Raw genomic sequence first — 123,079 nt, 5'->3', positions numbered from 1 at the left:
CCCCCCTCCTCTCCCTCCCCCCCGTCTCTCCTCTCCCTCCCCCTGTGTCTCCCTGATTTCCTCTCTCTCCCTCCCTCCCTCCCTCCCTCCCTCCCCCTCTCTCTCTCTCTCCCCCCTCCCCCTCTCTCTCTCCCTTTCCTCAGAGCCCGGACGCGGTGACCGGAAGCCCCCGTGTGCGGATCAGCGCCTCAGGGCCGGCCCGTGCGCGGCCTAGCGCTCGAGGCCCGGCCCGACTCACATTAGCTCAGGTCCCACTCCGGGCCACCGCCGACGTTCATGCGCTCGCTGTCTCCCGCCCCGCCAGCCTTTACCAAGATGGCAGCGATGGCTAAGCTCGGCTCTGTCCCGCATCGGAAGCCTTTACCAAGATGTCGGCGATCGCGGGCCGCTTGTTTGGAATCGGGCCCAGCGGGACGGGTGGTGCCTAGCTCGGGCGTGGCTGGCGAGGAGAGGCCGAGGCTTCGAGGCCTGAGGCCTGCAGGCAGCTCATCCACCGCTGAGGGGGGGAAAGCCCGAGTCCCCTTTGCAAATGGATTTTTTTTTCTTTTAAAACCAACTTTTTTTTTGCTGGAAATCGATATTTCATATCATTTAATCCCCATTACCACACACACAAAGTGAGAAAAATAAATCAATAGTTAGGAATCAAGATGGCCACCACTCACCTCAGCTCAGAAGGATTAGGCCCGCCCACACACGCATGAAACGCCCCCCGTGACGCACCGATTGGTCAACCATCAGGTCACTCAACTGTAGGATTGGTCAACCATCACGTCACTCAACGCTATCCCCTGTAGGATGGCCCACGCGCACACACAATGAACCCCCCCGTGATGCACCGATTGGTCAACCATCACGTCACTCAACGCTATCCCCTGTACGATTGGTCAACCATCACGTCACTTAACGCTAATGAGCGGAGTTGTCCGTTTTTTGTAAGTTTTTTGTATACTGTCGGAACTATTTTTGTCTGACCAAAAAGTAAATACACCTATGACACTTCCATAATCATAAGCTTTCTTTTGATATAACATATGTGTAGGTATGCTCTATAACTTTTGAGTGTATAGAGGACATACAGACAGACAGATAGGCAGACAGACAGACAGAGCAACCGCTTTATATATATATAAACACTAGCTGGAGTGCCCGGCGGTGCCGAGGGTTTTTTGAGGGCATGTTGTTACGAAAAAAGTAGAATTTTTTTAAATATATATATATATATATATATATAAAAGAGTTTGTCTGTCTGTCTGTCTGTGTGGGAAGGAGAGCGAGAGAGAGAGGGAAAGAGAGAGAGAGAGACTGAGGGGGAAGAGAGAAAGAGAGACTGGGGGGGAGAGAGAGAGAGAGACGGGGGGGAGAGAGAGAGAGACTGCGGGGAGAAGAGAGAGACGGGGAAGAGAGAGAGAGCGAGACTGGGGGGAGAAGAGAGAGATGGGGGGAAGAGAGAGAGAGAGAGACTGCTGGATTTAGTTCGGGATTAGCCTGGAGAGAGAGGGGGGAAGGAACGCCTCAGGCCTGGCCCGATGGACCCCTGCTAAGGAAAGAAGGAAGGAAGAAGGCGAGCTCTCCCTCCCTCTCCCACCCCCTCACTCTTTCCCTCCCTCACCCTCTGTCTCTCCCTCCACCTGTCTCTCCCTGCTTTACTCTCTCTCCCTCACTCCCCTCTCCTCTCCCTCCCTCCCCCTCTCCCTCTCCTCTCCCTCCCTCCTCTCCCTTCCTCCCTCCCCCTCTCCTCACCCTCCCTCCCCCTCTCCTCTCCTCTCCCTCCCTCCCACTCTCTCCCCCTCTATCCCTCCCTGCTCTCTCTCCCTCCCCGCCCCTGCTTTACTCTCTCTCCCTCCCTCCCCTCTCCCCCTCCCCTCTCTCCCTCCCCCACCCCCCTCCTCTCCCTCCCCCCTCCTTTCCCTCCACCCCCCCTCCTTTCCCTCCCCCTCTCCTCTCCCTCCCCCCTCTCCTCTCCCTCCTCCCCCCTCTCCTCTCCCTCCTCCCCCCCTCCCCACTCTCCTCTCCCTCCTCCCCCCTCTCCTCTCCCTCCTCCCCCTCTCCTCTCCCTCCTCCCCCCTCTCCTCCCCCTCTCCTCTCCCTCCTCCCCCCCTCCCTCCCCCCTCCTCTCCTCTCCTCTCCCTCCCCCCTCCTCTCCCGCCCCCCTCCTCTCCTCTCCCCCTCCTCTACCACCCCTCTCCTCTCCCCCCCACTCCTCTCCCCCCTCTCCTCTCCTCCCCTCTCCCTCCCCCCCTCTCCCTCCCCCCGTCTCTCCTCTCCCTCCCCCGTGTCTCCCTGATTTCCTCTCTCTCCCTCCCTCCCCCTCTCTCGCTCCCTTTCCTCAGAGCCCGGACGCAGTCACCCGAAGCCCCCGTGTGCGGATCAGCGCCTCAGGGCTGGCCCGTGCGCGGCCCAGCGTGTGAGGCCCGGCCCGCCTCACCTTAGCTCAGGTCCCGCTCCGGGCCACCGCCGACGTTCACGCGCTCGCTGTCTCCCGCCCTGCCAGCCTTTACCAAGATAGCAGTGCTGGCTACGTTCGGCTCCGCCCCGGAAGCCTTTACCAAGATGGTGGCGATCGCGGGCCGCTGGTTTGAAATCGGGCCCAGCGGGCGGTGCCTAGCTCAGGCGTGGCTGGCGAGGAGAGGCCGAGGCTTCGAGGCCTGAGGCCTGCAGGCAGCTCATCCACCGCCGAGGGGCCGAAAGCCCGAGTCCCCTTTGCAAATGGATTTTTTTTTCTTTTAAAACCAACTTTTTTTTTGCTGGAACTCTATATTTCATATCATTTAATCCCCATTACCACACACACAAAGTGGGAAAAATAAATCAATAGTTAGGAATCAAGATGGCCACCACTCACCTCAGCTCAGAAGGATTAGGCCCGCCCACACACGCAATGAAACGCCCCCCGTGACACACCGATTGGTCAACCATCAGGTCACTCAACTGTAGGATTGGTCAACCATCACGTCACTCAAAGCTATCCCCAGTAGGATGGCCCGCCCACACACACATTGAACCCCCCCCCCCGTGATGCACCGATTGGTCAACCATCACGTCACTCAATGCTATGCCCTGTACGATTGGTCAACCATCACGTCACTCAACCCTATCCCATGTATGATTGGTCAACCATCACGTCACTCAACGCTAATGAGCGGAGTTGTCCGTTTTTTGAATGTTTTTTGTATACTGTCCGAACAATTTTTGTCTGACCAAAAAGTAAATACGCCTATGACACTTCCATAATCATAAGCTTTCTTTTGATATAACATATGTGTCGGTACGCTCTATAACTTTTGAGTGTATAGAGGACATACAGACAGACAAGACAGACAGACAGATCAACCGCTTTATATATATACTAGCTGGGGAGCCCCGCGTTGCGAGGGCAATTTTGGGGCGCTTGGTCTCCCTGCCCCTGTGTGTCCCCCTCTCCCTGTCCTATCCCTCCCTCCCCTCCCCTCCTCTCCCTCCCCTCCCTCCCCTCCTCTCCCTCGCCCACCCCTCCCCCGCTCCCCCACTCCCCTCTGTCCCTCTCTCCGGCCCCTCCCCCTGCCTAGCGCCTGAGGTCCGGAGCTGAGGTCCGCCGCGTAGCGCGCGGCTGATGGACGGCCGCTGTGGGCGGGCGGGCGGCGCATGCGCGGTCAGTGCGGGCGGCGCATGCGCGGTCAGTGCGGGCGGCTCGCCCCCCCCGCGATTTCCCGAGGCTCGCCCCCCCCGCGATTTCCCGAGGCTCTCCCCCCCCCGCGATTTCCCGAGGCTCTCCCCCCCGCCCCCCCGCGCGATTTCCCGAGGCTCTCCCCCCCCGCGATTTCCCGAGGCTCTCCCCCCCTCTATTAAATTGTTATTTAATTCCCTAACACATCATTAAAATATTTACCTTAGTTCCCTAACAGACAGAAAGTGTGGGGGGAAAAATTGTGAAAAATCAAGATGGCGGCCACTCACCTCGGTTCAGAAGGATAAGGCCCGCCCACACACGCACCGATTGGTCGACTGGTCAGGTCACCGAAGCGTAGGATTGGTCAATCGTCGAGTCACTCGACACTCAACTGTAGGAAGGAACCCGCCGTCCGATTGGTGGACCTCAACGTCACACGGTCGCTAATGAGATGCTAATGAGCGGAACGCTGAACGTTTTTGGGATACCGCGGGCGGGATTTTTGTCCGGCCGAAACGTAAATATGCCTATGACCGGTCCGGAATCGCAAGCTTTCTTTTGAGGCGATGCGCATGTCGGTACGCTCTGTAACTTTCAAACGTATAGAGAACGGACAGACAGACATCGGGACAGACAGAAGAGCCGCTTTATATATATAGACTAGCTGGGGAGCCCCACGTTGCGAGGGCAATTTTGGGGCGCTTGGTCTCCCTGCCCCTGTGTGTCCCCCCTCTCCCTGTCATGTCCTCTCCCTGTCCTATCCCTCCCTCCCCTCCCCTCCTCTCCCTCCCCTCCTCTCCCTCCCCTCCTCTCCCTCCCCTCCCCCCCTCCCGTCTCCCTCCCTCCCTTCCCGTCTCCCTCCCTCCCTTCCCGTCTCCCTCCCTCCCTTCCCCTGTATCCCTCCCTCCCTTCCCGTCTCCCTCCCTCCCTCCCCCCTGTCTCCCTCCCTCCCCGTCTCCCTCCCTCCCTCCCCCGTCTCCCTCCCCCTGTCTCCCTCCCTCCCTCCGCCTCCCTCCCCCTCCCTCCCCGTCTCCCTCCCTCCCTCCCCGTCTCCCTCCTCCCTCCCCGTCTCCCTCCCCCCTCCCCGTCTCCCTCCCCTCGCCCACCCCACCCCTCCCCTCCCCCACTCCCCTCTGTCCCTCTCTCCGGCCCCTCCCCCTGCCTAGCGCCTGAGGTCCGGAGCTAAGGTCCCCCGCGTATCGCGCGGCTGATGGACGGCCGCTGTGGGCGGGCGGGCGGCGCATGCGCGGTCAGTGCGGGTGGCGCATGCGCGGTCAGCACGAGCCCCCCGCGATTTCCCGAGGCTTGCCCCCCCCCGCGATTTCCCGAGGCTCTCCCCCCGCGATTTCCCGAGGCTCTCCCCCCCCGCGATTTCCCGAGGCTCTCCCCCCCCCGCGATTTCCCGAGGCTCTCCCCCCCCTCCGCGATTTCCCGAGGCTCTCCCCCCCCCTGCGATTTCCCGAGGCTCTCCCCCCCCTGCGATTTCCCGAGGCTCTTCCCCCCCCGCGATTTCCCGAGGTTCTCCCCCCCCGTGATTTCCCGAGGCTCTCCCCCCCCCCGCGATTTCCCGAGGCTCTCCCCCCCCCCGCGATTTCCCGAGGCTCTCCCCCCCCCTATTAAATTGTTATTTAATTCCCTAACACATCATTAAAATATTTACCTTAGTTCCCTAACACACAAAGTGTGGGGGAAAAAATTGTTCAAAATCAAGATGGCGGCCACTCACCTCGGTTCAGAAGGAGAAGGCCCGCCCACACACGCACCGATTGGTCGACCGGTCAGGTCACCGAAGCGTTGGATTGGTCAATCGTCGAGTCACTCGACACTCAACTGTAGGAAGGAACCCGCCGTCCGATTGGTGGACCTCGACGTCACACGGTTGCTAATGAGATGCTAATGAGCGGAATGCTGAACGTTTTTGGGATACCGCGGGCGGGATTTTTGTCCGGCCGATACGTAAATATGCCTATGACCGGTCCGGAATCGCAAGCTTTATTTTGAGGCGACGCGCGCGTCGGTACGCTCTGTAACTTTCAAACGTATAGAACACAGACAGACAGACATCGGGACAGACATCGGGACAGACAGACAGAAGAGCCGCTTTATATATATATAGATATAATATAAAGTTAAATTTCAAACCAAAAGAGATTGTTGTAGAATACATTGACCAGCTCTCATTTGTAGCACTATGTATAATTCTAACCCCAATCATAGGAAGGATATTTATTCATGGCTTTCAAGGGCACAGAGGCAAGCAACCAAGATGATTCCAGCTATCAAGAATCTAATTTTTTTTTTTTTTTTTTAAGAAGGGATTAAGAAAGTTGGGCTGGAACTCTGTGTGAAGACTTTGAAGTGATCTAATTTTAAGTTTTCACGAACGTGAAGGGTTTGATAAGGTTGATCCAGCCAAACTGTTCACTATGGTAAAAAGCTCAGATGCCAGAAGGCAGAAAATAACCATTAGGAACATTGGAGCAAGGGGAAGTTTAGTAGGGAAGATGACTGAAATGAATAACATAAATTGTTTCAAGCGGCAACAGATGTAGTTAGAGGTAGAATGGATTGAAGAAAATAGTAAGAAGGTGAGCTAGTGGAGTATACTTCAATGAAAAAGTTTGAGGATTGTTGAGTCTAATGATATTTGACTGAAATTGCTGACGTTGAGTTAGACAATATTTTTCCATGGGAGTGACCAATAGTTCCACTTTAGTAAAAATTCTCAGCTCTAAAAATCTTTGATCCATTCAGCGCACTCCCCCATAACTTTGGCAAGAGTCTGCTGGATGAGCCACAAATTAGGCAGGGACCTGAATATGCTATTTCCTGGCCCTGCATTAGAATTTCCTGTTGGGGTCAGAGCCTCTTGCCTATCCCAAGCCAAGGCCATTGCCATAAGAGAGGGTAGGGGCTGCCTATGTCGGGAGTTTCTGCTTTCCTGGCCCACAAAGGGACTTGGTGTAGGGTGGAAGAGGTTTGTCTGATGTGCCTACCTGCCAAATAATAGAAAGGGGGGACCACCTGGAGATACAGGCTGGGATTGTGGCCTGGCCTGTGGAAGAAGTATAATTTCAAACAAAATTTTTCCCTGAGATTTGGTATCTTTCCCTTTCCTCCGAGTCAGCCATTGTTCTGCATCTAGCGTGCCCACCATTTACATGTAAATGAAAAAACCTTCATCTGATTCCATGAACTTTGGTGGGGCCAGTGTTGGCGCTCCTCAGTGGACACATTTTGGTACTTACCAGGCCCCCTTCCGCAGATTACTGGGGCTCTTGTCTTCTAATAACTATGTTGCTGATGTGTTATCTGGCCTGGTTGATTTAGTAATACGTGCATTTATATCACATCAAATCATTTTGTTTAAACAACTCAAATGCTTATGTATTGAACTATTTATGTTGAGGTTCGGTGACTTTTGTTATGTAGGCAAACTTGTGGTGCTGTTCAGCACATCTCACTGCTGGCCATGAAATATTCTCCAAGTGTTAAATTATAACTTATTTAGAATCATAGAATACTTGCAGCACAGAAGGAGGCCATTCAGCCCGTTGAGCCCGTGCCGGCTCTCTGCAAGCACTTCAGTTAGTCGCACTCACCCGCAGCCCTGCAATTTATTTTTCTAATTTTCTTTTTGAACAAGGGTGTAACATTTACAATTCTCCAGTCTTCTGGCATCACCCCCATATCTAAGGGGGATTAGAAGATTATGGCCAGTACCGTTGCAATTTCCACCTTTACTTCCCTCAGCATCCTAGGATGTATCCCATCCGGTCCTGGTAACTTATCTACTTTAAGTACAGCTAGCCTTTCCAGTACATTCTCTTTATTGATTTTTATCCCATCCAATATCTCCACTACCTCCTCTTTCACTCTGACTTTGGCAGCATCTTCTTCCTTGGTAAAGACTGATGCAAAGTACTCATTTAGTGCCTCAACCATGCCCTCTGCCTCCATGCGTAGGTCTCCATTTTGGTCCCTAATTGGCCTCACCCCCTCCTCTTACTACCTGTTTACTATTTATATGCCTATAGAAGACTTTTGGATTCCCTTTTATGTTAGCTGCCAGTTCTCATACTCTCTCTTTGCCCTTCTTATTTTCTTTTTCATTTTTCCTCTGAACGTTTTATATTCAGCCTGGTTCTCACTTGTATTCTCAATCTGATATCTGTCATACACTCCTTTTTCTGCTTCATCTTACTCTCTATCTCTTTTGTCATCCAGGGAGCTCTGGCTTTGGTTGTCCGACCTTTCCCCCTCGTGGGAATGTACCTCAACTGTACCCGAACCATGTCCTCTTTATAGGCAGCCCATTGTTTGATTACAGTTTTGCCTGCCAATCTTTGATTCCAGTTTACTGGGCCAGATCCATTCTCATCCAACTGAAATTGGCCCTCCTCTAATTAAGTACTTTTTACTCTAGATTGCTCCCTGTCCTTTTCCATAGCTAATCTAAACCTTATGATACTATGATCCAGCAATGCCTCCTTCCTCACTGGGCCAGAAACGTACTGATCAAGAAAGTTCTCCTGAACACACTTAAGAAACTCTTCCCCCTCTCTGCCCTTTACACTATTACTATCCCAGTCTATATTAGGATAATTGAGGTCCCCCATTATCACTACTCTATAGTTCTTGCACCTCTCTGTAATTTCCCTGCAAAGTTGCTCCTCCATATCTATCCCACTAGTTGGTGGCCTATAGAATACACCTAGTAGTGTAATGGCACCTCTATTGTTTCTTAACTCTGACCAGATAGATTCTGTCCTTGACTCCTCCAGGACATCCTCTCTCTCCAGCACTGTAATATTCTCCTTAATCAATACTGCCACCCCACCTCCTTTCTTTCCTGAATATCTTATAACCACGATTATTTAGTACCCAATCCTGCCCTTCTTTGAGCCAGGTCTCCGTTATCGCCACAACATCATATTTCCATGTGGCTATTTGCGCCTGCAACTCACCAACCTTATTTACCATGCTTCGTGCGTTTACACACATGCACTGTAAACCTATCTTAGACTTTCTTGTGTTCTCTCTTAGTCTGACCCCACCTAATACCGTACTATTTCTTACTCTAATGCGAACTGTCTCTCCCAATCCTTTGTACACCTAGAGGGCGATTTTGCCAGCCCCAGGGAGATGAGTATGGAGGTGGGACTGCCGGGAAAATGGCAGAATTTGGGGGCGGGTGCCCATTCCCAGGAGGCGGGTAGCCGTCCTGCGTCGGGTCCTGTCTCCTTGGAGGCGGGAAGGGATTAAAGCCTATTAACTGCCTGTTAACAGGTAGTTAACAGGCAAAAAATAGGATTATTCCCTTTTTGCCCTCACAAGTGCGGGCTTCCCGAAGACTCCAAAACACGCCAGCTCAACAAGGCGCGTACTGGTCTGCGGGGGTCGGGGGGCTACAAGTGAAGGTAAGTGATGGGTGCAAGAGTGTAGAGGTGAGTATCTGAGGTAAGTGCAAAGTGTTTTTAAAAGTATACTTACCTTTGTTTCTTCCTGCAGGCTTCAGTCGGTTTGTATGCGGAGAGTCTCGAACCTCCGTGTTGCAGATGAGAGATGGGAGTTACATTCTCAGATGCAACAACCATCCCATTTCTATAAAAGAAAGAAGGTTGATGAGGTCTTGTATGCAAGACCTCATCAAACTGCAGAGAATGTCACTGTTTGACAGCTTCACAGAGCTGTCAAACGATGACAATTCATCTGTCAAAACCTTTTGACAGATGAAACGTCATACGATGATGTACTCTGCAACCGGCTTTCCCTTAATTGGCCTGCTAAGCCCGCTGGGCAGACTTAACAAGGTCAATCAAGGGAAAAGAGTGTGGGTTGGCCACAAATCGATGAAGGCAGGACATTGACCCGACAAGCATCAGTCCCGCCTCCAACGTGTCCCCATTTACAAAATCGCCCCCCTTGTTTCTCCTTTCTAATGCTACATTCTGGTGCCCATCCCCCTGCCAAATTAGTTTAAACCCTTCCCAACAGCACTAGCAAACACGCTGCCCACCCCCCCCCACCCCGTAAGGATATTTAAGTAAACAAAATCTCTATTGTCATCATTCTGAGATACAAATATTTTTCCTTGCATTAAAAGTTTGGTGGACTTAAATTATTCATCAGCATATTAAACTCATCCTAAGATTTATTGGTGCTCAAAAGAACTATATGTTAATTATAAGTTTAAAGTACAGAGTATACACTTACACACACGTGGGCACTGCAGAGTGTGGGCCCAGCTGGCAAGTGCCACCATTGTAACAGTATCCATCACAAGACAGGCAGCTGGCTGCAATCCTTCCATTTGTGCAACTGTATCAACAAAGTGAGACTAATGTCATTCCAGATCATGCTACAAGAACCATAATTACAGGCACCTGTATGTATTCATTGGAATGCTCTGTTGCACGAGAAATTGCTGACATTGAGTTAGAAAATATTTTTCCATGAGAGTGAACGATAGTTTCACTTTAGTGAAAAATAAATCAATGAAATGCAACTGAATGATCAATTTACTGCTATACATGTACCCACTTACAAGTTTAGTGCTGTTAATTGTTCTGAGACTTTTTACTTCAAATAGTACTTCTCTAAAGATTATTTAATACTACTGCTACACTTTTCCAATGTGATTTCAGTATCCTGATGCTAGAGTTTGGATTGTTGAAGCAAGAGGACTAATGTCATGATGTCTGGTGCATGGACATACATATGTTTATATGGACATACATGTGTGTATCAGCTTCATATTGGGAGTATTTCCAAGGCCCCAAAAGGATGGAGGATTTATTTTGAAACCGAACTATGCTCAAGCAGATCACGTTTGATATTTGAGGTCCAGTTGACCAAATACGTTTTTGAAAATGTCCCTGCTCTTTAGGTATAGCCTACACCTACAGCCTATAGCCGTGCAAAGAGCCATAATGTGTGAAGATTTCCTGTGTGTGCTAAGTGTAGAAAAAGCATAAAGCATAAACATACTTGGAAATTCTCTATACTTAGCGCAGAAGATATCTTCCCAAATGTCATTATCACTTGAATTTAATGTGCTTCTCTGATGATAGTAAAACAAAGCTAAATGTCACAGACAACAACAACCAGACTGCATTAGCACTCCCTATAATAACTTTTCTTATTTTTCAAACGACCAGTCTTCCTTTTCTAAGCTTGCCATTCTTATCAAAAAGTCAAGCTCTCTCAATCTTAGCCTTCCACGGACTGAGTCATTTTGAGGGAGTTATGCGGAAATAGTTGATTTCTTTATTTTATACTAGAAATTGCCATAAGATCCTATTTATATCTCAAACTTGTGTCAGCTTCTCTGGGGTGACACCATGCCATATGTTATTATGTGTAAACACATAAAGCATTCATTTATATTTCCTTGTCTAGTATTTTAAGGGAGGCGCTAACCTAACAAAACCTTTACAATAGTAGACAGATGAGGTTCATATTAGTTATTCATATATGCTAATATTGTACAGCGTAATTTCACTACTCTTGTGTTTTACCCAACATGAATTGTAATCAGATTGAGTGGGTCTCAGTGGTGGCAATATAACTGCTTTAATTTCAAATTCTGTAGTTCCATATCACCACTTTCATGTTACCTAATTCAATTCAACATAAAATTAATTGTTCAACAGGGGCATAAATTACTGGACATGAGTTCACACCTACAGAGCATTGTAGCATTTAATCGCAGGAGATTTCACTGTTACACAGCTACAACTGAACTCATTGACACAAGACCTGAATTCCAGAGGTACGGTGGAAGTGACTGCTCTAACATCAAGGTAGCATTCGACCGACTGTGGCACCAAGGAGCACTAGTACAACTGAAATCAATGGGGAATCAAGGGGAAACTCTCCACTGGCTGGAGTCATAACTGGTACAGAATAAGATGGTTGTGGTAGTTGGAGGCTAATCATCTCAGCCTAGGATATCACTGCAAGAGTTCCTCAGGGCAGCATGCTAAGCCCAACTATCTTCAGTTGCTTCATCAATGATTTTCCCTCCATTGTAACATCAAAACTGGGGCTGTTCACTAATGATTGCACAGTGGTCAGCTCCATTGGCAATTACTCAGATAATGAAGCAATCCGTGCCTGCATGCATCAAGACTTGGACAACATCCAGGCTTGGGATGATAAGTGCCAAGCAACATTCACATCACGCAAGTGCCAGGCAATGACCATCTCAAACAAGAGAGAGGCTAACCACCTCCCCTTGACATTCAATGGCGTTACCATCGTCAAATCAACCACCATCAACATCTTGGGTGTCATCATTGACAAGGAACAGAACTGGAACAGCCACATAAATGCCATGGCTACTAGAACAAGTCAGAGGCTGGGTATTCTGTGGTGAGTGACTCACCTTCTGACTCCCCAAAGCCCACCATGTACAATGCACAATCCAGACATTTGATGGAATGCTCTCCACTTGCCTGGATGGGTGAAGCTACAATAACACTCAAGAATCTCAACACCATCCAGGACAAAGCAGTCTGCTTGACTGGCACTTAATCCACTAGGTTAAACATCCACTCCCTCCACCATCGGTGTACGGTGGCTGCAGTGTGTACTATGTCCAGGTTGCAGTGCAGCAATTCACCAAGGCTTCTTCAGTAGCACCTCCCAAACCCCGGTCTCCATCACTTCGAAGGACAAGGGCAGCAGTTGCATGGGAACACCAGTACTTCCAATTTCCCCTTGAAGTCAAACACCATCCTGACTTGGACATATATCTCCATTCCTTCATTGCCCACCACCACCTTATCAAGAACAGTTAGGGACGGGCAATAAATCCGGACCTTGTCAGCAACGTCCACATCCCGAAGACTACATTTTTTTTTTTAAAAGCTAGCACTTGTTGGTAAATTGTATTTACAAGGAAACTTTTTAAAGAATCTACTGGTGTGTAAATGGTGTGAATTCCTTTAAAGAAGCTAGGTGGCGCAGTAGGCTAAAATAGCAATATATGATACTAAGTGGGAAAATAGTCAAAACAGGCACAATATTATCAGAAACCTTTTGGGGATAATTTTTTTAAAATTTGATAAAATTAAAGCAGCATTCCAGCCAAAACATGTAAATTGCCCTAAAGATGAAGGAATGGCAGGCTAATAATCAGAACTAAAAGCTGTTTCAATAGATCAAGCAATTTGCAGAAAATGAGTAGAGGTCACCTGCAGGCCCCCAATACCACTGGCTGGGGTATTGGCTTGCTCATTTTCTTAATAACAATGCTTCTCAATATATAACAGAAGCTTACTTACTTGCAGGCCACCTGTCCTGTCTCTTTGTCCACAATACACTGTCCACCATGGCACACAGTACATTTATCCACTTCACATCTTGGTCCTTCAAACTGTGGTAAGCAGATGCACTGAGCACTGCCATCGCTGTTTATTCTGCAGGTTCCTAAATTCATGCAGTAGTTATAGCACACATCTGGAAAAGAATGAAACATAAATAGTAAATTGAGTTACAGTAATAAATTAATCAACACAAATGATGATAATGTCAACTGTAAGCATTTTCATTGAAAGTAATCCTGTTTTGAGTGCATTTTTTATTAACAATTCAGAGATTGCTATTTTTAGAATACAGATGAGGGGTTTTTCAAATAATAAGGAATAGTGCGTCAGGGCGGAACATAAAAACATTTTAAGTGCTTCTCGTTTAGCAATTACCCTGATTCCACTTAAGTCATTGGCCCAGAAATTCGGGTCTCCACGGGTGAGTACGCACGGGGTACTCACCCGTAAGCCCAATGGAAGTGCCGGTTTCCTGCATGCACGGGAAACCAGCACTTCCGTTCCCCTGAAAGAAGGGGTTCAGAGGTCAAACATGTGCGCAGGAGAGGCTGCGTGTGCGCATCGAACTTAGGTTTGTTTTGCAGGTTTTCCCGGGAGGGTAAGTCTCCAGAAGTTAGACATGTAAAAAGCAGGCGTAAGGCCTGCTTTTTACAAGGTAAGTGGTGAATTAATTAAAATTAAAACATTTTTTCCACAGGTTTATTATTTTTAAATACTTTAAAGCAAGGTAAGTTTATTTTTAGCCCTGTTAGAAAATAAAATTATTTTTTTCAAAAATTTAAATTATTGTTTAAAATAGTTATTTCATGTAATTTATAGTTTATTTAAAAAATGTGATTTAAAAAAAAAATTATTTGAACATTTAGTGATGTTTTGGGGCCCATAGTATTTATAAGTTTTGACTTATGAATGGGCATTCCCTGCTCTGATTGGCTCTCCAAGGCCCATGTGATCCCAGGGGACGCATCGAACTAACTGCGCCCCTGGGATACACAAGCACTGCGCGCCGGCAGCTGGAACAGGCCCGGGATCGGAATCCCATGCGGGCCCACAGCTCAATGGCCGGCGCGGTAGGTAAGTGCAGGACAGGGGCTTACACCCGTGGGAAGCCCCCGACCCGAATTTCTGGGCCATTGTCTCCACTCAATGGGTTGTGGAGCATTCATGATGCTGAGAGGGTCGCGAATTACTCGTACAGTGAGTTGGTCACACCGCAGGGTAGGGTTGCACAGGCAGAAGGGAAATGGGTGACCACCAGGCGGAACAATAGAAGCAGGCAGGTAGTGCAGGGGACCCCTGTGGCCATCCCCCTTTCAACCAGGTTTGGATACTGTTGGGGGGGATGACTTACCAGGGGAAGGCGGCATCAGCCAACTTCCTGGCACTGGGATGCTCCTGCTGCCCAGGAAGGGAGGAAAAAGAGTGGGAGAGCAATAGTGGTAGGGGATTCTATAGTAAGGGGAACAGATAGGCGTTTCTGTGGCCGTAGACGTGAATCCAGGATGGTTTGTTGCCTCCCTGGTGCCAGGGTCAAGGATGTCACTGAGCGGCTGCAGGGCATATTAGAGGGGGAGGGCGAACAGCCAGAGGTCGTGGTCCACATTGGTACCAACGACATAGGTAAAAAGAGGGATGAGGTCCTGCAGCAAGAATTTAGGGAGCTAGGTAGAAGATTAAAAAGCAGGAACTCAAAGGTTGTAATCTCTGGATTACTCCCGGTGCCACGTGCTAGTGAGTATAGGAATAGGAAGATAGAACAGATGAATGCGTGGCTAAAGGGATGGTGCAGGAGGGAGGGCTTTAGTTTCCTGGATCACTGGGTCTGCTTCTGGGAAAGGTGGGACTTGTACAAGTCGGATGGTTTACACCTGAACCAGAGGGGGACCAATATCCTTGCGGGGAGGTTTGCTAGCACTGTTGGGGGGGGTTTAAACTAACTTGGCAGGGGGATGGGATACAGAGTGGAGCTATAGTAGGGGGTGACTTACAGCCAAATACGGAGGAAAAAACAAGTCAGCTGGGAAGGCAGAGCAAATATGTGAAGGCAAAAGGGAATATGGCAAGGCTGGAAGGCATTTATTTTAATGCAAGGAGTCTTGCAAATAAGGTGGATGAACTGAAGTTGTTGTTGAACACATGGGAGTACGATATTGTTGCTATCACGGAGACATGGTTGAGGGAGGGTCAGGACTGGCAGCTCAATATTCCGGGGTATAGAATCTTCAGGCAGGACAGAGGGGGGTGTAAAAGGGGAGGGGGTGTTGCAATATTAATTAAGGAGTCAATTACTGCTGTAAGGAGGGATGATATATTAGCGGGTTCCTCTAATGAGGCCATATGGGTAGAACTTAAAAACAAAAAGGGGGCAAGCACTTTGCTGGGAGTGTACTATAGGCCCCCAAACAGTCAGGGGGAGATAGAGGAACAGATATGTAGGCAAATCTCAGAAAAGTGCGAAAATAATAAGGTAATAATAGTGGGGGATTTCAACTTCCCCAATATAAATTGGGATAGTCAGAGTGTGAAAGGCTTAGAGGGTGCAGAATTCTTAAAGTGCATCCAGGAGAGCTTTTTGAGCCAACATGTAGAAAGTCCTACAAGAGAGGGGGCGGTACTGGACCTAATTCTAGGGAATGTAGCCGGGCAAGTGGTGGAAGCGTCAGTAGGAGAGCATTTTGGCGACAGTGACCATAATTCGGTGAGATTTAAGGTGGTCATGGAAAAAGACAAAGACGGCCTGGAAATAAGGGTTCTAAATTGGGGGAAGGCCGATTTTAATATGATAAGGCAGGATCTGGCCAAAGTGGACTGGGAGCAGCTACTTATAGGAAAATCCACATCAAAGCAGTGGGAGACTTTCAGAAGGGAAATAGAGAGAGTACAACACCAATATGTTCCCATAAAGGTCAAGGGTGGGACCAACAAGCAAAGGGAACCTTGGATGACAAGGGATATACAAAAATGCATTAGGAAAAAAAGGGGGGCTTTTGGCAGTTACAAAAGACTAAAGACGGAGGAAGCCCTAGAGGAGTATAACAAGTGCAGGGGCATACTTAAAAAAGAAATTAGGAGAGCGAGGAGGGGCCATGAAATAACACTGGCGAGCAAAATAAAGGAAAATCCTAAGATGTTTTATAAGTATATTAAGGGCAAGAGGATAACCAGGGAAAGGGTAGGGCCCATTAGGGACCAAAGTGGCAATCTGTGTGTAGAGCCAGATGATGTAGGCGGGGTTTTAAATGAATTTTTTGCATCTGTGTTCACTATGGAGAAAGACGATGTAGACATAGAAATCGGGCAAGGGGATTGTGATATACTTGAACATATTAGCATCGAGAGGGAGGAGGTACTAGCGGTTTTAGCAGGCCAAAAAGTGGATAAATCCCCAGGCCCGGACGAGATGTATCCCAGGCTGCTGTGTGAGGCAAAGGAGGAGATTGCAGGGACTCTGACACAAATTTTCAGAACCTCTCTGGCCACAGGGGATGTACCAGAGGACTGGAGAACAGCTAACGTAGTACCATTATCCAAGAAGGGTAGCAGGGATAAACCAGGGAATTACAGGCCAGTGAGCCTAACATCTGTGGTAGGGAAATTATTGGAAAAAATTCTGAGGGACAAAATTGGTCTCCACTTGGAGAGGCAAGGATTAATCGGGGATAGTCAGCATGGCTTTGTCAAGGGTAAATCATGTCTGACCAATCTGATTGAATTTTTCGAGGGGGTGACTAGGTGTGTGGATGAGGGAAATGCTGTGGGTGTGGTATACATGGACTTCAGTAAGGCTTTTGACAAAGTCCCGCATAGGAGACTGGTCAAGAAGGTAAGAGCCCATGGGATCCAGGGTGCCTTGGCACGTTGGATCCTAAACTGGCTGAGTGGCAGGAGGCAGAGGGTGACGGTCGAAGGTTGCTTTTGTGACTGGAAGCCTGTGTCCAGTGGGGTACCTCAGGGATCGGTGCTGGGTCCCTTGCTGTTTGTGATCTACATAAATGATTTGGATGAGAATGTAAAAGGTATGATCAGTAAGTTCGCAGATGACACGAAAATTGGTGGGGTGGTAAATTGCGAGGAGGAAAGCCTCAGGCTACAGGACGATATAAACGGGTTGGTCAGATGGGCGGAAAAGTGGCAAATGGAATTTAACCCTGAAAAGTGCGAGGTGATGCATTTTGGACGGACAAATAAGGCAAGGGAATACACAATGAGTGGTAGGACCCTAGGAAGTACAGAGGGTCAGAGGGACCTTGGTGTACATGTACATAGATCCCTGAAGGCAGCGGAACAGGTAGACAAGGTGGTTAAAAAGACATATGGGATACTTGCCTTCATTAGCCGAGGCATAGAATATAAGAGCAGGGAGGTTATGATGGAGCTGTACAAAACGCTGGTAAGGCCACAGCTGGAGTACTGTGTGCAGTTCTGGTCGCCTCACTATAGGAAGGATGTGATTGCTTTGGAGAGGGTGCAGAGAAGTTTCACCAGGATGTTACCTGGGATGGAGCGCCTCAGCTATGAAGAAAGACTAAACAGGCTGGGGTTGTTTTCCTTGGAGCAAAGAAGGCTGAGGGGGGACCTGATTGAGGTGTACAAAATGATGAGGGGCATAGATAGGGTAGATAAAGAGGAACTTTTCCCCTTAGTAGGGGGGTCAATAACAAGGGGGCATAGATTCAAGGTAAGGGGCAGGAGGTTTAGAGGGGATTTGAGGAGGAACTTTTTCACCCAGAGGGTGGTTGGAGTCTGGAACTCACTGCCTGAAAGGGTGGTAGAGGCAGGAACCCTCACAACATTCAAGAAGCATTTGGATGAGCACTTGAAATGCCATTGCATACAAGGCTATGGACCAAATGCTGGAAAATGGGATTAGATTGGACAGGGCTTGATGGACGGCACAGACACGATGGGCCTCTTTCTGTGCTGTATAACTCTATGACTCACTATTGCTTAGTACAATCATTTTTTAAATTCGTTTTTATGGGATGTGGGCATCGCTGGCAAGGCCAGCATTTATTGCCCACCCCTAGTTGCCCTTGAGAAGGTGCTGGTGAGCCTCCTTCTTGAAACGCTGCAGTCTGCGTGGTGAAGGTACTCCCACAGTGCTGTAAGGTAGGGAGTTCCAGGATTTTGACCCAGCGATGATGAAGGATTGGCGATATACTTCTAAGTCAGGATGGTGTGTGACTTGGAGGGGAACTTGGAGGTAGTGGTGTTCCCATGTGCCTGCTGCCCTTGCACTTCTAGGTGGAAGAGGTCGCGAGTTTGGGAGGTGTTGCCGAAGAAGCCTTGGCAAGTTGCTGCAGTGCATCTTGCAGATGGCACACACTGCAGCCATGGTACGCCGGTGGTGAAGGGAGTGAATGTTTAAGGTGGTGGATGGGGTGCCAATCAAGCGGGCTGCTTTGTCCTGGATGGTGTCGAGCTACTTGAGTGTAGTTGGAGTTGCACTCATCCAGGCAAGTGGAGAGTATTCCATCACACTCCTTACTTGTGCCTTGTAGATGGTGGAAAGGCTTTGGGGATCAGGAGGTGAGGCACTCACCGCAGAATACCTAGCCTCTGACCTGCTCTTGTTGCCACAGTATTTATGTGGCTGGTCCAGTTAAGTTTCTGGTCAATGGTGACCCCCCAGGATGTTGATGGTGGGGGATTTGGCCATGGTAATACCGTTAAATGTCATGGGGAGGTGGTTAAACTCTCGCTTGTTGGAGATAGTCATTGCTTGGCACTTCTGTGGTGCGAATGTTACCTGCCACTTATCAGCCCAATCCTGAATGTCATCCAGGTCTTGTTGCATGTGGGCATGGACTGCTTCATTATCTGAGGAGTTGTGAATGGCGCTGAACACAGTGCAGTCATCAGCGAACATCCCCATTTCTGACCTTATGTTGGACGGAAGGTCATTGATGAAGCAGCTGAAGATAGTTGGGCCTAGGACACTGCCCTGCAGCGATGTCCTGGGGCTGTGATAATTGACCTTCAACCACCAGAACCATCTTCCTTTGTGCTAGGTATGACTCCAGCCAGTGGAGTATTTTCCCCCCGATTCCCATTGACTTCAATTTTACTAGGGCTCCTTGATGCCACACTCAGTCAAATGCTGCCATGATGTCAAGGGCAGTCACTCTCACCTCACCTCTGGAATTCAGCTCCTTTGTCCATGTTTGGACCAAGGCTGTAATGAAGTCGGGTTGCCGAGTTGTCTTGGCGGAACCCAAACTGGGCACCCGTGAGCAGGTTATTGGTGAGAAAGTGCTGCTTGATAGCACTTTCGATGACACCTTCCATAACTTTACTGATGATTGAGAGTAGACTGATGGGGCGGTAATTGGCTGGGTTGGATTTGTCCTGCTTTTTGTGGACAAGACATACGTAGGCAGTTTTCCACATTGTCAGATAGATGCCAGTGTTGTAGCTGTACTGGAACAGCTTGGCTAGAGGCGTGGTTAGTTCTGGAGCACAAGTCTTCAGCACGATAGCCAGGATGTTGTCGGGGCCCATAGCCTTTGCTATATCCAGTGCGCTCAGCCGTTTCTTCATATCACGTGGAGTGAATTCAATTGGCTGGAGACTGGCTTCTGTGATGGTGTGGACCTTAGCAGTAGGCCGATAAGGATCATCCACTCGGCACTTCTGGCTGAAGATGGTTGCAAAGGCTTCAGCCTTGTCTTTTGCACTCACGTGCTGGGCTCCACCATTATTGAGAATGGGGATATTCATGGAGCCTCCTCCTCCCGTTAGTTGTTTAATGATCCACCACCATTCTCCGTAACAAATATGTAGGTAAAACTTCCATGGGACATTTATGAATCAGAATGAAAAATATCTACTTGGCGGGTAGGGCGGTGATGGTAAGGTGGAGCTGGGTGATGTTTGAAAGTTGGAAGAAGGTTGCCTTGGTCATGGATTGGATGTGAGCAAGGAAGCTGAACTTGGGACCATGCAGTATACAAACTTTCCACAGCTCGAGACAATGCTGAGGTGAATGGCTTCAGTTTTGAATATACTAAACTAGAGGAAATTTTGGCAATTCCACACCTTAGTGTTAGGCAGTTGGAGAGAGTGATAACAGCTGTGGGATGATGAAGAGGCAAAGAAGTACAGCTGAGTGGTGTTGATGTACATGTGGAAGCTGAACCCATGTTTCTGGCTGATGCTGCTAAGGAATACCATGTAAATAGTGAAGAAGGGGAGGCCAAAGATAGAACCCTGAGATTCACTATGAAGTAACCATGTGGGCACAGCAGGAAAAGACATTGCTTATGGTGCCTTGGAGGTGGACTGTGAAGGAGAGACATTTAAAGAGGATGAAGTGGTTGATTGGGTCAAAGGCAGCAGAGAGACCATCAAGATGAGGAAGCACGATTAGCTGTGGTCTCAATCACACAGGAACTCATTGGTGACTTTGATCAATGCAGTCCGAATGCTGCGAGTAAGGTGGAGACCTGATGGGAAGGCTTTGACCAAGGAATGGTGGAAAACATAGAAGTGTAGTTGTGAGTAAACAACATGTTCAGGACTGCAGAAAGAAAGAGAAAGTTAGAGTTGAGGCAGCAATTGGAGAGGATGGAAGGACTGAGAAAGAGTTTTTTCTGCAGGGGTGGATGATGATGGTATTTATGTATGGGTCAAGCTGGAGGATAGGGGGAGCTTGATGATGTCAGTGATCCTGGGACTCAAGAAACAGATCATAGAGTTCATGGAATAGCGCAAGTATAGTGACAGCAGGGGAGAGATACACAAACAAATAAGGAATGGTGGGTGGCTGGGCATAAGTGGGTAGGTCTTAAGCAGGTAATCAGCAGCCAGCATATGTTAGATTTTGGACATGAAGATGTCCATAACTTCTTCATATTTGCCATCTGAATGAGGATGAAGTGGAAAGTGGTTGGAAGAGATGGTTAATCATAAAGTTTAGTTTTTTACTCACAGTCCAAATGAAATAATCTGTATGCACTTACATTATCCAGACTTTCCATGTAAGACAGAGATTTACATTTACTCAGTTCTGACAAATGGTTATACCTGAAACATTAACTGTTTCCCTTTCTCCACAGATGCTGCCTGACCTGTTCAGTGTTTCCAGCATTTTCTGTTTTTGTTTCAAATTTCCAGCATCTCCAATATTTTTCTGACCTTTGTAATTTTGTGCTCCTTCACTGCTCCAAGCCGTGCACAATGTGAATTTTAGGAGCATTATCTAATTTTCCTTCTGAGTACCCTTTAGTGCTCTGGTCTGAACATTGACTTCAACAACTTTCCCTTGCTGGATTTTTCCATTTACACTCAGTTGCTTTCCTTTCCATTTTGATTGCTATGATTAGTCCACAACTCCATTATCTTTGTAGCATGCGACTACCAGGACGGTAGAAGGCAAACCAGATGGACCGTGGTCTTTTTTTTGTCAGGTAATTCTTATGTTCCCAAGTCATGTGTGACTCAACTTTTTCCATTCTAACATCTTTTCAAATGTGTGACGGAAATGACCTTTGTATAGTACTTTATGCCTCTTTCCAATATTTAAAACCATATTTGTAGCTATTAATGCTGCTAACTCCTCTTTATGAAAGTAGTTTGCCTATTTGAAGCCTTGACCTCAACCTGTTGTTTTCCTTTCCCCTCTTTATTTTGACCAGCTCTGTAAAGAGTTTCCTCCCCCCCACCCCCCCTGCCTGACAATGACAATTCAGATGATAGGTTTTATCGAAACATTAACCTATCTGCTGACTGGCATTTCCAACATTTTCTATTTTGATTTCAGATTTATAGCATTATTGAATTTTCTTTTTAATTTCTACATATTGCTTTTATGTTTTGTGCAAACTGCTTTATTCCCTAGCTGATTCTATCTGAAAAAGCTTGCTAGTTTTCTAGTATCAATTCCCTTCTGTACACACCATCTTAATCTGGAAGTCAATTAGCCTACTGATTTTTTCAATGTCGCCAAGTAGCACTTGGTGTAAGCTCGATACCACCATCTTTGACTCAAACGTACTCACTACATTTCAGATTTTTTCTTTCATTGCTCAGACTTTCAGCCCATGTTGTTATTTGTCACCCCATGGCATATCTACTGATTCAAACCCTCCCTCTTCATTAGCTTCTCAGCCTTGCTTCTACCCTTCGCTCATGTTCCCCTGCCATAGATAATGTAAGCGTTTACCACTAAGGATTACAGTCATGAAACTCACTGTATTGACACCTGTCTCCTGTGAAATCTGGTGGGCAGTAACAATAAGGTTGATTTCCTGTGCTCACATCACAAATCCCTTCATTGAGACAGAAGCTGTCGCAAACCCTCTGCTTACACGTTGGACCAGTAAATCCGATTGGACAGCGACAAGCTGGTTTTCCTAAACAGACCGAAAAGAAACACGTGAAAAACAGGAACAGTTTGAGAGCCATACCATTATTACATGCATGCATTGGAGTGGATCGACAAAACTGAATTGGATCAATCCTAACAAGTCAAACTACAGCTTAACCAATTAAGCAGCCTGTTGAGTTAATGCTGATGCCTTTGCTACACCACAAATTTGGTGCTGATGCTTTGTGACTGGTATTTAAACCAGTCATAAAGCATATAGGATATAGGTTGCTTGGCCATTTAGTTCTATGCACAAGTTTGTGTCAGTGAATGAGTTAAATTAAGTCTGGCAGCGCCAAACTCATTACACTACCACCTGTCACGAAGAGCAACAGCATCTCCAAATTGACATCCCATTACTTGACTTTTTCCCCCCTTCATGAAACATTTTCCAAATATGGAAATTATGAATTGCGATAATTTGAGGGAAAATTATGTTCTTGCACTGCACATATACATTTCCATTAACTGTCAGTGTGGTTCATTAGGTACATTAGAAAGAAAAATTCAGATTATTGGTAACACGTTGAGGTTTCTACTTAAAAATGCATAATGAAATGGTAGTGATAGCAGTGCTTAAAATACGATTAGGCACTGACGTGCAGAATGACTCCCTGGTTAGCACAGCATGTCAATTTGTCTTCAGCAGTTTTTTTTTAATTCGCATTAGGATTCCTTACCAGTTTCTTGAAACAGGCGAAGAATTTCAGCTGTAAAGGTAAATTTGTACTATTCACGAATGGGCCATCTGTCATAAATTTATTGATAATTCAAAAGGGACATTAAAGCAGATGTATCATAACTGCATGCCTGTGAAGGGCAATAACTTTTGAGGGGTAAAGTGGCAACAACGGCCAGGATGCTAAGCATTTATCAAACATAATGAAATTTATTCATTAAAATTTAGCAGTTATGGGGTTGTTTCTGCAAGCATGGCTTTGCATTGCAGGAAATTTCTGGAATATCACGAATGTTTTACAGGAGGCTGCACATATCTGCAGTGAGACAGGAATGGCACATTCACATCTCTGTAGATTATCTGCAACAAAAGTATTTTCAAAATATGGAGAACTGAATTTCTACAAAAATACAATTTGTTTGTGAATCATCTTCAAAATGTGAGTTGCATGTTAATAATTTAATACTTATTTTGTGCTGTTACTTTCATTTTGGCCTTTCCTGTTTTTCATACATATTGAACAGTTCCACCACAGAGTAACAGAACTGACAATGAGGCTACCTTCAGTCTTGGCTTACATTATACAACTGTTGTATTCATTCCAAATCTCAAACCTGCAAGTCAGTACTTATAACAACAACAACTTGTATTTATATAGAAAGAACCTTTAACGCAGTAAAATGTCCCAAACTGCTTCACAGGAGCCTTACCAAACAAAATTTGACACTGAGTCACATATGGAGATATTAGTGCAGATGACCAAAAGCTTGGTCAAAGAGGTAAGTTTTAAGGAGTGTCTTAAAGGAGGAAAGAGAGGTAGAGAGGCAGAGAGATTTAGGGAGGGAATTCCAGAGCTTAGGGCCTTGGCATCTGAAGGCACAGCTGCCAATGGTGGAGCGAGTAAAATCGGGGTTGTTCAAGAGGCCAGAATTGGAGGAGAGCAGATATCTTGGAGCGCTGTAGGGCTGGAGGAGATTACAGAGATAGGGAGGGGCGAGGCTTTGGAGAAATTTGAAAATAAGGATGAGAATTTTTTAATTGAGGCGTTGCTTAACCGGGAGCCAATGTAGATCAGCGAACACAGGGGTGATGGTGAACGGGACTTGGTGCGAGTTATGACACAGGCAGCCAAGTTTTGGATGACCTCAAGTTTACGGACGGCAGAACGTGGGAGGCCGGCCAGGAGTGCATTGGAATAGTCAAATCTATAGGTAACAAAGGCATGAATGAGGGATTCAGCAGCAGATGAGCTGAGTCAGGGGCGAGCGATGTTCTGGAGGTGGAAATAGGCGGTCTTAGTGGTGGCGCGGATGTGTGGTCGGAGGCTCATCTCGGGGTCAAATATGATACCAAGGTTGCAAACAGTCTGGTTCAGCCTCAGACAGTTGCCAGGGAGAGGGATTGAGTCCATGGCTAGGAAACAGAGTTTGTGGCTGGGACCGAAGACAATGGCTTCAGTCTTCCCAATATTTAGATATACATATGAAAAATGTATTGGTGTGTCGTATTAAGGAAAAATATTGAGTTTCGTGCCCATAATCCTGATATGAGCACTTAATGTAAATCAGACAAGATTTATTTCTTTGCTAACATGCAGTTTTTACCATTAATGTAATGTGATGGCTGTTTTAATGCATGTAGTCGCATTTATGCAATGATACAGAAAAAGTACATGTCATGCAGTCAGACTAAGCATTTGACTCCCCATTACTGGGTAACTGTTTACAGTACCTAATGTTGATGCCGAACAGATTCCTCCATTTTGACAATAGTCTTTGCACTGGTCAGTTTCACATTCCTGTCCTGCATACCGAGGCTTGCATTTGCATTTTGGCTGGTCTCGTTCATTCACAAAACAAGTTCCACCATTCACACACACTAGGTCACAGGTACTCCCTGCAAAAGCAATAGGAGCAGGTATCAGTATTACATCTGTTCAGTCATCAAGATTTTTGCTACTCAAACAACAATTTCATTTTTAAGCAGTTTAAGTTAAAAGGGGAAAAATTCATTAGTGACCATTTTGGGTTGCTAACATCGCCTGGGTGCTAAATTTAGTGCCCGGCGAAAAATAGCGCCGGCGATCGCTAAATTCAGTTTTAGCGCCCAAATAGGGAGGTGGAGCGCTAACTCAAGTACTCCACTTCCTTCTTAGAGCGCTAACCCCGAATACTGGGGTGGTACCTTCTGCAGCGCTACGCACTGGGCCACGTAGCGCTGCTGCATGGAAGGGCTCCTCCCCCCATCCCCTCACCCTGCGTTCAAAGAGGCAATGAGCCACGACAAGTCGGCCTATTTTGTTCCCGCCCACCACCTCCCCTTTAGTTAGCGCCCCACGAGCCTCCTGCCGCTTCGTTCCCACCCCCTGAATTGGTCGCTGTCATTGCTTGCCGCAGATTCGGGGGAGCGGGCCAATTTTGCAGGCGGGGCGAAAACGGAACGCCGTGCACATCATCACCTGCGGAGCAGGGCGCTGCCAGTTACCGCCACCGCTAAACTCCCGCTGAATTTAGCGGGAGTCGTTAGCGGTGCTGCGCCCGGGCGAAAAGTCGTTTGCGCACCTAACGAGAGGTGCAAATGCACCAAACTTCTAGCCCTAAATATTTTATTTCAAAGATTTCTACTGTGAAAGGAATGAAAAAATTGCATTTATATAGCGTTTTTCATGACCACAGGATGTCCCAAAGCGCTTTACAGCCAATTAAGTACTTTTTGAAGTGTGGTCACTGTTGTAATGTAAAAAATGCAGCAGCCAATTTGCGTACAGTAAGGTCTCACAAATAGCAATGAGATAATGACCAGATAATCGGTTTTAGTGATATTGGTTGAGGGCTAGATATTGGCCAAGACATCAGGGAGAACACCCCTCTTCAAAATAGTGACATGGGCTCTTTTACGTCCATCTGAGAGGGCAGATGGAGCCTTAGTCTGAAAGACAGTACTGAACCGGAGTGCCAGGTGAGATTATGTGATCAAGTCTCTGGAGCGGGATCTGAACCCACAAACTTTTGACTCAGAGGCCAGAGTGCTACCACTGGGCCATGGCTGTGAACAATAAAGGATTCAAGAATGTCCCAAAAAATGTTATTAAAAATTCTAATGAAGGAATCCTAAAGAGAATTCCACCTTAAATAGCATTGCCAGTAAGTGGGCTGTTGTAGTTTTCATTTTGGCATGGCAATTATTTTGTTGAGAAAGTACATAATCTAACTGAATCAGAATTTCCTGTTACTAGCTCTTCGTGTGATAGATCGAAACATTTTGTTGTAAGCTTTTCTCCCAAAGATTTTACAATGAACATTTATAGTATGATAAATATCTCCACAAATGTGCTCAACTGGATAATTCATAACGGAGTCTCACAGATAAAATTATTTATTAGACCACATAGCTGCTGACAGTCATTTCCTTTATTTTAATCACATTTATAATATGTACCCAAGAGAAACTATGTTGTAATGTCACTTTGACATGGTCGTTCCATACCTGTAGAAATACAATTTTTATTTCCAATGGTGTGATAGAATAATACATATACTAGAGTTTGTTACAAGGCAGTGCCACATTATGTGATTGAAATGACATAATAAATCATAAAAGTGAAGCTGAAGTGGTTTATCAGTGTCATCTCACTCAAACGTGTCACATTTGTCCTTGGAACACAATCCAAGTGATATTTAGATTATTGCTAACTGCTCAGTACCAGAGATAGTGATGGTCAGCAAGCACTGACGCTGGAACAATATGATTTGACCAAAACTTCAATAAAAGGCAAATTACTGCAGATGCTGGAAATATGAAATAAAAAAACCAGAAAATGCTGGAACACTGAGCAGATCAGGCGGCATCTGTGGAGCAAGGAAGGTAAGGTTAACGTTTCAGATCGATGACCTATTGTCAGAACCCCATTTGACAATGGGTCATTGACCTGAGACTTTAACCCTATCTTCCTCTCTCCACATATGCTGCCTGACTTGCTCCGAGTTTGTTGCATTTCCCGTTTTTTTATTTTAATTGTACCAAGCTGTCTGATCCACAGTATTTCATTGCATGCTACAGGGGAAAGGCACACTACATAGATATCATTCCCAGAAATTGCCTACAGCACAATTTTGTTGTTATATTATCAATGCTTGCAGGGCTATAAGGAAATAGCTGGGGAGTGGGACGAATTGGATGGCTCTTTCAAAGAGCCAACACAGGCACACTGGGCCAAATGGCCTCCTTCTGTGCTGTATGATTCTATGAATGTACAATAACAAAGTAATATCTATGTTTTTTTACATTTTCCTTTCAATTGTAAACTAGCTTATATATCAGTGTAGTGTAAATTTTTTAAACATTTGTCAGACACACAGAGACCGGAGGTACAACTAACTGTGCATATTGGTACAGCTGTTGAGGGTGTCCACGAGAGAGAGCACATGGGTGCACCAAAGGCAATATCCTACCTTCCTGATTTGCATCACTATTTTTCTGCTGCTGGAAGCTATTGTCCCATCAGCCTGTCTCTCCCTCTGCTGTGCTATGTTGTAGGTTGGTGAGGAGGGACTGCCTTTTGCAAGTTATTTTCCCCTAGGTCTCTTGGTGCTTTTTGTCTAATTCTACGAGGTGTGTGAGAGAGAGCACAGGATGACTTTTCCTCTGGCTTTCTTTCTGGTAGCTGCTTTCCCCAAGACAGTAGTTTTAAGATCAGAACTTTACAATTCCCTCGGTGGTTCAGTGAGTTTATCCATTGAGTAGCTAAACCATGCAGACCAAGTGAGTCCCATGCTGGATTCTCAGTATGTGCCGAGTTTCCTCACTTCAACTTGGGTGCTACAATAATTGCAAACACTTTCAGAATTAAAAAGCAGTGATCCAGGAAATATGGGCTGTAGCTGAATTTAATTGGACCAAAGAGACTTGCAAGGACCATTGAGGCACCAATTGAAAATCATTTAAACCACATAGGTTGAGGGATGGGGAGCGGGGGGTGAGGTGGGGAGGGCAGGGAGGTAACCAAACCCGAGATGGGATATGTTGTGTATGTAATATGTGTGCTACTTTGAACCTATGGACAGGACTGCACTACTTGTTGGGCGTAGTGATACGCAGTACCACTCCTGGCCATAGGGGTATAAATAGTACTGTGGGTACTGATCTCCCCTCAGTTCCCGCCTGTGGGCATGAAGTAAAGACCTATGTATAGTCCCTACCTCCAACCAGTAAAGACCTGTTTGAGTTATACGTTTAAGTCTTTGTGTTAATTGTTCAATACAATACACATACTTAACACTGGCGACGAGTCAGGTTCTTACCCTGCGGCAGTTGAAGAGAGGTTTCAAACATCACCACCCCACTAGAAGCGACAGGCTTTAGGACTCTGAAGCCTCCATCAGCGACTGAGCACTGGAGTGCAGCAAACATCCTGACAGCTTCCAGCGACTGACAGAAGTCTTTCTGCAGTTTCCTTGTTCAACCTAGGTGGTGGGGTAAGCCGTGCAGTGTTGGCTGCAAATACAGGGCTGGGGAAGTTGGAGAAGATAAGGGCGATCGCAATCCCTGATAAGAGCCGCGGTGAAACGCGCGAGCGGGTAAGCCAGAGCCCGGGAGGGAGCGAGCAAGAGCCGCGCGAGCGGGTGAGCCAGAGGCCGGGAGCCGCTTCAAGTGCGAGGCGCAGCGCGGGCCAGCGATCGGAACCAAAGATAAGGGCCGCACTTGGGGGCTGAAGGGAGACGGCGTCGGGGGACGGGTGAAGACCGCCAAGCGCGGGAAAACCGCCATTTTGTGGGCGGAGGACGACGGCAAGAGCGGGAAGCCGCCATCTTTGATAACAAGTAAACAAAATAAAATCTGAGAAATTGCAAATCTACAATGCCTAAACACGGGAATATTAGCACCTTTGATAGTGACCTCGAAGATTGGGCCATATATGTTGAAAGAGTAAAAAAATTATTGTAAGGCCAATAAAATTCATGACCAAGATAAAGCTCTAACATTATTAAATTTAATGGGTGCGAAGACATACGGGCAATTGAAACACCTGTTATCACCAGATGAACCGGCGGATAAGACGTTCGATGAGATTGTTACTGTCCTGAAAGATCATCTAAACCCCACGCCGCTGATGCTAGCGGAACGATTTAAATTTTACGACAGAAGGCAGCTACAGCATGAAAGCAATGCTGATTATTTGCTGGAATTGCATAAATTAGCGAAATATTGCCAGTTTGGAACGGGACTGACAGAGGCACTTCGAGACAAATTTGTGTGTGGTTTATTTAAACAGGATACACAAAAGCGACTGCTCGAGGAGAATGAGCTGACGCTTGAGAAGGCGGTCACTATGGCAGCAGCACACGAAGCCGCAGCGAGAGGCACGGCAGTAATGCAGCTACGGTCACCGGAGCTCAGTGCACACAAATTGGGTGTGAGTTCTGGCAAATGTTATCGTTGTGGAAAGACAACGCATGATCAGAACCAGTGTTGGTTTAAAAACCAAGAATGTAGAACTTGTGGTAGGCTTGGACATATAGCTAGAGTATGCAGGTCAGGGAAGAAGACCAGCAACAAGAAGTCACCGCAAGGAAAATACGCAAAGGTACACAAGGTGACCGAACAGGAGTCCGATTCAGACGCTAGCAGTAATGAACTGGCTAGCTTAAGCTGTAATGAACTGGCTAGCTTAAGAGTACTCAACGCTGGTAAGGGTGCAGACCTCCAGACAATTTGGGTCACTCTTCAGATAGAAGGAGTCCAAGTAAAACTGGAATTGGACACTGGATCGGCATTGACGGTCATAAATAAGAAAGATTACGGAAAGTTATTCCAACATATTCCCCTACAGGATACGGGGATTATATTGAAAACATACACGGGGCAAAGAGTGTACCCCATCGGGAAAATAGAGGTTGCAGTGGTCCACAAGGGCGAAGACAGTCAAATAATGGACTTATATGTGATATCTGAAGGAGGTTCTCCACTACTAGGACGGGAGTGGATTAGGAAAATGAATATGGACTGGCATTTCCTACAAACAATAACGAGTGAGAACTCGGTGAAGATAGTCGGCCCAGACTCTGGAACGGATGATGGTAAGCCCAACTCAGGTGCAAAAGACAAAGTTTCAGCACAGAATTCCACTGAGCAACAACAACATAGTTTAACTGTGGATTCTGAGTCTGGCAAGTCTACTGATGTGCCCATTTCTGAGGGACACCGGGCTCGAACTCAACTCCATTTCAAACTACAACAGCAATTAGAACAAATGCTTCGCCGTTGTGAGCAAGAGTTGAATGCAACGAAAGAGTTCTTTGATATAGAGTTGGAGAATCTGGAAAGACAACAGAAGCAGCTGATGGAGAAAATGGAGCAGGAGCACACAAAACGTCTGATGTCAGAGGAGTTAACGGTCAGCCAACTCCTGCATATGCTGAAGGACAGGACTCTGAAATGGGAAAAACTTGAACACGAACTTCAATATTCAAACGAAAGGGGTTCGGAGCTCTCAAAGGTTATAGGAAGAGCTGAGGTGGCAACACAGACTGAGATGACTGCAACAGAGCAGCCCTTGGATGCCAAAAGTACGCTGACTCACGTCAACGTAGAACAACAGACCGCTGAAACAGCTGCTCCGGTAGAGGGATTGAATAGTCCGATCAATCAATCTCCAAAAGAAGTTGAAGTAGTAAAATCTCAAATGAGGTCATTAGTAAACGACTTGCTGAAAGCCGAGAAAAAGCTGGATGAAGAGGTACGCATGAAGAAGTCTCTTCAGGAAAGATGTCTGGACTTGGAACAAAAGCTGGCTAACGCCCAGCTGGGTATGGAGGAAATAGAAGACCCTCTCGCTGGCCTAGATCAGGACGACACCGAATATTACTATGTCCTGTCCTGCCCAACTTGTAACTTCGACTCCCACCATACAGAAATCATGGAGGAGCACCGAAAGTCTACGGAACATCGGGAGAAGGTGGCTCTACTACGGAAAAAGGAGGGAGAGAAGGAGGAACTGCACATGCAGCTGGCAGCTGACAGTGGAGCCCAGAGAGTCTCCAAGAAGCAGAAAAGGAAAAGTCGAAACAGAAGATGACCCATCTGAACCATTATTACCTCTACCAGATCACACACGTGGTCCCTCCGAACGGAGCCAATTCAGTTCGGAAGTTCAAACTGTTAAATCCATGGAAGGACTATTGAATGAGTCACTCCAGCAACGTGAACCGACTCCACCACAGAGATTGAATCTGTGAACTGTTTTCCGCAGAGACTGAATCTGTGATCTGTTTTGACATGAAGTTATCTATGTATCTATGTTATTCTGTTATGTAAACCTGAAGTTATATATGTATATATGTTATTACGTTATGTTAAATGGGGAGATGACTGTAAAGCTAGGAAGGGAGGAATGTTGTGTATGTAATATGTGTGCTACTTTGAACCTATGGACAGGACTGCACTACTTGTTGGGCGTAGTGATACGCAGTACCACTCCTGGCCATAGGGGTATAAATAGTACTGTGGGTACTGATCTCCCCTCAGTTCCCGCCTGTGGGCATGAAGTAAAGACCTATGTATAGTCCCTACCTCCAACCAGTAAAGACCTGTTTGAGTTATACGTTTAAGTCTTTGTGTTAATTGTTCAATACAATACACATACTTAACAGGATAGATCATAGAGTAGAGAAGATAGTCAACTGCTGGGTATGGACACAGTTACCCTGACAGACATGCATATACCAGACCCCAGGAAAAAAAGAGACATTAGATAACATGAAAGGAGACAAATCTACATCAAAATGCCTAATATATGAAGGCTACAACAACAACAACTTGTATTTATATCGCATCTTTAACGTAGTAAAACGTCCCAAGGCGCTTCATAGGAGTATTGTAAGACAAATAATTTGACACCGAGCCACATAAGTAGTAATTAGGGCAGATGATCAAAAGCTTGGTCAAAGAAGTAAGTTTTAAGGAGCCTCTTAAAGGAGGAAAGAGAGGTAGCGAGGCGGTGAGGTTTAGGCAGGGAATTCCAGAGCTTAGGGTCGAGGCAACAGAAGGCACAGCCACCAATGGTTGAGCGATTATAATCAGGGATGCTCAAGAAGGCAGAATTAGAGGAGCGCACATATCTCATTGGGTTGTGGGGCTGGAGGAGATTACAGCAATAGGGAGGGGCAAGGCCATGGAGGGATTTGAAAACAAAGATGAGAATTTTGAAATTAAGGCTTTGCTTAACCGGGAGCCAATGAAGGTCAGTGAGCACGGGGTAATGGGTGAACGGGACTTGGTGCAAGTTAGGACATGGGCAGCCGAGTTTTGGATGACCTCAAGTTTATGTAGGGCCGAACGTGGGAGGCCAGCCAGGAGTGCGTTGGAATAGTCAAGTTTAGAGGTAACAAAGGCATGGATGAGGGTTTCAGCAGCAGATGAGCTGAGGCAGGGGCAGAGATGGGCGATGTTACGGAGGTGGAAATAGACGATCTTAGTTATGCCACGGATATGTGGTCAGAAGCTCATTTCAGGGTCAAATATGACACCAAGTTTGCAAACAGTATGGTTCAGCCTCAGACAGATGTTAGGGAGAGGGATGGAGTCAGTGGCTAGGGAACGGAGTTTGTGGCGGGGACAGAAAACAATGGCTTTGGTCTTCCCAATATTTAATTGGAGAAATTTCTGCTCATCCAGAACTGGATGTTGGACAAGCAGTCTGACAATTTAGACACTCTGGAGGGAGTGAGAGAAGTGGTGGTGCGGTAGAGCTGGGTGTCATCTGCATACATGTATAAAACTGGCACTGTGTTTTCGGATTGTGTCACCAAGAGGCAGCGTGCAGATGAGAAACAGGAGGGGGCCAAGGATAGGTCCTTGGGGGACACCAGAGGTAATGATGTGGGAACGGGAAGAGAAGTCATTGCAGGTGATTCTCTGGCTACAATTAGATAGATAAGAATGGAACCAGGCGAGTGCAGTCCCACCCAGCTGGACTATGGCAGAGAGGCGTTGGAGGAGGATGTCAAAAGCTGCAGACAAGTCAAGAAGGACGAGGAGGGATAGTTTACCATTGTCACAGTCACAAACGATGTCATTTGTGACTTTGATGAGAGCCTTTTCAGTACTGTGGCAGGGCGGAAACCTGAGTGGAGGGATTCAAACATGGAGTTGCGGGAAAGATGGGCAAGGATTTAGGAGGCTAGAAGCATTAGAAATAAGATGCCAGTAAACAAAGTTGAACCTGTGAGGGAGGGGGTAAGCTGCATAAAGAATTACTCTGGACAGAAATCTCGAATGTGTAACAAATCCAGAGGGCCAAGTCAACACAAGAAGGAGGACAGTTTGCTCCATGAAGACATTAGAAGGGAATAAAAGAACAGGAAAGTTATTTTAATGGGAGCCTTCAACTAACCAAATTTAAATTGGGGAAAACCCAAACAAATTAGAGTCAGAGTTGGTAAATGCAATGCATGATTGCCTCATGAACTAATGCACAAGCAAAGCGACAGAAGGCACATGTTGACCAAATATTCAAAAATGAAAATGTACAAGAAATAGAAGTCATGCAACCCTAGAGGACAGTGATCACAAAACAATCAACTTAAATATGATTTGGGTTTTAGCTACATCAAACACCAAGGCCCCAATTTTAACTCCCCTCACCTGGCAGAAACCAGGCCCGGGGGGCTGTTAAATTTGAGAGAGGGTCTCAACCACTCCTATCCTGCCCCAATTTGCTCAACTGCAATTTTAAATTGCAGGCAGCAAGGATATCCACCACAAGCCAGTGAGGCCCTCTTTAAATATGTAGATTGGGCTTTGATGCAATCACTGATGCCAACATTCTTTTAGGATTACAATAGCAAGAGGTGAGAACATTAAAAGATGGAAACAGGCTTGAAATAAAGAATGAGCAATTCATGCCTGCAAGCAGCAAGATATCGACAACATCCAGGCTTGGGCTGCTAAGTCCTAAATAACATTACATCACAAAAGTGCCAGGCAATGACCATCTCCAACAAGAGAGCCTAACTACCACCCCTTGATCTTCAATGGCATTACTATCGTCGAGCCTCCATCATCAATATTCTAGGGAGTCACCATTGACCAGAAACTCAGCTGGACCAACCACATAAATGCCATGGCTACTAGAGCAGGTCAGAGGCTGGGTATTCTGTGGCGAGTGGTGTTGTGTATGTACCTTTAAGAGAATAACTGGTCTCAGACTGCAATACCGGCAGTGGCCACCCCTGTATAAAAGGCGCTAGAGAGCCTCTGTTTTGTTAGATTCGTTTATGCCTTTCACCAGTAAAGTTCTGTTTCTTTCTCTCCTGCTAGTCCGTGTCTCAATCATTCACGGACTTAACATTGGCGACGAGGTAGAAAGAACTTACCGGCAACTCAGCAGCAGCTCCGACGACGTTGAAGGTCGGAAAAAAAAAAGAGTCCATTGAAACTCGAGGAACGGGCGTCGACCGTCAATCATCGGGTTCAAGTCTTTGCAGGAGCGACTTTCCAGAGGCAGGCTGGGTTCCTCGGTCCGTGGTTTCCCAGCTAATCGGGCTGGTGGCAGGTAGTGCTCTGATCCTTCCTGGGCTGCAACGGGGCCGGGCAGCGAGTCGGGAAGCAAGGAGAGAGAGAGAGGGTGGATCATACAGGGCGCGGCCGGTGTTTCGAAGCTGGGCAGCGTTCGGACCTCAGAAGAGAGAGGGAAGTGTTCCAGAGGGTCCGCTCCACGATGGGAAGATAATAAAAGAAAACAAATTAATATTTAACGCTCAGGAAACCGTGGAAAGCAGCGCTAACAACAGCGGGGAAGAAGGAAAAGCGCGGGAGGCGCCATTTTGTTAAATCGGAGAAGGCGGCAAAGCGCGGGAGGCGCCATTTTAGATTTGCAAGATGCCGAAGACTGGCTGTATCACTGCTTTTGATAATACATTAGAGGACTGGACCACGTATGTGGAAAGAGTAGAGGTATATTTCGAGGCAAACGATATAGCAGAGGGGAAAAAGGCATCGGTATTGTTAAACTTAATGGGCGCTAGAACGTACGGCCTATTGCGGGACCTGATTACTCCAGCCAAACCGAAGGCGAAGAGTTTTAACGAAATTGTTGCTGTTCTACAGGAGCACTTAAACCCTGCACCGCTGTTGATAGCAGAAAGATTTAAATTCCACAGGAGAACTCAGCACAAAGATGAGAGCAATGCTGAGTATCTTACGGAACTACGCAAGCTATCAAAGCACTGCCAGTTCGGAGCAGGACTGGCAGATACCCAACGGGACAAATTTGTCTGTGGACTCCTGAGTGAAGGAACACAGAAGAAGTTACTCGCAGAAAAAGAGCTGACGCTAGATAAGGCTTTCAGCGTGGCAGTATCGTATGAAGCAGCAGCCAGGGGAGCTGCAGAAATTCAACAAAAACCACAGGAATACAGCACCCATGAAATGACACGGGGATTTGCAAAATGTTATCGCTGCGGCAGAACTAACCATGACCAGAAGGACTGCTGGTCCAAAGACAAAATATGCAGACAATGCGGGAAGATTGGACACATTGCACGAATTTGTAGGTCTGGGAAGAAGACCAGCGACAACAAAAAGGCTACTAAGGAACCGTACAAGAAAGTACAAAAGATGACGGACAGTAGTTCCGAAGACCAGATGAGCGATAGTGAATCCGAGAACGGGAGATTAAGCTGTCTCAAACTTCACAATGTAATCGCAAAAGAGGATCACCGAACCATTTGGGTCACCCTCACGAAAGCAGGGTCCCAAGTTAAAATGGAATTGGATACAGGATCAGCGCTAACTGTCATGAATCGACGAGACTATGAGCGGCTATTTTCACACATACCCTTGAGAGAGACATCCATCATCTTGACGACGTATACGGGGCAAAAAGTATACCCCAGAGGAAAAATAAGGGTGCCTGTCGAATACAATGGCAAGAAAATACGGAAATTGTATCTCTACATACTGCCAAATGGTGGACCACCATTATTGGGATGGGAATGGATCAGGAAGATAAACTTAGATTGGCATTCCATTCATGCAATGACGGTGGACGGTAAAAAAGATGAAGACGTCACTCCTGGACGATTGTCAACAATCTTAGCTAACGCCAAAGAGGTATTTCAACAAGAACTGAGCACGCTTAAAGGCGTAACCGCCTCGTTAAAAATAGAAGAGAATGCAGTTCCCAAGTTTTTCAAAGCGAGGCCGGTACCATATGCAATTCGTCCAGCCGTTGAGGCAGAGCTGGAGAATCTGGAGAAAGTGGGCGTGTTGTCTAAGGTCGACTGGAGCGAGTGGGCGACACCCATCGTTCCTGTCATGAAAAAAACATTAAGCAATAAGTCCGGAGAGCCAAGGAAGATTCGCATCTGTGGGGATTTCAAGGTGACGGTGAACCCTGTCCTTCACACAGTACAATATCCTCTTCCAAGGATAGAAGACATCTTCGCCTCACTGTCTGGAGGGAAGCGTTTTACAAAAATTGACCTAGCACAAGCATATTTGCAGATGGAGGTTGAATAGTCCTCTAGGAAGTATCTCATGATAAACACTCACAAAGGTCTTCACCAATATCATCAATTGGTATTCGGAGTAGCATCGGCTCCGGCGATATGGCAAAGAGCGATGGTACAAGTCCTGCAAGGGATTCCGGGGACTCAGTGTTACTTGGACGACATCCTTGTAATAGGTGAAGATAAGAACATAAGAACATAAGAACATAAGAAATAGGAGCAGGAGTAGGCCAATTGGCCCCTCGAGCCTGCTCCGCCATTCAATAAGATCATGGCTGATCTGATCCTAACCGCCAATCCACTATGACAGGACTATCTCCTGAATCTAACAGAATTAGACACATGAAAACAGGAGCAGGATCAGGCTACACGGCCCCTGGGCCCGCTCCGCTACCCACAGGGCCATGACCTATCCGAACCTAGACTCATGTCCAAATTCCTGCCCGCTCCCCGTAACCCTTAATTCCCTTTTCTACTAGGAAACTGTCTATTTCTGTTTTAAATTTATGTAATGATGTAGCTTCGACAGCTTTTTGGGGCAGCATATTCCATGGACCTACCACCCTCTGAGTGAAGTAGTTCCTCCTCATCTCAGTTTTGAAAGAGCAGCCCCTTATTCTAAGACTATGCCCCCTAGTTCTAGTTTCACCCATCATCTGGAACATCCTCCCTGCATCCACCCGATCCAACCCCTTCATAATCTTATATGTTTCAATAAGATCGCCTCTCATTCTTCTGAACTCCAATGAGTAGAGTCCCAATCTACTCAACCTCTCCTCATATGTCCATCCCCTCATCCCCGGGATTAATCGAGTGAACCTTCTTTGTACTGACTCGAGAGCAAGTATGTCCTTTCTTAAGTATGGACACCAAAACTGTATGCAGTATTCCAGGTGCGGTCTCACCAATACCTTGTACAACTGAAGCAATACCTCCCTATTTTTATATTCTATCCCCCTAGCAATGAAAGCCAACATTCCATTGGCCTTCTTAATCACTTGCTGCACCTGCATACTAACCTTTTGAGTTTCGTGCACCAGGACCCCCAGATCCCTTTGTACTTCAGTACTTTAAAGTTTCTTGCCATTAAGATAATAACTTGCTCTACGATTTTTCCTGCCAAAGTGCATAACCTCACACTTTCCAGTATTGTATTCCATCTGCCAAATCTCTGCCCACTTACTTAGCCTGTCTATGTCCCCTTGCAGGTTTTTTATGTCCTCCTCACTCACTACTTTCCCTCCCATCTTAGTATCATCTGCAAACTTTGATGTGTTACACTCGGTCCCCTCCTCCAAATCGTTAATATAGATTGTAAAGAGTTGGGGACCCAGCACTGACCCCTGCGGAACACCACTGGTTACTGATTGCCAGTCTGAATATGAACCATTTATCCCAACTCTCTGCCTTCTGTTAGACAGCCAATCCTCTATCCATGCCAGAATATTACCCCCAATCCCGTGATTTTTTATCTTAAGCAATAATCTTTTGTGTGGCACCTTGTCAAATGCCTTTTGGAAGTCTAAATACACTACGTCCACTGGTTCACCTTTATCCACCCTATATGTTACTTCCTCAAAGAACTCCAGCAAATTTGTCAAACATGACTTCCTTCATAAAACCATGCTGACTTTGTCTTATTAAATTATGATTATCCAAATGTCCTGTTACTGTCTCCTTAATAATGGACTCCAAAATTTTACCTACCACAGATGTTAGGCTAACCGGTCTATAGTTTCCAGCCTTCTGTCTACTGCCCTTTTTAAATAAGGGTGTTACATTAGCAGTTTTCCAGTCTGCCGGGACCTTTGCTGAGTCCAGGGAGTTTTGGAAGATTGTTACCAATGCATCCACAATCCCTACCGCCACTTCCCTCAAAACCCTGGGATGTAAGCCATCAGGTCCAGGTGATTTATCCGCCTTGAGTCCCATTATTTTACCAAGTACTACTTCCTTAGTGATTTTAATCGTATTTAGCTCCTCCCCCCCTATAGCCCCCTGCTTGTCAAGTGTTGGGATATTCTTGGTGTCCTCTACTGTAAAGACTGATACAAAATATTCATTCAGTGTTTTTGCCATCTCCATATTTCCCACCATTAATTTCCCGGTCTCATCCTCTAAGGGACCAACATTTACTTTAGCCACCCTTTTTCTTTTTATATAACTATAAAAACTCTTACTATCTGTTTTTATATTTTTTGCTAATTTACTTTCATAATCTATCTTCCCTTTCTTAATCAATCTTTTTGTTATTTTTTGCTGTCTTTTAAAGTTTTCCCAATCCTCTATCCTCCCACTAGATTTGGCTACCTTATATGCCCTTGTTTTTAGTCGAATACTATCCTTAATTTCTTTACTTAGCCACGGATGGCTGTCTTTTCTTTTACACCCTTTTTTTCTCAGTGGAATATACTTTTTTTGGAATTTGTAAAATAACTCCTTAAATGGACACCACTGATCATGTATCGTCTTACCCTTTAACCTATTTTCCCAATCCACTCTACTCAATTCCGCTCTCATACCTTCATAGTCTCCTTTATTCAAGCTTAGCACGCTTGTTTGAGATACAGCCTCCTCACCCTCTAACTGAATATGGAATTCAACCATGTTATGGTCACTCATTCCAAGGGGATCCTTTACTAGGACATTTTTAATTAATCCTGTCTCGTTACACAGGACCAGATCTAAGGTTGCTTGCCCCCTGGTTGGTTCAGTTACATACTGCTCAAGAAACCCATCCCTAATACACTCAATGAACTCCTCCTCAAGGCAGCCCTGCCCAATTTGATTCGTCCAATTTATATGATAGTTAAAATCCCCCATAATTATAGATGTTCCCTTATTACAAGCCTCAACTATTTCCTGATTGATACTCCGTCCAACCGAGTTGCGACTGTTCGGAGGCCTATATACTACACCCACTAGTGTTTTTTTCCCCTTATTATTCCTTATCTCCACCCAAACTGTTTCATTATCCTGATCCTTTGACCCAATATCATTTCTCTGTATTACAGTGATTCCTTCCTTTATTAACACAGCCACCCCACCTCCCCTTCCTTCCTGCCTGTCCTTCCTGATTGTTAAATAACCTGGTATGTTTAATTCCCAGGCATTGTCACCCTGCAGCCATGTTTCTGTAATGGCCACAAGATCATACCCATATGTAGCTATTTGTGCCTTTAACTCGTCTATTTTGTTACGAATGCTACGTGCATTCAGATAGAGAACTTTCAAATATGTTTTGTGACACTTAGTTCCTGCTATTGCCCTTTTTATTACTTTACCTTTTACTCCACACCTTCTACCCCTTCCTGACACGCTCTGGTTTTTAATTTCCCCACTGCTACCTAAGTCTTTGACCTTCTCTGTTGTCATTTTTATTATTTGCTCTCTCGGAACCTCCCCCCCACTAGTTAGTTTAAAGCCCTCTCTACAGCCCTAGTTATATGATCCGCCAGGACTCTAGTCCCAGCACTGGCCAAGTGAAGCCCGTCCCAACGGAACAGCTCCCTCCTGTCCCAGTACTGGTGCCAGTGTCCCAGGAAGCAAAACCCATTTCTCCCACACCAGTCTTTGAGCCACGCATTTAACTCTCTTATTTTATTTGTCCTAGCCAAATTCGCTCGTGGCTCAGGTAATAATCCAGAGATTATTACCCTTGTGGTTCTGCTTTTTAATTTGGCCCCTAGCTGCTCAAACTCCCTCAGCAGAACCTCCTTCCTTGTCCTATCTATGTCGTTGGTACCAACATGGACCACGACAACTGGATCCTCCCCCTCCCACTCCAAGTTTCTGTCCAGCCCAGAGGAGATGTCCTTAACCCTGGCACCGGGTAGGCAACACAGCCTACGGGACTCTCGCTCTTGGCTGCAGAGAACTCTATCTATCCCCCTAATAATACTATCCCCTACCACTACAACATTTCTATTTACTCCCCCCTCTTGAATGGCCCCCCTCTCCACGGTGCTGTGGCCAGGTTGCTCATCCTCCCTGCAGCCCCTGCTTCCGTCTCCACAGGGAGTAAGAAGCTCGAACCTGTTGGACAAGAGCAAGGGCTGCGGCTCCTCCAACACTACCTTCTGGATCCCCGTACCTGCCTCACTCATGGTCACACCGTCCTGTCCCTGACCATGGGCTACATCTGAATTAATTAACTTCATAGGTGTGACCACCTCCTGAAACACAGAGTCCAGGTACTTCTCCCCCTCCCTGATGTGTCGCAGTATCTGAAGCTCAGACTCCAGCTCATCAACACGGAGCTGGAGATCCTGTAGCAGCAGACACTTGTCACAGATGTAATCACCGTTAGCCTCAATGGGGTCTACCGGCTCCCACATCTCGCAACAGTAACACATCATCTGCTCCATTCTATGTAATTAATTATAAAAATTTTTATTTAATTAATTGAATTTAGATTAAATCAATCCCTCTAAATTACACCAGTTTAATGGTTAACCAACTGTCTCCCTTACAGCACAGACCCTAGAAAAAAACTGCCGAATTTAAGCTTGTAATAAAAAGAAAAAATACTCACCAACCAATCCAACCAATCACTTACCTGCTTCCTGGTGACGTCACTCTTGGATTATTTTTTACCTCTCTCCTCTGCTGTTGATTTGGTATGCCTCTGGTCGCTGCCGCTGGTTTTTATGCCGGGTTATAGCTCCTCCTCCTGACCTCGCTGCTCACTCCTAGGTCCGATGCTGGTCTCGGGCCTCTGGTCGCTGCCGCTGGTTTTTATGCCGGGTTATAGCTCCTCCTCCTGACCTCGCTGCTCACTCCTCGGTCCGATGCTGGTCTCGGGCCTCTGGTCGCTGCCGCTGGTTTTTATGCCGGGCTATAGCTCCTCCTCCTGATCTCGCTGCTCACTCCTAGGTCCGATGCTGGTCTCGGGCCTCTGGTCGCTGCCGCTGGTTTTTATGCCGGGTTATAGCTCCTCCTCCTGACCTCGCTGCTCACTCCTAGGTCCGATGCTGGTCTCGGGCCTCTGGTCGCTGCCGCTGGTTTTTATGCCGGGTTATAGCTCCTCCTCCTGACCTCGCTGCTCACTCCTAGGTCCGATGCTGGTCTCGGGCCTCTGGTCGCTGCCGCTGGTTTTTATGCCGGGTTATAGCTCCTCCTCCTGACCTCGCTGCTCACTCCTAGGTCCGATGCTGGTCTCGGGCCTCTGGTCGCTGCTGCTGGTTTTTATGCCGGGTTATAGCTCCTCCTCCTGACCTCGCTGCTCACTCCTAGGTCCGATGCTGGTCTCGGGCCTCTGGTCGCTGCCGCTGGTTTTTATGCCGGGTTATAGCTCCTCCTCCTGACCTCGCTGCTCACTCCTAGGTCCGATGCTGGTCCGATGACAGTGAACACCTTAACAACCTAGAACAGGTGCTCACTAGACTACGGGAACATGGGCTGCGAGCCAGCTGCCCCCAGTGCGAATTTTTTAAGAAACGGATATCGTATTGTGGCCACGTGATTGATGAAGAGGGGTTACATAAGTCCCCTGACAAAATTGAAGCAGTTGTTAAGGCCCCAGCGCCTGAAAATGTGTTGCAACTGAGGTCATTCCTCGGGTTGGTGAATTACTATCATAAGTTTTTGCCGAATTTGTCGACAATTCTGCATCCACTGAACGCCCTGCTACGAACGGGGGTAGCATGGAAATGGAGCGATGATTGCAAACGTGCTTTTCAGAAGAGTAAGGACTTAATCACTTCGAAGGAAGTATTGGCTCACTACAACCCAGCACTGCCAATCAGGCTGGCGTGTGATGCGTCTCCCTACGGCATTGGGGCGGTACTGTCACATAAATTCCTTAATGGTTTGGAGAGGCCGATAGCTTTTGCGTCACGCTCGTTAACTTCTGCCGAGCGTAACTACGCCCAGATTGAGAGAGAGGCCCTCAGCCTAGTGTGGGGGGTGAAGAAGTTCAATCACTATCTGCATGGTCAAAAATTTACTCTACTAACCGATCATCAATCTCGTCTCCATTTTCAACCCTCAGAAGGGCGTACCGATAATGACAGCACAGCGGCTGCAGAGATGGTCCCTTTTCCTAGGGGCACACCAATATGACATCGAGTACAGGGGAACTAAACAGCATGGACATGCTGATGGATTGTCACGTCTACCGTTGCCGACGGTGGAAGAAGACGACCTTGCAGTGGATCCAATGGAGTTATTCCACTCGACCATAGTCGAATGTCTCCCTGTGACGAATGCAAACATAGAAAAGGAAACACGGAATGACCCGACACTATCACGGGTCTATGATTTAACGGTGAAGGGATGGCCAGCACATGGCGAACCACTGCTGCCAGCATTTTCATCAAGAAGAGAACAGCTGTCAGTGTGCAGAGGAACCTTGATGTGTGGATCCAGAGTAGTAATTCCACCTAAGTTGACGGATAGAGTGCTCAATGAGCTTCATGAGGGTCATCTGGGTGGGGTAAAAATGAAGAGCTTAGCCAGAGCGTTTGTGTGGTGGCCGGGAATCGATAGAGAAATCGAAGAGATGACCAAGAGCTGTGCAGGATGCCAGAAGGTCCAAAACGCCCCACCACAAGCTCCTCTGCATCCATGGGAGTGGCCCTCATCCCCATGGCAAAGGGTGCACATTGATTTTGCTGGTCCCTTCATGGACTCAATGTTTTTAATTGCGGTGGATGCACATTCAAAGTAGCCAGAGGTAATAAAAATGTCCTCAACCACCATGGAAAAAACTATCGCAGTTTTACGAACCATATTCGCCAGGAATGGGCTGCCTGAACAGATTTGCTCTGACAATGGACCACAGTTTGTGTCTGAAGAGTTCCGGAGGTTCTTAAAGAACAATGGTGTTAAGCATTACACATCTGCCCCATATCATCCAGCCACTAATGGATTGGCCGAGAGGTTTGTCCAAACATTCAAGAAGGCTATCAAGGCAATGTGTAATGAAGATATACCCCTACAACACAAGGTGGACAACTTCTTGTTTGCCTACCGGAATGCGACACATGCGGTTACCAACCAAACTCCAGCCATGATGTTCTTCAATCGAAGACTACGATGCCGCTTGGATTTGGTTAAGCCAAACGTCCGAAGAGATGTGGAGAACAGGCAGTTTCAGAATATGAATGAAAGGCCGACCAGGAGTTTTAAGATAGGTCAACCAGTTTTGGCCCGGGACTACCGCACTGAGAAATGGCAGCCAGGAACGATTTGTACACGACAAGGACCTCTCATGTATACCGTGGACATTGGGGAGAGCATTGTAAGATGCCATGCTGACCAGATTCTAGAATCACTGGAAAACGTCAACTCCACACCACGATCTGATACACCTGGTAATGAAATCGACGTTCCAATTGCAGCTACCGCAGAACCGATAATATTGGAAGCAGATGAACCAAACAACGACATTGATTTCGACTCAACATTGCCAGAAGAACCTGATACTCCAAAGAGGCGTTATCCAGACAGAATCAGGAAGCCTCCTCAAAGACTGAACTTATAATTGCTTAAACTTAACCAATGTATCTAGCAACAGTAATTGTGATTGTAATTCATTATCATTAGTGTTAAATGAATGTTCTGTACTGTTTATCTAAAAGGGGAGGAATATGTACCTTTAAGAGAATAACTGGTCTCAGACTGCAATACCGGCAGTGACCACCCCTGTATAAAAGGCGCTAGAGAACCTCTGTTTTGTTAGATTCGTTTATGCCTTTCACCAGTAAAGTTCTGTTTGTTTCTCTCCTGCCAGTCCGTGTCTCAATCATTCACGGACTTAACAAGTGGCTCACCTCCTGACTCCCCAAAGCCCACTGTGTATAAGGCACAAGCCAGAAGTGTGATGGAATACTCTCCACTTGCCTGGATGGGTGCAGCTGCAGCAATATTCAAGAAGCTTGACACCACCCAGGATAAAGCAGTTCACTTGATTAGCATTTTGTCCACTAGCTTAAACATCCACCCCTCCACCACCAGCGTACTGTGGCTGCCATATGTACTATTTACAGAATGCACTGCCGCAAGTTGCCACGGCTTCTTCAGCAGCACCTCCCAAACCCGTGACCTCCACCACCTAGAAGGATAAGGGCAGCATGTTCATGGGAACATCATCAACTTTAAGTTCACCTCCAAGTCACATACCAGCCTGACTTGAACATATATCACCATTCCCTCATTGTTGCTGAGTCATAATTCTGGAACTCCCTATCTAACAGCATTGTGGGAACATCTTGATCACATGGACTGCAGTGGTTCAAGAAGAAGGTCCACCACTACCTTCTCAAGGACAACAAACGCTGGCCTTGCCAGCGACACCCATATCCCAAGAATTTTTTTAAAATTGAGCACCAGATAGTAAAAATTCTGAATGATTAATTTCTCCAAATATGCACAAGGGGAGGTAGTGCAGAGAAGAGCCAAAAGGCTGGCCTCTAGTATTAGGAGTCTGAGTGATGTGGAATGACGGGACAGACTTGGGCTCTTCAGTCTGCAAAAGGAGATTTCAGAGGTAATCTTAGAGATATACAAGATAGTAAATGGTATAGAAAAAATAATTTGGAACACAATTTTAACTCAAACTGAGTGTAGAACATGGGGATACAGGCGAAAACTAATTAAAGATAACTTTAGCACTGATATCCAGAGGTTATTCTTAACAAAGAGAACAGTCAACACTTGGGATGGACCTTTAGATAGAGTGGTGAAGATGAAAAGCTGGTAATCATTTAAGAAACAATTAGATCTAGCAATGAGAGGGAGTGCAAGGTTGTGTAAGTGTATAACTTATTTTTTCCTCCAATAAAAGCGATGGGCTTGCAGCTTAAGTTACAAAGCTTGTATAGCTACTTGTTTTCACATGTTACAATTAAGGCCAGTCTTGAATTGTCAGATTTTTTGAATGTTGTGTCAGCTTTCTTGAACCTGTTGATCAGTTTCAGCTAGTTTTGTAGGTTGGCACTTCTGATGAAAATTAGCCAGGCATACAGAAAGTGCAGGGGTGCAATTAAAAAGAATATTAGGAAAGCAAAGAGAGAGCAGGAAAAGTTCTTGGCAAGTAAAATCAAGGAAAACCCAAAGATGTTTTACAAATATATTAAAAGTAAGAGGATAGGGCCTATTAGAGATCATGGGGGTAATGTGTGTGTGGAGGTGGGAGACGTCGGTAGGGTTCTTAATGAATACTTTGTCTGTTTTCACAAAGGAGAGGGGCGAAGCAAACATTGCTATCAGGGGGGAGAAGTGTGAAATATTAGATGAAATAAACAGTGAGAGAAGAAGGATTAAGGGGTTTAGCAGCTTTAAAAGTGGATAAATCCCCAGGCCTGGATGAAATGTATCCCAGGCTGTTAAGCGAAGCAAAAGAGAAAATAGCAGAGGCCCTGACCATCATTTTTCAATCCTCTCTGGTTTCAGGTGTGGTGCCGGAGGACAGGAGGACTGCTAATGTGGTACCCTTGTTTAAAAAGGATAGACCAAATAATTACAGGCCAGTCAGCCTAACCTCGGTGGTGGGAAAATTATTGGAAAGAATTCTGAAGGACAGGATAAATCTTCATTTAGAAAGACACGGATTAATCAAGGATAGTCAGCACGGATTTGATACGGGAAGGTCGTGTCTGACAAACTTGATTGAATTTTTTGAGGAGGTAACAAGGAGGGCAGATGAGGGTAGTGCATTTGATGTAGCGTATATGGACTTTAGCAAGGCTTTTGATAAGGTTCCACATGGCAGATTGGTCACAAAGTTAAAAGTCCATGGGATCCAGGGCAAAGTGTAAAGTTGGATTCAAAACTGACTCGGAGGCAGGAAGCAGAGGGTAATGGTTGATGGGTGTTTTTGTGACTGGAATGCTGTTTCCAGTGGAGTTCCGCAGGGCTCAGTACTAGGTCCCTTGCTTTTTGTGGTATACATCAATGATCTAGACTTCAATATAGGGGGTATGATCAAGAAGTTTGCAGATGATACTAAAATCGGCTGTGTGGTTGATACTGAAGAAGGAAGCTGTAGACTGCAGGACGATATCAATAAATTGGTCAGGTGGGCAGAACAGTGGCAAATGGAATTCAATCTGGAGAAGTGTGAGATAATGCATTTGGGGAGGGCTAACAAGGAAAGGTAATACACATTAAATGGTAGGACACTGAGCAGTGTAGAGGAACAAAGGGACCTTGGAGTGCATGCCCACAGATCCCTGAAGGTACCAGGCCAAGTAGATAAGGTGGTTAAGAAGGCATACGGAATGCTTGCCTTTATTAGCCGTGGCATAGAATACAAGAGCATGAGGGTTATGCTTCAACAGTATAAAACACTAGTTAGGCCTCAGCTGGAGTACTGAGTGCAGTTGTGGTCACCACATTACAGGAAAGATGTGATTGCACTTGAGAGGGTACAGAGGAGATTTACAAGGATGTTGCTGGGAGTAGAGAACCTTTGCTCTGAGGAAAGGAAAGACTGGATAGGCTGGGTTTGTTTTCCTTGGAACAGAGGAGACTGAGGGGAGACCTTATTGAGGTGTATAAAATTATGAGGGGCCTAGATAAAGTGAATAGAAAGGACATATTTCCCTTAGCAGAGGGGTCAAAAACCAGGGGGCACGGATTTAAAGTAATTGGTGGAAGGTTTAGTGGGGATTTGAGGGGAAATTTCTTCACCCAGAGGGTTGTGGGGGTCTGGAACTCACTGCCTGAAAAGGTGGTAGAGGCAGAAAATCTAACCACATTTAAAAGGTACTTGGATGTGCACTTGGGATGCTGGAACCTGCAGGGCTACGGACCAAGAGCTGGGAAGTGGGATTAGGCTGGATAGCTCTTTGTTGGCCGTTACAGACATGATGGGCCAAAATGGCCTCCTTCCGTGCTGTAACTTTCTATGATTCTATGATCACTGTCCGGTGACCCTTTCTGGAAGTGTGTATTTGTGGACACTGGTTCAGGACTGGTTTGGACTCAGTTGTAATACCACCTCCACAGTTAAATAACCTGCCAACAATGACTTTCTAGGCTCACACATGAATAAATGGCCATTTGGGCATGGTACCAGAGACAGGCTAGCACCTGTGGAAACATTCTTCAGCAAGACATCAGTGCCTTCAAGTGGGGAGGGGATGGGAGAAAATTAATGAGAAAAAAAAAATCTGAAAATCACTACGTGGGAATTATGGGCATGCAGATAATATGGTCAATTTTCAACCTGTTTAACATTGCACATTTGGTGGTCATGAGCTAGTGGCCCAGAAATTCGGGTCGGGGGCTTCCCGCGGGTGCAAGCCCCCGACCTGCACTTACCTTGCGCGCCGGCCGTTGAGCTGTGGGCTCGCGTGGGATTCCGATCCGGGGCCTGGTCCAGCTGCCGGCGCGCAGTGCTTGCGTATCCCAGGGGCGCAGTTAGTTTGATGCGTCCCCTGGGATCACGTGGGCCATGGGGAGCCAATCGGAGCAGGGAATGCTCCATTCATAAGTCTGACAGGAAGTGCTGTCAAACTTAGAAATACTACAGGCCTTTTCTTCTTACAAAACATCACTAAATCTTCAAATACATTTTTTAAAAAATCACATTTTTTAAATAAACTATAAATTAAATGAAATAACTATTTTAAACAATAATTTAAATTTTTGAAAAAAATAATTTTATTTTCTAACGGGGCTAAAAATAAACTTACCTTGCTTTAAAGTATTTAATAATAAAAATGTGGAAAAAATGTTTTAATTTTAATTAATTTACCACTTACCTTGTAAAAAGCAAGCCTTACGCCTGCTTTTTACATTTCTAAATTCTGCAGGCTTACCTTCCTGGGAAAACCTGTAAAAAAAAAAACGAAGTTCGATGCGCACGCGCAGTCTCTCCCGCGCATGCATTCGACCTCTGAACCCCTGCTTTCAGGAGAACGGAAGTGCCGGTTTCCCGCACATGCGCAGTGCATGCAGGAAACCGGCACTTCCATTGGGCCTACGGGTGAGTACCCCATGCGTACTCACCCGTGGAGACCTGAATTTCTGGGCCAATAGCACCAATGTCCATTTTGTAAGTCAGAGCTCCAGGCATGAGTATCCAATCCACACATGAATTGCTGCCAACTAACCTCTAACTGCCATTGAGACCTTTAAGGGTCAAAAAGAGCAGACATTAAAATGTGACTTACAGTACACTATGTTAAATTTAGGCCAATTGAGTTTTAAAACTTAGCTAGGCTGGCAACTGGTGCACTGCTGTGCTTTAGCTCATTTTATACTGAACTGTTGAGGTCAGGTCTGTGGCAAGGAGGACCCCACAATGCCAAAAAAGCAGAATTAAAGTGGCATAAGGCAATTAAATGACAAAAATAAAAAAGCTAGGTGTAAATTTTTGGTCTTATCTCCTGATGATTCTGGATGTCTGTGGTACTCAGTGCTGTAAATCATTAAAATCAGTACAGTGAACTTCATCTAAAGCGACTAGTTTCAGATTCACTGTGCAGATGTGAGGTCTGCTGGCAGGTAGTCTCTACACACGATGACTTTGATGCAGATTTTACAATATAGGCTCCTGTCATCAAGGGGAAATTTCAATCACAAAATACAGGCTCACTCTAAGTAAATAACTGCGTTAAGAAAATAAGTTTAATAAAAATATATATATGTACATATTTTTCAGTAAACCTACTTGTATATTCGATGGAAATGTTTTGGTTAGTTAGTAGGGAATTGAGCATGGTCATTTCTGCTTTTTATCCTATGTGTCCTTATTTGGCTTCAATAAATAAATTATTGATATTGTTTCGGAAAAGCACCCAATCACTACTTATGCCTTTTTTGATTAATGCACACCCACAAGGGAACTTTATTACGAGTCTGTCTTGTGGCTTGAAATAATCTGAAATCACCATTATAACACACATATTCCACCTTGAGGCATCATTAGGAACAAAACACTGACATAATTCAGACCACAATATTCCCACTTTATTTATAATTTATTATTCCATTCATTATTAAAATGTTAGTCAACTGCTAATAAATGTGTGCCTTAACATTCTATCGGCATAGAGTGTTCATATTTCTCACCTTGTTTATTTTTAAACAAACAACCACAAAAGGTCATACTTCTATCAGCACTGAGTATTTCCAGAATATCAAACTTTATTTCTCCTTAGATACATTGGTCACATTAAATTATGTGGAGAAATAAGGAATTATTTATTTATTGCCATTAAAAGGAACCAGCCACATATAAATAGATGATATATGGCTCTAATATTTTGGTCCTGTTTTTATAATACTTATATATCCTCCACTTGTATTTATTCAGGAATAATACAGGAAGATCGGAAGGAACATAGGAACAGGGGTAGGTCATTCTGCCCCTCAAGCCTGTTCCGCCTTTTAATTAGATCATGGATGATCTGTATCTTAAGTCCATCTACCTGCCTTGGTTCTGTAACTCTTAATACCCTTGCCTAACCAAATTTATCAATCTCAGTTTTGAAATTTTCAATTGACCAAGCCTCAACAGCTTTTTGGGGGAGAGAGATCTAGCATGAATGAATATTTACTATGCGCATTTCTTGTGCTGTTGAGGAATCAAAACAATAAATTTATAAATAATTAATATAAAACCTCTAAACAAAATAACTACTTTGATTACTAAACCCTGCAGGCATCTGATGAAAGTCATTTGTTGCAATTTTTTTTTAAAGAATTGTTTTCTCTCTTGAAGGTTTAATAGTGGTTCCTGTAAGCAGACCAAGTCCCCTATGATCTGGAAGCTGTCCCTTTTCAATTAACTACCCTTAGCAGAGGTGTATAACTCAGGGACAACCATCACACTGCTTGCAGTAAACTGTTTAATGGATCAAACTTAGTCTCTCGCGATATCACCAAACAAACACAGACTAGAGCTTCTACAGCAGGAAGCAATTAATATATTTACATGAGAACAGAATTATAAGGCACAAAAAAATCATAAAATATAATATATTGGCGCATACATAAAGCAACAAAGTCTATAGCCCGATTTTAACCTAACCCGCTCAACGGGAACTGGACAGGTTCGGGCTGGATGCCGATTTTACACCCCACCCAATTTTACGTTCCATTGACATTAAAATCGGGGTTTGGAATTGGTCAATTATGTTATGTTACATTACATACCCAAGGTGAGAAAAAGCTATAACGTCCATACATGCTTGCCCCATTTGTCTTGTTGGCTCTAATCCCCATTCACCAGCCCTCTCTTGCCCCCATTCCTGGGAGATCCAAGAAGACAGATTATGCTACCTAGCAATGATTGCTGAAGAAATGTAAAAGTTGCTAATGGTTCATTAAACAAAGTCCTGATTTCTGGTTTAGTGAATTCATTTGGTTTTATCTTCATATATTTTCACTACAGCATCATAAGTTAAAATATATGTTAACGTCTCAAGTGCAGCACAAGATGGAGTTCTTTGTCACATACCAGAAGTCAGAACAAAATGCTGAACTTCAGATTTTAACCTCTCATGAAGTGCAGTATTCAGATGAACTTAATAATGTTGCATTCCCATACACAAGTGACATGCTACATATGAATATTTAAATACATAATTTTGTAAATGTGCAGCTAGACAGAATTCACACCCATATTCTTAACAAAGGAGCATTTCTGTCTGCAGAGGTCCAAACACCATTAAAAAGTTCCCGTAAATTAATCAATCAAGGAAGCAAACCGCTTTGTTCTTTGGATCAAAAGATCCTGAATGTGCTTTAATTAAAAATACAACAAACTATTCAAACATTTGACACATTTCCTACTATCTAATTTTCTATTCAGTGACTTTGAAAATAATTTCTGAATCTGAGTTGGGTAAATGCAGATACAATTATTGAATCATAGAAGAGCATAGAAGTTTACAAGACAGACTATTTGGCCCACCATGCTAGCTCTTTACTAAAACCCTCTAAAATGAACGCTAAGATCTCATTCTATCATCTGGTTTTAGCATTGACATTCACTCTGGTAGACCTGCTCTATTAATACTAATGGTTAGCTCCATTAAGTACAAAGAACTTTTAAACAAAGAACCCGCATTTATATAGCAATTTTCATGACCTCAGGATCTTCCAAAGTGCTTCACAGCTAAGTAATTGCCTTTTGAAGAGTAGTCACTGTTTTATTGTAGGGAAACGTGGCAGCCAAACTGAACACAGCAAGGTCTCGTTAACAGCAATGAGAACAATGACCAGGAATGCAAATGAAAATCAGGTGGTTTCTAGAATGGGCATCCAACCCACAATGCTGGTTTTACACTCTGGTGGCAAACTGTTTCCACACATGCAGGATTTATTTTCTAAAAAGCAATTTTGTTCTTCCCCAGTGATTAGGAAAGAGGACGGAAGGCAGTGCAGTGAACAAGTGGCAGATTATAACTGGAATCTACCAATGGGAGGATGAGTGCATTTTCTGATCTCAGAGATTCACGTATCGCTGATTATGGAAAAAAAAATCGTGAGGTCTGCTCATACCTTCAAATTCTGGAATCACGGTCTAAGTTAAATAAATCCCTTAGTCATGATTTTCACCATTTTAAAACGTGAATCATGCCGATAGAAAGGTTAGATGAAGAGGTGGAGGTGGAACAGGCTCGAGGAACTGATTGGCCTAATCCTGTTGCTATGTTCGTATGTCTGAAGTTCATGGCTATATTCAGCCAGCAATACACCTTGATGTTCAGAATTAAAAGTATTGGGCCGTATTTTGCGACCCCCACGGGTGCGTACGAAGTGTGTACACACCTGTAGGAGTTGCGCAAGTTCCGGCTTTAGGCATGCGAAGCGCATGCACTGAAACTCAGCACTTGCGATCTGTCAAGTATTCTCTTTTGACAGATCCTCCGCATCCGCGGGAGATGGGCCTCTGCGGGTGGAGAGTTGTGCTGTTTGCGCAACTTCCGCCCGCTGAATGCCTGTAAAATGTTTATGCCTGGTAAAAGCAGGCATAAGGCCTGCTTTTACCAGCATAAGAGTTTTAAAAAATAGAAAAATAAAATTTTTATCACTCATTTATAAATTAAAATACTCTTCAAAAAGGTAAGTTTATTTTTAGCCCTGTAAAAACATATCATTCTTTTTCAAAAAATTAAATTTTTGTTTAAAATATTTAATTAAATGGCATTTTAATTAATTTTAAATATGTAATGTTTATTTAAAAATGTATTTCATGTGTTGGTGTATTTTTTAAGTGGTCCCCATTCATGCTTTTGACACTTTCGTCCGTACAGAACTGTCAAAAGTATAACTCTCTGACACCTCCTCCTACCTCCCCCTGGACCATGACCCCACTACTGAACATCAAGTCACCGTTTCCAAGACCGTCACTGACCTCATCTCCTCTGGAGATCTTCCCTCCACGGCCGCCAACCTCATAGTTCCCCAACCCCGCACAGCCCACTTCTACCTCCTTCCCAAAATCCACAAACAGGACTGCCCTGGTAGACCTATCGTTTCAGCCTGTTCTTGCCCCACGGAACTTATCTCTTCCTATCTCAGCTTTATTTTTTCTCCCCTGGTCCAGTCTCTTCACACCTACATCCACGACTCTTCCGACGCCCTCCGCCACTTCAACAGTTTCCAGTTTCCTGGCCTCAACCGTCTCCTTTTTACTATGGGCGTCCAATCCCTCTACACCTCCAGCCCCTACCAGGATGGCCTGAGGGCATTCCACTTCTTCCTTGAGCAGAGGCCCAACCAGTCCCCATCCACCACCACCCTCTTCCACCTGGCTGAACTTGTTCTCACATTGAACAACTTTTCCTTTGACTCCACTCACTTCCTCCAAATTAAGGGTGTTGCTGTGGGAACCCACATGGGTACTAGCTATGCCTGCCTTTTTGTGGGATATGTGGAACATTCTTTGTTCCAGTCCTACTCAGGTCCCCTCCCTCACCCGAGCTTCCGGTCACCTGTCACTTTAATTCTCTGCTCCACTCCCACTCAGACCTCACCGCCCTCGGCCTCTTACACTGTTCCAATGAAGCTCAACGTAAGCTCGAGGAAAAGCACCTCATCTTTCGATTAGGCACTTTACAGCCTTCTGGACACAACATAGAGTTCAACAATTTCAGACCATAACCTCTGCCTCTATCTTTTTTTTCCAATTATTTTTCCCTCTCTTACATGGCAGCAGTCTTTCATTCTGCCAGGGCCATTTACACTTCATCTAGAGCCATCCTTTGTTTCTTAAATTGTCCCATTGCCATCTCCTTTTGCCTTGCACCATCTCTTAATCTCTCTTAATGTCTCCTAATCTCTCCTGCCTTCCATCCTATCGCAGACCTTCCCTTTTGTTCTTTCCTCCCCTCCCCCCTTGCCCTGCCCCTGCACTTGCTTAAAAACCTGTTCCATCTCCAGCTTTTTCCAGTTCTGACGAAGGGTCATCGACCTGAAACGTTAACTCTGTTTCTCTCTCCACAGATGCTGCCTGACCTGCTGAGAATTTCCAGCGTTTTCTGTTTTTATGTCAAAAGTATAAATGGGGATTCCCTTCTTTTATTGGTTGGGCTGGCCCACATGATCCCAGGAGCGCCTACGAACCGCTTGCGCCCCGGGATACGTGGGGCTCTGCCCGCGCGAACCCGGAGAGGCCCAGGATTCCTCCCGGGACACCAAGTACTTTCGTAGACATTTTGCAGTCCGCGGGAAGCCTCCGATCGCAAATTTTGGCCCATTGTTTAAAATATTCATAAACTGCAACATCCTTAATAATTTATATGCCACAGATGAATTTACTCATCTCGTAGAGTCTCTTGACATTTTGACAGGGAAAAACACATTAGTCACGTCAATCTTTAGATCCTTTGCCAATCAATTAGCTGAAAAGGCAGCTGGCTTTGAGCTATGCAAATGGTTTGCATTCTTAAATTTGTCTCAGGAAACAATGTAAGATACTCAAACTCAAAAAAGAATAAAAGTTAGAATTGGTCATATACGTAAAATTAGTCAGAAAAAGTGTAAGGTCAAAGACAAAGTAGTAAAAATAGGACAGAAAAAAGAACATCCGAGAAAAAAAAGTTTTATTTAAAACTGTTTTCTTCATTTTTTCATAAAGACTGAGCTGAAACGTACAATATCCGGCTGTCGTGCTGAAGACTTGTGCTCCAGAACTAGCCGCACCTGTTCCAGTATAGCTACAACATTGGCATCTATCCGACAGTGTGGAAAACTGCCCAGGTACGTCCTGTCCACAAAAGCAGGACAAATCCAACTCGGCCAATTACCGCCCATCAGTCTACTCTGAATCATCAGCAAAGTGAAGGAAGGCGTCGTTGACAGTGCTATCAAGCGGCACTAACTCACCAATAACCTGCTCACTGATGCGCAGTTTGGGTTCCGTCAGGACCACTCGGCTCGCATGCAACAATGCCTGGATGACATTCAGGTTTGGGCTGATAAGTGGCAGGTAAGATTTGCGCCACACAAGTGTCAGGCAATGACTATATCTCCAACAAGCAAGAGTCTAACCACTGTACCCTGACATTCAACGGCATTAACATCACCAAATCCCCCACTATCAACATCCTGGGGGTCACCATTGACCAGAAACTTAACTGGACCAGCCACATAAATACTCATAGAATCATAGAAAGTTACAGCACGGAAGGAGGCCATTTCGGCCAATCGTGTCCGCGCCGGCCAACAAAGAGCTATCCAGCCTAATCCCACTTCCCAGCTCTTGGTCCGTAGCCCTGCAGGTTGGAGCATCCCAAGTGCTGACCCAAGTACTTTTTAAATGTGGTTAGGGTTCCTGCCTCTACCACCCTTTCAGGCAGTGAGTTCCAGACCCCCACAACCCTCTGGGTGAAGAAATTTCCCCTCAAATCCCCTCTAAACCTTCCCCCAATTACTTTAAATCTGTGCCTCCTGGTTTTTGACCCATCTGCAAAGGGAAATATGTCCTTTCTATCCACTTTATCTATGCCCCTCATAATTTTATACACCTCAATAAGGTCTCCCCACAGCCTCCTCTGTTCCAAGGAAAGCAAACCCAGCCTATCCAGTCTTTCATAAGAACATAAGAAATAGGAGCAGGAGTAGGCCAATCGGCCCCTCGAGCCTGCTCCACCATTCAATAAGATCATGGCTGATCTGATCCTAACCTCAAATCTACTATCACTCTCCATCCCACCCGAACCCATGTGATCTCCCGGGAGAGGCGAAAAACCAGATAAAAAACCCAATGGCCAATTTGGGAGAAAAAATCTGGAAAATTCCTCTCCGACCCATCTAGGCGATCGAAACTCGTCCAGGAGATCACTCTGTCCCTGTATTTCCTACAGTACTTACCTTCTGTAAAAGGTGATCTCCACCCCAGCCAGGAACAGGCCCAATTTGCTCTTGAAGGACACCTAGCTGGCAGCTTGTTCGATGTCTCCACTAATCCCTGTGAATAGAACTATCTCCTGAAATCTAACAGAATTAGAACACAAGAAGTAGGAGCAGGACCAGGCTACAAGGCCCCTGGGCCCGCTCTTTCCTCATAGCTAAGATTCTCTACTCCCGGCAACATCCTTGTAAATCTCCTCTGTACCCTCTCTAGTGCAATCACATCTTTCCTGTAATGTGGTGACCAGAACTGCACACAATACTCTAGCTGAGGCTTTCTTAACCACCTTATCTACTTGGCTTGCTACCTTCAGGGATCTGTGGACATGCACTCCAAGGTCCCTTTGTTCCTCTACACTACACAGTGTCCTACCATTTAATGTGTATTCCCTTTCCTTGTTAGCCCTCCCCAAATGCATTACTTCACACTTCTCCGTATTGAATTCCATTTGCTACTGTTCTGCCCACCTGACCAGTTTATTGATATCTTCCTGCAGTCTACAGCTACTGTAGCAATAAGAGCAGGTCAGGGGCTAGGTATTCTGTGGCGAGTGTCTCGCCTCCTGACTCCCCAAAGCCTTTCCACCATCTACAAGGCACAAGTAAGGAGAGTATTCCATCACACTACTTGAGTGTTGTTGGAGTGCAGCTCCAACAACACTCAAGCAGTTCAACACTATCCAGGACAAAGCAGCTGGCTTGATTGGCACCCCATCTACCACCTTAAATAATTACTCACTCCATCCCCGGCATACCATGGCTGCAGTGTATACCATCTACAAGATGCACTGCAGCAACTCGCCAAGACTTCTTCGGCAGCACCTCCTAAACCCGCGACCTCTTCCACCTAGAAGGACAAGGGCAGCAGGCGCATGGGAACACCACCACCTCCAAGTTCCCCTCCAAGTCACACACCATCCTGACTTGGAAAAATATCAAAAGATCAAAATCATAATACATTACAGGAATAAATACTGACCAAAATTTCAATAATTTTAAGGCTACCTCGGAAAGTTATTTTTTTCTGTAAGAAATCTAAACTTAAATAATTAAATTGGATTTAAAACAACAGAAAATAAAAATACAAAGGCACAAAGAAGGAGGAAAACTGCACAAAATATATGAAACTGATTATAGTTCAGAATGATAAACAAAGGGCTAGAAATTGCAGTCGGAGGCATACCTCCAGAGTATGCCTCCGACCCGCGAAACAATTCCAAAAGTACCTGCTGGCGCCCAGGCTGCGAATAGTTGCGGTCTCAGGCCTCAAGGCGGAGGGCAGTGTAATGGCTCACAGATCCCAGGGACGCAGGTGGTGTGGAAGCGTATCTGGGATCACGTGGGCCTGGTCCTCCGATCAAAAAGCAGAATTCCGTTTCAATCACTTATGATGGGAATCCTCTAATGATATGCAATGGAAACCCCAAATCTAATAATTATACAATGTACAGAATTGGAATTTTATTCATAATTACCTTCATTCCACCAACCTCACTAAAAATTTAATTTTTTGATAATTTTATACATCATTAAAAGTGTAATCCAGGCCAATATTTGCATAAACTCATTTCTGCCAGTGTATGTGCATAATTTAGGGTACAAAAATGTTTAATTAAAGCCTTAGATATCCCCTTACGCTGATGCAAACAGGCCCTGCTTGCATCAACCGTAAGACTTCTGTGCACAATCGGGCGGGGGTTGGGAGGGGAGGAAATTATACTGAAATTTCAAGAAACAAAAACCTGCAATACTCATCATATTTCATGCCACTGTTTAAAGCCTTTAATTTCATAAAATTATTCATGAATATTCGGAGAGTAATTTGAGAGTTATTTTTGGCTAGAGTGATCGATGTCAGGAAATACAGAAGTACTCACCATAAGGTAGTGCAGTAGGAGAATCTACATCAACACATGTTCCATTAATCATGTTCTTTCCATCTGGACACAAACATGTTACACCAGTAGGATTCAGCAAACAAAGCCACTCACAGTTCCTTTTGCTGCAAGGATTCGGTACTGTGGAATGCAAAGAAAGTGCATGTTACTAACAGCCTACATGATTCAAAGCATTCTGGTGCATTCTACTCCTACTCTGTTTCGTTAAGTTAGTACTGCTACTTACAGTCTTGCTGTTTGTACTGATGGAACACCACTGTCACTGAGGCATCGCTGAGACCAGATACCAGGTATTCAAGGTGAGCACGTCCAAATTTGTGCACTTTAAAAACACGACTGTTGGTATGTGTCACTCCATAAATATAATCTTCAAAAACGTCAATGCTGAATGGACTTAGGAGACCTTGAACAATAAAATAGATTGAATACTTAGATCTTTACTAAAGTGGAAAAAGTAGGACACAATTAAATTAACTATCAGTATCTATAATTTTCTTTTCAGATCACAAATATTAACAAAGAAAGGGAAATTTGTGCTACCTTGTTTAACACTGGCAACAACAACAGAATCACTGCCATCAAAGCGGACGCTGCCTACAATTGAAAGCTTGGCATCTGCCCAATACAAGCGCTGGTTGAAATGATCAAGAGCCAGTCCTAAGGAGAGGAAAAGAAATATACACATTTTAAAATGATTATTATACTAGTGTTAACATTTTCTGTTTATAAATACATGTTTCATGAATTTCTTAATGATTAGACCGTCCAAGGTTTGCTTTCAATTTTATTGGCATCTATTTTCTTTTCTGCCTGAGATTCACAGAAAAAATCCCATTGTTGATACATCTATGCCTTCAGAATAAAAAAGAATGATTATACAGACATTTTCTGTTTTCTGTTCCTCCACCTACTGTTTGGAATCACAGTGCTAGCCTCTTACCAGCTCCCTCCAAGGAGTGGCTTGGACTGCTGCTAGGGGTATTACTGCCAACCCAGCCATGCACCATGAGGAAAGGAAATTAAAAAAAATACAAGCCTATCTGTGAAAAAGTTTAAAATAATGTGTTGCCTAAATAACACCTTTTGACTGTATGCAGTACATGAATCGCACCATAAGAACATAAGTTCACTTATAAACACTAAAGGTCTGGATTTTGTGAATGGAAGTGAGTTGGAGGCGGGACAGTTGCTTGTTATGTCAATGTCCCGCCTCCATCCTCGCCTGACCAACCAGAGGGATTTTTCCCCTGATTGAGCTTGTTAAGCCTGCCCTTGGGGCTTGGAAAATCCAGCCCCAAGAGTGTTTTTCTTGTCCCAGTAGTAACACAGCAGCACCAGAGTCAGCCTAGCATTCACTGACATCATGCCAGGTGGTAATCCTGAGATTTCCTGAGATCAGCATCATTATTTGTGCACAGCAAGAACCTGACCTGGATTGTTGGTTGCCTGTGGAAGCAGCGGGTGGAGGAGCGGGGGGCTGCATTGGTTAGTGTGCAGCTGCAACTCTTAAAGACACAGTTAAAGGATAAAGCTGGTATTTAAATGTTATTGAGCAGAAAACTGGAAATGACCAGGCAATGAGGTAGATCACCCCTTTTAAGATCATGTTTTGAAGGTGCTCACCAGGAAGACACCAGGGATAGGAGACTATATGAATGAGGAGAGATTTGAGGTACGGGGATTACTTCCACTGGCGCAGAAAAGGCTAAGAGGAGATTTAATAGACAATAAATGCCGACCTTACCAGCGATGCCTACATTCCCAGATTGAATAAAATGAACCCAGGTATATGGTAGCCTTAATCTCCTATAAACCATCTATGCGGTTTGCTTTCTTTTTCAGATAGCTTAGACACAGAGGATTGCCTTAAGGTTAAGGTGTCATGACTGCTGCCTGGTGAAAGGATATTGACCATGATGATTCTGTTTGCTGATCATTGCCGCCTGCACATAGATAGAGCAAAACCCTATGTGGTTCCTGAAAGCCATAAATTGTGTGCTCGGATGAACATATAGGTACCATTGATAATGACCTTGATTTTGGGGAATCCTACAATGTGAAGGATTCTTTCATTCTGCTGCTAAGCTTCAAGAGATAAAATAATGCATTTTTCCCTGGTGAACAATGCATCTGTGCATTGCACGATGTTAGAGAGGTCCCCTGTCATATCTTGGAATAAGCCCGAGGCATTAAAGCACAGAGCTGTGGTGAACTCGACTGCCACTGGCTGTGCTGTCCTTGTGGTAGAGGTTGTCTGCAGATCAGATAGCACATTATTTCTGGTTCCCTGCTGAAGTGGAGTCTGTAAAGTTAACTTTCATCGGACATTCCCAGGTAGTTAAGCCTGCAACCACAGACATGGCTGCATGGGTAAAAGCTGAAGGAGGCTGTCCTCCTCTGGTGCAATCGAATGTGCTTCACATCCCTCCTTTCCTTCTTCAAGAAACACAAGACAGGAATATTCATTGTAATTCCAACACCCACAGTTTTGGTTGCAGCAATGAGAAATGAGTAAAAGTCTCCACTGATAAACAATCTGCCAAAAATAGAAACACTGAACAATTCTGTTGTCACAAACTCACCAGAGCTAAATTGGGGAATCATATCTTTGTTGATTCCTGTATCATGAACATTGATTTTTGTATTGAAAGATGCAACTTTTGTTCGAGAACACATTAGGCTGGCCAGAAGATCATCCATGAAAAAAAAAATAGAATCTCTGCTTGATTTCCCAGCCCTACAGTACACTTTGGCACCATCAGCTATGGTGATCGGAAAATCAGGCCTACTGTGTTTTACTGTTCTCAAAGATAAACAGACTATCCACTATTGTGATTGGGTTGTCTTTCAAAGTTTTCAACCGCTTTATGCACTATTTGGAAAACTGTAATTTGAAGGAACGAGGGAGATTTTTGTCTTGCTATCACCCCTCGCTTACACCTAAAAATTTGACCCACCAACTTACCACTGGTTGACTACCTGTTCTAATCTTTGGGCGAACCTCAATTTAGGCAGCCAGAGCTCCTGCCGGGAATAGACAATGGCCTCGCTAATAATTGTAAATCAGGGTCAAATGATGCAATTAAGACCCCAATGCTATTTTTGTTTCTATCTGTGTTGCTACTGCCAGTTCCTCAACACTCCCACAAAGCATGAGTGATACAAGTCAAGTGGTGGCTATTTCATAAGAACTTAAGAAATAGAAGCAGGAGGAGGCCATTCGGCCTGCTCCACCATTTTATAAGATCATGGCTGATCTGATCTTGGCCGCGACTCCACTTTTCTGCTTGTTCCCCATAACCCTCAACTCCCCTGTTGTTCAAAAATCAGTCTCTCTCAGCCTTGGATATATTCAATGACTCAGCCTCCACAGCTCTCTGAGGTAGAAAATTCCAAAGATTCACGACGCTCAGAGAGGAAATTCCTCCTCAGCTCCATCTTAAATGGGCGACCCTTTTTCTGAAACTATGCCCCTAGTTCTAGATTCCCCCACAAGAGGAAACATCCTCTTATCATCTACCCTATCAAGTCCCCTCAGAATCTTACATGTTTCAATAAGATCACCTCTCATTCTTCTAAACGCCAATGAGCATAGGCCCAACCTGCTCAACCTTTCCTCATAAGACAACCTCTTCATCCCAGGAATCAATCTACTGAACCTTTTCTGAACTGCCTCCAATGCAAATATATCCCTCCTTAAATAAGGAGACCAAAACTGTATGCAGTACTCCAGGTGTGGCCTCACCAATGCCCTGTACAGTTGCAGCAAGACTTCCCTACTTTTATACTCTATCCCCCTTGCAATAAAGGTCAATATTCCATTTGCCTTCCTAATTACTTGCTGTACCTGCATGCTAACTTTTTGTGTTTCATGTACGAGGACACCCAGATCCCTCTGTACCGCAGCATTCTGTAGTCTCTCTCCATTTAAATAATATTTTGTTTTTCTATTCTTCCTACCAAAGTGGATAACCTCACATTTTCCCACATTATACTCCATCTGCCAAATTTTTGCCCATTCACTTAACCTATCTATATCCCTTTGCAGGCTCTTTGGCCTGGATCTTTCCTGAAGAGGCGCGTTGAGGGGGACTGCTGCCTTTCGGGTTCTCGTCCCGCCCCCAGCGACGTCCGACACACAGACGCTATTTTGCATCAATTGGCCTTGTTAAGCCCGCCATGAGGGCTTGCCAGCCAATTAAGAAAAAGCTAGTGTCAGATGATGTCAGTTGGTGACGCGTCATCTGCCGGTTTTCTTAAAGGGGCCACCACCACTTTTTGACAGATGATTTTTTCAGTGTTTGACGGCATTGAGGTGCTGTAAACACTGACAATCACTGTACAAAGGTGAGCCCTTGCACCCAGACTCTTCAGTAACTCTCTCGTTAGGCTAAAACAGATGGCAGCTGCAGGTGAGGTTACAGAAGCGATCTGACACTGGTGAGAGAAGTTCTCCCAATGAAGTGCGACTAGACAAACACTTCAAAGCTTGTCACATACAGAAAATTCTAAACACATTAAAAATGACTTTCCTAACATTTTATTACTTCTGCAACTCACCAGTGCCCCATTGGATCCTTCACACCACTTCTGCAGCTGTCATCTATACACAAACATTACCGTAGACCCTTCTACCCCTTCTCTTTAAGTTGCTGCTGCAGGCCCATCAAGATTTTCCACACTCCCAGTAAGTGAACTGCATATAGGATTGCAATTAGCATTGTCAGTTCATTGATTCAATGCCAACAAGGCCCTATAATGAACATTTATCATGCCTCTTGCTGACTGCATCAGGTTGGCAGAGCCCCACCTTACCTCTTGATGTACGCCCAAATCGAAAATCACCCCATTTTGTTTGAAGCATTATCGTTTCACCATTGCAAGATCAGGAATTGGTCACACTCTGAGGTTACAGATATTTACATTACCTGTAGGCCACTGCAGGTCCTTATGTATGAGAATTCTTCGCAGAGTCCCATCCATGGCAGATTGCTCTATCTTGGGCTGCTTACCATAGTCTGTCCAATACATCATTCTGTAACCATTACAAATAAATGCGTCAAAACAATATAGTTAAAAAAAAAAGAATAAAATGCCTATTTTGGTCAATAGTGCCCCTTCAACAGATGCACTTCAAAATTAAACATTGATAGCAAGCTGTGTATTGTTGTCTGTTACTTACTATAATTATGAGAGTATTGACAGCTATTCGAGCAAGAAGTGAGCTGGTTACTCTAGCCACCACATGTTCTAATTAATTATAACTCTGTTATTCCAAGTCATCAATTAAATGTCCCACGTCAATACAACTATTTATAGAATATGTGCTACTTGTGATTTTAATTCTGACTAAATATTGGAACATGAGGGGATGTGTCTGAAACTCACAGGATTGTAATGATAACTACATACTGTAGAGTCTGGGATGGGCGATTTTCAACAGCTGCTTCAGGCGCTAAAGAGCCTCCGAGGTGGCCAAGATGGGATCGTGAGCTGAAACGCCAGTTTAGCCTGCATCCAGCGCAAAATGCCATCTTGGTAAAGGAGTTGAAGCTTGCACTAGGAACAGCCGGCTGGAGGATCATTAAAGGGGCCAATTGCCACTTAAGTTGCCCACTCGTATTCATTAACAAGGCTGCATGACATTTTGGTGGATAGCGTTTGACCTAACACCCTCTCCGGACACCGACCAGCTGATTGGGAGTAAACAAGTTGTGGTTGAGGATTTTGGGCGCTACTTAAAGGTATATCAGTTTTTACTGTTCACTTGGGGCTGGAGGTTTGAAGAGGACTTTTGAAACACATCAGGAGACTTTCTGGGACACTTTGTCCAGATTTCACCAACATTTATTCTGGAAATTTTCTGAGGACTTCACCTAAAAAGAGTGAGTGCTGCGCTACTCTACTTTACTGGACACCTTGTATGAGTCACCAGGAGAAAGGGAGTGTTTGGTCATGGGCATCTTGCTAGTTGTACCCCTTGGTCTGCAGGAGGAATGGGAGGAGGGCATGAGGCCAGGCAGAGCAGCACCAGTTGCTGCAGGAGAGAGAATCAGGAGGATGAGGTGGACTCCTTCCTGTCTGCGGGTACAGGACATCCCTCCTCCTTTGAACCTCCTCCACCAGGACACCCAGTGCCGCATCCGAGAACCTGTGCGCCCTCTCCCTCGGTCTCTGCGCCATCCTTAAACCTGCCACTGTATGTCATCCAGCACGCTCCACACCTTCAGTGGAAGTTGTTGCATAGAGCCCACATATACTGCTCCATGAAAATTGCCTCTAATCAGTGCTTGAGTGCTAAACCTGCAGGTGTCTGTTTTAGCAACTCCAGGCAAGTTCAAATTATGGTAATCAGCAATTAGGACCAAAATTGCGTGCTAAAACTATACTTTCAAACAGGCATGTCTTGTTAGCACAGCACCCATTAAGTACCTGTTTTTACCCTTTCATCAAAATAACCCCCAGTCCTGAACTATTCAAAGCCTTTTGTAGTCCACCTATGGCATCATAGTTGGTAGAAGTTGTGAAGGATCTAATTAATGAGCTCTGAACTGAAACTTCTGCAATTTTTATTGTTTAAAGTAAAAGCCTTGGATTGCAAGCCTAGTTATTCCTGGTTATATCCAAATGCACTTATATAAGATATGAAGTGACATTCACCAGTCTAAATAGAGTTCAATGGCAAAATTTGGTCTTAAATTGAAAATATTTTTGAATGGAATAAAAATGGAAAATGGTGGAAACATGCAGCAATTCAATCAGCAATTGAAAGAAAGAGACAAGTTAATGTTTCACTTTTGAGACACACCAAATACTGACTATGCTTTCTCTTTCAGACGCTGCCTGAGTAGCTATACTTTTCCAGCATTTTCTGTTTTATTTCAGATTTCCAGTATTTGCCATTACATATTATTTAATATTTCAGAATGGGCAATTCATAGGTCATTTTGAATTTGCTGTGTTGGTAGTTGGATAACATTGCTGGCCATGTTGTGATAAGTGCACATCTTGGTTTTCTGAACACAGGTTGAGTAGCTCAAAGTAACCTCGAAAATATAGCACCATACCCTCTGCTGGGATCAACAGCAATAGCACAGGGTTTGTCCATCATCCCAGATACAAGTCTTTTGTACTTCTGTCCATTAATCTTTGCCACATAAATGACATTTCTGAAAGAATCAGTCCAATAGATATTTTCAGCAACCCAGTCAACTGCGATGCCCTGTGGTGCTTGGAAGCCAGGAATCTAAAGCAGAAATAAAAATTACATTATGTTTGCTTTCAGAAGTTGCAGTTGTCCATTTTTTCACAAGAATATCTTTTGGGGAAATGTAAGTATCAAATGCTTGAATGAGTTACAATGAGGTAGTTTTGCCAGAGGTCTTAGATAAGGTGTTACCTTATTCCTAACTTGGGTGATTCTATGATAACTAGTCTACAGCTCACACCATAAGAAATATCTATTAGAAGGAACTTGCATTTATATAGCGCGCCTTTCACAACGTCGGGATGTCCCAAAGCACTTTATAGCCAATTTACACACAAACAGCAATGAGATAATCTGTTTTTCTAATGATGTTAGTTGTGGGATAAATGTTGGCCTGGAGATCAGGATAATTCCTGTGCTTTTCTCCAAATAGTGCCATGGGATCTATTACATCCACCTGAGCAGACAGGTGCTCAATGTAATGTTTAATCTGAAAGACAGCACCTCTAGCAGTGCAGAACTCTGTCTGTACTGCACTGAAGTGCCAGCCTCAGGTTATGTGCGGAAGTCGCTGGAGTTTGCCTTGAAACCATGGCCTTCTGACTCAGAGGTAAGAATGCTATCACTAAGCTAAGGTTGACACCTGCTCTGTTCTTATCTATCCTAACCCATTTGGAAACTCAGATTTTGTTAATGGAGTCAATGAATCCACATGAGCAGGTCAGGTAGAGCTACCCTAGTTACAGGAAACTTTCGATTTACCGGCACCTAAATAACCAGAAATCTCGGTTAACCGGCAAAATTCAGGAGTAGGTTCAGGTAAGCTTTATTACTTGCCTTCCTCGATCTGTTGCTGTGCAAGGGTGTGGCTGCAGCTGTTGCTAAGCTACAGAGATGCTTGGAACTTGTGGCCATTGTTCTGAACCTGTTGCTAAGCAACAGGGTTTGTTGCTTTATACGGAGCTCTCAGCTCCGTATCTTTTACTATAGCTTTCGGTTATCCGGAATTTTTGATGAACCGGCACCACGTCGGTCCTGTCGGTGCCGGATAAAAAAAACTTTCCTTTATACTTTTGGCTTTCAGCAGGGTAGACTCTATGGCGGTTATATTTTTCTATGTATGTTGTGTGTATATACATGACAGATGCTACATGCCTATGTAGCACACAATGGTTACAGAGAGGGCTGGGACGAGTAAATTGGTATGTATTTACTTTTTTACCACTCTCTCCAAATTGGGTCCTATACAAAATCCTCTCCACGTGGGATTAAAATGAAAGAAAGACTTGCATTTATATAGCGCCTTTCACGACTATCGAACATCTCAAAGCGCTTTATAGCCAATGAAGTACTTTTGGAGTGTAGTCACTGTTGGAATGTAGGAAACGCGGCAGCCAATTTGCACACAGCAAGCTCCCACAAACAGCAATGTGATAATGACCAAATAATCTGTTTTTGTTATGTTGATTGAGGGATAAATATTGGCCAAGTCACCGGGGATAAATCCCCTGCAAATGAGGATCAAATCATAATACAATATTCATCACATCTACATTGCCAATCAGATTTCCTGCAGATTTTTGGTCTGATTTGACCTACAGTTGCAGGTTTAAACTGGACCAGAGTGAATCTAGTTTTTCTATCTGGCTGCAAGGTAAGAAGGTTGAATCGCTGGAGAAAATAATCTACAGTATTTCTCAATATATACTGGATATGCCAACTGTTTGGCAGAATTTGAAAGTGTGCACTCTGCACTTACACACTAACAATTTTGATTTTATGACACCTGAAAATTTTACTTTTGAGTAGGGATCTACTTGATATACTTACATAATTAACTAACCAGTAAAATGACAATCTGCAAAAAGAAATCCTCAGATCTTGCACAAGTTAAAGATCAGGAAACAAATCAAGTTGAGCTCATTTCCATCATATTAACCACACATCACATTGAAAAACATATTTTCAACCCCTTTATTTTAATAATAAATAAAGCATGAAAAATGCTATATTCATTACTTGTATAAAGGAGTTAGTCAAAATCGTTACACAACAGCAAGCATTATCTGTACTGCTCAACATCAGGTACATAAAGGAGGTCCTCCTCCCTTATTTATGACTCGTCCGATACACTATGACTGCTTGCACAATGTGGATTGTTTATCTAACTATTGTGGAAGCCACATAAAACATGCTTTTTGATTGACGCCTGGAGTCAGATCTTTTTTAGGAGTGGTGAATACAATTCTTTTAGCTGCAAGTTCAAGATCCCAGGCAAGCTGTTGTGAGAAGCGAGGTGCTTCTACATAGGCAGGAAAAGAAAGCCATGCTGTGCCAAAGGGTGGATGATGCAAAAATGGCAGAGAGCTCTTGGTTAAGGAAAACGTGCCTCATGGGAGAGAGGGGGGCAAACTGGTTGGGCTTACATTAGAAAAAAATTAAATGTTTAATGGGACTTTGATATTCCGTTTCAGCCAGTGGACCAAGCATAACGAGTGACATCAGAAGACATTCCCATTCCCTCTCCTCCAGTTGGAAAAATGATCACAGTAGATTTTTGCTACTACAGGATCAATAATCTGCTGCTGCATTTTAAAAAATAACTTAGTGGCAGAACACAATGATTTTGTAACCAAAACCCTGGTTGTAAGAAAGCTACTAGGTGACAACCACAGACTGACTAAAAATGTTCAAAAAAACACCTTTTGGGGACACTTCTACACTCTTATGCTGAGTGCGGATTTTATTATGGGCGATGAAAACAATTGTAATCTACCGCATCGATAATGTGCATTAAACCACTGGTGCTAGTGCAGGCAACATCTGGTGCTACAGGAGACAATACCAAAAGGGCCCAAATTTATAGAAACTTGACGCAAAATTCATCCACTACTCTCCTATGAGTTAACTCCCAGTATTACATCACAACAGTGCTCAGTCTCGAAACACAACTTAATTAATAATGAGCTAAAAAAAAATAGCAAAAGTGAGACAAAGAGAAATGGTAAGCTAGATGTTAAGAAAGATAAGTAAAATAGTGATTGACAAAAAGAAATTGAGGAGTACAGAAATCAATTGTAAATTGTATTATTAATGCACAGTTCATTCTTAATGATTTAATGCATTCAATTAGTGCTTTCTTGAAATTACATTCAGATCTGTAGCATCACTTGTCTGTCTCTTCCGTTTGTCTGAGATGTCTATATAGGAGATTTTGCCTGTATGCCCGTTGGTCCAGAAGATCGTTTTGCCTTTAATGTACACATCCATCATACTAATTTTGACAGTCTCATCTCCTTGAAACACTTGCTCATAGGCTGAGTTGGGGTCAAATGGATATATACTACGAATTTCATTTCTTGTTGCAATGTAGAGCACTTGATGTTCTGAACCTGTATGAAGAGTACAAGGATAAAAGGTTACATTATCTTGCAGCTACACATCTAATGATTTCACCCCTTTTATGGATTACCAATTTTCAGGCAGGTGTGGGCCATTGGTCCGTTTAATCTATTATCCAACTTCCCATAAGATTACCTTACTATCTTTCTAATTATGAATCTAATAAATCTGAATCCTATTTGCTGACGGGAACTTGCCTAGTCCCTTTTTGAACCCTGTCATAGTTTGTTGCTCCACCAGCCTTTCTGGGTATTGAACACATTTCACGTGTTTATTGCTATTTAACTGGGGAAAAAATTGCCTGAATTTTTCATTTTTTCCCATCCTTAATTTGAAATCATGACCTCGTGTTCTTGAATTTCATACATGGTAGAAAAACTTATCTGAACACACATTCTCCAAACGCTTGATAATCGTAATAACTTTTTATCAAGTCACCACTCAGTCTTCTCTTTAAAACAGAGAAAAGTCCCAGGGTAGCTAACTTCCCCTCATAGCTCTGTACCCTTGGTTCTGAAATTAATCTAGTGGCCCTTGACATAAGAAAACTACTAGGCACTTGGTCTGAGTATTAAACAAGGCTTTAATCAACTGTTTCTTAACATGGAGATCTAGTTATGTCCTTCACTAGTTCCTGTTAAAGAATGTCCTGAGCAAGCTGGGCCCATGCCCGAGTAGTTATACTCTCCCTGGACAGCGCCACCAGCAGGCCACTCAATATTACTTCATAAGTCATTTCCACATGAATGACAAGATTCATGCCAGCCCTCTTTTGCACTTCCTCCAATAACTTAATATCCTTTTTAAAACCGAGAGAATAAAACTGCACACAGTTCTCCAGATGTTGCCTCATTCGTACCAGATATAATTTTAGAGTTATTTTTCTTGATTGTTAAGTTACACCCCTAGCTATACATCCCAAAATTCTGTTCACTTTTCTAACTGCCCATGAAGACAGTAATGACAGCGACCAGTCCACTCAAACCCCAAGATTTTTTTCCTGATATGACATTGCAAGCGCCTTGCCATCTAACACGCAATATCATTCCCAATGCTAAATTGCATAATTTCACACATCTCTGTATTAAGTTGCATCTGCTTGCCTACAGGTTTGGCTTCTCTAGATGCTTTTGAATTTTTGCACATTGATAATCGTCTTTTGCCACTGCTTCCGGTTTCGTGTTATCTGCAAATTTGGCACTTTGGACATGATTCCACCCTCCAAATCATTTATAAAAATGATAAAGAGCAGTGGCCAATGTTCCCCCTAATTCTTTTGGGGGGTGCGCAGCCCCTTTAAGGCTCACTCACAGTTTCACGCATGCGCAGACTTTAACATTGGAAAAGCCCGTACCGGGCTGCGCGGCTTAGAGGGAACGTTGGTGGTGGCCCCAACCCCTGTGGCACTCCACTAAAACTAACTGCCACCCAGGCAGCTCTCCATGCACCATAGCTCGCTGAGTTTATCTGCCAAATTCTAATCCAATCCAATATATTGGCATTAATTCCATTTGCCTGAACCTTATAAAGTAGTCTGTGGTGTGACACAGTGTCAAACGTCTTTCTGAAGTCCAGACATACAACATTCACTGTCTCACCCTGAACCACTAGATCTGTAGCCTCCTCAAAGAAATTCAGCATAATGGTTAAGCACAACCCGCCACTCCTAAAATTATCCTGGCTATCTAATTAAACTCTGGCCCTCATCCTTCTACTATCCCTCATTGTAGTTTTTTTAACAATTTCCTCACAATTGAACTAAAACTTTCATATCTGTACTTTGACATTTTTCCCAGCTCCTCCTTTAAAAATAGGTGCCATATTTACTCCTTTCCAATCCCCAAGATGTGACCCCAATCCAGTGAACTCTCGCGATGATTGGTGTGGGGAATCACTTTTTCCTGTGATGACTCCTCATAATCACGAGATGAAAGTTGTCAAAAGCCTGGGGCTTTATCTACCACGAGCTTTTACAACCTCCACAATATATTCTTTGTTGTGATTTTAAAGATCTTTGGTTTACACTCACTGTTGAACTGTATCTTAATCTTTTAGCAATAGCAAAATACTGCGGATGCTGGAAATCTCAAATAACAACAGAAAATGCTGGAAACACTCAGCAGGCCAGGCAGCATCCGCAGGGAGAGAAACAGAGTTAACATTTCCGTTAACTCTGTTTCTCTCTCCACGGATGCTGCCTGGCTTGCTGAGTGTTTCTAGCATTTTCTGTTGTTATTTCTTGATCTTTTGGAATGTTTTTCCCTTAGAAAAAATAGCAACTTAGTATTTTATTTGAGCAACTTTTCTGTGCTCAGTCCTCACTGTTATCTGTCAGTGTCCCTTTGCCTGCTTTTCTGGCACATTTGCTGTTCTCTTTTATTATGGCCCTGCAGCCGGCAACAAAAGATAAATGGCATTTTCTGTGGAGCCAGTAGGAGCAGGAGTGCTCCCTCCACCTCCACTGTCGTGGTGATCGGCCCCTTTTGCCCGATCCAACCACCGCCAGCAGCCCCCCCTCCCCTCCCCTCACCGCTCCTGGAACTTAACCGAGTGCTGCTGTGGGCCAAAATTCAATTTTCTCGTGTCTCCCCAAGCAGCTCATCCCAAATATGTAGATGAGGCCTAATTTCAGGCCAGCCTCGGGCCTCTCTGTTCGCACCCAGACTAATTTCTACCCAAGTGTCTCTATCAATAATTTTCCCTTTCTCAGTTTGTCTTTATAGATCGTTATCCTGTTCCTTTCCTGAACATTTTAAAATGTTTTTTGCTTCTTCCTAAGACTTGATTATTTGAGTTATCCACGCAGGTTTTATTCTTTTGTTGATCACTTACTTAAGGGATAAATTGCTTTTCTAGTTTAAAAAAACCTTTAAAATGTTCCCATTTTCTTCCACATGCAGTTCTCTAAATATTTCCTCCTATTTTAATGTTTTTGTGTATTCCCTTATACACGCAAGGTTAGTTCATCTAGAATTTAGCTACTTAACAGGCTTCCTTTTATGTTCTGTCCTCGTCGTGACTATGGCCACTAGATCCCAGATGTTCCCTGATTACTATCTGAGTTATCACTCCCTCTTTAATACCAAATCCGATACTGCTGTCCCCTTGTAGGTTTTATCACAAATAATTTTCAAATGAGTCTCACATAACTTCAATAAATCCTGGCTCACAAGCAAATTGTCCCTGCTGTATTGCTGGAAAGAATGAAATTCCTGTGATCACAACTTAGAACTTAGCACTCATCTATTTTGTAACCTCTATAGCAGTATACTCATCTCCTCTGGTAGGCTATAGCATATTCATATCACTAACATTTCCCCTTTGCAGTTTTTTAAATCCAACCCCACACACACACAGTAGCATTTTCAATGTCATCTTTTGCCATTACCGATAAATAGTCCCTAACCATCATTCCTTTTCAGTCCTTCCAAAGCGCTCTCAACCCTGCATCTTTCTTCGCTCCTGTGAAGCGCCTTGGGACATTTTATTACATTAAAGTGGCTATATAAATGCAACTTGTTGTTCTTTAGCCACATTTCAATTATTCCTATAGTATCAATTTGCTGCCTACAAACCATGTGTTGGTCCTTGCATTCATATAATCCCAACTTAAGTCATCCTTTATAATTCTTAGTCTATATCCCCCAGTTTCCTTAGCTGGTGGTCTGGTCTGTTTTTGCCCTCCTCCCATGTTATTAGTTTTAAAGCCTTTCCCACTGCCTTATTTATCCTTCTTGTTAGGATATAGGCACCACCTTGGTTCATTTGAAGGCTGTCCTATCTGTACAGTCTTCCATTGCCTTGTAGTCCTATAGCCCCAGAAAAGTAAAACCAGTCTTCCTACATCATGTCTCAAGCCATGTTTAACCTGCCTTATCAGTCTCTCCCTAACTAGTCCAGCAAGTTGCATGAGAAGCAATCCTGAGATTACTATCCTGGATGCCATTCTCCTTAGTTCTCCTCAGCGAGTTATTATGATCTGGAATGCATTGCCTGAAATGGTGGTGGAAGCAGATTCAATAATAACTTTCAAAAGGGAACTGGATAAATACTTAATGGGGTAAAATTTCTGGGCTATGGGAAAAGAGCAGGGGAGTGGAACTGATTGGATAGTTCTTTCAAAGGGCTGGCACAGGCACGATGGGCCAAATGGCCTCCCTTCTGTGTTGTATCAGTCTAAGAATCTGTGATTTGTCTTTCTCCTTGCTCATGGAATTCCCTTCCAGAGATTACCTCTTCCTTCCTACATGAACTTTGAACACTGGCTGCTTACCCTCCCTAACTCTGAGCTCTCTCTAATCATGGTTCAGAAAAATGCCATCTTTGAGTAAAATTCTGTCGTAGAGATACAACTGTTAGTGGCGTGAACAATCTATATTAATTGTTCACATCAGATCTCATTCTATTTCCCTGTTTCAAAACAGTGCAGGTCTCTGTCTGAATGCTCAAAGTAGCTTTTAGAACATTAAAACCAATATACAATCCAGTCGTAAATTCAAGCAGTTCATATAAAATGGGCCTTGCTTGGCGTTAAGCCAAAACCTTTAACAACAGATTTTTATTTTTAGGAACGGAGTGACTGCTGCCAACGAACCGGAAACTGCGCAGAAACGTTCTGCGCAGAAATCTGTGGTGGTTTAAGTATGAATGTATAATAATATAGTCATACCGCATGCCTAAATCTATGGAGCTATGGGTTGGTTTAATAATGTATAATAATAGATGGGGTTGGTTTAAGTATTAGTGTATGATATTTTCGCGGGGGGAGGGTTGCGGAGATTTATTTGTATGGTTCTCAAGCGAAGGAAAAGGAGAATAAAATTAATAAAAATTGACGTTTACCGTGTTTGGCTGGCGCAGATTTTCTTTTCCTGTTGCGGCTCTGTTCGGCAGTAGCGATCTCTTTCCACCACCCCCTCCCCTCCTTTCTCTCTGGAAATGTTTTCTTTGTAATGGCGACGATATTTTCTTTTCATGAGCGAACAACCGGAAAAACACTGGTCCGGATTTTCCGACCCCCACGGGTGCGTACGAGGTGTGTACGCACCCGTAGGGGCTGCGCAAGTACCGGGTTTAGGCATGCGAAGTGCATGCGCTGAGCCCAGCACTTGCGATTTGTCAAGAATCCTCTTGACAGATCATCTGCCTGCCCTGGAGAAGGGCCTCCGCAGGCAGGGAGTTCCGCTTTCTGCACAACTTTTGCCCGCTGAAAACCTTCAAAAATCTTTTACCAGCATAAGAGTTTAAAAAAATTAAAAGGTATATTTTTTCCACTCATTTATAATTAAAAAAAATACTTTTCAAAAAGGTAAGTTTATTTTTAGCCCCATAAAAAACTTTTGTTTCCCCAAAAAATTTAATTTGGGTTTAAAATATTTAATTTAATGTAATTTTAACTAATTTTAAATATGTGATGTTTTAAAACAAAAATTATTTAATGTTTAACTGTGTTTTTAAATGTGATCCCCATTCATATTTTTGACAGATCTGTGTGTACGGACCTGTCAAAAATGTGAAGGGGATTCCCTTCTTTGATTGGATCCCCATGGCCCGCGTGATCCCAGCGACGTTTGCAAACCGCACATGTCCCTGGGATACCTGGGCCCTGCTCATTTTGTAGAGCCAAGGCCCAGGATTGGAAGTTTCGGGACCTACGGAGCCAGCAGCTAAGTGCGTAGCTTTTTTCCGATCGGAGGCATCCGCCCACAGGAAGCCTCCGATCGGAAATTCAGGCCCACTGAAACTGCGCATGCACAACTCCTTCAACTTCGTCGGCAGCAGTCGCGTCCTATTAGAAATGAAGTCATCCTCGGTTCCGAGGGACTGCCTAAGAAGAAGCTTAGAAATGACGTGAAAGTATTATAAATGGCTTTTTGTTTCTCAAATCAAAACACTTTCGACGCAAAGGTAAAAGGCATGTGGGAAATATAGGAAAATTACAGCACAAAATCCCTAAATATAATGGTTTTGGTACCTAAAATATAAAGATGGGAAAGGTATGCTGAAGCTTTGCAGCAGCATAAACATGAGATATATGCACAGGTACTAAGTGTTTGACATATAACTTTTGAATGATAAGTTACAGGCTTCCCAACTATTTGGGCATTGCCCTGAAATGAGATTGGTTGCAGAAAACTAAATTTCTTTTGCTCTAACAAAGCTGGGTAATTTGCACCTGCTGTGCTTCTGCCTTCGCTTGGTTTCCATATTTAATGAGTTGTTAGCGCAAAGGATGGTAATGTGGAAACTGCTCATTTTCTCACTTAATTGCTGTCTGATTTTCTCCCTGATATGCTATTTTGTATCATTAGCAAAGGATCGCCCTCGCTGAGTGAACAGGTGTTATCTCTCAACCAGTTCATCCATTTTAACAAAACGCAGGGTGAAGAGTAGTTCATGTAAATTAATGAAGTGATACTTGATTTATGCCACCAATTTTGCACATAAGATGAGTACTTATTTTTTTCCCTTTAGAGTTTAAGGTTTAGAATCTAGAATCATACAGCACAGAAGGAGGCCATTCAGTCCATCATGTCTGTGCTGGCTCATTGAACAAGCTATCCAATTAGTCCTACTCCCCTGCTCTTTTCCCATAGCCTTGCAATTCTTTTCAAGTATATATCCAATTCTCTTTTAAAAGTTGTTAATGAATCTGCTTCCACCAACCTTTCAGGCAGTTTATTTGAGTTCGATAGCAAAATACTGTAGATGCTGGAAATCCGAAATAACAACAGAAAATGCTGGAAAAACTTGGGCCTAGAAATTGAGTGGGCTTTACGCCCATTTTGCGGCGCTAGAGGTCATTGCGCTGGACTTACAGCCGGTTCAGAAATTCCCTGGGGCCCTACCATCGGCGGTAGACCGGTTGCGCTGCGCCGGCACCGATGACGTCATCGGTGTGCGCAGCGTCCCGGTTGCCGTGGTGACGGGCCCCAGCGCCGAAATTGAGTTGCGGCCGCCTCGCCCGTGGCAGCCGCAACTAAGACTCTGGCAACCGAGTCTTACAGGAGTTTGCGCCGGCGCATTAAGGTCGCGCGGCGGCCGGCCGCCTGCCCGCACCTCCCTCCCCGGACTCCTCCACCCCCCCCCGTGGAACAGATGCTTCTGGGCTGCGAGCCCGGCACTTCCCCGAGGTGCCGGGCTCATTTTGTGAAGATTTTACCGGCCAGCGGGCGGGTGCAGGCAGCTCCTCCTTAGCTGAAGGAGGAGGCCTGCACTTCCCGAGCCTGCCGCACCGCATCGGGCGCCGCAGCGCCGGAATAGCGCCGCAATGCGGCAGGTAGCGCCCATTTTCAGGCGCAAACACCCTTCAGTAGCGCCGGCAGCCGTTTGGGCGCGGCGCTACTGAATGTTTGGCGCGCGCAGGGGGACTTAGCGCCGGCGCTAACTTTCCGGCGCTAAAGCCCTGGCGCGGCGCCAACTGAATTTCTAGGCCTTGGTCTTGACAAAGGATTTACCCAAAACGTTGACTCTATTTTCTCTCCATGGATGTTGCCTGGCCTGCTGAGTTTTTCCAGTTTATTTGAGTTGCCTGTTTACCGAGATATTCGCTGGATTGAAAATCTAATCCAGATCTCACCAGGTCTTGTTAGACAACCCTCAAACATTGTGATGTTCCCTCTCAGTTTTCAGCCTGCAGCTGCATAATAATTTTTAATTAAGATGTAGCATCTAAGTTGATGGCAGGCTAGAATGATAAAAAGTTCTCATAGATTGATAGAATTTATGTTAGGTGATGTGTACATTCACTAATGTGAGGGATACATTATCAGGTCTGTTATTAATAATTGGGGTCACAGCAAAAGTAAGCTGAACTTGTGATGGGATGTGGCACATGTGAGTTAAATGTATGAGCTACAGACTTTTGTTGCTGGCGTCATTAGGGTTGCCAACCCTCCAGGAATGTCCTGGAGTCTCCAGGAATTGAAGGTTAATCTCCAGGACACTCCTGCAAGCAACCCAGGAAAAACATCGTAGGGCTATTAAACAAAACTTGTGTTTCTTTCATTTTCTTTGAACACTTATTTATTAGTTATAAAAATATTGGCGATGGGGAAAAAAGGCTGTTTCACTAACAGTTAAGATTAATCCAAATGGGTAACAAAGAAGTGTGTGTTTCCTCTCCAATTGGCATGGGAAGGTGGTGGCATCTGGAGGATGGACCAATGGCAGGAGTGGGGGGGGATGGGTGGTTCTAGGCAGGAGGTCATATGACAAAACCTCCTGGAATACATCCAACCAGAGTTGGCAACCCTAGGTGTCATGCAGTATGACAGCAACTAAGTATAAAGAAGCTTTAATCTGTGAGGAGACTCAGGTGGAATCTCGTAAAATTAGTTGAAAGCAGTTGGCTACCCGAGTAAGTCCCCCCCACCGCCAATTCCCCATTTACATGCTGCCTCTCAATGCCATCATCTGAAGACATGATGTCAGGTTACACATGTACACTAATGACACCCAGCTCTACCTCGCCACCATTTCTCTCAACCCATCTACTGTCTATGTGCTGTCAGCCTGCTTGTTCAACATCCATTCCTGGATGAGCCAGAAGTTCCTCCAATTAAACATTAGGAAGATTGAAGCAATTGTCTTCGGCCCCCATCACAAACTCTGTACCCTAGCCATCCATTCCATCCACCTCCCTGGCCACTTTCTCAGATTGAAGCTGACTGTTCAAAACTTTGGTGTTCTATTTAACCCTGAGCCGAGCTTCCAAATCCATATCCTCTCCATCACAAGGACCTCCTACTTCCACCTTGGAAACATCACCCATCTCCACCCCTGCCTCAGCCCATCTGCTGCTAAAACCCTGATCCATGCTTTTGTAACCTCCAGACCGAACTATTCCATTGCTCTCCTGGCCGGCCCCCACTCATCGACTGTCCATAAACTTGAGGTCATCCAAAACTCTGTTCCCTATATCCTAACCCACACCAAGTCCAGTACACATCACCCCTGTGCTCGCTGACCAAAGTTGGGTATAATACTGGAGAGCTATTCTTGCCCACGGAACAAGCCGAGATAATGAGTGTCTAGAATGGGCTATTGGACTGTGCTAGCTATCACAGCTGTGTCTGATCCTGCCCTCAACATGCATGAACATATGAACATTTTCAGCAGGAACTGTGGAATAGTTATCAGGCCTGGGAAGTCAGGCTGATATTTTCTTCTCCTCCTAAATTGATGCTAAGACCAATTGTGATTTCATTTCTGTTCCAATTAAGATCACGTAACTCAACACAGATGAGGGATTAAACTTGGGAACTTCACTAATCCAGTGGGTACTGTGACCCATGACTTTTTCTACACTTTTCATAGGCACTGTTTGATACTTCAAGCCAAGTACCACAAACCAGGCGAACAAATAGCAAAATACTGCAGATGCTGGAAATCTGAAATAAAAACAGAAAATGCTGGAAAGATTCAGCAGGACAGGTAGCACGGGTGGAGAGAGGAAAGTAGGGTTAAGGTTGCAGGTTGATGATCTTTTGTTAGAACTGGGAGATGTTGTCGATGAGAGTTTGTGAGAAACAGAGCCAGGGAAAAGGTGGTGGGGGGGAAAAAAGGTCTGTGATTCGCCGGAGGACAAGGGATTATTAATTAACAGCAGTGATAATGGTGTGACAAAAGGAGGCAATAATGGGAGAAATTAGAGGAATAAAAGATGTACTTGTATCTGAGACCCAGATGATATGTAAATGAACACAGCAGAATAGCACATGGGGAGGGAAGCATGGGAATTCTGTCAAAGCGGAGATAGCTCTAGTGGCCCAGGAGTGTGGATGAAGATAAAGGTAAGTGGCATTAGTGGTGCAGACCACCCCACTGGCCGTGCACCATTCGGGGATCCCCATCCCAAACACCAGCCTACAACCTTCCCCATTCTGGAAGCGCTGGTGCACCAATCCTACATTAGCAGCACCCGCTGTCCGAGAGAAAATGGAAGCTGTGTTAAGATCTGAAGTTGTTAAAGTCAATTTTAAGACCAGAGGGCCGTAAAGTTCGGTTCAATTCACAACTCCTCAGCTAATGAAGCAGTCCATGCCCGCATACAACAAGACTTGGATGACATTAGGCTTGGGCTGATAAGTTGCAAGTAACATTTGCACAAGTGCCAGATAATGACTATCTCCAACAAGAGAGCATCTAACCACCGCCCTTTGATATTCAACGGCATTACCATTGCCAAATCCCCCACCATCAACATTCTGTAGGTCACCATTGACCAGCAACTTAACCTGAACAGCCACATAAATACTGTGGCTATAAGAGCGGGTCAGAGGCTGGGTATTCTGCAGCGAATGTCTCACCCCCTGACTCCCCATAGCCTTTCCGCCATCTACAAGACACAAGTCAGGAGTGTGATGGAATGCTCTCCACTTGCCTGGTTGAGTGCAGCTTCAACAACACTCAAGAAGCTCGACACCATCCAGGACAAAGCAGATCGCTTGATTGACACCCCATCCACCACGTTAAACATTCACTCCTTCCACCACCAGCGCACCATGGCTGCAGTGTGTACTATCTACAAGATGCACTGCAGCAACTCGCCAAGGTTTCTTCGACAGCACCTGCCAAACCCACGACCTCTACCACCTAGAAGGACAAGGGCAGCAGGCACATGGGAACACTACCATACCATCACCTCCAAGTTCCCCTCCAAGTCACACACCATCTTGACTTGGAAATATATCGCCGTTCCTTCATCGTCGCTGGGTCAAAATCCTGAAACGTCCTACCTAACAGCACTGTGGGAGTACCTTCACCACGTGGACTGCAACGGCTCAAGAAAGGGGCTCACCAACGCTTTTTCAAGGGCAACTAGGGATGGGCAATAAATGCTGGCCTTGCCAGCGACACCCACAATCCAGGAACAAATAAAAATAAAAGTACCTCGTAGAAAGATGAGGTGCTGTTCCTCTGGCCACAAACAAAGAGACATACCTCAAACTTCCATAACGGCAGTGACACGGTACAATGTATACTGTATTATACTGAATTATCCATTGTCTTAATCAAAGCTAGTTATTATGTTACCTTGATGCTTTGTGATTGGAACTTTCATATCATCTTTTACATTTGGCCCCAAATTCCTCTTTTTATAATAGATAGCAGAATACCTGTTTTCCTTCATAATGAAATAGCCAAAATTGAAGGCTATGAAATGTGAGGTTTATCGGAATGTGCTATCATTAATAATTGGAAAAAAACATTATCTCCCCATTTTTGCTAAGAAGATTTCACCCACACATCATTCACCCAAATCTTGGTCCTGACATGGTCCAATATGAAGCAGTGTCATTTTCCAAACTTATGGAAACTTGCAAACAAATATGAAGCATTGAAAAAGTACTTCAAAAGTATTGTTTCAATGGATTATAAATGACAATACAAATTCACCTTTCCTGCTTAACACTATCTCACAAAAATACACACATATTTACCTAGTCAATACTGGAATAGTCAATGTGAGACTCCTCACGTTTAAAAAAATGTATTCAACATTCAGCAATTACTATGTATATATTTTAAGTTAGCATGTAGTGTTTTATGCACCATTACCTTCTGTTTTACAGCTGTGGTTATAAGTTTTTTTGTAGTTCTTTCCACATGCACACAAGTATGACCCCTTAGTGTTATTGCAGTAATGTGAGCAAGTTCCAAACTGAAGGCACTCATTAATATCTGTAAAGAATCAAAGCAGGTGTTGTTAAATATGAGAGGTCATTTTGTATTATATAAACATCAATGATTTTGAAATGACTTCTTCAGTTACTGCTGGGAACTTTTAAAATTCTTGCATCTAATTTAGTTCAGTTTTGAAATGTCAGCTTTAAAAATACTAGACATGACAAACTGGAACAGTAAAATTATGTTTGTGTCATTTTCCAGTCATCCATTTGCTCCTGACTGCTACATGTTACCATTAATTCCTACTGTTTTTACATGCTCATAAGTACTTTAAACGCAAGTCCATGGAAGCAGTGAAAATGTTCAAAAGGTGAGGTGTTTATAAAATTAAAATATTTACTATTACTGTACTTTAAATGGCTTCTTTTGTAAATTGGTCATCAAGGTAAGTTATATTAGCATTTCCTATCCAGTCTCAGCATCAAACGCTCCCAAGATATATAAAGCATGGACTCATTGTGGAGTTCCTTCTGCACTACTCCAGCAACATGCCTAAAGCCCAACCCAAGGAGACGGCATCTCTTGCACTGGAGTTACATTTGTATTTTGGACACTAACCTGAGTAGGTTGCTAATCTCATTCTAGTTCGTGCATGCAGGTTTGTTTTATGGGTTACAGTTACAATGAAGGCTACCTAAACTTACTTTACATAGGATTTTCCAGCTAACAAAGCTGAAGAGACTTGTTTTCAAACCCAGGTCCCAAAGGTGAAAGGACAAAGTTCTGACCCACTCTGTCACCTAGTACTTCACGATATTTTAGATTACATTTTATAACATTAATAAAATGAAATGCCTGTTTTTTAAAATTAATTTTAATGAAAAAGATGAGAATAAAAGCGGTATTTTGTTACCTTATACTTTCTTCTACCTTTCGCTAGTAATTGGATAAGGCTGGAATTGCAGGCACAAAATTTCTGAAGTATTCATTTTAAGACTTTACACAACAGCATGTATGCAAAAACTACATTTAAGAAACAAAAATTCTTCTGAAGTCAGGTCCTATATCATAAAGAACTAGATAATTACCTTCACACTGCTTTGAGGCTTTGTTTCTTTGAAAACCAGGCCGACACTCACAGAAAAGTGAAAACATTGTCCTATTGCAATAGGCATCATTCCCACAAGGATTTATTTCATCTTCGCAATTAAATTCATTATAATCTGAGAAAGAAAGCAAAAAAACTATAAATCACATACAAAAACAGAAGAGGATGGAAACACACAGCAAGTCAGTCTGCACCTGTGGAGAGAACAGACAAGTTTACGTTTCAGATATATTACTTTATCAGAATTGGAAAAATAACAAATGAACATGCATTTAAATTGAATCTAAACAAAGGGAAGGAAGTAAAGAAAAAAAACACATAAGGAGGAAATAGTACGAGTAAAATGACCTATAATGTGTTTAAAAGAAAATCAGGGAGATGGTTAGGTGGCAGAGATGATATTTACATAAAATTATGGGAAGAAGCATAATAAAAGTAATTGACCTGTGGAACAGAATTCTGGAAGCAATAATGAGGAAGAGCGCCTTACAGTTCTTCAAGAAGACATTAGACACATTCTTGAAAAACTATGAAATCACGGCAGAAGGAAGCCATGATCTTAGGTAATAACCAACAGGTCGGAGCCTCTTGGGGCTTGAGCAGGACTGGAGAGGAATTTTTGACAGGGGTTTTCTGACTTGGCTATGGGTATCTTTTTTTGCTTCTTGCGGGAGGTGGGGGGAAGGGTGGGAATACAGGACTGAATCCGATAAGAAGTGAGGTGACTGCATACAGAACTTAAAGTCTTTTCTTGTCCTGAGTACATGACATGAAATGACATAACATATCAAAGACATGAGAGATAAAGAATGGCTTTGTGTAGGGGTAAATCAGGTCTCAAATGGAAACAAGAGAAACTGGCAAAACAGAGCAGGGTTCAGTAGCTACAAGAGAAGAAAAACTGGCCAATACCAGAGGTCTAAATTATTCATTTCTTTCAGTTCTGAGCAAGGGTTACACCCAGAACATTAATGTAAGTCAGCATCGGTTTTCCCCACAAACGGTGACTGATCATTTTCCAGCATTTTCTGTTTCTTCCCTTGAAAAATACAACTTGCTTCCAACTTTGGGTTTATGCCTCCTAGTCAAAATGTTTCCCATAGTTCACTTATGTCCTAAGTGATCCAAGTAATGTTTAGCTAAGTGGGAGTGCAATTATATAAGCATTGTACTCATGCCATAAACTTCCTGGTACTTCTGAATGCAAGAAAACGCAAAATGAAAAAAAAACTAACTTGTAATGGTCTCATGACGGCATATTTTAGAAGCAGCTCATCAACTTATGCCACTATACCCTATTAATAGCAAATAGTTGATAGCAATCATAGAAATATATAGCTCACAAGGAAGCCATTCGGCCCATCATGTCTGTGCATAATTATGCCAATTTCAGTATCAGACTCAAAGGACACATTTATGAATATGCATGAACTAAATCAGCAGAGCCAAATGTCACTCACTGGAAGCAACATTCATTTTAATTAAAATTGTAATCTATTTTCATCTATGCCACTCTTAAAAATAAATATAGCTCATATCTTTAAATCAGCTTGCAAACTGTGTTACCCCTAAAATTTTCACGTTGTCAATTCACTTAATCTGGATGATAGGCCTGTTCTGTATTGCTTGCAGTACAATTAAGTGGAACTCCTGAAGTTACGAGAATGTACTGAACTTTATCATGTACATGGGTTTAGGAATGTCATAAATCGGGCATTAAATGTGGCTATGGACAGAATACACCTGCAAAATAGCCCAGAAAAAAAAATTGCCTCTTAAAACCAAAAGGAATTATATTAAGTTTAGCCTGAAGAAAAGACCACACTGGTAAAAAAAAATTACTGACCTTAACACTTATAATAATATACTGAAGTGATTGAGACAGTTGAAATCTTGGTATAGTGATGGCAATTAAAACATATGTAAGTATCTGTCAGTCCTTTATCTGATCCTTGTTTTGAAACAGGAGAAGAACTTGACTAGGATTCAGAGCATAGATCAGATCACACAAATACATTTATAACCTGCCAGAAGTCAAGCAGTGCCAACTCCATTAAGTTGGACTTTTTTTTAATAAACTTCCTGATGGAATTATTAATATGTATGCATTTTATCAAGTGAACATGAAAAGAACAGCAAAGAGGACAGCCAAAGCAATTCTGCCACAAACACATCGATAAAACTGTCAAGCTTTCTCTGAAGGAGATCCACAAAGCTACACAAAGCAGAAGGCAATAGGATAATGTCCTCTAGCATTGCAGATCCGCGACATTTAACTTTTATATAATAACAAAATACAAGGAATTATATTTGCACTAAAATATTTTAATCAAGACTTACTTCTAGTACAGTCTTGTTCATCAGACCCACCATCAGCACAATCATTGAACATGTCACATTGTAGCTCCACAGGAATGCACTTCCCATTGCTGCATGTAAACTCATCCTTCCCACATGGCCTCTGAATTTGCTTACCTATTAATTAAGTAGACAGAGTGACTGATGGTGCATGATATAAAAATGTCAACGGTTATAACACAGACACACAAACTGAAGGTTATTCGATAAAGTTGGTAATGTGTAGTTCACAATAGTTAGTTGTAAAATATCCATTCATGACTGAAACTGGTGATAACAAACACAGTGGAATTTATGGCCTAGAAATTAGTCTGGGCCTATCAGGCTGTGGAGGCAATGACGTCTGAACCAAGAGGCTCGAGGAGCGATGGAAATTGGTACTCGGTCCTCAGCTGAATAATTGGGGCGAGCTGCCACCACTTGTTTGCGCCTCCACAGGCAGCTCGCCTAATGGGAGACGTCAATTTTAAGCCATTTGTCTCACTGGCAGCAGCCTTCACCTAAGTCCCAGGAATGGGGGGGGGGGGGGGGGCGGGGATTGGAGCAGACTACAGTGGTGGTGGGGGGGGGGGGGTGGTGAAAGGCGATTGTGACTCCGGTAGAGTCAGGGGATCTCTCCTGCTCCTCCTAGCTCCACAGAAAGGTGCTTCTTAATTAAAAAATAGTTTAAAACAATACCTTTGATCAGCAGCCATGGGGCTACTAAAGGATCAGCGATTCATTTGTCAAAGGTTTCCTTTAACAGATGTTAGGCCCTTAATTTACATATAAAACAGGCACTAGGATCCTTGTATATGTCTAAATATTGGGCCCCATGAATTGGACAATTTGACCAACCTGCGCAGATTGGGCACAGGCCATCCTACTGTGAAATTGGTATGCTTTGTGTCCATTTTACATCCGTGAAATGGGGCAAAGCATACCAGTTTCTACCCCTATGTATTCAAAATGGTAAGCCCCATCTTACTGGTTATATTTTCTTGTGAGCTTGAAAATGTAGTGATACTAATATATTCTGATTCCTCTATTATGAAATTAGACAGGGCACTAAGTCAGCAGTACAACATTAATTCATTCACTACAGGCTACCAGCAGATGTCACATGCTTTAGCTCACATCCCCTTGGCACAGCTGTAATAATTATATCAGCTGGTGTTATCCATGGTCAGGGACTGCTGTGTAAATGATGTAATTGTTAATAAAGAAGAATTTAGCACAGTTATATTCGCAAACCACAGTAAATAAGCAATAATGGAACCTATTTGGCACGGCCAATGCTTCCACACCGAGGGTAAATGCAATTCTTTCAGACAAGTCTCACAAAATCACAATCAGTTGCCTCTGCCAAGAAGCCTAGTCTTGTGCTCGAAAAGATACATTTTCCCAAGTGATTTTACAGTCTACCAACTTATTTGCCATCAGATTAGACCACTGAGGTCTTGTAATTTGTGACAACTGATTTCATTATTTATAGTGACAGAATTCAACAAGTTCTGCACTTAATGTTCTTTTGGGTGATTTAGCATTACTATATTAGGCTTCTAAAGTAAACATATCCATGCCATGTACTGTACTTTTAAACAACAAAGGTGTATGTCAGATAGTAACCACTGGTCCAATGAAATCTTAATATTTCAATCACATAAAAATGTCCATAATGAAAATTCTTAACATTTCTCAAGAATCTTGTAAATTTGAAGATAGTTGAAGAAAAATATTATGCCTGTTTCCATTATTTCACACTATTCCTCTTCATATACTTAAATTAAAACAGGAGAATACTGTTTAATTAGATATCTTTTAACTGTAGTTGCAAATGTTTACTCTGCTAAATGTCAACTTGGTTCAGTGGTAGCACTCTTGCCTCTAAGTCAGAAGGACATGGGATAAAGCCCTATTCCAGGGACTTGAGAAAATCTAACACTTCAGTACAGTGCCGAGGGAATGCTGCATTGTCAGGGGTGTTGTGGTCTTTCATATAAGATGTTAAGCTGCGGCTCCGTCTGCCCGTTTAGGTGGATGTAGAAGGTGCACTGGGAGAATTCTCCTGCTGTTGTTCAAATAGTGCCCTGGCCAACATTTATCCCTCAATCAACAATTTCAAAAACAGATTAAGTGGTCATTGATCTTACTGCTGTTTGAGGCACCTGTGCGTAAATTGCCTACCATGTTTGTTTACAAAAGAACAGCAACTGCATTTAAAGAAAAACAATTCATTAACTGTAAAGCATTTGGGGACCCTGTGAACATGATAAGCACTGCATAAGTGTAAGTTCTTTCATTCTTCTTAATGTTGTTGCATCTTGATATCACACCATAAATGTTGATTCACAATTCACAACATAATTGATACATGATTCATTCTTTAAAATATGTGAACTGTTATCTTTGCAGCTTAACATATTAGCATTTAGAATATTAATAACACTATCTAAATAAAATGGATGCACGTACCACAGTCCACTTCATCAGAGTTGTCACCACAGTTATTCATTTCATCACAAACTCGCTCAGGCCGTAGGCACACTCTTCCATTTTTGCATCTGAATGATCTTGTGGGTGGACACTGAAATTTTACTTTTTAAAACAAAATACAGAAAGTAACCTTTTGAAACTTATAATGGATCTTCAGTAGTATTTAAAAGTCTTTCATATATCCGTACTTCCTGTGAGTGTCACACTTATTTCCTGTAACATTTCCCTGCCTTTCTTATTGCCATAACACCTGCCTATTCTGATTAAACTTAGCTATTTAATTTAATTACCTTAGATTGAGTTCTCTAAACTTGGTCTCTAAGGTAGATGTTGCCTTTTCTTACTTACCTCTGAAACTTCTCAGTTGTACTCCAAGATTCAACAACAACTTGTATTTATATAGTGCCTTTAACATAGTAAAACTTCCCAAGGTGCTTCACAGGAGTATTATAAGACAAACAATTTGACACCAAGCCACATAAGGACAAATTAGGGCAGATGGCCAAAAGCTTGGTCAAAGAGGTAGGTTTTAAGGATGGTCCTAATGGAGGGAAGAGAGGTAGAGAGGCCGAGAGATTTAGGGAGGGAATTCCAGAGCTTAGGAACTAGGCAACAGAAGGCACGGCCACCAATGGTTGAGCGATTATAATCAGGGATGCTCAAGAGGCCAGAATTGGAGAAGTGCAGATTTCTCGGGGGGGTGGGGGGGTGGTTGTGGGGCTGGAGGAGCTTACAGAGATAGGAAGGAGTGAGGCCATGGAGGGATTTAAAAATAAGGATGAGGATGTTGAAATCGAGAATCGAGGCGTTGTTTAACCGGGAGCCAATGTAGGTCAACGAGCACAGGGGTGATGGGTGAACGGAACTTGGTGCGAGTTAGGACATGAGCAGCTGAGTTACATAGAAACATAGAAGCTAGGAGCAGGAGTAGGCCATTCGGCCCCTCGAGCCTGCTCCGCCATTCAATGCGATCATGGCTGATCATCCAAATTCAGTACCCGACCCCTGCTTTCTCCCCATACCCCTTGATCCCTTTAGCCTTAAGAAATATATCCAACTCCTTCTTGAATGTATTTAATGTATTGGCCTCTACTGCCTTCTGTGGTAGAGAATTCCAAAGGTTCTCCACTCTCTGGGTGAAGAAATTCTTCCTCATTTCTGTCCTAATAGGCCTACCCCTTATCCTTAGACTGTGACCCCTGGTTCTGGACTCCCCGACCATCGGGAACATCCTTGCTGCAATAAGTCTGTCCAGTCCTGTCAGAATTTTATAAGTTTCAATGAGATTCCCTCTCATTCTTCTAAACTCCAGCGACTACAAGCCCAATCGACCCAATCTCTCAACATACGTCATTCCTGCCATCCCAGGTGTCAGCCTGGTGAATCTTCGCTGAACTCCTTCCATGGCAAGAACATCCTTCCTCAGATAAGGCGATCAAAACTGCACACAATACTCAAGATGTGGTCTCACCAAGGCCCTGTACAACTGCAGCAAGACATCCTTGTTCCTGTACTCAAACCCTCTCGCTACGAAGGACAACATACCATTTGCCTTCTTAACCGCCTGCTGCACCTGCATGCTTACCTTCAGCGACTGGTGCGCAAGGACACCCAGGTCTCGTTGCACTTCCCCTTCTCCCAATCTATTGCCATTCAGATAATAATCTGCCTTCCTGTTTTTGCCACCAAAGTGGATAACCTCACATTTATCCACGTTATATTGCATCTGCCATGCTTCTGCCCAATCACCCAACCTGTCCAAATCATCCTGTAGTTTCTCGGCTTCCTCCTCACAGCACACATGCCCACCCAGCTTTGTGTCGCCTGCAAATTTGGAGATATTACATCTAGTTCCCTTGTCTAGATCATTAATATATATTGTGAATAGCTGGGGTCCAAGGACCGATCCCTGCGGTACCCCACTAGTCACTGCCTGCCACTCGAAAAAAGACCCGTTTATTCCACCTCTTTGCTTTCTGTCTGCCAACCAGTTCTCTATCCAAGTCAATACCTTGCCCCCAATCCCATGTGCCTTAACTTTACACGCTAATCTCTTATGCGGGACCTTATCGAAAGCCTTCTGAAAGTCCAAATACACCACATCCACTGGTTCTCCCTTATCTATATTACCAGTTACATCCTCAAAAGATTCCAGTAGATTAGTCAAGCACGATTTACCTTTTGTAAATCCATGTTGACTTTGTCCGATCCTGTCACTGTTTTCCAAGTGCTCTGCTATTACGTCTTTTGTAATGGACTCTAGCATTTTCCCCACTACCGATATCAGGTCTGTAATTCCCCGTTTTCTCTCTACCACCTTTTTTGAATAGTGGGGTAACATTAGCTACCCTCCAATCCATGGGTACTGTTCCAGATTCCATCGAATGTTGGAAGATGATCAGCAAAGTTTTGGATGACCTCAAGTTTACGTAAGGTAGACGTGTGAGGCCAGCCAGAAGTGCGTTGGAATAGTCAAGTCTAGAGGTAACAAAAGCATGGATGAGGGTTTCAGCAGCAGATGAGCTGACACAAGGACAGAGATGGGCGATGTTATGGAGGTGGAAATAGGCAGTCGTAGTTATGCCGTGGATATGTGATCAGAAGCTCATTTCCAGGTCAAATATGACACCAAGGTTGCGAGCAGTGCGGTTCAGCTTCAGACAGATGCTAGGGAGAGAGATGGAGTCAGTGGCTCGGGAATGGAGTTTGTGGCAGGGACCGAAAACAATGGCTTCGGTCTTCCCAATATTTAATTGGAGAAAATTTCTGCTCATCCAGAACTGGATGTCAGACAATTTAGAGACCGCGGAGGGGTCAAGAGAAGTGGTAGTGAGGTAAAGCTGGGTGTCATCAGCGTACATGTGGAAACTGATGCTGTGTTTTCGGATGATGTCGCCAAGGGGCAGCATGTAGATGAGAAATAGGAGGGGGCCAAGGATAGATCTTTGGGCGACATCAGAGGTAACGATGCGGGAGTGGGAAGAGAAGCCATTGCAAGTGATTCTCTGGCTACGATTAGATAGATAAGAATGGAACCAGGCGAGTGCAGTTCCACCCAGCTGGATGACGGTGGAGAGGCATTGGAGGAGAATGGAGTGGTCAGCTGTGTCAAAGGCTACAGACAAGTCAAGAAGGATGAGGAGGGATAGTTTACCTTTGTCACTGTCACAAAGGATGTCATTTGTGACTTTGATGAAAGCCGTTTCGGTACTGTGGCAGGGGCGGAAACCTGATTGAGGAAAGGGAGGTTGCAGATGAGGTGGTAGTTTGCCAGGACAAAGGGGTCAAGGGCTGTTTTTTTGAGGAGAGAGGGTGATGACAGCAGATTTGAGAGAGAGGGAGACAGTGCCTGAGGAGAGAGAACCGTTAACAATGTCAGCTAACATGGGAGCCAGAAAAGGAATTTGGGTGGTCAGCAGTTTGGTGGGAATAGGGTCGAGGGAGCAGGAAGTGGGTCTCATGGACATGATGAGTGTGGAGAGGTCATGAGAGGAGATCGGAGAGAAACTGGAGAAAGATGCAAGTTCAAGGCTAGGGCAGGTGGGAGGAAGTGGGCTAGCGGAAGGAAGGGAATTGGCAGAGGCAGCTGAACAGATGGTCACAATCTTAGAGACAAAGAAGTCCATGAGCTCCTCACACTTGCTGTTGGAGGTGAGGCGGAGGAGGCAGGGGAGAGGGGTTTAAGAAGATGGTTAGCAGTAGAGAATAGAAGCTGGGGTTTAACTTTGCATTCCAGAATGATTCTGGAATTGTGAGAAGATATGTGGTAGATGATGTTATTGTCCACAGCCCCACCAATCTTGTGGCTCTTAAAACCAATGCTGTGGCTTAATGTTGACTACTCCCCCACTCTTGGTTGCCATATTTCATGGCTACTTTTTTCCCAACCATGGCCAAACCTCCAACCTAATGCCTGCTCTCCCATTATGCGGCTGCCACTACATTGCCTACAGTGACCAGACCCTGAGCCCTAATCTCTGGTCTTCAACTTTGAACCCAGAGGTCCCCAGCCAGAGTCTCAAAATCTGCATTCCCTAAAGCTCCTTTAGGGGGTTTCAGTATTTTTAAAATAGCAATGATTAGAATGCACCTGCAGGACAGTGGGCATGGGGGTGGGGGGTGGTGTATGTGTAGTCTCGACGCTAAGGAGGATTGGTGAAACTCAGCAAATAATCAACATTATCTCGATCAATAGAAGAGATCATTTAGGAACTTCCCCTCCCCCCAATTGGATGATCCCAATGCTGCTGTTCCCTGCCCCCACTGCGACTGGACACCAAGGGGGTGATTTTCCCATTGGAGGCGGGTTTCGGTTTGGGCGGGTTCCAAACCTGCCTCCACTATCAGGTGGGAAAAATTTGCGTTTTTCCCCTAATTGGCCTGTTAATTTCAGAGGTGTGGGTTCCCCTGGGCCAATTAGTCTTTTGGGACTGAAACTCGCCACTGCTGATGTCACTTATCCAGCTTCATTTAAGGGCTGCTTGCTGCCTTGGCTCATTCCACTGGCTTTTGGTCGATGTTGCACCACCTCCAAACTTTTATCTCATTGAAGAATGGCCAGCTCCAAGGCAAGGGGCTCCCCGAGGTTCTCGGATGAGGTGCTGGGTATCCTGGTTGAGGGGGTGAGAGCTAGCAGGGAGGTGCTCTTCCCCTCATCTGGGAGGAAGAGGCCTCCCAAAGAAACCAAGGCTGTCTGGGTCCAGCTGGCAAGAGATATAACCCTTCGCAGAGAACAAGGAAGTGGGGGCTCTGCTCCTAAGCGCTCACATTTGCATGTCACTGCGTAGCCCTCGGTCAAAGCCCCACCAGAGTCTGCACCCAACTGAGATGGGCGTCTCAGCCTCTACACTGCCGTAGGATGAGCAGATGTTTGGCGAAGCCTCACAGGCTCGGAAACCCAGAGGACACCTGCCAAAGGTGTCGAAGCAGGACCAGCATGAAAGTGAACAAGGCCTTGGTGAGACCACACCTTGAGTATTGTGTGCAGTTTTGGTCGCCTTATCGGAGGAAGGATTTTCTTGCCATGGAGGGAGTGCAGCGAAGATTCACCAGACTGGTACCTGGGATGACAGGAATGATGTATGAGGAGAGATTGGGTTGATTGGGCTTATATTCATTGAAGTTTAGAAGAATGAGAGGGGATCTCATTGAAATTTATAAAATTCTAACAGGACTAAACAGACTAGATGCAGGAAGGATGTTCCCAATGGCGGGGGAGTCCAGAACCAGGGGTCACAGTCTAAAGATGAGGGGTAAGCCATTTAGGACAGATGAGGAATTTCTTCACCCAGAGTGGTGAACCTGTGGAATTCTCTACCACAAAAGGCAGTTGAGGCCAATTCATTAAATATGTTCAAGAAGGAGTTAGATATATTTCTTAAGGCTAAAGGGATCAAGGGATATGGGGAGAAAGAAGGGACAGGGTACTGAATTTCGATGATCATCCATGATCACATTAAATGGCGGAGCAGGCTCGAGGGACCGAATGGCCTACTCCTGCTCCTATCTTCTATGTTTCTATGTAACAAGGGGCCTCCACTGCTGCTGAAGCCACAGGGGGAGCACCACGTAGGAGCATGCGTAAGAGAAAAATAAAGCACCTTTAGTCACAGGGGTACCACTTGGGTGATTGTTTCTGTTTATTGATGAAATGCCATCCCTGTGTGAATGTATTAAAATGAGGTGATGGCAAACTGCTGGCGTGATGACATCTGTTATTTTGACTTAAGCAGCTCCACATTGCGAGCTCCGCGACACTTGCGTGGCCAGGTTGGTGGTCAGAGTGAAAGGAGGCCCGAGGGTCATGTCCATTGTCTATCATGTGTTAAGAAGGAGCCAAGCACAGGTGCCACAATTGGCAACCTATGCAAATCTGGCCAGGATGAGTGCATCCCTTGCATCACGGGCAGCCATGTGTTCGCGTGCTGCCGTTGCTGCTGGTAGATGCGCCGCCACTCGGTCCTCCTCCTCCTCCTCATCCTCATCTGAGGAGGCTATGAACTGAGCCACTTGCTCATCAGGAAGCTGCAAGCCACGATACTGTACCATGTTGTGCAGTGCACAGCAGACCATGACCATTCTGGAGACCCTGGCTGCTGAATACTGCAGGGCTCCACCTGATCTGTCAAGGCATCAGAATCACATCTTCAGCAAACCAAAGGCCTGCTCGATGATGGACCTGGTCGATATTTGGCTGGCATTGTAACGCTCCTCAGCCTCGTTAGCTGGCCTCCTGATTGGCGTTATTAGCCACTTCTTCAGGGGGTAGCCCTTGTCAACAAGGAGCCATCTGTTAAGTTGGTTTGGCAGATTGAAGAGTGGAGGAACACTAGAGTTCTGCAGGATGAACGAGTCATGGCAACTAGCACAGAAATTGGCACAAACATGCAAAATCTCCTTCTTGTGGTTACACACCAGCTGTACATTGAGGGAGTGGAAGCCCTTGCGGTTGACAAAGATAGCTGGGTTGTGATGGGGTGCCCTAAGGGCCACATGTGTGCAGTCTATGATGCCCTGCACCATTGGCAAGCCTGCCATATGTGCAAAGCCAACTGAACGTGCGGTTACACTTGCTTGATCCCTTGAGAAGTGGATGTAATTGTGCTCCTTTGCGAAAAGGGCATTGGTAACCTGCGTGATGCAACTGTGGGCGGCCGACTGGGAGATGCCGCTGATGTCTGCTGATGATCCCTGGAAGGAGCCTGAGGCAAAAAAGTTGAGTGCGGTGATGACTTTGACAGCCACTAGTAAGGGGTGTCCACCCACTCTGGGCTCCAGGTGTTGGGTGCAGCACTGCGCAGATGTCTCCGACAACTTCTCACAAAACTCTCAGCCTCCTTTGGCACTGCTGCTCACTCATGTTGAGGTAGCTCATCCTCTGTCTGTAAACCCTGAGAGGGGAGTATCTCCTGTGGCAATGTGCTGCCATGCGCTGGTGCCTTCTGCCCTGTGCAGCATCAGTTGGGTGAGCAGGAGGTTGGGGCTTCTGTTCCTAATGCTGCTGAGCTGCCTGGTTCTGCTGCTGCCGTGGCTGCTCCTCATCCGAATCTGAGGTCCATGGTGAAATGAAATAAATGGTTCCCACGCTGCTGGCAGGTACCTCCGTTGGGGAAGCGCTCAGTCAAAGCAGGGAGAGGGTCTTCCAAGGAGGTCCCACAGTTGAGAGATAGAAGCTGCAGCACCTCCGACTTCGGTAGGCCTGCTAAAAGTGCTGAAAGACCAGTGGAACAAAAGTTCTGCCACCTGCAACTGCTCCCTGATGAAAGCTCCGTTTTAATGGTGGAGCTGCAGCTGTGAGGAGGCCACCCACTTGTCAACCTGCCAGGATCAGCTGGCATGATTCAGGAGGGTCGTGCAACATGTGCAAAATGTGGCAAAATAACAAAGGCCTGTCAAACTAGGATTATAGTGGCCCTTAATGACTATTTAAGGGTCTTAACTACCTCTCCCGACTGATGGAGGCGGGACTGAATCGCACCCATCAAACCCACCTCTGGCAAAATTGTGCGGAAAAGGGTTGGAGGCGGGTTCCTAACCCGCGCTCACTTTTTGCGATTTTCCCAACTGCCCCGCCTCCTTGGGGCTGGGAAAATCGCAGCCTAGTCCTGCTTCCAGGTCACTACTGGGAAACCCTTTCAAGAAATTTCTGCCACCCCGGGACCAGCTGCAGCAACCATATTGTGACTAGACCTCACCCTCTCTACGCAGCCATGCCTTAATCTATTACCTCCTGCTATCTCTCACTGAGGGGGTTTTAGGAACAGGAAATGCCCATTAGGCCTAAATATTCTCTTCCTGATTTTCAGAGATCAAACCCACCTACCGGACTTCTCAACATATCTCTCAATTTTTTATCTCGTGAAATGTATAGGACGTAGCATTTATTGAATTTAAATATCATTAACGTACCACATGTTTCTGGGTTTTCATCCGAATTGTCTCCACAGTCATCCTCTCCATCACACAGCCATGATAGAAGCTTACAAAGTGTATTGTTGCATTGGAATTCATCTATGTTGCAGGTTGTTTTCACTAGAAAACAGAAGTATTAAACAATCTGATTTTCAAATTCATATAACAAATATAGTATGTATGGAATCATCAATGTTAACACAGACGTCAATTAAAGGACAAATGATTCATTGGACTCATTCATTTATGGAACTATTTTAGTCTCTTCCATTTTCATGCAGTAATTTATCTGCCAGCCAGAAGTGTTTGCTCTTAATGGAGAGTTCCTTGCTTTTTTTTATAACATTAACTTGAACAAGAAACAAATATGACATGTTCAATATCTTTACATAACAGACTGTAATTTTGTTGAAGCAGTAATGAAAAAAAAAGCTTTGTGTCACATTCAGTTACTTGTATACACAAGCCTTTGTTTTAGCTTGGGGCGGGAATAGGGTGAGTGGTGGTGAGGCAAGCTCCAAATCCCCCTGACCTCGGCGGTGAGGGCCGGGAGATTTTAACTCCCGGGACTCATTTGCATGCCCACTGTCAGTTCTCTCCTTGTAACCTGTAGAAAGTATAAGCTGGCCGGCAGGCGGGAGCAGAATGTCGAGAAGCTTGGGCCCCCGCCTGCTAACTTCACCTGGCAGTGAAGCCGTAATGGCTTCCCCATGCAGGCCATTGGTTAAAATAGCAGTCGTGCCCCAATGACATCATCAGAGCCCTATCTGCATGTTTAAAAAAGGACCCCGGCAGTTTCCAGTGGGTGTCTGTACTGCCTGCTCAGAAGAGCAGTTTAAAATTGAAGTCGGCAGGAAGGGAGCGGGTCATCAGCAAGTAAGTCTTTTGGCTGATCTTAATTGCCCATCTGCCTGGTTTTCGCCAGGTGGGCAGGGTTAAAATTGCCCCTACAGATTCCTTAAAATGCCTTTTCTCAGCAATTTTCCCCAAAGACTTCAACTTCCATTCGCGCACTGCAAACACATTGGCCCAGAACTTGGTGTCGGGGGCTTGCCGCGCGTGCAAGCCCCCGATGTGCGCTCACCCGGCGCGCCGACATCTGAAACCTGGCCCGCAGTGAATTTCCTTTCAGTGGCCAGGTTCTGATGTCGGCGCGCTGTGCTAACCTGACCCAGCGGCGTAGTTAGTGCGATGTGCCGGCTGGGATCAGGTGAGCACTGTTCAGCCAATCAGGGGAGGGGAAACTTCATTCATAAGTTTGAGAGTAAGAACTGTCAAACTCATGAGAAGTACTGCACCCCAAAACACTACTTAAACTTTAAATAACATTTTTTAAAAGCATCCCAATCATTAAAGTATAAATAAGTTAAAAAAAATAATTTAAACAATAATTTTTTTTTTGAAAAAAATAAATTTTTAATAAAAAGGGTCTAAAATGAAAATTACCTTATTGTAGATTCTTTAAAATAATAAATCTGTGGAAAAAAAATTCTAAATTGCACTAAAACACCACTTACCCGTAAAAATAAATACTTATGTGTGCTTTTTACAAGCGTAAAGACCGGAGGCCTTTACACATGCGCAAATCCCCTAAAACAGGGGAAATCCAAGACGCACGCGCTGCCCCCTACAGCGCACGCGCTAGCCTCTTCACCTCTTGGGTTAGAGGAGAGGAAATGCCGGTTTTCAGCGCATGCGCTGTGCATGCTGAAAACCGGCATTTCCTCCGGCCAGACGCGTGAGTACCCCCTCCGTACTCTCGCGTTTGGGGAGGAATTTCTGCCCCATTGCTTTGTTGGGAGAGGTTTTGCTGAATATCTTATATAACTCTGTAAATTTGGATCCTTGCGTTCTAAACTTTGGGGTGGGTGCCTGGCACTTGTCTGGCGTGAACGTTACTTGCCACTTATCAGCCCAAGCCTGAATGTCGTCCCAGTTTTGCTGCATGCGGGCATAGACTGCTTCATTATCTGAGGAGTTGCAAATGGAACGGAACACTGTGCAATCATCAGCGAACATCCCTACTTCTGACCTTATGATGAAGGGAAGGTCGTTGATGAAGCAGCTGAAGATGGTTGGGCCTAGGACATTGCCCTGAGGAACTCCTGCAGCGATGTCCTGGGGCTGAGATGATTGGCCTCCAACAACCACAACCATCTTCCTTCATGCTAGGTATGACTCCAGCCAGTGGAGACTTTTTCCCCTGACTCCCATTGACTTCAGTTTTGCTAGGGCTCATTGATGCCACATTCGATCAAATGCTGCCTTAATGTCAAGGGCAGTCACTGTCACCTCACCTCTGGAATTTAGCTCTTTTGTCCATGTTTGGACCAATGCTATAATGTGGTCTGGAGCTGAGTGGTCCTGGCAGAACCCAAACTGAGCATTGGTGAGCAGGTTATTGGTGAGTAAGTGCTGCTTGTTGGCACTGTCAACAACACCTTCCATCACTTTGCTGATGATTGAGAGTAAACTGATGGGGCAGTAATTGGCCGGATTGGAATTGTCCTGTGTTTTGTGAACAGGACATACCTGGGCAGTTTTCCACATTGTCATGTAGATGCCAGTGTTGTAGCTGTACTAGTACAGCTTGGCTAGAGGCGCGGCTAGTTCTGGAGCACAAGTCTTCAGCACAACAGCCGGGATATTGTTGGGGCCCATAGCCTTTACTGTATCCAGTGCGCTCAGCCGTTTCCTGATATCACGTGGAGTGAATGGAATTGGCTGAAGACTGGCTTCTGTAATGGTGGGAACCTCAGGAGGAGGCCAAGATGAATCATCCACTCAGTACTTCTGGCTGAAAATGGTTGCAAACACTTCAGCCTTGCTTTTTGCACTCATGTGCTGGGCTCCGCCATCATTGAGAATGGAAATGTTCATTGAGCCTCCTCCTCCCATTAGTAGTTTAATTGTCCACCACCATTCATGACTGGATGTGGCAGGACTGCAGAGCTTTGATCTGATCCGTTGATTGTGGGATCACTTAGCTCTGTCTATAGCATGCTGCTTCCATTGTTTAGCATGCATGTAGTCCTGTGTTGCAACTTCCCCAGGTTGGCACCTCATTTTTAGGTACACCTGGTGCTGCTCCTGGCATGCTCTTCTACACTCCTCATTGAACCAGGGTTAGTCCCCTGGCTTGATGTTAATGGTAGAATGAGGGATATGCTGAGCTATGAGGTTACAGATTGTGGTGGAATACAATTCTGCTGCTGCTAATGGCCCATGGCGCCTCATGGATGCCCAGTTTTGAGCTGCTAGATCTGTTCTGAATCTATCCTATTTAGCACGGTGGTCGTGCCACACAACACACTGGAGGGTGTCCTCAGTGTGAAGATGCCTGTAATGGACATCTTTGTAATACAAACTATGTGGACCTTGTTATAGAATCTATTACCAATTTTGCCATTCAATTCCTTCAACAACTGAATAATGAAAAATACTGCGTACTTATTGCTTTCATCTTGGTCTCATTGCTAAATGTTCCATGCTTGAATCTCTCCATGTTTGAATTGTTGAAATAGCCCAAAAATCAAAGTCACAAATTACATTCTCTGTGGCCGAGGAACATTATCTCTGCAGCCTTCTGACATGGTCGACTACACAATCCTCCACCAAACCGACTCCTACATTGTCCAGCTCAGTAGAACTGGCTTTTCTTGGTTCCATTCTTACCTATATAATTGTACCCAGAGTATCTCCAGTGATGGCTTCTCTATCCACTCCTGCACCATTACCTCTAGAATTTCCCCAAGGAGCTATCCATCATCTGCTCCTCTTCCTCATCTACATGCTGCCCCTTGGAAACCTCATCCGCCAACATGGGTTTACCTTCCTCATGTACACAGATGACACTCAATTCTACCTCTCCACCACCACCCTTGACACTCTACAAGGTTTGTGTGGTCAAACCGCTTGTCTGATACCCAGTCCTTGATGAGGCACAATTTCCTCCACTTAAACATTGGGAAGATCGAAACCAAATTGGCCCTGATTTTAACTCCAGGTGGATTTCCCGCTCAGGCCTGAGTTAAAATTACAGTCGGATTGTGAAGGAATAAGCAATATACCTATTCAGAAAAATACACCATTCTATAAAAGAATTCTGACTTTATTAAAACATGACAAACTGGGTTTGAAAATATAAAAACCTAACAATGGAGAAGCTGTAAACAGCATGCAGGCTATTGAGATAAGATAAGTTATTGACACTGAATCAATAACCTTGTTGAAATAGGAGGTTGGAGATTCCTGAAAGTCTGAAGCCTTGGAAAGAACACAACGGTATACCCTGTTAAGATGTCTTAAACCAACACTTCGGAAAGAAACACATAAATTAAAGAAACATATGCCTTTGTGAAAATGATACCAAATGAAACACGGGAGACACGAGTCTGTGTTACAACCAGTTGAGGTAACTAAGAAGACAATGGGGTCGATTTTCCCGAAGCTGTCGGGAAGAAGGCGGGACTACAACTTTCGGGTTTTTGACCCGCCTACTTCGACGTCCGGCCAATCCGCGCGATTTTCCCTTGATTGACCTTGTTGAGCCTGCCCAGTGGGCTCAGCAGGCCAATTAAGGGCCACCCGGCAACAGGTGACGTCACAGATTGCAATTTCATCTGTCAAGAGTTCAAGCTGTGAAACACTGACAGTCTGAGTTCTAACCTGAGTCCTTCTGCACAGACTCAGTTAGAACTCTCAGCAGCACTCAAAGCTGAAGGCTGTCACTTTTCGCAGATTGCAGCCATTCAGCTTTAAGTGCCGGCTGAGTGATGGGCTCCCGACGCCTGCAGGAAGAAAGGCTGCTAAGGTAAATACAGGTAAGTAAAAGTTCTTTACACACTTTAGACACACCAAACACAGTTACCTTTGCACTCATGCACCAATCACTCACCTGAGCACCAACATCGCGACCCCTCCAACTCCTTCAACCCGACGGCCCGCCTGCTCTAACCTGGCGTGGTTTGGAGCCGTCGGGAAACCCACACGAAACCCCTCAAAATAGGGATTAGGCTAAAAACTGCCTGTTAACTACCTGTTAACAGACAGTTAATTGGCACTAATCCCTTCCCGCCTGAGGTCGGCGGGTCCCATTGCGGGGCAGGTACCCGCCGCCTCTGAAAGTTGCATGGAGCGGGGTTTTGGGCGGGATGGTGTCGGGACCCCCAAATTCGGGATTTCCCCCCCCCCCCACATGCCTGAAACCCCGCCTGACGGCTCCACGAAAATCGACCCCAATGGTGCACCTGGTTGAGGTGTTTTTAATTTACACGTAGTAAAAAGACATAAACAGAAGACTTTGGTAAGAATGACATCAAATAGATGCACCTGCTCCACACCGTTTTTATGATAAGCTTCGAACACCTAAGGGTAGAGACATAATTCTTAATGCTACAAGCTGATCTAACTGTAAAAATAGCAGGGGTTAACAGAAAAATGACTAGAGATAATTAGCTTACATCAGCAGAAAACTTCAAAGGAAATACCACTGCAAAAAGGTATAAAAATTGAAATTTCAAATGGGATGATAGATTCGCTGTAAAGGGGCAAAGCGATTCTCAGGCTTCAGAGGCAAGGTCTGTAAGTCTTCAGCTCTTTGTATCTTGGGGATCAAGGTATTGTATTTGATTTTGGTGGATATCCTGAAATAAACTTTAAGAACTGTAAAACTAGCAAAGTTAAGATTTGAGAATAAGGATCTCTGATAATAGAATTGTAAGCTTTTTGTATTTGGAACTGTTAATGTTGCGATTGAATCACCAACTGTAAATTACATGTCGGTTCTTTAATAAATCTATATATCTTTAGAATTGTCTCACATAGTACTTCTGTATCAAACTCGCAAACTCAATCTCTGTACACTCTTTGGTGAGGAGTTGCAGAATTCTGGGGGAGTTTTCCGAACCCTCATAATATCCAGAATGTTACAGTCTAGCTAAACTTATTAAAAGTGCTATCTGGAGGACGGTAACATCTTCAGGTTGTTCCTTTCCTTTAGGGAGAGATAGTCTGGGCCTTTATACCCAATTAAGCATCTTTACGATTCGGCTGCATCAAACTTTAGTTGAAAGTGAACGTTTGGGGAATACACCTGATCCGGGGTAGCCCTAAAGGGGCTAGGACTAGTAATAATCCTTTCAGGATCTCAATGATGCCATTGGGCCACAACATGTATGTATAAAGAAGGACCCTGTTGGCTCCGGGCGTGTGTCCATGCTGCCTGCTCAGGAGAGCAGGTTAAAATTGCAGATGTTGTGCTCAAGGCAGCTTTCGGACAAGTAAGAGCCAGGGCGATTTTAACTGTCCACCTGCCAGGTTTCTGCTGAGCAAGTAGGGTTAAAATTGCCCACAATTGTCTTCTGCCTCTGCCACAAACTCCAGGTCACTGTCACAGGTTGAACCAGACTTTTCTCAACCTTGCTGTGCTATTCAACCCCAAGCTGAGCTTTTAGCCCCATATTCTTTCCATCACAAAGACCACCTATCTCCATTCTGCCAGCAAAAAATAGGGCTATTTTGCCTCTCAAGCTTTACTATTAATTCTAAGAATCTGGTTGTATTGTTGCACTGTGTGTTCTTTTTGAGATTGAGACCTTTTATCGAGGGGGGAAAATGTTTATAATGCTGGCGATACATTTTTTGATACTGTTCCAAATCTTAGTTTGCATTAGGTGTTGGCACAATAGCCAATTTTGTAAAAAGTATGAAGTCAAGCCCATTTCTTTTTAACACAGTGAATGGTTCTGTTCTTCCTCGGTTTCCTTTTTTTGTAGTCTATCATTGTTGCTGTGAGTCTGCAGCCAGGATAAAAAGGATTGTGGAACTGCAGACCAGTCTGCAATTTGCTCAAATGGCTAGACTGAAGTGAGAATCTGCAAAGGTGGTTAGATAAGAAATAGCATCATCTAATCTGCCCACCAGTCAGTGTTAGCTCTTTTTTATGATTATCATATTTCACTGTTCAGCCCAAGTGAAATGTGACAAAACTCTTGCCGAAATTCCTCTGTGGGCTATTTTTAGTGCACTGGTTAACAGATGTATTTCAAATTCTGGTGTGCACTATTTAACAAAGTCATCAATCTTCCACATCGTTTTGTTGACACTGCAATGGTAACAATGCATGCATAATGGATTTGTATGGAAAATTCCTGTCAGCTTTTTTAACAAAGACATTACCCTGTTCAAAATAAATGAGTTTGTTTTATATTAGCTGGTTTTGTTATAATATTGTACAGCATGCTTTCAACCCTTTAAGATGTTCACAAGAACTTAGTGTGACCACATTAAACAGTGCACTAAAAAAACTGCACTGAAGAATTTAAACTCCCTCCTGTAGGTAGCAGACAATGAGAAACATCTGGCTCTGAAGACATTCAAACCTGTGATCATAAAACTATCAACCAAGGACCTACCATATGGCAACATAATTTATTGAGCTTAAAATGTTAAAGCATAGTCTTAAAATCCTGGCAATAAACAAGGTTCACTAATATAGTAATATATTCTGTTTAGGCACATATCATTCTAATGCAAGCTGAAAATTAAATGGATAACAATGTTAAGCTATTTCAGTTACCTTGTTCACAGTTTTCTTCATCACTGCCATCTAGACAATCAGCCTCTCCATCACAGTGCCACCTGACAGGAATACAGTGGCCATGCTTACACTGGAACTGGTCTTCTTTACATTTAATTACACAGTCTTTCTGTTAATATAAATCACATACAAGATTTAACTTAATAATGTTTGTCACCAATGGCATATGGCTAATTACAAAGGAGTCAAAAATTACTAAAGCATGTTGTTAATCATCTGCTGTAAATTCAGAAGCGACAACATTAAGGACAGATAAAATGTAGTCCTTTCTTTCCAATCAAGCAAAGCTGGCAAGAACAGTTGGTCATGCAGCAGCACAAAAACACAGTAATAAATAGTATTCAGTACACAATGAAATAAGAATGAGCAATTCACAATACATGTTTAAAAGTTCTGTATAGAAGCATTTACTTGTAGCAATATTCCCAACATATTTTCTACAGGAAACATGGTTATATAGCAAAGTAGAGACTACCAAGGACAATATATTTAATTTTAACACATCATTACATTTAACCACCTGCAATAATACAGGAGGTGATGGGACGTGAATCATTGTTTTAGTATATCTATTAAAGTCCAGCAGAATTCATAGTTTTTGATCTTCACACGGAATCACTAAAATCTCCTGTGCTTACAAATAGCTAATGGGTCCTTACTAAATTCTAGCGTTCAAAATCTTCATGATAAAGTTGTTTTTGCCAAGGTCACCACGGTTTATCCACCCAGGAAAACCTACATGCATAGCATCTGTCAGGGCTTTTGCCTCCATTTCCCTACCCAGAAGTCCACTCCATGGGGTAGAGCTTCCGATTTGGGTGCAATCAGTAATCCAGGGACGCAAAGTGCGCTCAAAATTGCGTTAGTTTTCGGAATTGAATTTTTTGCTCAAGTTTCTTCTTGAACTCATTTGCATATTGCCGAATGGAAAATCTTCCATGAACCAGCGCAATCGGGCAGCATTTCAGAACGTAATTTTTTTTGCATTAAAAAATATTCCTTGATATATTTGAGAGTAATAACCTGGTACAGTTTAATTAATACAGCTGAAAAGGGGTTTATCACTAAAAATAAGCATTTTTAATCAGAGTAACTCGATTTTAAATAATTGAAAATGTCCTTAAAACTATACAGAACCATTTACTGCTTTCATTGGTGTACAGTAGTCAGTTTCTTAGTAGATTAAATATTTAATATTTAAAAGCTTTTAGAAGGTGCCTATTAGTGCCCTTGCACCTAAAAAATAAAGCTTCACTTTAAGAGCATTCTCGAAGGCTCGTAAACGGGCGCAATTAGCAGAAAATCGCCATGTTGATTAATTCGATCAGGAGGTGTGACCAGTTTTGTGGGCGGGGCCAGCTTCCAGCGCGGTGCTTTCTTAAACCAGCGCAAAAGATCGCGGAAACTCGATTTGCGCTGAACATAACTTGCGCTTGAAATTCCGCGATCTCTCGGGTGATTAGCGCAATGAGTGCAACCTAGCGGAAACTCTACCCCATATATTCATCACATTTTGTACAAAGAAAATCTTTCTGTCATCAGGCCAATATTCGCCTTTTACCAGTTTGAACCTGTCTCTCCTTGTTCAACCTGAAGTAATCTTCTGGATTTACCTTTTGTATATCTGACTAATATATTTCTCCATGAGTTCCTTCTGAGTCAACTCCTTTGAAAGCTATAGAGTGCTCTCGTTTCTCCAATATTTCTTTATAAAGCAGCCTCAAGTTCTGCTTTGTATTACCTTCAGAGCCTGAACATTTCTCTTGTATCATGGTGATTGTACCCAGTACTCAAGTTGAGGTTTGACCAGAGCATTGTAAAGTTTTAACATGACATCTCTGAATTCTACTGTACAGTTTTAACAATGTAGTTCAGCATTCTATTTGTTTTGTCGATTGCTGTGCCACAGTGACTGGGAATGTCAAGTATCAAGTCTATTGCTAACTCTAAATCACTTTCAATTTCTCCCTCAGCTGTTTCAACACCATAAACAGAATAAATGTACTGCTGAATCTTTCTTCCAATGTGCAATAAATTATACTTAACTGCACTAAATTTCATCTATCACAGTTCCACCCACTTGTACATTTTATCCAGCTTATTTTGTAGTTCCCTGGTTGCTGCAGACTCAACAACCACCTTCCACTGCTTCAGTTTAATATTGCCGGTGAATTTGACCAAATTACTTAGGATCTAATCCAATAGTCACTGTTCAAATTAGAAACAGCAGAGTCCCAACAGTGGTCTTTGGAGCATTTCACTCAGCATTACTCCCCCACCCGAACATCACTCTGCTAACATATACTCTATTCTTCTTCCTTTTCAGGTTTTCCGCATATCTCCCTCTCTCTCTTTAAGATGTTCTGTAAAACCTACCTCTTTGACCAAGCCTTTGGTCATCTTCTTATGTGGCTCAGTGTCAAATTTTTCTTGATAATGCACCTGTGAAGCACCTTGGGACGTTTTACTATGTCAAAGGTGCGATATTAATTCAAGTTTTGTTGTTCCTGTGAATTACCACTACTTTAAGCTTGCATAGCAGCCTCTCATGTGGGGTTTTGTCAAGGCTTTCTGGAAGTCTAAGTACACCACATCAAAAGGCTTTGCACGGTCCACTTGGGACGCCAGTTCCTCAAAAAAACTTGTGGATGTTGATCAGACTGCCCTTCACTTTCTACTTTCTGAAGCCATGCTGTTTGCAGGTAGCTTGCATGTTTACTCCCGATAAATGATTCTATGGGTGAAACTTTCGGCAGGTGCGTAAAACGGGCGGGAGTGAATGACTTTAATGCAATTGGGCGTATAATGGCCAGCTGATCTGATACCACCTGTTTTTTTTTGCTGCCGCTGAGTGATTTCATCAGCTGGATAAATAATGTGAGTTATTTAGCCCAGTGACATTACCACTATGGGATGTGGGCATCGCTGGCAAGGCCAGCATTTATTGCCCATCCCTAATTGCCCTTGTGAAGGTGGTGGTAAGCTGCCTTCTTGAACCGCTGCAGTCCGTGTTTCGTAGCGGTTTGTTACAACTGAGTAGCTTGCTCGGCCATTTCAGAGGGCAGTTAAGAGTCAACCACATTGCCGTGGGTCTGGAGTCACATATAGGATAGACCAGGTAAGGACGGCAGATTTCCTTCCCTAAAGAACATTAGTGAACCAGATGGGTTTTTACGACAATCCAATCGTTTCATGGTCACCATTACTGATACTAGCTTTTTATTCCCGATTTATTTAATTAACTGAATTTAAATTCCCCAGCTGCCATGGTGGGATTTGAGCTCACATCTCTGGATCATTAGTTCAGGCCCCTGGATTACTAGCCCAGGCCTCTGGATTACTAGCCCAGTGACATTACCACTATGCTCCGTTCCTATATTGCAGCCCATGATATGACCTGTGAGATAGTGCACTGAAAACGGGAAACCAGTATAAATAAATGACAATAACATTGAATGCGTATATTCAGGATGCAAACCTTTTAACATCACAATGGAATTTTAATTAACTGTCAGAATTTTAACGTATTTTGTTAATGTAACATTGATTGGGGCTCTACGTTCAGAGATGTCATTGCTGTTGCCTAAATGGATACACAAAAGTAGGAGGTTTGGTAAACATGCCACTGGCATTTGCAGAAAGGGTCATACAGGTTCCTTTTACTGTTATCAGATGCAATAAAATCTTTAATTGTTGAAGACAACAAACATACCCTGACAGCACGGTGACATAAGAAACACAAATATTGATTCTAAATCCAGAAACTAGATGTTAGTCAAAGTCTAAAAATAATTACACAATACCCTGTACACTCAGCTCTCACTTTTAATAATGTTCTTACTAATATTATCAATCTATTTGTAAAGAAAATTCTTGATTCACAAACATATTCATTTTATGAATTGTGAAGCACAATCGAAGGGCAAACATTTTAAGTCTAGGATACATCTTTTGTTTTACTGTCGTAACACCTAGGCTTGGGCTGAACTTACCAGTGATTTTTCAGGCAGATTTGAATTTGTTTCTTAATAAAAATATACCAAATCAGCCTGGCTAAATTGCCCAAAATGATTAGGCCTCAACAGAGCCGGGACCAATATTCTCGCAGGGAGGTTTGCTAGTGCTGTTGGGGAGGGTTTAAACTAGCTTGGCAGGGGGATGGGCACCAGCATGTAGGAGCAGAAAAGAGGAATAAGGTGCATAAAAGAGTGGGTGTGTTGGATAGTACTAGAGAAGATAGTACTAGAGGCAGTAGTAGTACCATATTAGATAGGAGCAGACTAAGAAAGACTACGAAAAATTCAAAAATTGGTTTAGAATGTATGTATTTAAATGCACAAGGTGTGGTGAATAAGGTTGGTGAGCTACAAGCTCAATTAGCTGTGTGGCAATATGATGTGGCAATAATGGAAATGTGGCTTAAAAGCAGTGAGGACTGGGCACTTAATATTCAAGGGTACAAGGTGTTCAGAAAAGATAGGGAAGGAAAAAAGGGAGGTGGGGTGGCAGTGCTGATCAAGCAAGACATTGTAGTGTTGGAAAGGGAGGATGTTCTTGAGGGGACAAGGACAGAATCCATTTGGTTAGAGTTGAGGAGCAAAAAGGGTATGATCACACTATTGGGGGTATTCTATAGGCCCCCAAATAGTGAGAGGGAGGTAGAGGAGCAAATCTGCAGGGAAATCACAGAGATATGCAAGAGGGACGTTAATTACCCAAGTATCGATTGGGATAATGCTAGGGTAAAGGGAAAGGAGGGGGAGGAATTTCTGAAATGTGTTCAGGAGAATTTCCTTGACCAATATGTTCTTGGCCCAACTAGAAGGAGTCATTGCTGGATCTGGTGCTGGGGAATGAGGTCTGCCAGGTCGACCAAGTGTCTGTGGGAGAACACTTGGGTATGAGTGATCATCATATCACAAGATTTAGATTAGCAATAGAGAGGAGCAAGGAACAATCTAGAGTGGAACTTCTAAACTGGAATAGGGCTAACTTCAATGGGATGCAAAAGGATCTAGCCAGGATAAAATGACTGACAGGAAAAACTGTAATGGAACAATGGGTAATCTTTTAAGGAGGAGATGTTCCAAGTACAGGCTAGGTACATTCTAACAAGAGGGAATTGTAAGGGAACCAAAGCAAGGGCTCCTTGGATGACGAGGGAGATAGAGAAGATGATGAAACAAAGAGGGTGTATGATGCATGTCAGGTGAATTCTTCAAGGGAGAACCAGACCAAATGCAATAAGTTGAGAGGGGATGTGAAGATGAAAATAAGATTGGCAAAGAGAGAATATGAGAGTAGAATGATGGTTAACATAAAAGGGAACCCAAAAATCTTCTACCCGCATGTAAACAGTAAGTGGGTAGTAAGAGGTGGGGTGAAGCCTATTATAGAGACAAAGAAGGTGATGTAAGCTTAGAGGCGCAGGGCAAGGCGAGAATACTTAATGAGTACTTTTTATCAGTGTTTACTAAGGAGGTGGATGCTTACAAAATATCGGTAGAAGTAGAAAAGGTAGAAGCAATGGAAGGGGTAAAAATTGATAGACAGGATGTACTAGAAAGTCTGGATATGCTTAGAGTGGATAAGTTGCCTGGTCCAGATGGCTTGCATCCCAGGTTGCAAAGGAAATTGGGTGAGGAGATAGCGGAAGGGCTTGCCATAATTTTCCAAACTTCCCCTAGATGCGGGAGAGGTGCCTGAGGATTGGAAAGTGGCAAATGTGACACCATTGTTCAAGAAAGGGTGTAAGGACAATCCTAGTAACTACAGTTTAACATCAGTGGTCGGTAAAGTTTTAGAAACAATAATTAAGGAAAAAATTAACGGGCACTTGGAGAGGTTTAAGCTAATTAAGGAGAGCCAACACGGATTTCTTAAAGGCAGATCGTGTTTGACTAAGCTAATTGAATTTTTTCATGAAGTAACATAGAAGAAACATAGAAAATAGGAGCAGGAGTAGGCCATTTGGCCCCTCGAGCCTGCTCCGCCATTCAATGCGATCATGGCTGATCATCCAAATTCAGTACCCTGTCCCTGCTTTCTTCCCATATCCCTTGATCCCCTTAGCCTTAAGAAATATATCTAACTCCTTCTTGAATATAACTGGGAGGATTGATTAAGGGAATGCAATGGATGTTGTCTACATGGATTTTCAGAAGGCGTTTGATAAAGTACCACACAGAAGACTGGTTAACAAAATTGAGGCTCATGGAATAGGTGGGTCAGTGGCTGCTTGGACAAGAAATTGGCTTAAGGACAGAAAACAGCGAGTTGTGGTAAATGGCTGTTTTTCAGACTGGAGGATGGTAGACAGTGGTGTTCCGTAAGGGTCAGTGCTGGGGCCACTGCTTTTTTTGATATATATAAATGACCTGGATATTGGAATACAGAGTAGAATTTCTAAATTTGCCGATGACACCAAACTTGGGGATGTGGCAAACAGTGATAATGATACCAACCGACTGCAACAGGACATAGAAAGGCTAGCAGAATGGGCAGATGGAATTTAATACAGAGAAGTGTGAGGTGATGCATTTTGGCAGAAGGAACAGGGAGAGGCAATATACACTTAATGGCACAGTTTTAAAGAGTGTGCAGGGGCAGAGGGAACTGGGAGTTAATGTGCATAGGTCCCTGAAGGTGGCAGGACATATTGAGAGAGTGGTTAGCAAAGCATATGGGATCTTGGGCTTCATAAATAGAGGTATTGAGTACAAAAGTAGAGAAGTTATGCTGAACCTTTATAAAGCGCTGGTTAGGGCACAACTGGAGTATTGCGTCCAGTTCTGGTCAACACACTTTAGGAAGGATGTGAAGGCCCTTGAGAGGGTGCAGAGGAGATTTACCAGAATGATTCCAGGGATAGGGGATCTTAGCTACAAGAACAGTTTGGAGAAGCTGGATTTGTTTTCAGTAGAGCAAAGGAAGTTGAGGGGTGATTTGATCGAGGTGTACAAGATTATGACGGGTTTGGGTAGGCTAGATGGGGAAAGGCTGTTCCCACTAGTTGATGGTACAAGGACTAGGGGACACAGATTTAAGGTTTTGGGCAAGAGATACAGGGGGGTGTGAGGAAAAACATTTTGCGCAGCGAGTGGTGCAGACCTGGAATTCGCTGCCGACGGAAGTGGTGGAAGCGGAGACACTCAATGTTTTCAAGGGGAGACTGGATAGGCACTTGAGGGAAATAAACTTGCGGGGGAATGGGACTGATTGGATTGCTCTACAGAGAGCCAGCATGGACACGATGGGCCGAATGGCTTCCTTCTGTGCCGTTATGACTCTATGGGGAAAAATTGTAGCGCCCTGAAAAATTAGCACCCCGTGACCGAAATTTACTGGTAGCGTCCCAAGAGGGAAGCAGGGTGATACTGGCAGCACCCCGCCTCCCCCTTGGGGCGCTGCGAGTGAATATCGCGGTGCTACGTGCTGCAGCGCCACGGCATTGCAGGCCTTCCCCCCTCTTCTTAAAGGGGAGGGGCCTAGCGCAGCGCAACCCAGGGCTCAGCTGGGCTACCACGGATCGAAGTGCCGGCAAAAGAGCCCGGCACTCGAGAAGTGCTGGGCTCACTGAGCGCAGCTGGCACTCCGTGGGGGGGTTGCAGAGGAGGCCGGGGATGGCAGAGGGTGCAGGTGCTGGCAGGCGGCCAGCAACAAAAATGGCCACCCAGCACCTCCCCTTTAATTTGTGCCGCCCTAGCCGCAGGTAGGCCTCCCTGACCCCGTCGGACTTGGCGTCCAGCGCTAATTCAGGGGGCGCTACTGAAGATCGTGGACGGGGCGCTGATGGTTACCGCCGCCACTAACCTCCCGCTGAATTTCGCGGGAGGCGTTGGCGACGCCGTGATCAGGCGCTAGTTGCTTTGCGCCCCGTTAGTGCCCTCTTAGGTTAAGTTAAGTTTGTATGGTGTTAATTTATAAAGGTTATGCATATTCTACCCCACACATTGGCAGACAGAAGTCAAAAAAGATATAACATTTGTTTGATTTGTCTAATTCTACAAAAATGTTGCTGGGCTCATGTAGAGTACAACAGCAAGTATGTTATGCTAAGCCTTTATAAATCACTAGTTAGGCCTTAACTAGAGTATTGTATTCTATTTTGGGCACCACACTTTAGGAAGGATATCAAGGCCTTGGAGAGGATGCAGAGGTGATTCACTAGAATTATATCAGGGATGAGGGACTTCAGTCATGAGGAGGGACTAGAGAAACTAGGATTGTTCTCGTTAGAGCAGAGTTAGTTATGGGGAGATTAAAGAGAGGTGTTCAAAATTATGAAGGGTTTTGTTAGAGTAAATAAGGAAAAACCAAGGTGACATATTTTCAACGGCACTGATGCTGATGTAAAAGATGGCAGGTGAACTTGAGAAGACAGAAGCGATCTGTCAATGGTGAGAGAGGTTATTCCAATGAGGTGACACTGGATAGGAAATTTACTCAAAACACTTGCAAGCTGCATAAAGCTCAATCTGTCTTCCAAATGCAGTAAGCTTGGAAAGTGAACAGATGTGAGATGAGAGCTTTTATAGCACATTTGCAGCTGTCAAGTAATGAGATGATTCCATGGTCATACAACTCCTGAAGTGCTTACCTGACGTGAACTCCGAGCAGCGTGGACCCCATAAAATGTAAAGGTGAGCTCAAAATACTTTTTAATGGGCTGTTAACAAGGTCATAATGACTTAAATTGCCTCCCCCGTTGCTGCGTATTGGGTCTGTTCAGCGCTGACAGACCCAACATCTGGGAAAGGCGCGTGGCGGTGGGTTGACAGTGGTGTCCCGACCCACTGTCAAAAAATGATTCCCCACCCGACCCGCAACCAAACGCGCCCGCTGACCCCCTGAAAAATTCCCCCCCTGGTGAGGAGGATCATAGATTTTCACCCAAGGTTAAAGTAAATAAATTGCTTGATTTTAACAGTGCCACACAAAAAATAAAAATACATTTCTATCAAAAAGATAATGCTTACTGAACTATAAACAGAACTTCTACAGCATTCCCAATTTACTGATTTGAGCAAGGAATGTTTAACTTTTGCAAGAATGAATGGGAATAAATAATGCATTTTAGCCAGCAGTGAATACAAATCTCTATACTTTGACCAAACATTGCCACCAGCATGAAAAATCTGTCAGGATTTACAAAATGTTAAGATCAACAGATATTGATGTTAATAAATTATCCAGTCCACCTCAGATGGAATAGATTTGAAAGCATTTTCTGATGTTTCTGTAATATATCCATCAAAGTCAGATAAATCAGAAGATATTTGAATGGCTTTTCTTTTATTGTCACCACAAGTCTCTATGGAGCCTGAAGCTACCATTTCACAAAGTGAAAAAATACAATTTCACAAAATAGAAAACCGAACTTCCTTGCAAAATCCTTAAAATGTGCCAAGACTTAAATGCCATATCGGATTGATGGGACAGCATACCAGCACGCAAATATGAAGTGTATGGATTGGTGAGCCTCGGTTACCACATTATGAGCCCCAATCTAAGCAAGGCCATAGATAAAATGGAAAAATTAGAGGACAAATCAAGCTGCATTTTCCACCTTAACTCTTTCCTCACAAGTGTCTCAGTAATGGTACTTGTACCCAAGAGTTGGTTACCTGCCTGCCCTCCCAGTTGGGGTAAAGTGCAAGGGTAAACTAAAGATGAGGAAAGTGAAAACCAGAACAGAAATACAAAATAAAATACTCACCTATGAGCTGAAGTTGAATTAATCAAATTTTGGTGGCTGGCAAATTAGTTCACATACCAGGACCACCAGAAACTAAACGTTTCTGGCTATCGTTAGGAGAAAATTAATTATGTTCATGGTTAGGCTCCTTGACTGAGCATTGTTATGACTGCTGTTAAAGTCTTCCCTTAAGAGGGGGGAAGAGAATGAGGAAAAGCCATTTTCTCACTGCAATATAGCTCTGCCCTCTGTCAATCCATTACAGGGTGATATTGATAGCAGTCAGGAAGATTTCAGCAGGCTAAACACATCATCCTAAATGCAGGACTGTGTGCCAGCAAACAATCACTACATTGAAACAAAGGGAGAATGGTAAAGATTTTATTTTAAACAGTAAGTTAATAACCATTAAAATAAACATTATTGCACTAGATAGCTGCTATTTCGATTCTGAAACATACTTGTCTGAAATAAAGTGCAAGTAACTCTTAATAGCTAACCAAAAAAACTTGTTTTTTAAAAAATAAAATGCTGAAATGTTGGACTATTGGTTCACTGAGAAAATCCTGTGCCTTTAGTACTTGTGTGTATTAATTTGACTAACTTTATGAAGTTGTTCAAGAAAGGCAGCAGGTGGCAGTCTACAGCTAGCAATCTGAGAACAGTAACAAACAAAAATCATGTGATGTTGGTCAGTCAAAGCACAGTCGAATAACTCCTGATGCACATTTGGTTACGTGACGCTGTTAAGTGTAATCTTCTATTATTGACAAAGAACCACCATTAACTCTGGTCCTATTAGAGCCTACTCCTAACCCTACTTCCATTATAGATAGCGAGCCACTATCAAGTCCAATCTTCCTCATGGAAGCTGCACCAGACAATACACATCAGAAAATAAATTCTTTGGAAGACACTGTTAAGGCTGATGTTATTTCTGTGTTTAGTCCCATTAGTGTTGTCACCAGCTTTTCAGTGAAGAGTAAAGGTGGGTGTGTACAATTTCTGTGCTTTGTCCACTTGAATTATGAAAAACACCTTGTTCTTCTGAATTTGGGTTGTGTGGAAAGTGAATTTTAGACAAACACAATAGGGTGGTTAATGGTAATAGTAATTGTGGGAGAAATTTTAGATGATGAATTAAAAGAAACACACAAGAAAACAAGTACATTTGTTCCTACAGTTATTTGTTTCAATACAGTAAATAAAGAACAACTTGCATATACATAGCACTTTTAATATTAGATATATCCCAAGGCCTTTCGTAGGGGGAGGGGGGAGAGGAGGAGAAAAAAAGGAATTCAGGAACAAGAAGCCAAGGTAGGAGAATGACGGGAGTTGTCTGAAAGCCGAGTTGAAAAGATGGAGGTTTTTAAAAGGTGAGAGGCTTAGGGATTGGTGGGCAGAAAGTCTCTGTCATGAATGCCAGGGCGAAAGGAGAGAGGGATGCACAGAAGGTCAGAGTCAGAGGACTGAGAGCATGGGAGGGCACAGTAGGCTGGAGGTAAAAACAGAAATTGCTGGCAATACACAGCAGGTCAGACAGCATCTGTGGAGAGAGAAACAGAGGGCTGGATTTTCCTTAAACTGTCGGGAAGGAGGCGGGACTACAACTTTCGGGTTTTAGTCCCACCTCCATCGATGTCCGGCCAATCGACGCGATTTTCCCTTGATTGACCTTGTTGAGCCCGCCCAGCGGGCTCAGCAGGCCAATTAAGAGCCACCTAGCAACAGGTGACGTCACAGATTGAAATTTCATCTGTCAAGAGTTTTTGACAGATGAAATATCAGTGTTTCACAGCTGTTTGAAGCTGTCAAACACTGACAGTCTGACTTCTAACCTGAGTCCTTCTATGCAGACTCAGTTAGAACTGTCACCGGCACTGAAAGCTGAAGGCTGTCACTTTTGACAGATCACAGCCGTGCAGCTTTCAGTTCCGGCTGAGTGATGGACTCCCACAGCCTAGAGGAAGATAGGCTGTTAAGCTAAGTACAGGTAAGTAAACCTTCTTTACACACTTTAGACACACCAAGCACACTTACCTTTGCACTCATGCACCCATCACTCACCTGAACACCGACATCGCGACCCCTCCAAGTCCTTCAACCCGACGGCCCGCCTGCTCTAACCTGGCGTGGTTTGGAGCCGTCGGGAATCCCATACGACACCCCTCAAAATAGGGATTAGGCTAAAAACTGCCTGTTAACTACCTTCCCGCCTTGGGTCGGCGGGTTCCAGTGCGGGGCGGGTACCCACCTTCCTTGAAACTTACGTGGAGGCGGGTTTTGGGCGGGATGGTGTCGGGACCCCCGAATTCAGGATTTTCGCCCCCCCCCGCACGCCTGAAAGCCCGCCTCACGGCACACTGAAAATCTGGCCCAGAGTTAACATTTCAGGTTGATGACCTTTTGTCAGAACTGGAAAAAGTTAGAGGTGTAACAGATTTTAAGCAAGTGCCTGCCCTTGCACTTGCTTAAAATCTGTTACATCTCTAATGTTTTCCAGTTCTGATGAAAGATCATCGACCTGAAACGTTAACTCTGTTTCTCTCTCCATAGATGCTGCCTGACTTGCTGAGTATTGCCAGCATTTTCTGTTTTTATTTCAGATTTCCAGCATCTGCAGTATTTTGCTTTTGTAAGGCCGGAGATGTTGTTTAAGTAAGGTGAAGTAAGGCCACAGAAGGATTTGGATGAGGGCTTTAAATTTAATGGTTTGGGGGGGTGGGGGGAGGTTGCCGTCAAGAAGCCAGTGTAGATCAGTGAGGATGACATGACGGGCAAGCAGGATTTAGTGTGTTAGGGTATGAGTGATTGAATTTTGAACAGGCTGACATTTGTGAGAGATGGCCAAGGAGGACATTGGAGAAATCTAGTTTTAAGGTGACAAAAGAGTAAATAAGGATTTGCTGATGGAGTGAGTGAGGTAGTTACAAAAGGGGATAATGTTGAGTAGGTGGATGTTTGTGCTCTTGGTGATGGCATATATTTGGGGATTGAAGTCCAAATCTGGCATTAACAGGACACGGTGGTTTTTAATGCTCAGGCTCAGGTTGAGTATGGGGCCAGAGAAGAGGATGGAGCCAGGGCCAAGGAAGCAGAGATTATGATGGGGGCCAAAATTTCAAACATTTGTCTTTCCAATGTTTAGCTGGAGGAAATTTTGACTCATTCATGACTTAATTCTGTGTCAGGCAGTCTGACAACACAGACAGGTAAAGGGAAGTGGTGGAGAGGTATACCTGAGTGCCATTCGCATAAATATGAAAGCCGATTCCATGCCTGTGGACGGGAGAGCATATAGATAAAGATGAGGGGGGAAAGGATAAATTGTTGGACAATTCTGGATAACTATCAGAAGGGAAGGTCTGATGAGCTACTGGAGATGGACTAGCTGCATTTGGACAGGTTGGAGAGAAACCTCATGAGCGCAGTCCCATGGAACTGAACAAGAAGAGGCAATGGAGGAGGATGGTTTGGTCAACCATATCAAATGATAAAAGAGAGGTCAACGAGGGCAAATGGGTCATGATCACAGTCACACAGAATGTCATTTACGTCTTTGGCCAGGGTGCTGTGAGCTGGGTGTAAACTGGACTGAAGGGATTGGAACAGCAAATTTTGGGAGAGATGGGCATATATCTGGGAGACAACCTCAATTCTGTTGACCTTAGAGAGGAAAGGAGGTTAAAAATTGGGCAGTAATTGGAGAGATGGATGGGATGAGAACAGGGGTGTGATGATGGCACTTTTGAAAGGAAGAAGGACGGTGCCTGACCAAAGAGAACCATCAACAATGCTGGCAAATATAGGGCCATGATGGAGAATTAAACTGTTAGGAATTCAATACTAGAAATGAAGAAATCCGTGAGTCCTTCACACTAGGTAATGGAGATGGGTGGGGGTGGCGGCAAAGGTGCAACTGGCATTTATGTTACTTGTCAATGGCTTACCTGTGAAGAAATATTCAGTAAACTCTCACTGAACTAAATTAAAGGTTCATTGATGAAAAGATTGAAATACTGAACTCATATTGTACACAGACAATGTTATGTTTTATTATCTATAAAAAGTAATAAAAGGAAACTGAGTACTTACTTCATCTGAGCTATCAGAGCAGTCATAATCTCCATCACATCTCCATCTGGCAGCAACGCAACGACCATTGGCACAGGTAAACTCATTCATGGAGCATGAGCGAAGTGCTGATATTTAACAAATAAAGGAATGCTTTAATTAAAAAATTAATTCCATTCCATGGAAGAATTGTTCCATCATAATCACAAACCTGGATCAATATAGTATCCTGAATGTAAAATGTTTTCATGCCATTCTAAATTTTATAACTATATTAAATTTAATGAAATTTGAAACAAACAAAATAATAAATCATCCAGGGGTAGTTCAGTTATGAAAACTAATTATATACAGGTGCACGAGAAATGTAAAAATTCAGAAGCTCTTTAAAACTAATAAATACCTGAATCTTAAATTAGATGATTCAGTAAAATGGGCAAGTATAGAGTTTAAAAAGAACTTCAAAGTCTTGATAAATGTTGACAGTGCCATTAATATGTAAACACTGTAATATAAATTTTGACTGGAAATGGTTATTAATAGTTTGAAGCAAGGCATACAAGCTGACAGTATTTCTGCTTTGTACTTCATTTAATCAAGAGGATCTAACTATTACTTCTGCCATATCCACCGGTAACATATATTCCTCAACCAACATCACTTAAAGCAGATTATCTGGTCATTTATCTCAAAGCTACTTGGGGGACCTTGCTGTGCACAAATTGGCTACTGATTTTCTCTCCAACAGTGACTACACTTCAAAAATAATTTGCTGGCTGTAAAATGCTTTGGGGTGACCTGAGGTTGTGAAAGGCGCTATATAAATGCAAGTTCTTTATTTCTTTACCACAAGTCCTGCTATCTCAAGCAGAGGAAGTTTTTTAAAAAAAGGCAATGACACAGAATATCCCCAGAGAAACAAAATGCACTTTGACTGTTTCGCTCTTTATTAGGCAAATGCACCGTGCAGTGTGTTACTAAGCCATACCAATCGGATAGATCCCAGGTTGGAAACCACCACCCTTCATAAATGTGAGCTCATCCAAAACTCTGCTGTCTGTATCCTTATGTATAAAGTCCTGCTAACCCATCACCCCTGTGCTTGCTGATCTACATTGGTACCCGGTCCGGCAACTCAATTTAAAAATTCTCCTCCTTATGTTCAAATCCCTCTATGGTCATGCACCTCCATATCTCTGTAAACTCCTCTAGCCCTACAACCCTCTGAGACCTCTGCGGTCCTCCAATTCTGGCCTCTTGCGCATCCCCAATTTCCTTTGTTCTACCATTGGCTGCCATCCCTTCAGCTGCCTAGGCCCTAATCTCTGGAATTCCCTCCCTAAACTTCTCCATCTTTCTACCTCTCTCCTCCTTAAAGTTGTTCCTTAAAACCTACAGTGAGGCTGAGGGTTCACACTACCTGTGTACCTTGCTATTCTTTTTGGGCTGTCTGTGAGACCAGCACACAATGAGTTAAATGTTATTTAAATTCTGAACATGGATTGTAAATTGGGTAAGGGGATTTTAAAGCAAGGATATATTCACAGGAAAGTAAAATAGTAGAATGCGTAAGAGTCAGTCAGTTATATCTGTAATGGTCTGGAATATGTCAGCTTGGTCACTTGTGTTTATGGTAATAAAATGAATGGAAAGAGTTTTATGACAGCAATAAAACAATTAGAAGTGTTAAGTGCCTGGTTGTTTAGTTTATGCTGTTATTCTGTTGTCATTTGTATGTATCTTTGAAGTACTATGATTTATTTGGAGGTATGCATTGAATGTAGTGATCAAAGGTAAAGAATGGTATAAGAAAGGTGAGGGAATGACTGTTTAGCAGCTCATACTGGAATTATGATGGGCAATAAATGCTGGCATTGCCAGCGACGCCCACATCCCATAAACGAATTTTAAAAAAAGATGCCTCAAGAGCTCACACTGGAATCATGAAGTGTGATGTTCAGCAGCTCGCTCTCTTACTGGAATGGTGTAGTATGGAAAGACCTGAGCACTCATACTGGTTTTGTGAAGTATGAAGAGACCTGTGTACAGACACTGGTTGTGAATGGCTTGAGGTTTCAATAAAGTCCTGATCCTGCATTGTTACAATTGAGTGTGTGTGTAACCTAGTGTTTAAAATAACAAGATGAAAAAGAAGAAAGCAGTCCAACACCTATCACTTCGACCAAACGTTTGGTCACCTGCCCTAATATCTCTATGTGGCTCAGTGTCAAATTTTGCCTGATAACATATAAACATATGAATGACAGACAGGTAAAGACCCTTTGGTCCATCCAGCCTGTCCCACAGAATTGTGATACTTTGTGTATCACACTAGGTGCACTCTCCACTCTACCCGAAACTATGTGGGAGAGGCAAAAAAAACCATGCCAATTTGGTGGGAAAAAAATCTGGGAAATTCCTCACCGACCCATCAAGGCAATCAAAACTAGTCCCGGAGATCACCCTAACCCTGAATTCCCTACCTTTTTTTAACGCTCCATCAAAGTTCCTTGGGACATTTTATTATGTTAAAGGCACTATATAAATGCAAGTTATTGTTGTTGTGATAAATTAATCTCAGCCAAGCAGTGGTAGAGGGATAACATGTCCTTCAATATCCCTGGGTTAATTAGAGGAAAAATCAACCAACTGTTAATCTAGTGAGCCCTGTGCTTTCAACAGTTTCCTGACATTCACTGCCTAATCTCATAGAAAAGATTAGTGGTGCCAATGAAATTATACCCCAGCATGAATTATTGCTTAATCTGTTTTTTTAAAATCAAATTATCAACATAATTGCTCAACTCAATAAAAAAAGCAGTTTAATTAGTAAATTTGAGACAAAAATGTAATTCTAATTGCTTTTTGTACATTTGGTATTCATCAGCAAAAAGCCTGATATCAAATATTAAAGAAACGTTTCTGAGACTATAGTGTAATTAACAGGAAAGGAAAGTCGAGAAGGAGAATTTTCTGTTCATTTCACAAAGTTGGGTGGGCATGTGTGCACGATACAAAGCTGGGTGGGCGTGTGTGCTGTGAGGAGGACGCCGAGAAACTCCAGTATGATTTGGACAGGTTGGGTGATTGGGCAGATGCAGTATAATGTGGATAAATGCGAGGTTATCCACTTTGGTGGCAAAAACAGGAAGGCAGATAATTATCTGAACAGCAATAGATTGGGAGAAGGGGAAATGCAACGAGACCTGGGTGTCCTTGTGCACCAGTCGCTGAAGGTAAGCATGCAGGTGCAGCAGGCGGTTAAGAAGGCAAATGGTATGTTGGCCTTCGTAGCGAGAGGATTCGAGTACAGGAACAAGGATGTCTTGCTGCAGTTGTACAGGGCCTTGGTGAGACCACACCTTGAGTATTGTGTGCAGTTTTGGTCGCCTTATCTGAGGAAGGATGTTCTTGCCATGGAGGGAGTGCAGCGAAGATTCACCAGACTGATACCTGGGATGGCAGGAATGACATATGAGGAGAGATTGGGTCAATTGGGCTTATACTCACTGGAGTTTAGACGAATGAGAGGGGATCTCATTGAAACTTATAAAATTCTAACAGGACTAGACCGACTAGATGCAGGAAGGATGTTCCCGATGGCGGGGGAGTCCAGAACCAGGGGTCACAGTCTAAAGATAAGGGGTAAGCCATTTAGGACAGAGATGAGGAGGAATTTCTTCACCCAGAGAGTGGTGAACCTGTGGAATTCTCTACCACAGAAGGCAGTTGAGGCCAATTCCTTAAATATATTCAAGAAGGAGTTAGATATATTTCTTAAAGCTAAAGGGATCAAGGGATATGGGGAGAAGGCAGGGACAGGGTACTGAGTTTGGATGATCAGCCATGATCTCATTGAATGGCGGAGCAGGCTCAAGGAGCTGAATGGCCTACTCCTGCTCCTACCTTCTATGTTTCTATGTAAGAAAGTATAAGAATTTAAACTTACAATGATAGGAAATGCTGTTAAATTTGTTGCTTTGTGAAAATGTGCCATTTCAGGTCTTTTTCCATCCTTAGTTGATCTGTGCTGTATATTACAGGAAGATGTCATGCGCACCCCAAGAAGAGTGGCTGCATTTGATTCAGTGGGGGCAAGCTCTTTGTACCAGCCAGAGAGCCAGTCCTGAGCTCCCCATCTTGGAAAGCCTTTACAAGCTAGGTATGCAGGGGTACTCATCAGTACTCTGTTTGTCTATCCCCCTTGGAGTAATATAATTTGCACCAGGAGATGGGTTTAACTGATAACTATGTGGAGGAGTTTATTGGAGTTCTGGCAAACTGTTTTCTGGAAACTGTCACTTGCTGTAAAACTAGAAAAATTGGCTCAATCACCCAAGGGCACCTTTCCAAACTCATGCCTTGGAAAAGTTTAGAAGCCTGCAGTGGCAGCTGGTGATCTTTTTGGCGGGTGAGGCACACATGATTCATGCCGAAACAAGCCAGCTTGTCACCGCGGCAACGGTCCCTTCGCACATGCACAATGTCATTGAAGGCACATACTGTAGAGTAGGAACGGAGCCCCAATTACCCCGAGGAGAAACATAGAAGGGTAAAAAAATAATCCAAAAGGAATGCAGTTTTGTAAATGTTCATTCGGCTGCAAGTTGCATTCTTGTGCGTGGAAGATTCTAAAATAGAAATTGTTCCTTTCATGCGTGTGCCATTCTACAGTCGCTGTAAGCCTGGCAATTCTAGCTGGGGTAAGTGCCTCACTTGACAAACCTTCTCCGTGACATTGGTTTGCCCTGGATCTGCATTACAAGAGCCAGCAGTATCATTTTCAAATGTCGCTGAAGGGAATTGGCCTAAGAAAGTGTTCAGATTTCTGCAAACCCTCCAAATTTGATCGTAATGATGGGGATGATAAATATAAGTGTGAAAACAATCTTCCCCATTCTTTCTTCCAAATAGGAAATGGAGTATTTGTGTTAATATGTAATGATTGCATCAACAGCTCTCAGGTCACAAAAGGCACAAGCCTGCATGTAAAACAGCATCCCTTTCCACATTAGCTCAGCCCCAGAATCACCCTGGCAGTGTAAATTGTAATTTTCTTCACTGTCTGTCCTGAAGGGTTATTCACTAAAATTACTAATCAGTGGCTTAGTGCAGAATCGGAGGGTAGTTTTGTGTTGTGCTGGCAATTGAATTATAAGCAACCAGTTTTACTGGCACTGTCAACACTGGGGAAAATGTTTGTTTTTTCCAAATCGTTAAGCAAATGTCAAAGCAAATGATTAACCTACCACATGATTCCTCATCAGAGTTATCTCCACAGTCATTATCGTAGTCACACTGCCAGTGCCCAGGTACGCAACGATTGTTTCTGCACCGGAACTGATATGGCTCACAAGTTCTTTCATCTGAAAGATATTTAAGTGGTGCAATAGTTTATTTTTCCCCCTTAGCAGTGTTTTGAAAATATTTAATCCTGAAATACATTTTACGTGGTGAACCTTTCAAATTACAAAAATGACAAATCAGCCTCTTTTTATATCATATCATTAAAGACAGTATGATACTAGGTTTCATTTCTTTGTCATCTGTCAAATACTAAATTGTGTGTTTTCAGGTGAGACCTGGTAACTATAGACATTGACTCATGCAGACGTCAGTTATAGATTAAAATTCAACTTCACGGTACACTTCAAAGGCAATGGCAGTCTTACTCCCTGTTCAAATAAAATGTATGTATTATCATTATATCACACCCTTTATATCATCTCTGGGATAACAGTCTGTTGTGATTAGGTTCCCATTACTTTGTTTAAATTATGTAAATATATATGTTATTGTTCTGACAATAGATCATTGCAATAATAAAAGCCTCAAGAAAGAAAATTCAACAGCTTCAACATTTACTTCCTTTTCAATAAAATTTTGCTACGATCAGTCGCTTCAAAATCAGTTAATAGAAGTATAGCTTGACTTGATATAAACTCAGCAATGTTTGCACTTTGGTTGCCAAGGAATGATTATTTTCCGCGACCAAGTTGCCTTTTTGTTATTAATTATTCATGAGATATTCCCATACTTCAAACGCCTTGTTTGGCAGCACAATGCCGTTTTCCACGGATTGCACATTTCAGTAAGCAAACAGAAGTGTTTTATTGTGTTGTCTGACTGACATTTAGTTCCTCAAAGCTCTGGAAGTTGTAACTGCATTTCTGATGCATCATTTATTAACTGATCCACAGAATCATAGGGGAGAATTAATTCCATGTCACTAATAATCAGAAAGTAACTTGATTCATATTTGACTGAATGTTGGACGTTTTCATTTTAATACCAACATCTTTACAATGAAATAATTTCTAACAACTCGCAATGCAGCTGCGCTGCACAAGGAAAGGAACAATGTCACAGTCCTAATAAGATGACACCATTTCTTAGTTTTTTAAAATTAATTTGTGTCTTGATGAAAATGAAAGACTGCAGCTGAAGTGAAGTGAATATAATTGTGATATCATCTAAATGAGTAGATTTATAAAGATCTTTAATATATCCCTACACTAAAAACAACAGCTTACAGTCTAGGGCAGTATTACTGTATTGCTAGAATATTGGAGTACAGCATTGTTTGCGGTGCGAGTAATGAGGTTTCACTCATCAGATAACTTGAAAACAAACTGTTCTCCATGAGCCTGAGGTGCATGTTCTTTCCTTAAATTGTGTTTTAAAATGCAACAATTGGATGCAACAACAACAATAACAACAACTTTATATAGCACCTTTAACATAGTAAAACGTCCCAAGGCGCTTCACAGGAGTATTATAAGACAAAACATTTGACACCAAGCCACATAAGGAGAAATTAGGGCAAGTGACCAAAAGCTTGGTCAAAGAGGTGGGTTTTAAGGAGCGTCTTAAAGGAGGAAAGAGAGGCGGAGAGGTTTAGGCAGGGAATTCCAGAGCTTAGGGGCTAGACAACAGAAGGCACGGCCACCAATGGCTGAGGGGTTATAATCAGGGATGCTCAAGAGGGAGATTTAGAGGAGTGCAGATATCTTGGATGCAGACTGATTGTTGGCAGTCCTAACATATAAAACCAGCCTTCTAATAAGAACATAAGAAAAAAAATCTATCAATCTCTGTCTTGAATACATTCAACGACTAAGCATCCATAGCCCTCTGGGGTAGAAAATTCCAAAGATTCACAACTTTTTGAGTGAAGACATTTCTCCCCATCTCAGGCCTAAATGGCCAACCCCTTATTCTGAGACTGTGACCCCTAGTTGTAGACTCCGCAGCCAGCATCTACCCTGTCAGGCCCCTTAAGAATTTTATATGTTTCAATGAGATCACCTCTTATTCTTCTAAACTCTAAGGAATATAGGCCTAGTCTGCTCAATCTCTCCTCATCGGATCATCCCCTCATTCCAGGAACCAGCCTGGTGAACCTTCGTTGCACTCCCTCTAAGACAAGTATATTCTTCCTTAGGTAAGGAGACCAAAACTGTACACAGTACTCCAGGTGTGGTCTCACCAATGCCCTATATAATTACAGTAAGACTTCTTTACTATTATACTCTAATACCCTTTATAATAAAGGCTAACATACCATTTGCTTTCCTAATTGCTTGCTGTATCTGTATGTTAACTTTCTGTGATTTGTGTACAAGGACACCCAGGTCCCTCTGAATATCAACATTTCCCAGTATCTCCCCTTTTAATAAATATTCTGCTTTTCTATTTTTCCTACCAAAGTGGATAACTTCACATTTCTCCATATTTATAGTCCATCGGCCATGTTCTTGTCCACTCACTTAACCGGTCTATATCCCTTTGCAGCCTCTTTGCGTCCTCCTCACAGCTTACTTTCCCATCTAGCTTTATATCATCAACAAACTTGGTCCCCTAATC

General features: G+C 43.9%; 1 protein-coding gene across 1 annotated transcript; it reads right to left on the bottom strand.

The window, feature by feature from the left end:
• Positions 1–9,865: 9,865 nt before the first annotated feature.
• LOC147081190 (low-density lipoprotein receptor-related protein 1-like) lies at positions 9,866–120,573 on the bottom strand (the record flags this gene model as incomplete). Its single annotated transcript, XM_085980906.1, has 18 exons — positions 120,463–120,573; positions 115,235–115,341; positions 101,419–101,548; positions 93,837–93,959; positions 85,908–86,030; positions 83,436–83,570; positions 81,076–81,210; positions 79,919–80,041; positions 68,105–68,346; positions 64,815–64,993; positions 62,676–62,782; positions 58,288–58,404; positions 57,974–58,150; positions 57,727–57,867; positions 24,759–24,923; positions 22,173–22,334; positions 12,940–13,114; positions 9,866–9,970 (listed from the first exon to the last, which is right to left on the bottom strand). Coding segments are annotated over exons 2-18 (2,429 nt in total), but the record flags the coding sequence as incomplete, so codon positions are not given.
• Between the last annotated feature and the right edge of the window lie 2,506 nt (positions 120,574–123,079).

This window comes from Somniosus microcephalus, unplaced genomic scaffold (assembly GCF_052327205.1).
Source record: "Somniosus microcephalus isolate GS21.2 unplaced genomic scaffold, FLI_Smic_1.0 scaffold681, whole genome shotgun sequence".
Classification (NCBI taxonomy): Eukaryota; Metazoa; Chordata; class Chondrichthyes; order Squaliformes; family Somniosidae; genus Somniosus; species Somniosus microcephalus.
This window is presented reverse-complemented; position numbering and strand designations above follow the sequence as displayed.